We start from the raw sequence: 144,179 nt of genomic DNA on the forward strand, positions 1-144,179 counted from the left end.
CCTTAGCCAATTTCTTACTGCTATCTTTTGCCAAAGTGTACTCATTACCATATTTAAATTGATTTAATTAGGGGAGGAGACTGGGTGGGGCGTTGTGCTCATGCATGTGCGCTCAATTTTACATTAATTGGGATGTACAAAGAGAATATGCATGGAATCCTTCGTACGCAGAGATTCATACATCAGTTTTTTTTTGTGCGTATGCACATTTACAGCTTTGTCCGTACGCAATGTTTTAGTATGAATTCAACGCAAGTCTTTGTACATGAGGCCCCAGGAGTTAATTTATTTAAAAAGTAATGCGTTACAGTATTAGTTATTGTCAAAAGTAACTGCATTACTAATAATGCGTTACTGCCCAACACTGGACAACACTCTTAGAAAAAAGGGTTCATTGGGGTTCTATATAGAACCATAGGGTTCTTTACTCAACTCCAAAGAACCTTTTATGCTAAAAAGGTTATATAATGACAAGAAAGAACCCTTTTGGCACAAAAGTTCTTTACGCTATTATTCATTCATATATTACATTATTCTGCAACATTTTGTATTTGTAATTAAATTATTGTTTGTAGTAACTTAATATCACATTTTAATCATGCTGATTTTTGGAGAAAACTGAAATGGCACTCTTCCTGTGATATTGATTAACTACATAAAATGATATAAATTTTCTAACCCCCATATCTTGAATTTTGTGATCATTCACACGCATTCATAAATGCATTTGAATACACCGACTAATGCAGTGAAAGAACACACTCAAAATGCACAAGTGCACTAGTATGACTTGATCATGTAACTTTACATTAGCTTAGATCTGTGCACTTTTTAGGTACGATTTGTTTAGTTTTTGAATATACTTGATCCTGTTAAAAGGCACATCTTTAAAACAAAAAAACACAAGTTCACATATCACACCTAAACACGGTTTAATGATTTAATGAAATGATTCGTGAACCCGCTTTGAACTCCCGAACTAATTCAAATGATTCGCGATCCCCAACTGACTCAAATGATTCGCTATCCCGCTACGAACTCCCGAACTGACTCAAATGATTCGCGATCCCCAAACTGACTCAAATGATTCGGGAACCCGCTTTGAACCATCCAAATTAAATGACATGGCCAGCGCTATTGGCTTAGTTCTCTAATTTCATAACATTTACTGAAATTAGTGACTTAATATCACATTTGAATCATTCAGATTTTTGGAAAAAAACTGAAATGGCATTCTTCCTGTGATATTGATTAACTACATAAAATGATATAAATATATACATTTTCTAACCCCCATATCTTGAATTTTGTGATCATTCACACGCATTCATAAATGCATTTGAATACACCGAATAATGCAGTGAAAGAACATACTCAAAATGCACAAGTGCACTAGTATGACTTGATCATGTAACTTTACATTAGCCTAGATGCATGCACTTTTTAGGCACGATTTGTTTAGATTTTGAATATACTTGATAGCCTACTGTTAAAAGGCACATCTTTAAAACAAAAAACACCAGTTCACATATCACACCTAAACACTTTTATCTAATTTAGAACTAGTTCTAAATTAGTTAAAAATCCCTATCCATATACAGCTATGATTCGCAAACCCCAAACTGACTCAAATGATTCGCGAACCGGCTTTGAACTCCCGAACTGACTCAAATGATTCGCTATCCCACTACGAACTCCCGAACTGACTCAAATGATTCGCGATCCCCAAACTGACTCAAATGATTCGCGAACCCTCTTTGAACTCCCGAGCTGACTCAAATGATTCGCGATCCCGCCCCGAACTCCCGAACTGACTCAAATGATTCGCGATCCCCAAACTGACTCAAATGATTCGCGAACCCTCTTTGAACTCCCGAGCTGACTCAAATGATTCGCTATCCCACTACGAACTCCCGAACTGACTCAAATGATTCGCGATCCCCAAACTGACTCAAATGATTCGCGAACCCGCTTTGAACTCCCGAAATGACTCAAATGATTCGCGAACCTGCTACGAACTCCCGAACTGACTCAAATGATTCACAATCCGAAGTTCCCATCCGAATCAAATGACATGGCCAGCGCTATTGGCTTAGTTCTCTAATTTCATAACATTTACTGAAATTAAGGTACGAAAAGTATGTTTTTAACAAATAAAATATCAACATTTCCATTCCAAACTGCTTTCCACTTTCGATATCTACTCTTCCTCTCCCTGCAGTTTGGTATAATATAAAGATTCCTCCAACGAAAACCGGAAACGAACGATATTTTGACAGGAACAGAACCGGAAACAGAAACGAAATTTATTTTTTTAGTTCTGAACAGAATCGAAAATTTGAAATGGACATAAACCGGTTAATAACGTTATTTTATCGTTCCGTTTAATATTTGAAATTTGCTGTCAACCAATCACGAATTCCAGCAGTACAGCTTACGCAAATGTGACTTTGAAGCCGGCAAGTGAAATGTCCGCTCAGCTGTGAACTCAGTCAAGTCTCAATGGCAATGCGCCGCTTTCAGGGCCGGATTAAGACCAAATTGGTCCTGATGACGCAGGGCAAAAGGGGCCTATTTTTTTCTAGGCGTTGGTGCATGTGCATTCGACACTCAAGTAGAGACCTGGGAGTACTGCGGGACCCAGCGCAACCGAGTGCGTCGCGGGACAATATTTGATTGGTGAATGCGGGATATTATTGTGTGCAGGTTGCGGGAAAATTAATTTATTTGCGGGACTCAAGAGTTTCCGAGATTAAGCAAAGTAACACGCCATGTAGGTTATTTTGCTCCCAGCGCACCATTGGAGAGGGCTTTCTGTATTTGTGGTCGCATAAGTGGGCAGAGACGGATTATTATGAAGCCCCCCCCTCCTCATCAATGAATGACATGCTATTCCTGCACAGACTACATTAGTAGTAGTAGTCTACAATATATTTTTTAATGCCGTTTATTTTTAATTATTTATTTTATTTTGCTAAATATTTAAAATTGGTCTTTTGTTATTGAGGAATTTATTTTATTTTATTTTATTTTTTCGTTTAATGTTTGAAGAAAAGAAGGCACTCTTAAGCAGTATAGGCTAATTTTCCTTTGAACATGAAATAAATCCAGAGCATTCAGAATGACTTTCTGAAAAGTAAATGCTTCAGCTTACATTAATTAGTTTTTCGATTGAGGTTTTTATAGGCTAAACTTTAGAGGATTTGATTTGAATAGAAACTAATAACTGTTTTAAAATGTTTATAAACATTTTGCTTTAGACTACAGGTATTATAACCTTCATTTTTTTAGCCCTCACATATCACACCTAAACAAGCTTGGAAAACATAATTAGAACTAGCTACTAAATTAGTCAAATATGCCTATCCATATACAGCTATGATTCGCGAACCCCAAACTGACTCAAATGATTCGCAAACCCGCTTTGAACTCCCGAACTGACTCAAATGATTCGCGATCCCGCTACGAACTGCCGAACTGATTCAAATGATTCGCGATCCCCAAACTGACTCAAATGATTCGCGAACCCGCTTTGCACTCCCGAAATGACTCAAATGATTCGCGAACCCGCTTTGAACTCGCGAAATGACTCAAATGATTCGCGAACCCGCTACCAACTCCCAAACTGATTCAGATGATTTGCGATCCCCAACTAACTCAAATGATTCGCGAACACGCTTTGAACTCCCGAACTGACTCAAATGATTCGCGATCCCGCTACGAACTCCCGAACTGACTCAAATGATTCGCGAACCCGCTACGAACTCCCGCACTGACTCAAATGGTTCACAATCCGAAGTTCCCATCCGAATCAAATGACATGGCCAGCGCTATTGGCTTAGTTCTTAGGTGGTCGGATCACATTAGATTGTGGTTAATCTTGCAGATCATGACTTATATCTTCTCTTCCTCTCCCTGCAGTTTGGTAATATAAAGATTCCTCCTTTGAACTCCCACCTCTTCTGTGGGTTTTATTGCTCTCGGTCTGAATTTGGGCTCCTGGGGTCTCAAAAAAGAAACATTTTCAATCTCCAAGGTGAATTTTATGACAACACCAGTATTGTGCTAGTTACTAAGACATATTAACTAGCTACAGTTACTAGTTACTTAATTCAAAAAGTAACTCAAATAATTTGTTGATTACTTACACCAAAAAGTAATGCATTACTGTTAAAAGTAACTTTTTAGTTACTTTTTTAAAGAACTTTCTTTAATGTTCCCATTAATGCACTTTTATGTGTTATGGTCTATACAAACACACAGTAAAACAAAAAGTAATTTTTAAACACTATCTTTATTAAGTCAGACCAGCACAAACTGAATATTGTATATCACAAGGGTTTCTGAAATAAATAACAAAACACCTGAATAATATATTCAGAATCAAAAACTAAAGTGGCTTCTGCATCATAAAAGCTGTTGTGTTGAGCCCTTAAAATGTTCCTTTCACAGCTTAACAATATAAACAATGGACAACATAACACAGAACTTTTTGAAATAAATAAATGAAAGCAATCTGAATTTTTCAGAATCAATTTCGGGAAACATACATACATACACACACACACACACACACACACACATATACATATATATATACATATATATATATATATATATATATACACATATACATATATACATACACATATATGACATGGAGTAAACGATGATATTATTTTATTTTTGGGTGAGCTTCTGCTTTAATACGTTATCAACATAGATGTTTGAAACATTTTATAAGGAAGGAACCATTCCGAACCACTAAAACCAAAGTGCCATCACGCATATAGAAAATATCTACTTTCACCATTAGATGGAGGCATAATCATGCTCCAGAACAGTCAGAGCTCAGCCTTTCAATCTTATCAAGGAACGCTCCACATCAGTTAGGAACCAATTTGTAGGGCCAAGAAATGTCTGACACAAACTTAGGAGAAAACACACCCAAACAGACTAGTTTTTGGTCACTTTTTTTAATATGCAAAAAATTACATTTGATTTTTTCCCCCCAAAGGCTTTAAAATGTCAAACATGTATTTTAAATACATATATCCGAAGTACTAGCCTTCCCTAAATATAACTTATATTGTACTAAATGTAGCATTTATATTTTAGCCTTCATATACAGCTCATGTAGTAGATGTCGTCCTGGTTGTTTTGCTGAAATATGGAAGACTGAGTGTATTTCAGGATCATAAGAGGAGGTGATATCTCCAGAATTTATAAACGCTCACATTGCTTTTAGTCTTTATATCAGAGCCGTTCTGAAGGACAGATCAACGGTTTAAAGAATACAACCATTACATCATTATGACAGAGTTTCTGTGTTTGTTTTCATTACGGGAACACAAGGACGAACCAAAGTGTTCTCATATGATAGCCAGTGAAGATACTGGCATCCAGCAGGTCTACAAAATAACTGGAAAAACGTCATAACTCCCAAAAAAAGAGGTTTAGATAAAATATAATTAAGATAATGTGTTCACAAATTCAGGATAATTCATGTTTATATATTCAAAACATACTAAATATCAATTCTAAAGGGAACATAGTCATGCATCACCATTACTTTTGCTGACACTAAAGGGTTAATTAAGCTCAACTGACATAAAAATATAGTCTTGAAATCTTGATTTTGAAAATCATGTCGTCATATTTTAATCAAGGTTTTAAAACGATCAATCAAATGTCAACTAGCATGATTATTAGTTCTTTAAAATAATTTCTTAAGGCTCATAAAATGATGACCATAACTTTGTTGTATTAATGTTTCGCATCGAAGAATGATATAGTTGGAATCACTCTCAGAATGATTTTTCCAGCTTATAAACTATAAAAACATATACAGCCATCCGAATTGAACCCTTCTGTGTCAATTTAAAAAAAGTTGCAAAGGGGTTCAAAGGTTCAATTATAATAATTATTATAACTTTTATATAATTATGCTTTCCATACTAAATAATAATCAGAATGTATTTTGGTTTAATCCCTAAGGGGATTAAGGTATGAGCAATAATAAAAGTGTATTTACCTTATCAAGCAGAGTCTATTCGCCCCTGCAGGAGGTGCTGTAATATCCTTGGTTTCATCAGGCTCTCATTCATACATGCTAAAACCAACAGACAAATGCATACTGTAGCTACCTTTACAGTATAAAGTTTATGAATTAATCTAGCTTTTGTGCCTCATAAATAATTATCATGAATGGTTACAGAAAAACAACACATTTCATCAATCTGACAACAACCAACCTCAACAGTGAAAAAGTGATTGCTAAGCGCATAACTTTTGTCCTTAATGCAAAGCTTCAAACTATAATGGACACTATCACAATCTATGACCATATTCACTATAGAAATAAATGAAGCCGTTTCATTCTAATGGAGGCTAACATTTATTTCCTCGTGAAACATTGATTTAATCTCTCAAGGATGGCCAAACAAATCGAAAGTTGTCTGGAGTGTGGGCAGCATAACCTTTTGAAACTCGACTTATCTAAGACCATATTTACCAAAAGGGGATTTTCCTCTAGCTGTTTTCACGCACTTTTGATATTCATTTGTATGTAAAACACTGTTACTGGCAGGGTTCTGATCGCTGACCTAAAATTTAAACTGTGCCAAATCAAACTTTCAGTACTATATACAGTGTTCTGCTTCTCACCAGTAAACCACACGGTGTCTGCAGAGATGAAGGCTGTTTGCATGGCAGCAACATCAGACCAAGGCGTGTGAGAAACGGTTTTGTGGGTAGAGGTGGAGGAAGTTACAATTTTGTGCAACCGATTTATATACATATGCTACTCTTTACACATTAAGATCATAAAATACCAAAGATGCACTTTATAAAATTACAAAAAAATTTCTATAAATCAGTGTGAGGTTAAACAATTGGGGAATCATGTCCGATTTAGTTGGCAAATCTTTTTGTGTGGTTAAATGGTATGCAAATCTGGAACCATATTTGTCAGGGCGTTATTAGTGATTTGTATTTATTTGTTTAATAACTTTGACTGATGCAAAATTGGACAGCTCTACATTGACAAGAGTTAAATCTCTATTTCTTATCCCTATAACTGTCAACGATAGTAATTATCATAAATCATATATCATTTGAAAGCTTAGAAGCCCAAGATTCATCCTGTGAAAACAATTTAGAAATCGGACACTGCCTTACCATAGAAATGGTACTTTAAAATCCAGTGGCGGTCTCCTCCCCCCCTTAGTGGGCGGGGTCAAGTGTCATATTACAAATTGTATTACGGTCTTTTAGAATCAAAACTTTTTAGCAACAAACATATCATTGGAAAGGTCTGAGTCTAAGGTTTTCATATTTTGAGATAGAGGTAAAATTAAAAGAAACATCTAGAGAAAAATTCATTAAGCAAAATTAAAAGTAGTTTTGTTGACTCCCAGAGGCTGTGTGTGGTATGACGCTCTAAATAAAATCTCACAGGATCCACAATTTTTTTTTCAGATCAACTTCAAATTTGTAATATAACTTATTTAGACACAAGGCTTTGATGTTATACCAATTGTAAAGTAAAACCTGTTATGTAAAATATTTATAATAAATAAAATATAATTAACATAGCACATTTTATTTACAGTACATTTAAACTTCTATAACTTCTTGATACTTACATTTTTTGAAAATTCCACTTTTGCCAAAATTTGCTAATTTTCTTCTTAGGTTTATATTCCAAAGTGTTCATAAATTACAGCTATTTAATTTTGGATAGTGCACTTTAATGCCTTTTTAAAAAATGGGGGGTGACAGTTAAGGGGTTAAAGTGTTTTTCTATAGTACAGTCCCACTTCTAATACAACAATATAAAAATGGATCATTTAAAATGAATAAAAACAACTATATTGCATGCTATATATTATAATGATAAATTCACTTATTAGCTGAAGCTAGAGATTAAGGTTTATAAAGTTTTAAATATGGATATTGTTCGTACACAAATGCATTGATTCACTTCAGAAAGCCTTTCCCCAAATAACTGACAAATTAAATGTGTATACATTTTTTTCCATGCTGCATACTATATATCGATGCTTAAATTAACTTTTATATATTTTTTCAATATTTTTTTTTGTTTATTTACATTTCTGAAATGTTTGAATGTTTGAAAAATTCATTGCAAACCTATGAGGATATAAGTCACTAGACATCTCATTTCAACATATTTCCTATAAACAGAAGTCTAACTCCTCCTCATTGACTCCGCATTGATTCAATTTCTATTTTTGTGGATGAGAAATGCATAGACATCAGTTCATGACCTGCTCTCTAACATCACCTTCTTTATTTACCACATTATTCATCTTACAATATAGGTCAAAAGGTGACTGTGGTGATGTTCAGTTTCAGCTGAAAAATGACTGGTGTCAGTTTCTTGTGACGCAAAATACACAACTGCAGTCCAGTCTGAAGTAACACAACACAAACAACACATACCAGCTAAAATACAGCACAGACGAAAGAGGAGTGTGCTGTCATTAGTGTGTGAGTCACGGCTGTGCTAAGAAGCATTACACAATGGTATTGAGAACCAGTGATGGCATTTACCTTTCAAAGACTGGGTTATACCTGCTATTTACATGACTGTGCAGTCGCCATCTAGAACATATGATCAGAATTGCACGGTTTCACAAACAGTATTTATTTCTTTAGAATCCTTCACATTACAGCGCATCCTGTCAGACTTATGACGATTTAAAACAATCTGACCACAAGATCAAGACTTTGATAATTCCACATTGATGAATAACATTCATTCCACGCACGGCCTTCCGAAGAAAAGCGTGTCCTTTCAGTACCTGTTCGCATAGTTGATGTATGACGGTTGTTTTGTGTTGCACTCTTGTGCTGTTGGCATGGTGGTCAAAAAAATAAATAAACAAACAAAAAATATATATATCATTTTTTATTTCAGTTAAATGCATGTACTATATTTTAGTTCATTTTTATTTAATATATTGCATTTTTAGAGGATCCTATGGTGCTAAATTATATTAAAAATTATATAATTATCTAAATTATATACTGTTTTTTAGCTCCACTTTTTGAGAGTTTAAATGAAAATGAAAATTCCAATCTCAAGTAACAAGTAAATAAAGTGAAACTGAATAGTTATGGAAGTTTATTCAATTGCACATGAAATAAATATTTTCCAAAACATGTTTTACTCTAAACTCTGAGAAATTAGTTTTCAGTGCGGTCATTTTTTACCACAAGGAGTAGAAGCATGACTATTTTTTTCCAGACAATTTAACCTTTTCTAATCTGTGAGTGTGTGTGTGTGTGTGTGTCTGGTGTTCACATAGAAAGTGCAAATAACTTTAAACAAGCTTTGTACAATTCTGATGAAGTAAAAAAATTCTAGAAAACAACAGCTACAAAAAATTTCAGTCAAAAATGACCAAAGAGGGTTAAACTACTGTACATATAAAAGCCAAAGTAGCTTCGACTTAAGAGCAGCACTTAAACTACTACATGTGTGGAAGGAAACAACAGGCCCACAGGGAGTCTGTGAATCATGCTGTCTTGTTTAATGAGCTAATGGGTTAAAGAGTAAAGGAGTGATCAATAATTGGGAGTATGCTTTCAGTTCTGAGAAAAAAAGCTGTGTGCTTCTCTGTCCATTGTAACAGGCACAAACACCAAAGAAGCAGAAGAACATTAAACAGATTTTGTGTGGTTTTAAGTGTATTTCCCGCAAATTGACGAAACACCGGAAACTCTAGTATGTTGAGCAATGAGCATAAAAGTCATACATGATGTGTTCACTGCATTGACATGTAATTGTCACACACACACGCACACTGAAGTGCTGTCTCCGTGCTGTTTTGTTTATTGTTAGTGTAAAAGAGCTGCTTGCTCTCTACTGTAGCATTCCTCTGTAATTACCTACAGCGTGTCCCGTCCTGCTGCCGACTGTGTAACACACCGATCATCTTATGGAAAAGATGCTCACATTAAGCTTTTAGGCAGCATCTTCTATTACCGCTTCAGGTCAGGGATCGGCGTGAGGTTTATTAAATTGGTCTTAAAAGCAGACATTGGTCACAAACAATAACATACCTTGGATACACCAACACTCAAATACTCATAATCTTGAGATGCTTTGGGATGAATTTTGGTTCTGCAAATCAACTACGCCTAATTAAGCAGCTGAGAGTGTCTCTTTAAAAGTCACTAAGCAGTGTTGTATAAGAGCTTTCATTACTTGAGTTCACCACAGTCTCACTGTTTGAATAGTGGCTTCAGAGCGCTACAACACAACAGGCACATCATCACAAGGGCTTATGGATGTTTTCATAGAGATGATTATTTGGCACGATCCATCAGACTCCCACCTAAAGCTTGATTTTTGGATGTTTCTCAGGGATGTATATTCCAGTTCAGAGTATCCACAAAAATATCAACCAAATTAAGGGCAGACGCAAATGTTATTTTAATGCAAAAAGTTTTTAAAAAATAATAGTTCTAGAATTTTGCTTTTTTTTTAAATATTGTTTCTTTTGCATAATTCAACAATGTTAACAAAGGACAGGATGACCCCTAAAACTGAATTCCCAATAAAAGACATGCTGCATTTTCATGAAGAGTTGACCAAGATGTTTTATGGAATAAAGGATGGGTAAACCATTTCCAGTAAATCTGCTGATCTACTCAATCCAGTAATCTTTAAGATCATTACACAACGACTAGCAGAAAAATGAATCGGCTTCCTTTTGTGAAATTGACAGTAAAGAGAGCTGTTCAGTCATGACACCAATTTAGGTGAATCCGAAATGCATTGGCTTCATAACAAAGAGCATTTTTGGATTTTTTTAAATAGTAAAACATTAAAAATATTAAAAACTAGCTGCTATCAAGTTGATAAATAAGGACTACAATTTCCATATGTAAGTTTACTGTAGATGCTTAATGAATTTGACAACCATTGCAGTCCTTATATAGCATTAAATGTTTTCAAAGCACACAACTGTTTACAAAGTTCACATTTGAGACTGACCATGTGTAATTTATGTTGTAGAACAAAATGAAGTATCAGAGTAATTTTAACCACAAACCTTGTTTTACTCATAAATCTTAAAATCACATTCCTGAGGGAATCCATAGCTTGAAAATGCTATTTCACTTCCATTCATACGGCCAAAAAATAAAAACAACAATAATAATAATAATAAGTAATATGTTTACTTGGTTTCAAATTTCATATACAAAAATGTATTTCAGGGGTGAGAATTTCCAGTAGCCTTCATTTTGGCTTTACTCATTATTTATTCTTATTAAAATTCACTTCTGTAACAAACAACAAAGAAAGTCTTCAAATGTGGCCCTTTTTAAAAAACAAAAAACAATGTGGCCCTTTTTAAAAAACAAAATATATCTTAATAAATTAAGTACATTGTCAAAAATATTAAAATATATTGATGATATTTATATAGTGGTAGACAATTTATTTTGAAACCTATTTTAGGATATATATATATATATATATACAGTAAAGACCAAAAGTTTGGACACACCTTCTCATTCAAAGAGTTTTCTTTATTTTCATGACTTTGAAAATTGTAGATTCACACTGAAGGCATCAAAACTATGAATTAACACATGTGGAATTATACATGGAATTATATACATAACAAAAAAGTGTGAAGCTGAAAATATGTCATATTGTAGGTTCTTCAAAGTAGTCACCTTTTGCTTTGATTACTGCTTTGCACACTCTTGGCATTCTCTTGATGAGCTTCAAGAGGTCGTCACCTGAAATGGTCTTCAACAGTCTTGAAGGAGTTCCCCGAGAGATGCTTAGCTCTTGTTGGCCCTTTTGCCTTCTGTCTGTGGTCCAGCTCACCCCTAAACCATCTTGATTGGGTTCAGGTCCGGTGACTGTGGAGGCCAGGTCATCTGGCGCAGCACCCCATCACTCTCCTTCTTGGTCAAATAGCCCTTGATGCCTTCAGTGTGACTCTACAATTTTCATAGTCATGAAAATAAAGAAAACTCTTTGAATGAGAAGGATGTGTCCAATTTTTGGTCTGTACTGTGTGTGTGTATGTATATATATATATATATATATACACACACATATACATACAGTACAGAATTTAGCTCCATTTTGCCTCAACACCTGCTGCTGTTTCTATTGTGCCTAAAAGAGCTTGATTAGCCAGTTCCGCTGTGTTTATTTGGGTTTGAAGCTGAACTCTAGAAAGTAGGATTGGACACCCCTGGTTTATATGAACATCACAGCAACAGCGGCTCTATTAATAGAAGTGGATGAGTGTGTGGGTGGGGATATCTTTTTCAAATCATACATCCACACAAACACGGTTTCCGGTAGATTTCCAAATAGAATCACATAAGATATTTAGATATCTTTAGTAGATATTTTTTGATAACAAACTAAATATGTTTGCTGCGCAAATCAGGAGGACTTAATGAAAATGCAAATTCAATCTTCGCCAGCAGGCGATGCTTTAAAGTGCGAGAAATAGAGGTTTCCCCAGTAGGCCTAACAGCTGTAAAAGCAAAGCTATGCTCACAAACGCTGCTTTATCAGTCTTCCTTCAGAAATACAGTGTATAAAACACCTGTGTCTCGTTTTGATATTTAAACAAATAAATGAAAGGAATTTTTATTATTACTATTAAATGTGCAGTACGTGCTCATGTTTATTCAACGAAGCCTTTTGGAAAATCGATCAGTTTTAAAATCGTGGCGAGTCTCCACAAATAAATAAATGTATGGGAAACACATCCCACATCACAACCACCTGAGCCCAACTTCAGTCTACACATCACCTTGACTTTAACTGCATTGGTAGACGGCACCCTAGCCATACTGATATACCCAACACAGACCGGAAGTTAACTTAGGTCCAGGCGCATGCGTCCGATGAAACCGTCTATATATACTGTATGCAAGAAAATACCTATGTCTTGTGCTGACATCAATTGATCACTCTAGTCTGGTGGTCTATTAACTGAAAGTGTTGTCAAAGTGGAGTCTCTCTATGTTCCCAAAAAAACGAGTTTACCACACTCTCCTTCATGACAGGAAGTCAATACATTTTCAGACAAATATATCATACACTGAACAAACATAAGTAGTGCCTATACTCGTACAAACCGCCTGAGGTGTTAAAAGCTGGAAATATGTCGTCACCACTGTTGAATGAGCAAAACTGAAACTAAGATAAGTTATTCTGACAATTCTAACACAATAGATTTATTATTTTTCCAGTTGCCACATCTAATCATTAATTAACTGTTTTTATGTGTAATTTTAAAAATTGAGGCATTTTCTGTAAATTACCATGTGTTTGGAGAGTTGTGTAGGCTACAAACTAGACGTTTACGTGTCCTTAAAGGGATAGTTCACTGTACTTGACAAGCAAAGTGAAGATTTGAAGTCTTGTTTTCTGAGAAACGTAACAAAATTAAGTGAATGTATGTGTAAAAATAGAACAAATATGTACCAATAGGGTTAAAAATAATCTTGTTTTCCTTTTGCACAGGTAATCTTGTTGACCCCATTGGCAGACACTTCTTATTTCTTATCTTACATTTCTTATTTTAAGTCTTTTTTTCTTTTTTTTTGTCACCGATTTGGTTTTGGTTCCTTGTCGCCTCTGGCTTGCCTAGTTGGATACGTTTGACTGATTGCACACACACTACTGGAAGAGAGCTGAACAGGATGATGTCATCACTGAGTCATCAATGAACTGACTTTAACTTGAAAAATGACTCTTTGTTATTGCATTATTGGCCAGCTAATTTTCCTATTTGCCACTGTAAAGCTACTTTGACACAATCTGTATTGTATAAAGTGCTATAAAAATAAAGCTGACTTGATTATTATTTTAATTGTCTTACCTCCCATTTATTCCTTAAAATGCCTTTATTTAAAATCTTAAATTTACCTTCACAAAGGTGCTTCTGTCCATGAAAGTCAGTGGGATTCAAAACAATATTGGACCCCATAGCTTTTCATTATATGGACAAAATCGCTTCAATATTTTTCTAAATATATTATTTTGTGTTCCACATAAGAAATTGCAAGAATGACATTAAGTTGATCTTTTTAATGCTTTCTTTTAATCAGAAAAATCTTACCATTCAAATCAACTGTAATATACATTATTTAGACTTAAGTGGCTAAAGGTTTACCAATCATGCATTTAATAGATGCTTAATACAACAATACATTTGGATGAAACTAATGCAGTTATGTGCTAAGAAAACTAACCCTTGGAATCCACCAAAGGTAATGATGATCTTTGGGACTTGCACGAGCAAGCTGGTGGAATGTTTTTACAGTAGAATTCACAAAACACACAACTCTGTCATGCACTACCTCCTTCTTTCTGTTTCTCACACATGCATGCATTGGAGCCACTACAGCTGAATTACTGGTTCACATAGAATACTGCAGACAAACAGGTTTGTAACACAGTGGAAGGAAATCTCCTCCCTTAAAAGCTTGACTGAGAAAAGGCAGCGACTGATGCGACAGACACAATGAGAGCGTGTCAGAGAAGGGGAGGCAGGCATATTGTAAGAAGCCCAGGACAAGAGACAGGTGAGAAGACAAAAACCTGAAAGACTTCATTCTGAAGCCTCAGGTTGTTTACTGAACCATGAGTGACCACACATAAACTGAAACACACTGTACATTCAGGGCCAAGACCATTCGTATTGGTGGATCTGGGCCAAATGAGCAGACTACAACATAAAGGACCTGAGTGAGACCCTTTCATTGTACCCGGCTGTCACTTTGCTGACTGTATCACAGGAAGCGATTTGTGTTTTCATTTTAATGGATCAGTAAGCACCTCTAAACTCATTGGTGGACAGTGTTGTGGGTAACGCGTTAGAGTACTCTAATTACTTTTTTCCTGAAATGTTTAACTTAACGCGTTAGTTTCGTGCATAAGTAATCAGTAACTTCGTAATTTTTTTTAAAAAGTAATCCGTTATTTTAAGGAAAGGAAAATCCCGACTGCAGCCTGCTTTTTGTCAGACAGTAGGCCTAGGTCTACTGTGCCACCTGCGGATGTATCAGCGGAGCCGAAGCTCTGTAATCGTAAAGTCAATGGCTGTGATACGTCTGTGCCCTGCGCCTGACCCTGTGTGTGTGTTTTTTTTTTTCTCGAACTCCCGGCAAGATGGCAGAGAGGACAGCGTTTGGTTTATGGAAGTACGCACATTATTTTCAATTTGTCAACGAAAAAGAAAAGAACATAACGGTAAAATGCACACTCTGCGTTGGTGAAAAGCTTCTGTCGACCGCCAAAAATTCTACCTCAAATTTAACGCTACGTTTTAATCACTACTTTGAAGAGTAAATGTAAGAGGACTGTGTTAAAGCGAATTTAGGCTTGTGACTGTGAGTGACACTTTAATAATAATTAGTTCGGCTATTAAGCGATTTGTCATTTGCCTGTGTGGCAGTGAAGGATTTAGTTCGGTTTGTTATCATTTTTGTTTGACAGGCAGCTGTTAATTTCTTTTAGATCGTTGGCTGGCTGGTTGTTCATCATTTCTAAATGGATTTAAATCTGCAAGCCTGTTTAAGGTTGTGTTTACAAGTAAGCATACTTGTACTGTGATAACTGCATTATTTAAAGTAAAAAAAAAAATCAGGAGTTATCTTGTGGTGCTCATAATATTCGGTAGCCTAGGCTACCCGGGCTGGGTAGGTGCAAATTTTGATTAATAATATGTTCTGTAATAATAAATAAATAAAACAGCATGTGGAATAGCCTATTGCTAACTGTCTTTCCTGTTATTGTTATCCTGCAGTGTTAATTTATTCGGATGACTGACGTTATTCATTGTCGGAAGTCACGACTTCTGCATTTAAAGGGGCCGGGGGCTGTGTCTGTCATGTGTGAGCCACTGCAAACGGCATGAGTACTCTAACGCGTTACTTTTATGAATAGGTAACACTGTATCATAACTGATTACTTTTAATTGATGGTAACGTTGTAACCTAACTAACTACTTTCCAAAGTAACTATACCCAACACTGTTGGTGTACACACATGACTTAAGTTTACCAGGGCAAGCAAATACAGTTAGTAAAGTCAAAATCACTACTGCAAATAAAAAAGTGCTCTGAAAAAAATTTATATGCTCTAAAAATCATTTAGGTTGTAAATAAAACTAATATTATTGGAGAACATCCAATAACTAAAAAAAAAGTAGAAACAATCTCTTACTCAGAAATTATTAGTAAACTTCACATTTACTTACAAATGAACCCCTTTGGGGTTGCCACGATGCCTATCTGAAACAGCTCTCTTTGGAAAAAACATGCTGCAGCTGCCACTACAGTCCATACAGTTGGGCTACATGCAAGAAAAGACCAGGTTGGTTCTCGAGCTGAGGGGGTCCACAGATGAGTGACGGAAACCGAGGTAGATCAAGCTATCGGCCGGCTACAACACCGGGAGATCATGGGCAGAGTTCAGGCAGGAAGAGCAGGGCTAGAATGGGGAGAGACGCCATGCTTTTGCTCCAAGGCCAATCGCAAGTAAAGGAAGGAGATGGTGGTAGCAGAGGTGATGAGGATGGAGGAAGATCACTACAAAATCAAGGCTGTGTCGCAGGGTCGACAAGGAAGCTGGACAACCTGGGAGGGAATCATGAACCGGAACATCAGGAACACAGGCAAGACTTAGCTTCCTCATTCATTCAACTTACGACACGCTTCCCTGCCCTCGGAACCTCCACCAGTGGTTTGGGAATGAAGAGTCCCGAGTACTCTGCAATGCCCCCAACGCAAGTCTCCAGCACATCTTGTCAGGCTGTAAGATCGCTCTCTCACAGGGATGCTACAGATGGCACCACGATCAGGTCCTGAGAAAGCTAGCCGAAGTACAAGAGGAGTGTCGACAGGGTAGCAAACAACCACCATCAGCAGAGGACCCCACCATCTTTGTGACGGAAGGAGGGGTAAGGAGAAGCACCAGATTGAGAGAAACAGTAAGTCCCTTGTCCCCCAACCAGGAGTGGAACATGAGGGTTGACCTGGACAGGCAGCTCCGGTTCCCCACGGAGATAACCACCACATCTCTCTGGCCAGACATAGTGGTGTGGTCAACCAAGGCAAGATCGATACACCTCACTGAGCTTACTGTACCACTGGAGGAGGGAATCGAGGCCGCCTTCGAACGGAAGAAGGCCAGGTACTCAGAACTCGCTGCTGAGTGCCGGGAGGCTGGCTGGAAGACGACCATCTACCCAGTGGAGGTCGGATGCCAAGGTTTCCTTGGGTTGTCAACCATACGCCTCTTGAGGGAAGCAGGAGTGACTGGAGGGAGGCTAAGGAGGGCATCAAAGGATCTGGCAGAGGAGGCAGAGAAAGGTAGCTTTTGGATCTGGCTGAGGAGGAAAGATAGATGTTGGGGGAAGAACACCTAACTCCAGACAACAGCTGCAGGGAGAACAGCGATCAGCTGCAGGGGGTGACAGGGAGACGTCTCTGTCACTGCTCTGCCACCAGGAGACGTTCCAGAATTAAAGGCGCGAAACGTTGGTGAATGGTGGTTTCTGGTTGATGACCCTGCAGCTGACCCATGAGCACTGGAGGAGGTGCGACAGGCAGCAATGCTCAGCAGGTGGTAACATCTTCCTGTGCAATTACTGAATAGCAAAGTAACACACTGAATTAAATGTGAAATTTTGAAGTAGAGTAACTGAAATAGTATTTTCTTGCAAACCATACTCCAATAATCTTTGTATTATTTACAACTAAAAATATTACAGTGCAACCACTGATTACATCAAAATACAGGTTATCACTGTTAAATTCACTACTGTAAAAAAACAACTGTTGTTAACAAAAAAAACTTTTTTAAAATAAATATATAATACTATTTCACCCATGATGACCATACTATTACCATTAAACTGTCATTATTTGTGAAATATACCAACGTTTTGTCTACCAATTTTGTGTAGGTTTTTTTTTTTGTCACATAAATAATTTCATAATTTTTTTTCTTTTACAACTTGGAAAAATCTTTCCGTTTTAAATCTAAATGAAACTTTTTAAAGCTATTTACTTGCTATTCAAAAGTTTTTTCTAGTGACATGTCTATTGTTTTCTGGAATAAACTGTGGTTACCATGGTAATTTTTTCACTAGTCAGAATGAAAAAGAAACCTGTTCAAGCAACATACTGTACAAACATGTGTACAGTAACTGGATTATCTTCCTGAGGAGGTGCTAAATTGTGCTTCGTGGACAGTGGGGAAGCAGTCATGCACGCATTGTGTATGAGGGAGTGTTGGAGAAACACCAACAGCCTCAACAGAACGACAGGCGTGCCACTCGCAATTCACAACGGCTCTTGACAGTTACTAATCACACATTTGTTTCTTTTTTGACATGTACATGTATTGAATGGGTGCACACATTCAAGTCAAGCCTCTCACAGTGAAGGTATTGACTGTGAGAGGCTGTACACCTGGCAGCTCTCGGCTTTAAGGATTTTTTTGTTGTTGACTCTAGGCCAGTGAAGCCACTCAACTGGTCACATATGAAAGGAGACCTGTCTAATTCAACACAGCTGCTTCACACCTACCCAAGAATAGTTATATTAATAACCATAAAGAATGGTCTTCAAAGAAAAAAAATTAAAATAAAAAATGCGCAAAGCTTCATGGCAAACACCATAAAGCTCACAAAATTAAAACTGGTTATGCACTTTTACACATTTAAAATTTACAGTCTAAATGGACCAAAAACATGCACACAGATTTTTGCCCAATCATATGCTCTCTATTCATAAATCTATATATATAAAATATTCACACACACGTTTATTATATATATATACACTGTATATTTAAAGATGAGATATCTCCCTTTTTCCAAGAGCACAAGTAAATATGCAAATATTTGTACTCAAAAACTCTTTCACGTTCAGTCATCATTTATTTCTTGAGACCTCTAAAATATCTTACTAAAATGGGTTTTGAAAACTAAAAAAAGCTTTCTACCAGAGGATAAAAAGTGCTAATTGTGAGGGGAGAAAAAAAATGTTGTCAGCTCTCACAATGCTGACTTTTTTTTTCTATATAAATTCAGAACTGCAAGATGTAAACAGAATTGTAAGATATGAATGCAGAATTGCTAGATATAAACTTGCATTTTTGAGAAATTCGCTCGCAATTCTGAGATTGAGATATAAACTCATAATTGCAAAATAGTCAGAATTGTGAAAAGTCGCAATTACCTTTTTTTCTTTTATTCCACGTCAAAAACAAAAAAAACTGAATTGAGATGTAAACTCAATTTGCGAGAATAAAAGGGTCACAATTATAATTTTTATTTTTGTATTTTTCCATGGTAAAGCAAGCCTCTGTAAAAAAAAAAATATAAAAAATTAAATTCAAGTCTTACAATGATTATTTTTCTTTTTAATCAATAAATGACAAAAAGTTGGGCAGTTCAAACATCCCTTTTTAGACACAAAATATACAACAGTTACAAAAAAGCAAAACATTTGAAAATAAATTATAGTAAAAGCAACATTGAGTATATAAAACATGACTGCACAGCACTCTGAGAGAATATAAACACCCTGTAATACAACCTGAGAATATTTCACAAATTATAGATGTTGTCTGGTGACTTTTCAAATAAATTTAATTCACTAAACAAAATCTGTGTACAACAATAATAATAAAAAAAAAAAAAATTTTTATTTCAAATTTGACATTATTCAATTCAAATTTAAATTCTATCTATACTATACAAAAAACATTTCACATTCAATTCAACACCTTGTATAAGCCATTACATCTAAACCTTGACAAACGATGACTCAAGCATGTCTGTCTCCACAGTGTGTACAGTACAAACTAACTGTTCATTCAGAGTATCTGTGGCCAGACCCGTATAATTACTGGTCTCTCCATGCAAACAGCCCAGACCACAAAACACACACACACACACACACACGCACGCACACACACACAGGCTGCTGGAGATAAAGCTGTCTGCAGGTTTGCAAGAAGTTATAAAGCTTAGCATTATTTGATATTTGTGTTTCTTAATGCTTAATGGGACTACAAATATATTAAATAAATGTGTTAGTGCGTGATTTGTACATGCATACATATGTGTGTATGTATGTATAGACGGTAGATTAGCATATAAAAATGATATTATTTACCCAGTCGTCGTTGTTTAAGTGGGCGTGAAACATTTCTATTGGGATGTTTGTTCAGTTAGCCCATGTGGCAATTTTTTTTTATAAATTATATATACGTATATAGTGGCCAATATATATTTCAAATATATGCTAAATATATATTGTAAATAGTGAAGCTTAATGAAATATATTCAAATAAAAAGTCAATTGTTTAAACCATCAAAGAGGATAGTTTTTTTTGGACAATATATAATATATATCAGAAAACATATTTGCGCATATATATATATATATATATATATATATATATATATATATATATATATATATATATATATGCACAAATATATGTTTTCTGATATATATTATATATTGTCCAAAAAAAACTTTGCAATCTCTAAAAATGCAAGGGAGATACCAGGGATGATGGCTGCTTCGCCCCTCTATAATAACAAACCTATGAAGACACGTTCAGATTTTTTACAGATGCAGAGATCTAGAGCTAGAGAGATCTATGCAACATCAAACAGATCACTACAAGATCTTCAAGATCGCTGCTGTGATTGAAGAGAAATACTAAACAAACAAAGGAAAGAATAAGGATTGGGTATCAATTGATAAGAAGGAAAAAAAAAAAAATCTGACCTACTGGAACACAATAATCAACTTAAAGATACATATATAACACAAATAATGTCCCGTTTTAAACTTCAGATCTGTTTGTGTCAACTCAAGGTGATTTTGAAAACAGGCCTGTTTTAGAACCCGAATCCGTTGGAATCCTGATTACAGCAGGACGAACCGTTGTGGGGACAGAGAAGCAATTTCACTGCAAAACTGTGGTATGGGGCTGTCCACAGAAATGCATTTTTTTCTTTTTGCTTCTCAGTTCAAGCATGTTGGAGCTTGCCTTACTCTTAAACGACAATATGTATGACTCACTAAGAGACACGTGAAGAGACAAGGGGTTACAAAAAAAATGTAGAAAAACATTGCAAAGGTGTAAGAAGCTTTAGGCTCTGCATCTGATCTCCAAGGCACGCTTTGCCACGAATGACTTTCCAACGACAACTCAGCAGTGCCTTCGGCTTTGAGTTAAGTTGGCCAAATGTCATCTTCATTGCCTTGGGACTTCCAAGCATGTTGAACAGGTCTTAAAATCTGGATGTTTCAGTGCCTTGTGGGTGCGTTCAGTTCTCGAACACGTGACGGTCTCGTCACCCTTTAGTGCTTTTGATGCTGGATTTTTTTTTTAGAAGTCTTTACAACTATCGACTTAAGGTCAGGTGAAGGATTGAGAGGGTGATGGAGACTGTTTCATGTTTCTTGAGGAACAAAAGAAGCTGTCCACCTCATCCAAGGGAAGGAAGAGACACAGGTGAAGGTAAACAGTCTCGCCGTTGACCTTTATCGTGTCCTTAAGATTGGGGCACATTTGCACAGGGTATAACAGAAAAACAATGGACATTTAAAAAGACGTTGAGCTCCTGAAAGGGCCAAACCTGCAGGTTTAAGTCACTTGTGAGGGCTGTTTTTCCAGTTGCCTTGATGGAAGGATTTTGCAGATAAAAAGGGCTGATAAATGGCTGAAGGGTTGGTCTTGTTTGGTACGTTCTGGGGAAGAGATAAACATATCTGGTTATCCTTGTAATAGATGTGTGCGTGCAAAAATATGTAGACAGACTAAGAATATGTTCAGCACATCCGAACACCACATATATTCCCCATTTACTATTAAAATTACAATGCCGAGAGTAAAACAGGCTTCCACTGCAGAACGCTTCCCAAAACCAACAAACAGACATGAAAACTAGTTGTTTTGCAAAAGCAGAGACAATCCTTTGTTAGTCCTTCAGATCGAACCATATCCCTCTTGTCTTTTCAAGCATATCTTTGCGAAAGTGTACAGAGTGAAGTCAGGCACTTAATCAACATGTGCTGCCAAAACCGATACTGATATGCGATAAGTCTTTAAATGCCCGGAAGCAGGTTACAGGAAAGTCAACAGCCTGAGGTCCTAAAGCTAGCATGGAAAACAACAATAGATCAAGCTAAATAATTAATGTTAGCCTGCTGTACCGAAACAAAAGATGCTATGCACTTACCAGGTCAATTCACTGCCAGGTCTCGCTTTAATACGAAGATGGAATACTAAATAATACTACTAAAAAAAGGGAAAAAAAATCAAGTTATTGATAGAAGGAAGTAATTACATGATGAGCAAATTTATTATTGCATACATGGAAGAATAAATGGGTGAAATAAACTATCAATATTATGAAAGAATGGGGTGTAGTCACCAAACACAAAAACAATGGCTCTGTAGAACTCCAATCCATAAGTGACTGAAGACTCTTCTACTATTAAGCCAACATTTTGATATGCCAAAAAGCATTAAGATACATACACACAAACTTTGCACACACAAACACAAAAGTTTATTTTGAATTAGCTTTTTTAACTATTGTTATTGAATCATGTCAGTTGCAGCATACAATGAAATATAACTAGACTACGATTCAAAAATTTGGTGGGGTTTTTTTATATTATTTTTGAATAACTTTTATAAAAACTTTTATAAAAACAGTAATATTGTGAAATATTATTACAATTTAAAATAAGAGCTTTAACAATTTTAATACATTTTAAAATGCAATTTATTCCTGTGATGGAAAAGCTGATTTGTCAGCAGCCATTATAGTAGAAATCGAGAATTATTTCAGGATTTTTTTATTTTTGCCGTTTTATTTTTCTCCAAAAAATAACATTTATTAGAAATATAAATCTCTTGTAAAACTATACATGTTTTTAATGTCACTTATGATCAGTTAAAAGCATCTTTGCTGAATAAAAGTGAAAAAAAAAATCGTACTAACTCCACACAAATGTACATTTGTATATATTCCTGCAAAATAAATTTCTGTTCCAGTGACAATAAATAGTTGACAAATTTGTGCTATGACAAATAGGTCAAATGCTCAAGGTGTTTGTGAGACTTCATTGACATGCACGACAGATAGCAAAGCGAAATAATCGAGCAGCAAGACAGACAGCTGTGCACGGCTCACAAGGTTAAGACCGAGAGACAGAGACAGACCTGTGTGGACATGACTGACATTCCTAAATAATCTGCTTTTAATTCTCCTTCTGATTCTTTCCAGATTCACCAGAGATTTGGATTAAAGGAATTATATAGAAGATAAATGTCATTTCATCATTATTCACCTGAATATAAAAATTTGCCAAAGAGACTAACAGTTAGTCAAAACAAAATTAATGGTAAGAATATATAAAAAAAACAAAAAACAGAATCGATCTTCACAAATGTCTTATTTTTTTATATGTTGTGAAAAACATACAAAGAAAAACTAACCTATTACCGAAAATATCTAATAAAGACAAAACATTTGCTGGTGGTCTAAGAGGAAATGAACTAAGGATGTATGTTATCTATGACAGACATCAGAAAACAAATGAAGGGAAGCTGGGCTTCGCTCCCTCCCAGGATGCATTTGTCATAGATGGAAAACTTGAATTGTAACTTCCAGTTAATGATCAGATACATTTAGCTAGCAAAACTCTTCAGATCTTTTCACAAAATGTGCATTTCAAAAATGTAAGCTTATCTAAGAAATGCAATGCACTGTGGATGATAAATGAGGTCAGTAATGTGAGACACCTATACCTGGGCGGTTTTGCATGCAGTTTCTGTGTATGTGTTTGTATTTCTGTGAGTGTGAGTCATGCTAGTGTCTTATCAAAGAAGCATCTGTTAGACAAATCAGTTGCATTTACATATGAGATCTCTCGACGCTTAGTTTTGGCATTTCCAGTATTTCCTGTCTTTCCATTTGCAACATATCCTATCAAAGTCAATTGAGCCTTCCATGAAATGATCAGTATTAAAGCTCTTCTTGTAGCGATTAGACAAATGTCTAAACAAGACAGACTTAATGTGTACTATCATCTACCTGATAAAACCAATGTCAAACTTTTTCCAGACTAAATAAAAAAACATTGTCCTCTAGTTTCTTTGTCTTTTAGCACAAGATAGAAATGCATGCTGTCGTCTGCGTTCAGAGTCAAGTGTAGAAGGACTAAGTGTGGAATGCTTGGGAAACAGACCTCAGCACTTGGAGTATTTGGTGATAAAAAGTTTGAAGAAGGGAAGAGAGTGGAGAAGAGAAGACACAGCCATTTGTTTTTAGAACACAAAGGGAATATAAATGTCCTCAGTAATGGCCCAAATAGAAATAGTAAACCCCGAAATGAAAATTCCAGTGTTAATCCAAACATTCCGAAAATGATGTAGCAGAACACAAAATATCAAACATAGAAGAAATTTAGATGTGTAATGTATATGTGTGTGAATCATACAAATCAACTACTTTTTTGGTGTTTCCTGTTTCCTGGTTTGAAACAGGTTTTTGGAGCAACATTATTTTCATTTTCACACAAGCTATTCCAATAACAGCACATACTACAGTTTAAAAGATTTGGGTCAGGTTTTTTTTTTTTTTTTGTGACACTGAAGACTGGAGTAATTATTCACAAATTCAGCTTTGTATCACAGGAATATATTCACATAGAAACCTGCTATTTTAAATTGCAACAGTATTTCACAATTTGTATTGTTTTTACTGTCATTTTTAATCTAATAAAAGCATCCTTGGTTAAAAAAAAAAAAAAACACTACAGGAAAGACTGAACAATAATTACTGAAAAGACTTGAGTTACGATGTAGCAATAATCTAGTGTTTCCTGAATAACTGACTTCAATTGGTTTTAAACAGTGCCTTTGGCAAATCTAAGTGACTGGAATGGAATCTGGAAGTGGCAGAACATGACTCATCCTCTCTGACAAACATATCTTGAAGACATCACGGGGAAGTCGTGGCCTAGTGGTTAGAGAATTTGACTGTAACTGCTTTTAACTGCCATTAACTATCATTTTGCATTATTGACACACTGTTTTCCTAATGAATGTTGTTCAGTTGCTTTGACACAATGTATTTTGTTTTAAGCGCTATATAAATAAAGGTGACTTGACTCCTAACCCTAGGGTTGTGGGTTCGAATCTCGGGCCAGCTAACCACGACTTCTGTGCCCTTGAGCAAGGCATCAACCCCCAGCTGCTCCCCGGGCGCCACAGTATACGTGGCTGCCCACTGCTCTGGGTGTGTGTTCATGGTGTGTATGTGTGTTCACTGCTCTGTGTGTGTGCACTTTGGATGGGTTAAATGCAGAGCACGAATTCTGAGTATGCGTCACCATACTTGGCTGAATGTCACGTCACTTTCTTTCTTTTCTCACTTTCTTACTGAAACCACCCCTGTATCCTGTGAGGTCAAAATGTTAAGTACTGAAGTCATTTGCATGTACAACCCAGAACCGTCACTGCCTAATGATTAGGTTTAAACATCTGAGGGTACAAAAAATGAGAAGAACAGGACATGGGCGACATGAAGAGTAAAGATCTACAAGCCATCTAACAGCTTTTAAAGCTTCTTTTTTTATTAGAATTCAAAATCAAACCCATGTTTATATGGATTTGCTGAATGGGACGAGAGGGAAGAGAAATGAATTTTAGACGTACCCTGTTTTTTTCTTCTTCTTTATAATGCAAGCAATAATGAGCACGACCACAAGCACACCAATTACAATCCCAGCGATCGCTCCTCCAGACAGGGCCTTGTCTACCTCACCAACCTCTGCAAAACAGGAGGTGTTTAGATTATTATAGACAATTTCATTTAATTAGAAAACAGTCACATATCTAATTGCAGTTTTTATTATTTTTATAATAATGTATAAATTAAAAGAAATCAATAAAAATAATCACTTTATTATTACTATTTTGCTATTAACTGTACAATTTGGCACAAATTTTGGCACAAAACCAGTCTTAAGTCGCTGGGGTATATTTATAGCAATAACCAAAAATACATTGTTTGGGTCAAAAATACAGATTTTTCTTTTATGCAAAAAATCATTAGGACATTAAATAAAGATCAGGTTCCGTTAAGATATTTTGTAGATTTCCTACCATAAATATATCAAAACTTCATTTTTGATTAGTATTAGCATTGCTAAGAACTTCATTTGGAAAACGTAACTTTTTTTTTTTTTTTTGTCACCCTCAAATTCCAGATTTTCAAATAGTTGCATCTCGGCCATATATTGTCATATATCCTAATAAACCATACTTTAAAGGAAAGATTATTTTATTCAGCTTTCAGATGATGCATTAATCTCAATTTCGAAAAATTTACCCTTATGAATGGTTTTGTAGTACAGGGTCATATATAATGTAAAATAGCTAATATTAATGACTTATAAGTTTTAACTTGGCCAGAAAGCAGGATGTTTGATCACTGATTTAATATACCCTTTAATAACATAATTATTAAATTTGATTAAGTAGCATTACTTAATGTAAAATATAAATATTGACTTATTATTTAACAAATCTGTCTTGCCAGTAAATCAGTATATGATTTATCGGTATTTGAATTACAACTCAAAATTGGCATTAATCGGCATCATGGCCTTAACCGATAATCTTAAAAATGCCTAGATGTGGGTTTTAGGTTTTGTTAGCTGAGAATGGGAATGAATCCATGAACTGCCACATTTACCTGTGACTGCAAGTGTGTGAGTCGTTGACTTAATAATTTTCGTGAAGGGGTTGAGTGCCTCGCAGGTGTACGGGCCACTGTTCGTGATCTTAGCCTTGTTAATTGTAATGACAGCATTGCTGGAGTTCATCGATGTACCGTTGTGTTTCCATGAGTATGTACTGGGAGGAAAAGACTCTGCAGAGCAGGTTAATTTTACAAGTTCTTCAAACTTCACATTTCTCTTCCCATCAACCTTCACGTTCTCTGGACCATCTGTGGGACATCGGAGAGATTGGCTCAGTCACATTTACATCACAGTCGGTAACAACACAAGCAGAAAGAAAACATGACAGGCTAATGTTTAGACAAGAGAACAAAAGAAAAGTGATACAGGAATCACACATGTCTCTGTCCCCCAAAGTGAAACACTTCCCAAAGTGATGGAATCTCAGCCAATCAGAATGCTTCATTTTCAGCAATGAATATAACAGGTGGATTTATGATCAATGAGATTTCAGTAAAACAATGTGGAAAAACATAATATTATACTAATTTTGTAATAATAAATATCTAAAATTAAAATAAGTGATATTTTATATCTTAAATTTAATTTAAAATGTATATATAGATTTTTTTATAAATAATGTATTAATGAAATGAAATATATTTATTAATTGTAATATATAATGTATACAATATGTATAAATTGAAACCTTTTAAAATCACATCTGGTTGAGTCACAGTGAATTCTTGTGATGAATAGATGTACTGTATGAGAGATCACAGTGAAGAGCCGATCACATATACTGTATTACAACTGAAACTATCCTCTCTTGGATACTTACAGATGATGTCCATCTTATAGGTGCTTTCGTCTAGGTTGACTTTGTTCTTCAGCTGGCACTTGTAGTCGCCCGCATCCTCTCTAACAACTTTAACGATGGTCAGAGTTTTCTTGTCGGCTGAGAGAATGACACGGTCACCAGGAACCAGAGGTTTGTTGTCCTTCAGCCATTCCACGCTTTCGGCTTTTCCAGTGGCTGCCGAGCAGGAGATGTTGACCGCGCTGACGCCAGCGATGAGAAGTGATAAGGAGCTGGAGATATTTGTACCAGACAAGGCCTCTAGCAGAACAGAACAGACGAGAAGACAAAAAAATAAGTGACGCTGTCAGATTATGGACCCTCAACGACAGACATAATGTGAGTTAGCAGGACAGAATAAAGTTTGAAAAGTTATTTCGCTCACCAAAGCTGCATTTATTTGATTAAAAACAAATGTTTGCTATTTGAAAATATTCAAAAAAAAAATATTAAAATATATATAAAAAAAAAAAAACAATCCTTGTCGGGATTTCAAAATTAACTTTGTTTGCCCATTATTACCTGAAGTTAATTAATTACTGACAAGTAAACTGACCGATAGCAGGGCTTGCGAGAAGGTGGGATCTACAGAGAATGGTTAAAGCAATAGAAATACAATACATATCATGTATAAGGACTATAGAGAGCACATCAATTAGAGAACAAAGCCAAACCTGGACATTTTAGGCAATTAAGACATCCGGCCACCCATAGACATATCCTATGATCTGATCTCATCTGAGTGAGATAACCTCTCAACAGCTTCATTCACCAAAGCATTTACAGTACTTTTTAACCATGGACTTTGTTCTGGCACTATCCTCTTGTTTGTTCAGACATCATTACTGTGGAATGTCCCAGTCTGATTCAGACACATTGCATTCAGCGAATACCTGCAAAATTACCATTCAGCACACATTGTCTTCCTCCTTTACCGCCTGTGTTTTTAGTTTCGGGTAAGACGCATGCAAATAGCTGCGAATTAACTCTCTCAATTCATCTATAGAAACGCTTTCGAGAAATTAATTTGTAACCCAAGAGAATTCTTCAAATAAGATCTTGTGAAATCTGATTTGCACGAACGGTCTGCATTTAAATTTTAAACAAAATCAGTGAAACAAAAACACATTGCAGTTAGAAATTTAAGATGAGCCTTTCACTGACAGATCACTTCAGTATTTTGGAAGTGAAACCTTAGCCGAGCGGTACCTGCCTTAAAACCTATGTGACTTCAGACGGTTTGTACTCTGCTTTCTTTAGACTGTGGTTTTCACACATGTGGAAACACCTCAGGGGAAGACAGTTCTTTACAAAAGCCACAGAGCCTGAGACCACAGGTTCAGACGCCTTGTAAAATCAATCTGCCCTCAATCACAGAAAGCAGAACATTCCTGAAACCTCCACCCACTAATGTGAGCGGATGCAGACCTCAGAGTGAAGCAGTTAAATATGATCATCTTTTTAAAAGCACTTGTAAGCCAGGAAGCCATTCTTGATGATATTAAAAGTATAGTTCACCCACAAATCAAAATTCGATCAAATGTCATTCCAACCTTGTTTGACGGGTTTTTTTTTCAGCGTAACATCAAAAAACTAATTCTGAAAAGCAACCAGCTGATTTTTTTTTTCATGCAATTACAATTAATGAGGACCTGAAGCTTTCAAGCTTTTCAAATGATGAAAATGCATCTTGATCTTGATTGATTAATAAATTGTAAAGGACTATTGAACATTTAAAGAAGAGCTAAGCAATATGTCAAGAATTTTGGGAGTCTCAGCTTAAATTTCTATCTGCTCCTCATTTCGAATCTTCCCACTCGTTGTACAGTAATTGCATTGGAGAAATGCAACCAGCAGCAATTCAACTTTTGTGTTCCAGGGAAGAAAAACTTGCAGGACTGGAATGACACAAGTACTTAATAACTTAGAATTATGTAAACTAACCCTTCATTATTTAACAGAGATCTCAAATCTCATTTCAGTCTTGTTTCCATCATCCTTTCAAGGCAAATATACTTGTTCCTCTTCCAGAGTACTCACATTTTTTTTATATTTTTTTATCCTTATCTCACTTCTTGGCAATGAAGACACCGTGGTAAAGCATGTCTATCTCTTTTCTGCCCCACTGCTAATCAAAAGATTTCAACGGGTGTCTTTACTAACTTACACTCTTAAAAACAATGGAGGTTCTATGCAGACTCTTAACAATTTCCTTTTTTTTTATTTGCAGAATAAATGAAGTTATATTTTAAGTAAATATGAAAAAAAAAAGTTGTTAACTTATTGTCAACATGATTTGAGAATTGATTTTTTTTTTTTTTACTCTCATTGCTTCTTATTGGAACCTATTTTTTATAGTGGAATGTATGCATTTGCATTTACTCAAATAGCAGTAGTAACAGAAGCACTAGAGAAACAATGCATGGTTGATGCAACTTCCGTTTGTATACAAAGCATCTGTACATGCATTTAGACTTCTGACTTACCCATAACAGACACCACAGCAACCGGCGATGAAATGTAGCGGTTGGTCTTCGCATTGTAGGCCACACAGCTATAGTTTCCACTGTTTGTCTCATCTAGATTGGTGAGGGTAATGCTGGAGGTGGTCTTCAGAGGCATCTCCCCCCCATTAAACATCCACTTGAGCTGAGCGGGAGGGTCAGACTGGGCAGAGCACGCCAGTGTTAAGTTAGAGCCTTTCTTAAGAAACGAATCTGTTGGAGTCTGTGTCATGATGATTTTCTCTGGGCCATCTAGACAAAGGAAAAAAGAAGAAAGAAAAATTATGATTGAAATAAAAGAGGCACAAGTAAAGGTTCATAAAAGTACTCGCTTTAGAGATTTTTGATAATTTTAAGATTTTAGCAAATACAATTTCAGTTTTTGAAAACAAAGCCTTAACAACAATTTAAGTTTTTACTAGAAGAAAAACAAATGTTGTGTCATGTCACACCATTTCACATCCTCCATTTTATCAGGAGAGTGTAAATGTTATCTTTAAATCAGGAGGATGTATTTTGACTATCAGAATGTGGTTAGAGTTCAAATTTTGGCCATTGAATCTTTCTGCAGCTCAGAAATATTTTTAGAAAGCGTTTATAGTCTAAGACTCCAGATTCTGCTGCACTGCATTTACTTCATGACCAAACCATGCACGTCAAAGAGATTTAATCTGGATCCGTTTAGAATCTAAATGCACACATCCATAATCAAACACTATTCTAAAACATTCATCCTCTTCCTGCGGTTCACAAGCTCATTCACAAACATATTTTATCTAAGCTCAGCCTGCATATTTTCCTCCACCTGCAACAGAACTTGTCTGAACTAGAAAGTATTTTCTGATCTCTAGTGTTGTGTGCTTTCTAGTGCACACCATCTGCAGAGACAAAGATCGTAGACAGTAAAACAAAAGACAACCTTAACTTATCTGCATCAGTAAGTGTATCAGTAAGTTTCTCTGCAAGTGTTTGTTTGTGCAGACATGTGTGAATTTGTGTGAAGACACATAATCAGCTTCATTGTACAATCAGGTTAATTATATAACATTTCCATCATTGTCTTAATACAATAGTTCAGCCCAAAAATGTAAGTTGTGGCATTATTTACACAATAACACGAAGAACTCGCCTTCGCCTTCGGAAGAGAGTGAAATGTAAGTCCTGTTTAATTGTTAATCTTCCCCTCTGCTTAATCCTACATTTATCCCATATTCACAGAGCCGATCCTCCCTATGCGCTAAATATGCAAGCTGTGTAGGGCCCCCGAAACACCAGGGGGCCCCCGTTGCTCTAAAAGATGCTTTCATTTTTGTTTCGTTTTTGAATTTGGCCAGTGGTTATGAAAACATGAATGATCATTTCTTCAACAACCAACGATCCATTCTACATAAAAATCAGTCCAATCATGTAACGTGAATGTCGTACAGTTCTGTGCGAGATTTAAAAAAAACGAAGTTGAAGAGTTTCTCAAGCACTTTTCGCGAGTGCGATTCGAGACGGAGTGAAACAGACAAATGCGTTTCATCCATTCGTTCACAACCAATCATAACCCATGAAAAAAACCACCCCGCCCCGTCCTGCCAACACAGTTTTGCGTAGGGCCCCAGAAGTCCACGATATTGCATATTCGTGCTAAAAAAATGGTATGTTGTGTAACCTGGACAAAAACTAGGTACAAACAAGAGGATTTTGAGTTAAAAACAACTAAAATTGTAAACTGTTCATGACACAATGCAATAGAATGGCTTCTAAATGCTTGTAATATATTGCAGAAGTTGTATGCACCACTTACGGTGCTTATTTTTCTTTAGACCTTTTTTTGTCATTGCTTGGAAAATATTGCATAAACATAAAAGATTACATCATATGGGATTTGAATGACAACTTTTTGGCTGAACTGTTCCTAAAGGCATTTGTGTATTTGTCTCAGACTAAGCATGTGTGGGTGTGATCAGGTACGTACAGATCACAGTGAGATTGAAGGGAGCGCTCGTCCCGGACTCCAGTGCGTTCTCTGCAATGCAGAAGATGGGTCCTCGCAGATCTGTACGGCGAACTTCAGCAATATTTAGCACATTGCCAGCTGCGTTTAGCTGTACACGTGTGCCATCCACCACCAAAGGGTCGGAACCGTTCTTCCACTTGTATGTGAAGGAGCCTTTGGCAGAGCAGGTAAGAACCACGGTGCTGTTGAACTCTACTGCTTCAGGTACATTCGATGAAATCTTAACGTCAGTTACTGGTTCTGGAGAAAAGAAGAAAAAAACCATGGATTGTGTTCAATCAGAAAAATCTTTGTTCTTGCTTAGACTTTCCCAAGGAATGAAACTGTAGAGGAACCTGAGGTTAAGTGCCTTGGCATAATAGTGACAGGTCATGACTTGCTTTTTGGACAATCCAACCAACATCCTTTGGATAACCAACCCTGAGATTTGACAACATACATCAAGAGAGCTCTCTAGACTGATCTAAAATCTCTGTCAACGTTTGATCTTCACTCACTGAATGAATGTCTTTAAAATGAATCATGTTACAATCATAAGTTAAAATCAAGTCATAAAATGAGTCATCACTACCATCCACCAGGGCTGATTCAATCATATCATTCATTGTTTTCAAGGACCAAATACAAACCGTTTTTGTTGTTCTGTGAAACTCTTTTGAGAACTACTGTGGAGTTCACTTTTAGTATTTAATTAATGCTCTTAACAAATTTGTGCGGGACTTGAACCTTCTTCATTCACCTGCTCAAACATTAACCACCATAGAGTCTAGTTTCTCACTGTAGACCTTTGATTGCACTGGACAGTACTTACCAAGAACCACAAGATCAATCCGTCCAATCAGTTGCTTTCCTTTGAGAGTGACTGCAGTGAGAGTATATTCCCCTTCATCCTCCTTCACCAGCGGCCCGAGCTGAAGCTCACATGTCGTCTTATTGTAGATGACTCTGCCAGTGTATTTCTCATCAATGTCTTCGGTGTTTGATGATAGAACGTTTGAGATTATTGGTGTAATTCCTTCAACTTTGTTGAAATTCCATGTTATGGTTACAAAATCCTGTGTTGAGGTGATTGTTGTCTTGAAGGTCACATATTTACCTGGTCAGTGAAGTAAAGAGAAATCTAAACACCTTTGCTAAGTTTTTAATGAATAGGTTTATTTAATTTGTTTTAATTTTTAAATAATATTTTGATTTAATGAACCAATGGTGATGCAACCATCTATTGAAAGTATGCTCGAATACTATCCTTGCACCTTGAATACACACATGAGTACACAACAGGTTTTCTTGTCACATAACAACAAAATGGCTTGGTTATACCACACTGAATTTGATTTGGCAGACTTTTTTTTTTTCAAATAATTTCCTAAAATAAATAATAGGCTATACAATAATAATTGTGGCAAACTTCTAAATTACAAAATTACTGAAAGCATTATTTTTTCCCCCCAGTTTTACAGACTATTTAATGATTAGCAAAATTATTTTAAAATAAATAAAAACACACCACAGACCATAAACCATAGATCGACTCACCTACAACGGCGTTCATTTTGTCGGTGACCAGCAGACCTCCCTCGGAGCAGCATCCTATAAGAGGAAGCATTTTCAGTCAGGACACGAATAAAACTACACCTTACACATCAAGTCCTGGTGTAGGCTACAGTTTAATATCTTTAAATGAAATTTAGACAGAAAAATGTTAATTTTGGAAATTTACAAATAAATGTCTAAAAGTGCTAAGTGGCATTTTTATCTTTGTTAATTAGTGTTTTTAGCTTACCGAGAGCGGCCAAAATGAGCAAAGGCAGCCAAAAGTTAGAGAAATCCATATGGAGAGATGCGAGTCCCTGGAGAGACGGACAGGAATGTGAGACGGTGTGAACTCTCTGTAAGAATTTGAGAAAGCTACCACTACACGCCCAACCAGTTGATCAGAAAATCCCGCCCAGTTCAACCTGTAGTGGGCTACTCTTCTGGTGTCATCTTTTACTGTGCTTCATTAACATTGGGAAACATTGCCCTCTAGTAGGCTACTCATTTGTCATTGGCATTTTGTTCCCGACCACAAACAAGCGCACAGCGTGTGCCTATTTGCATAAAATACTGAATCAGTGAATGTAAACAAACTGTCAGTAGCCTATAAATAATAAGTAGTATTAAATACAAAAGCACGCACAAGATCAGGCTAACATGTTAACATTGAAATATGTGCACGTAAGAAAAAACATGTACAAATAAATAAATCAAATGTATAGCAATATAGGCCTGCAAATATAAATACAATTAAATATACAAATAAATGTGAATACAATTCACATATATATATACATATATAACCTGCTTCATACCCCTTGTTAGGAATCATTGCATTAGACAACTTAAAACATTTAACTCCTACAGTATATAATTTGGGGATGAGGATTTGTATTTCTGGTTTCTACTGACTCCTAGTGTCAAAATGAGACTCTTCATGCTTGCACATAGGAGTGGCAGAAAAAAAGCAAAGCCAAAATTCTGTCACAAGTTAATAACTGGCAATAGTGATCTGATTGTTAAAAGCTTAAAGGAGCTCAAAAAACAGTGATTACATTTCGTTTTCTCCATCACATGCAGCATCTTAGATCAACAAATTTATATCTGTTCTCTATTAATCTACCACCATGGCATCATGAGATACAGTGACAGACTTGTCTTTTACCTAGTTGTCTCTTTGGAAATGCACTCAGAGATATTGATAAATAGTGTTTTGGGACTTCAAATTTCTTATTTTTTGATAAGAAAATGTGATGATTCATCTGTGAAATCTATATTGCATTCGCCCACCTGCCACATGCTGCAGTTCTTCCTCATCCATCTCTCAGTCAAAGGACACTCAGCTGTGCTTGTGTGGCTCTGCAAGAACACCTTACAGACACAGATGCCTGTGAAAAACACGACCGTCTAGGAAGCGTTACAGGTGTTCACACTTCTTCCAGGATCCCCTGGAGAGATGAATGACATGGAATAACACTGCTGGCAGTCGGTCTGCTCAAGAGTGAGCTGAAACTGAAAACAATCATCTGAAGATAACATATTTTTGTACCATTTTCTGATTTAAGTATACCTCCTACTAATAACTGCCCTGGGGTAGTTATTAGTTGCAAACTAAGCAAATTGACTTGCAATCACATGGTTTCTTATCTAGCACAGGGCCATAAATTAAACATTTGTTACCCTTCAGGAGGGAAAAAAATCAAGTTAATACATATTGAAATGGCTGTCAGTATAGTCTAATAATGATTGTGTCTCGGGGTAAATTCTTGGCCAGCTTAATTTCTATGTGTGTGTGTGTGTGTGTGTGTGTGTATATATATACAGTTTCAAAAGTTCAAATAAGTTTGTAACCTCAGAATTTAAGAGTCAGCTGGTTTAAGGGCAGTGTTGGGTAGATACTTAGCCTACAAACTGTAGTTCATTACTAATTAGATTATGTGAAAAAATAATTGTAGTTAATAACAAAATCTGGATTTAGACTTATCACATATATTGTAGAATGTGATTATTGTGTACCATATTGATTAAAACAACAACAATTTATATATTTCAATCTTTGTTATCAATGTCATGAAATGCATTAAACATTACATACAGCGAGTTTTCCCAAACTGGGGTTCATGAAAAATTACAAATGAATAAAATCATAAAAAATGTCAAAACCTTGAATCCCTACATTACATGAACAAGCGGTAATCTACATGAAAACATGACATTACATGGCCAAAGTCATTTAGGTTTGAAATATGTTTGACCTACAGTAGTAGATATGGGTGATGAGTTCATTCAGACACTCCACCTGCGTATATGAAAGTGTTTAACTTGCATAATTATTTGTCTCATGTGTATATGTGGTAGATTAATTTAGAAAGGAAATTTTAAAAGACAAAAAAAAAAAAAAAAAAAAAACTGGTCAGTTTCATCACAAATAAAACTACACCTTACACATCAAGTCCTGGTGTAGGCTACAGTTTAATATCTTTAAATGAAATTTAGACAGAAAAATGTTAATTTTGGAAATTTACAAATAAATGTCTAAAAGTGCTAAGTGACATTTTTATCTTTGTTAATTAGTGTTTTTAGCTTACCGAGAGCGGCCAAAATGAGCAAAGGCAGCCAAAAGTTAGAGAAATCCATATGGAGAGATGCGAGTCCCTGGAGAGACAGACAGGAATGTGAGACGGTGTGAACTCTCTGTAAGAATTTGAGAAAGCTACCACTACACGCCCAACCAGTTGATCAGAAAATCCCGCCCAGTTCAACCTGTAGTGGGCTACTCTTCTGGTGTCATCTTTTACTGTGCTTCATTAACATTGGGAAACATTGCCCTCTAGTAGGCTACTCATTTGTCATTGGCATTTTGTTCCTGACCACAAACAAGCGCACAGCATGTGCCTATTTGCATAAAACTGGGGTTCATGAAAAATTACAAATGAATAAAATCATAAAAAATGTCAAAACCTTGAATCCCTACATTACATGAACAAGCGGTAATCTACATGTAAACATGACATTACATGGCCAAAGTCATTCAGGTTTGAAATATGTTTGACCTACAGTAGTAGATATGGGTGATGAGTTCATTCAGACACTCCACCTGCGTATATGAAAGTGTTTAACTTGCATAATTATTTGTCTCATGTGTATATGTGGTAGATTAATTTAGAAAGGAAATTTTAAAAGACAAAAAAAAAAAAAAAAAAAAAACTGGTCAGTTTCATCACTATTGTGAAGTACATCAGGGACAGCACATTTCTATGTTTGGAGAGGGGACTAGGGACAGTCCTGGCTTATTTAGTGTCCAAAACAAGATACAACATGACTAAACGGGGAAACTCTCTTTAATGACTTAGTTTTTAAAGCAATTGTAAGATTTCAAGTAGTGCAGTGGGATAATATACCAGAGTCAAACTCCACCTTGAGCTTATTGTTCTTGTAATTAAAAAGAGACTGAAATCGCCCACAACGCTCTCTCTCTCTCTCTCTGTCTCTCTCTCTCTATATATATATATATATATATATATATATATATTTTTTTTTATTATTATTATTATTTTTTTGATTCCAAAAGAGAAGTTTTGACTTACTGTCCCATAAAAAAAAAAAAGCACAAACATTTCTGTGAAAGACGCAAACTCAATTAGACTGACCAAATTGAGACATCACATGCAAATGAATGATTTTTACCTAAAAATTGCGCATTTATTTTACTTAGGATATTGATTAAAAATCCACTTGACTGTAATGTCAGGGAGCACACAAGGGGAACAACACATTTGAGGTCAAGTATTTTAAATGCATAGTTACAGCATCTCTCTCTCTGTAACGTTCTGACCCTTTCACTAGGACTAGGTGACATTGTTTAAAAATTGATTTTCATTTTGTCCTTTTCTGTAATTTCCTTTAAACCAATCTTGCTCTTTTCACTTGAAATAACAGTCTGTGCTTCTTCCCATCTTCTCTCATTGTGCTGCCCTAACTTCACCCCAGACACCCAGAAAATCATATAAAACACTGCACTAGCCTGAGAATATCTCAATGAAGCCACTATCCGTGGGTAATGCTTCTGTCAACCACTGGAAGGCAGTTTTGTTCAAATTATTTCACTCTGTTGCAAAGATGTTTAGTCATCTTCAAGGGTGGACTTAACCATTAGGCAAAGGTTGGCGACCGCCGTGGGCCCTGAAAAGCCAAGTGCCCCCTTAAATGTTTTTCATACACGAGATACACATTAAGCTCAGACACACAAACAGTTGCGTTTATTACCACGACAAAAATATGCGTATATGCATTGAACCTGCTGCTTGTGTATCACCAGTTTTGTATTATACTGTATGTTTGTTGTTTTAAATGCTGCTTACTCATTTATGAAAAGGACCCAAATTATTTTTTTGGTTGAAAAGCCTATAATCCTTGGGTGTGTAAATGCATACTTTCCTTTTCACGTTTTTTTTTTTGTTTCATTTAAATTTTAAAATGAAATTAAATGTATTTTATATAAATTTGATATTTTTCCACACTTTTCTCATTCTCACTAATTCATGTTTTTATATGAATTAATCTGAACGGAACCGACTGTCTTCAGAAAGGTTTTCATGGTATTTATATTTTATCTGATAACGTAGCTTTTGAGCGCAGAACTGCTTTGTTTACTGCTATATTTCTGATGTTCCAGAGGCGCCTCCTACTGGCTGAGAATGAATGTGCATTTTCAATAATCCCATCTGCAATTTTCGAAGAAAAAAAAAAGGTTTAAAGGCTCAAATGTGAGGTTAATCAATTTATAATTTACTTTGTTTTTGTGAAAACCTACATTTCAACTGTAAATCAATTGCTATTTCTTCGTCTACAACATGAAAGAAAGCCATTGATAAAGGAACATGAAAACTGTCAAAACACTGGACTCAACTTTGGGGCACCATTGAGCATCACAACAACAACAAAAACACCTCAGGTTGATCCAGGTAAATATGTGCAAAAGTATAGGGCCTCATTTCTATATTTTGCCTGGGGCCCCCATATTTACTAAATCCGCCCCTGGTCATCTTATCATTTCCCTTTAGCTGCCCTTATTTAATTCATAACCAAATGTCAGGTATACTTGAGAATATGAGTGGGAATGATTTAACATCATTAAATAAAAATAAAAGTCGTGTTTGTATGCAAACTCTCAGGAGCAAATAAAATAATTACTTTAATATTGTACAATTAAATATTTTTGGTTTATGCTATATACAGTATTGGTTATGTGGAGTGTGCTTTTGGACCAATAAGATTTCACTATGGGCGGTGCTCCATGGCAGGACTTCTTAAGGATTGGTTGTTGGAAAGGATAAAAGGATAGAATATAATTTTACAGGAGAACGTAAAAAAAAAAAAAAAAAAGTAAAATACTGTCTTAATTTCTAGATGCAGCATAGAAATGAAAATGATCAATGAAATTCATTGCATGTCATGGTTACAGGTTAGTATACAAATCCATAACTTACATTGCAAAATTGTTCCAAAGTATAACAGAATAAGATAGAGAGAGAGAGAGAGAGAGAGAGAGAGAGAGAGAGAGAGAAAACCTAAGTAGTTTATAAGCTAACAGAAACAAACAAGGGTAAAAGTCACAGTTTGAATCACTGATTTATTCCAAACATGTGTCTATATAGTTAACGAAAGAGGGCAACAGTCCTCCTACATAACCCCACAGTTTTATTGGAATATGAATAACAATATAATCTGTATCATTTGCCTTATTTTTTTTTTTACTGTGGGTGTGATTCTTCAAGCACTGGTATAGAAATCTTTGAAAATTAATGAGAAATAAAAAAATCACCTTTAATTAAAAGGAAAAAAAAGATTTTCACATTTGTGTCTCTCTTTGACACACACACACACACACTCATTCTCACACACAATCATAAAGCACCAAAATATGAATGATATAGTGCTGCAGATTCTACACAGGGCTGCTATGTTTACACTTTGGACATACAGTAAATGGATAACTGCGTCTCACAAGCACCCAGACAGCAACTTCCAGTGCACTTCAACAAACCATTCATGATACAGGCTCATTTTGTTCGGTCATGAAAAGCATCATTAACCGTCTTCTCACATAAACCGATAAATGTCCCTTCAGATGCAAAAAGGCTTTTCTGTCTCATCTTATTGTTGTTGTCACTGTTTCTCCATGTTCTTGAGAATTGCAAAATACTGAGGGAAAGCTGGTTAAAGTCAACATGAAATCGAAACAGATCCTATTTAGTTTCTTTACACACATTCCTGGTCTTACTGTGAACAATTCCCCAGTGCATGTTAGGGAAAATGCTAAAAATTGTAACTTTCTTGTTTAGTTGACATCTTCGAGGTTAATAATAACCAACTGCCAATTTGGCATTAATATAGAGTACTGTATTAAGTACAGTAATGCAGCCTATTTAAAATCTTGCCAATAATGAGCTCAGTAATTCAATGATGGTTAACAATAATAGAATGGAGGTTATGGCAAAAATAGCAAACAAGTGTTGATTTGGAAAGCAGTGTTACCAATGGGATTTGCTGAGACGGTCTAAAGGGTGAATCTTACTGTACACTCCATAATCCAATGACATTCAGGTCTGGAACACACACTTTTGGAGTTTTTCATCCCGTCCTACATTCCCCTGCTTGAATATCCTGTTTTGACTGGAAAGGTGTCACGTTATGGAAGTAATCTGGGTTTTTAATGCCTTTCATGTTTATTTTAACCTTTAACAGTTGGTGTTTAAAATGAGAGACGGAAACCAAGTGAGTAATCTTAGAGGTTGAAGAAGAGGAAAACCAATTCCTGACCACAAAACCTCCCCAAAAAATCTATATACTTTCTCCTCCGAGAAATTAACAATAGGGAAAAACAGGTATAGTCTTTTTTTAAACTGAAAGAATTAAATCAAAGAAAAGCTAGAAAGGAAAACAAGCAAGAGACATTCAGGCATAAAAATGAATAGTAACCCCAAAAAGAACGAAGAAATAAAATAAAATGAATTTGCGTTTCAGTTCAATGTGCACATTTTAGGTGCAGACTCCTCCGGACTCTCACAGAAGCGTAGTCCCCCATTAAAAAGCATGAAGAAGATCCACACTTCTATGCAAAACGAATAGCTGCCCTCATAGTTTTCCTCCACCTTTCCCTTCATGACATGTTGCATAGCGTACTCTCACAGGATATGCATTACATAGTCTCAACAGCATGCCAAATCTCACTGGCCTTCTGAGCACTTCCGCAAGATGTGGTGTTAAAACCAGACACTTGTACAACAAGCGGTTGGCTGAATCATCTCGCTCTCACTCAGTGTAATTTTGCATCCAAAAATGGCCTTTATTTGCAGTATCCCACAGGTCACTTTGACTGAAGGCGTGGGCAGAGTGTTTCCGTCTGTCCTCCAGCACTCATTTACATTACATTTTCGTCCCGACAAAAAGTTTCCTTACTCTTGTTCTCAGTCCTGCTGGCAGAGGAGATCAGTGGAGGGAGTTTTAGTGGGCGGCAGCGGCCTTGGAGGGGGTGTGGGTTTGGCCCTGCGTGGGCTGTCTGAGCCTCCTCCCTCGCTGTCAGTGTTTGTATTAGAGGCGGAGGTGGGCGGCGGTGGCAAACGAGGGAGAGAGGACGTGGCGGAGGCCAGTGGTGAGATGCGTGAGCAAGACGACGTAGAGCGGAGGCTCTGGATCCGTCGGCACTCCTGGCACACCCTCACGTGTGTGCAGCCGCGGGGCACCGCCGTGGAGACCAGAGCGGGTGTGCTACCGGGGACACTGGCGCCGAGAGGGTCCTCCAGCAATCGCTGGGGGCCAGGGCCCATTTCTGCAGCGCCCCCACCAAGTCCCGGCCCTGCTGCGGCGCCAGTTAACGGTCCTGTCCCACTGTAGAGTTTGCCGTTGCTGAGACGCATCTCCCGCACGAGGCGCATTTGACGAGGAGCTCCTAAAGTGAGACGGGCCGGGTGCCGGAGGATGCCCTGGGACGAGAGGGGTCGCCGGCGCCGCAACCGTGAGTTCTTTTTACAGGAGATAACGTCTCTGAATTCAGTCATCATTTCCTGACATACCGACACCTTAGCGAGGACCAGAGAGGAACAGAGCGGAAAGAGTCAGGAAGGACATATATAAGCAGAAAAGACAAAAAGTGAAAGCAGAACATCATTTTCTGTGTGCATCACTATTCGCATCTCATACGGAACCCTTCATTGCGCCCAACAATATTTGAAGGCCCAATAACAGCTGCTCATTATTTACTTGATAATATAATAAAATATATTAAAATGCCCATGGAATTATAAGGTTAATAATTTACATGTCTTCCAGTTCTATATTAAAATTAGGTGACATCATATTTCCTGGTATTTCAACAAAAATTAATTCTGGTTCTTCAAAGAGGGGTTTAGTTTAGTTGTTTCAGCTTATTTTAATGATTTATTTTATGTCTTATAAATCATTTTGAGTCATCTTGAGGCCCCCTTGGAAGTTTTCTGAGGCCCCATAGTGATTTGGTAGAAAGCGACTTACAATGCATTCAAGATACATATTATATCAGTAAAGTGTTTGCTGTTGCTAATGGCATGCTTTACCACTTGATCTACAGAAAAAAAATCTGCATTGAAGAACGTTTTCATAGTAAAGTCTTCAATTCAAGAACTAAGTCTTTATTTTTTCCATCTGTCTAGTTGCATCAGCAAACAACAAAAATAGTTTCCTTTCCTTTTTCTTTCTCAACTTCAGTCTTAAAAAAATACAATTTTCTATTTAATTGAATTAACATACTAAAAATGGTTTATACTGTAATAGCATTCATGCATACTCCAAACAACTTGTCCCCCTTTTTTCATCCAAAGCAACTTATATGCATTTCGGGGAATCAAACCCATGACCTTGCTGCTGCTAAAGCCATGTTCACTGTTTGACCTGCAGAAATACGAGCGGCAAACTGACTGAGAGCTATGGAAAAGTTACATCACAAACACAGATGGCGTAACTGGGTGGTGTTGTGACCTACTCGTGAGTGTCTGTGGTTTCGGACGGGGCAGGAGTGAGGGCGTACCTCATCTGTCTCGGCTGAGCGGCGCGTGGACCACACAAACTCCATAATGGCTACAAAAACAGCTATTATGAGTCCACATATCAGCACAACAAATATCCCGCCGATATTCTCCATACCTAGACCTGAAGGAAAAACAAAGAAATGTGAGCAACACACAGAAACGTCCTTCCATCCATACACACACACACACACACTGGATCTGAATAGAGATCTGCATTCCCGCAGGATTCCAGAGGGATCCTATTAAACTATAATTCAGAGGTGTAGGTGTGTGCAGGCGCTATTCCTTAGAGTTATCAGTGGAAGCATGACGCCAGGTGGTTTGAGAAGTGCAATTTTTTATTTCTCTTTAAAAATAAATAAATAATTGTCTGAAATTATATTTTTCCAATGAACTGATTAAAATAATAGTAGTAATAATGAGGGAATGAGACCTAAAATTTGCAGGACTGTGTGGGAAGAATGTCAGTAGCCACTGGCCTGGGAGTATAAAAGGAAGGAGAAATATCTTTAAAGAAGAAGAAGAATTTCTTTTTGATTTTACACAATAATCAACTTTCATTCTGTGTTGGGTCACCATTAAAATTTTAATCTTGAAGCAACAACAGCTGAGAACAGACAGGGATTGTCACCGTCTCTTAACCAGGATTCAAGTGGTTTAGTTGCCAGTGATCAATTAATTCACTTACAAAGAAACACTCATTTAAAAAACTGTGAGAAAAAATAAGTGGAAACCCAGAATAACTCTGGGTTTAGCAGTACTGAATCACAAAAAATGAAGCTCATATTATTTGACATTTTCTTGCAGACCTGTAAATAACCCTGAGAGACTGTAAATGTCACTTTCTGATGAATCTACAAGCTTTGCGAACCACTCTAGAGAAATTACAATGACACGCATGTGTGTTCATGCCTGTGCACCAAATAGCTACCATTTCCCTCCAAACCACATGATTCTACAACAAACAGAATGCAAATGTCACCAGACCACATAAATAAACACTCACAGTATTAGCAGAACTAAATTAAAAAATTAATTTATGCATTTAGCAGACGCTTTTATCCAAAGTGACTTACAGTGCATTCAGGCTATAAATTTTTACCTATCATGTGTTCCCGGGGGAATCAAACCCCCAACCTTGCGCTTGATAAGCGCAATGCTTACCAATTGAGCTACATGAACACTGAGAAGCAACTGTTATTTGAATCAGATTGATGTAGTATATCTTATATACATCATTAATTACATCATTTATTACATCATTATAAAAATATAGAGAGCGACAGGAAATCAAATCCACACTGCCAATATTTGTGTGTTTTGAGTAAAACTTCTTTTTTTATATATATATAAAAAAAAATAGATGTTAATTTGAAGAGCAGGATATATTTAGGCAGGCTAGGGAAGGCTGCTGCAGGTAAACAAATCACACCATGCAGACACTACATAGAGAATTCCCACACTTTATGACCAATGGATTTCTATTATCCATGTTTGTTTCTAAAAATCATTTTGACATTGCACTCACAAAAAGTCTTTACAACCAAATGGAAACTTCGGAAATGACCGTATCCTTGACATTTTAAGGCTTTAATTATTTCCAAGAGGAATCCAGGACCGTTAATCTCACTCACCTTTGGCTCGGTGGTCTTCTTCTTTAGGACACTTTCCACCCTCCCACCATCGACGCTTTAGGATTTCTAATCTGTTGTTCTCTTGCAGCTGCAGTATGCCTAATGTAATCTCATCTCTGAATGGTGAACCTGCAAGAGAGAGAATGAAATTGGCTAGTTTAGCTGGTCAGTCAACTGCACTCCCAGGGTTAACAGCTGACAAGTGTCCAAAACCTATCTATAACCTTATGATTCGAGTTACAGAGAGGTTAGATTAGCACTGATACACAAAAAGTAAACAGTTTAGCAAATAACACATGCATAACACGTTTATAAGAAATGAGCCAAACCAGTGTTGTCCTCTTAGCATTCTGGTTTAATGTGTCAGATTACATATGCTAACTGCTAAGACATGATAAGTATGTCTTAAGTCAACTAATGTTGTGCAAATGAGTTAAATTAGCCAGTGTCAGAATCAAAATGAATGTTATGATAGGTTAATCCAAATTATTTAACTTGTTAGAATAACATCAGCCTTCATTAAACATTACTGTATCACAGCTTATCATGTCACGCTAATGACGATGTGATGTGGAAGGATGTGTTCATCAAATTAAAAGATGTTAATTCAAATTAAGCACTGCAGATATGCACTGGAATGGATCCGCTGTCACTGAATATTACTTTATTTTTCATTCAAAGGCTGGGAAAATGAAGTACCTTACAGATGCACATCTTCGGACCCTAGCATAGTACTCTCAATACATTTATTAAATGAGTCAATATCACTTACATTAAGCCCTGTGTTTAAAATTGCAATTTTCTCATGTCATGTAAACTTAGAAATATGCAAGCTTTTAAAAAACTTTTGCTTTTGTACCAACCCCTTTAGAAAAAACCTGCCTGTGGCATTGCTTCTTGCATGTTTCACACTACTTTCAAAAGTGAGCTGTCCAGTGAGTGGTGCTGAAAGCATGTTCAGATTTATCCTAAAAGTTTGCTGAAGCAACCATGCCATTTTAGCATGCTTCTGCAAGTCTTTGAGCTGTTTTACGGTGTCGTGTATCACAGGACTCATACCCAACTGCTCTCCGTCAATTAACCAGGTGAGCTAGCAAGCAATATGGTAACATGGTAAATCTTGCAAAAAAAATGATAGGCTTACAAATCGTGCAATATAGTAAATGTGTTTTGAGGTCAACTAATATTGTGCAAGGCTATTTTTAATTGATAATCTGCCCCTGTAATAATAATTTGTGAGAAAAGAATACAAATTGTTGGTGTTTTCCGCCACTAGTGATAATTTCAGATGTAATTGGCAGTGGATTGTTATTTATAGTTAAGTGTTTTAGTAAGTAGAGGCACGTTTTTCCAACAAGATTATGTCATTGCTAACCTTATTGTTTTATATCTTATATAATTAGTTGCAAATACGTATGTTTGTTAACAAGAAAAAAGCTGGAATTTAAAACACCATGGTTTTGAAAGGTCACCCACTGGATATTGCATTGCTTGGTTGTAATTACATTCTAAGCTTGTCGTCTCAGGTTATAAGGAATTTCTTTCACCTTCCAGTACTGACATTTTTTGAGAAGTTTAAATATTTGTTGTTTTATTCGAAAATGATCCCACTGAACTTCACTATTGAACCTGACTATTCATCACAAAAGCATATCCTGGACATTAAACATGAAAAGGTATTCACAAACAACTTTACTACAATAATGCTATGAACTTTTTGACTGAAATAGATATTCTATTTAGATTATTATTCTATCTATCTATCTATCTATCTATCTATCTATCTATCTATCTATCTATCTATCTATCTATCTATCTATCTATCTATCTATCTATCTATCTATCTATCCATTTATCCATTCATCCACCCACCTAGATTTAATATCTAATATGAACTAAAATAAATGAATTTACCAATATATTCAAATTAATATTATACAACATTAATAAATACTTATTTTTTTTTTTCATAGTTTATATAGCTAATCTTTAACAAACTGATCCTAATTGTGAGGCATTATAGAAGGAAGACATTCGTACTGTACGGGTGTGAAATAATAATCAACTAGTCACTTTCATGTTTTACAGTCTGACCCAGTCTGAGGACACTGTGGTGACACCGTCTGCACTCCAGGTTGCTATGGAAGCAGATGGGGGGTGTCCATGGTGACCAGCTTCTTCATGAATGAGAGGATGAGAGGGTTTTATCACTTGGCAGCAGAACTTTGGACGGTGACCTGAAGAGATGAGTTCATACGGGGAGGAGGGAATTAATGTTTGAGCTCCTGGAAGACATTCTATGACCTGGAGGTAGTCTTTGAAGACGGATGCTGCTCCTGGGCACTCATTTCAAATCTAGATACGAGATCATGCGATTACAAGTGTATGGTGATATTTTGGAGGAGGGTTTAGGCTAGTGGTCATGAGGTTGTTGGACTGATCTTCCTGGAAGGCAGAAGATCAAAAACAGCAAGCAGCACTTCCAGTTTGCTCACCACATCTATTCACCAAGTTCACCACTGAGGTTTGTGAGTATTCATAAGCATTCCTGCTTCATACTTATACTCTCATAATCTTATCTGCTAAAACAAGATTATCCTCATTACTACTTCTCAACATTTTGGAGCCATCATTTCGTTTAAAGGGATCAAAAACCAAAGTTTTTTTTTTTTCATGCATAATGGGAGTCAGTGAAAAAAAATGAAAATGAGAAATGTTGCCTTTGCAACCACCTGAGTTTAACTAAGTTTAATTTGAAGTACTTTAATTGCTTAAACTGAAATGAATATAAATTAAACTAAAAAGATATACAGAAATATAATATAATATAATATAATATAATATAATATAATATAATATAATATAATATAATATAATATATAATATAATAATATTATATAATAAACATAAAATCACATAACATTTTTTAAAACTTAAAACTGAAATTTAAATAAAAACTGAAAATATAAAAAGAAAAGTTCATTCAAAATAATTCTATAAAATATATAAATAATGCTAAAATAACAGTGTTGGTTGTGCACTGCTCATGTATTTTATTGCTTTATTGCTTGCAGTGTTTTCAATTTCTGTCCAATTAGATTTTCCACCATTTTAAATCCTTCTACAGGTTTCATCAGATTTCATCAGAAAAGCCACAGAGCATGTCAGTAAAGAGCTATTAAAAGGTTTCTGATATACACTGTTCAAGTGTAACACGTCAAAGACATGAAACAATTCTTGACAAATCTTAAGAGACATGAAACTTGGTGTTACTGGCAAGAGCATTTGGTGACTAGTCAAATGCCAAACATGAACAGGGGCTCACTTTAGGCAAAACTTTTGCATGCTGTCATGAGGTTAAAAAAGCATAAACAAAAAAAGTATTTTACTAATGATAGATTCAATTTTTTATAATCTAGATTATAAATCTTGGACACATATTTTAAGCACTTCTCTATTTTCTTACAAATGCCAAATGTAGCAGGTGGGGATCCAATACAGGATAAAAAGCAATACAAGTAACTGATTAACTGTACAGACAACAGTAGAAACAAAGACATTTTGCATTTAAGAAATTTGCTGATCCGATTTTAAAAGAATGCTAAAAAAAAAAAATCTAACAGATTAGCTTGGGGAATTGGAGCAGCAGGCCTGCTGTGTGAAATCACCACATGATGCCAATAACACTTTTTCGGCCTATTTCACGTTCACAGCTGGATGGAAGCTTCTTAAATTTTGACCTGACAAGCCCCTTTGCACTCAAGCCCTTCAACATTTCCAGTGCATACAGTGGCTCAATAGAGTCCACTTACTCACCCTGCCCAATTATTTGAGATTAAGACCCCACGTTTTCTCTTTTCCAGCCTTTTCTTTCTGTAACACCCACTAGCAAGTATTAAAGTGCTCAATGCAAAACACATACGCCATAAATTGTTCCTCTTCTCTCCCTCATATCTCTGTCTGTCAAAGAATAATTGCTGAAAATGTCAAATGTCAAAGACAAAGTCAGAATTGCTATTTATCAAGGGTGGTGGAAAGTGGCAAGCCATCTATCCAGGAGAAGAATTACAGAGAAATGTGCAAAATCAGAGCGTGAAGAGATGCTATCATTGTCACAGCGGCTTTCTTGTCTGCGTGATGTTCTCTGAGCCATTATAATGTTTATTTCTGTCAGAACTAAAACACTATTTGACTTTTGGACTTTTTATGCAGAGGGATAATGGAGAGAGAACAAAAGATATTGTTGAATATAAGAAAAAAACTAAGAAGAAACAACAAAATAATCATCAAAGTGTCACACAGTAAATTCTGGGAATGTCAATTTATGTTTTTCTCACTATAAATTAAACAATGGGTCTCATTCATGAAACACGAGCAGAACGAATTTTTGTGTAAATCGCGTGTAAAGTGGTTCTGGCGTAAATTTTTGGATTCATTAAAACGTTTGTATTTTCCAAATGTTAGTTGGTATGAAAGAAATCTACACCTGCTCCCAGCCATGCGTAAATAGTGTGTTTAACGTCTCAACGTTATGCTCATTAAAATGGCTGCATTTTAATTCATAATCGGGTACATATTTATACAGCATTTTGAAAAAAATATTATATATAGTCTAATAATAACATACGGTTTTTCTTTTCACTTCTGGGTCTGTTCGATTAAAGGCGGGCGTACATGGTGCGATTTTTGCTTTTTATTTTACGAGTTCGCATGCAATATTTTTCAATGGTGTGGAAATCGCGTATTCTCGTATGGTCGCGGCTCGTATCATTTGCGATGAATTACGAGCCGAGCAGAGTGGCTTACGAGCACTTCCCGACCTCCCGATCATTTTTAAACATGTCTAAAAAGTTTGTGAGCTATCGGTTTGAATTCGTGCCATTTGTGCGGTTGAACAATCCGATTTGTTGATTAATCTGAAGTTGACCAATCACGAACTAGGAAAACCACAGAAGAAGAAATACGAAGACGGCAGCCGAAGTGTGTCAGGAACAGCGAGCGCTGTATGATGTTTCTAGCAACGTATTCCAATGCCTTCTCTCTCTCTCTCCCTCTCTCGCTCACACACGCATATGTAGTTTACAGGGACTCTCCATAAACGTAACGGTATTCTATACTGTATATCCCAATACACTACCTCTATCCATCACGAAAAATGCATGTTTAAAATTTCTATTAAACACCGTATAGTATTTTTTAAAGCCATTTGGTTTACGAGGGCACAGTAATTGTCCTCACAAACCATGTTTACATTTTAATACCCATTTCAGATATTTATAAACCATTTACAAGAACACACACACAGGGTAACCAAACGTCCCGGTTTCCTATTGCTGAAAAATAACCTGTACGTGTAGGAAATAGTCATGGCTCGTATCAATATTTTATTTGCAGTTATGAGAGAGGGAGAGCAGTGATATTAGGCGCGTTCCACTTGAAGCACCGCTGCACGCACAGAATGATCACCTGTGCGTGCAACGCTGCTTCAAGCCGAACGCGTCTATCAACTTCGTGCGATTGCTTCTGGAATTCGCAGGTTGTAAAATCGTGTCGTATATCATCTCGTCCGTACGATTTTCAGATAAACTCACTCGTGCCGTGTGCGTGGACATACGATCTTCCGACCATCCGAATTCGCACGGTGTACGCCCGCCTTTAACAGATGAAACTCCATTAACAGCATCTGTTAATATGCTGCCAAGCTTCTTTTTTTAGGACCTGATACGCCACTATATACGCTTGAAAATAAAACGTGGCGTTTTGAATTAACTTCTGATAATAAAACTTCAATTTCTGCAGCTGAGAATTTTTTTTTCTGTCGCTTTTGAGAAGACATGTTGAAATCATTAGTTTAGTTCGATTACATTTATTCACCATATAGTAAGGAAAACTACTTTTAACCAATGGACAGGTTTTTACAGTAGCATTTTTACAGTAGTCTTTAAAAGTTGCCAGCCACCGCCAGCATTTTTGATGATTTTCACTAAAATTAAATGGTCCCAAGAATATTTATGTTTATGTTTCATTCTAGCTTCAAGCTTATTTTTTTTCATTGACACTTTAATAAAGGGAAGTTTTATAAAAAAAATAAAAAAATAAAACATTTTTAGCAAAAAGCAGAGAAAATCTAAATTTTATCAAATGCCACATCTGGATCATATATTATAGGATGGTCAAAGCAAAGATGCAGTATATCGACTCCATCAACACCCATCAACAACACCCAAACAAGCCATTTCACTCGGTAACATTAGGCAGTTTTCCATTCTATGCTGTTTATTGTTTATGATCGCATTGTTTTTCATATGCATATGCATACATACGAGATCGCTCACTTCTGCATCTTCCTCACATGTTTTTGATTCAGATGCAGATTCTGGACTCACTACCACACGTATAACAGCATGTTCACGATCATGTCATTTTTAAACCGTTTAATGAAGTTTTTTCATTTTCCCTGACCAAGCAAACCCCTTTTCATTTACATTTATGCATTTTAGCAGACACTTTAATCCAAAGTAACTTACAGTGCATTCAGGCTGTGATGTTTTTTACCAGTATGTGTGTTCCCTGGGAATTGAACCCATGACCTTTTGCGCTGCTAACGCAATGCTCTACCACTGAGCCACAGGAACTCCTTTACAAAAACACCTTTCTCCATTGAGGCCTATTCAATAGAATCATTTATTCAAAGAACCTCAGAGTTTCTTCTTCTTTCTGAGATAAAGTTCAAAATAAGAAATCAAAAGATTTAAGTCAAAAATAATTCCACCATTTATTTTCCGCTTTTACAGCTTAGGTTAATGATGACTGGCTTTCTTCAGATACTGCATTAAAGACCTCATGCTCATGCTGGACACTCAACAGTATTTCTACTTCTATAAGAAGCTTCAAATCAGGCTTCAGTTTCTCTTAAACCTTTCCATCCCACCTGAAGCCTTTCTCTCCCTTTATTTCTTTGTCACGTCCCATTCCTCTCTACTCACCCAGAGGCATGCCGATGCCGTAGCCCTTGGTGTCCAACAGGCCTCCAATCTGTGTGAGGTTGCAGTTGAGGCGTCGGTGGTACTCATTCATGGTGCTTTCCAGAAGAAAGGCGTACCTGGAGTTTAAAACCCGTGCTATGCCCTCCTCCGTGCTCTTGACGAACACGCTGGGCTGCTTGGAGTACATGTAATTCCACATGCGCTGGTACGTCTGGTAGCGCGAGTTCTGAGTAGGTTTGTCATCAGCGATGACAAAGAGGCGAAAAATCAAAGATGAAATCATATTTGCAGTGACACAGTGAAAGGTGAATGAATAAAGAGACATTTTATTGACAGACATTGAGATTGAACTAAATTAAGGTAACAGATTGAAAGAAAGTGAACGTGTAAGGCAAAGAAAGATGAATAATGCATAATTAATGCAATAGGGGAAGTGAACTTGGCCACCAGTGTGAATATAGATGTGGCTGTGAGTCACTAGGCCAGTTGCTTACTGCCATAAACAGGACATGATGCATTAACATCAGTCCAATCACATGCACAGACTAGTCTATTAGTTTTACCTCAATTAAAGGATTTGTTTTGACTATTTGTGCATCACATGACTTTATCTGTGCTTATGTGGTGCATATGGAGCATTTCGGTTTGGCTTTTGAATTTTCAGCCCATATTTTATATTAATAACATGAGGTCAACACTGACCCGCAGACTAGTTAACTACTTTTCTAGGCAAATGAATACAATTAGTAGTTGAGAAAGCTGTATTGTGAACGGATTTATGAGCATGTAAATATTACTTATATATTATTCATAATAAATATTATTAAATAAAATGGATATTATTATTATTATTATTATTATTATTATTATTATTATAAGCATTGGTATTTATTAGTAGCAACAAATTAGTAATACAAATGTTAAAACATTTTAATATTTAAACTACCATTCAAAGGTTTGAACAGTAATTTTTTTTTTTCTTTTTTTAATTAAGAAATGAAATCTTTTATTCAGCAAGGACCAGGGGCGGATTCAGCCACCCCACTTGGCAGCAACGAATTAAAGGTTATGGGCAAATTGAAAATTTACGAGCGCGAATCTTCCGTGATTCGTGATCCCGCTCCGAACTCCCGAACTGACTCAAATGATTCGCGATCCCGCTCTGAACTCCCAAACTGGCTCAAATGATTCGCGATCCCCTTAATTGACTCAAATGATTCGCAATACCACTCCGAACTCCCGAACTGATTCAAATTATTTGCGATCGCCAAACTGACTCAAATGATTCGCGAACCCGCTTTGAACTCCCTAACTGACTCAAATGATTCGCGATCCCGCTCCGAACTCCCGAGCTGATTCAAATGATTCGCGTTCCCGCAAACTCCCGAACTGACTCAAATGATTCGCAATCCCGCTACGAACTCCCGAACTGATTCAAATGATTTGCGATCCCCAAACTGACTCGAATGATTCGGGAACCCGCTCCGAACTCCCGAACTGACTCAAATGATTTGCGATCCCGCAACGAACTCCCGAACTGACTCAAATGATTTGCGATCCCGCAACGAACTCCCAAACTGACTCAAATGATTTGCGATCCCATAAATGACTCAAATGATTCGCGATCCCGCTACGAACTCCCGAACTGATTCAAATGATTCACGATCCCCAAACTGACTCAAATGATTCGCGATCCCGCTCCGAACTCCCGAACTGACCCAATCTGCCTAGGGCACCAACTCCCAGAGGGGGCACCATCCCAGTTGCTCCAAAAAAAAAAAAAAAACTTCCTCCATTCACATCCGCGCTCGGGACCGCTGGCACCTCATGTTTGCGGCTGAATTTTCATAATTGATGGATGAATCCAATCCATGAAGAGAAAGGAAAACTACACATTAAAAAAAATGGCTTGACGTTGGACGAGTCTCAAATTTAGGGACCTTCTCTAAAGTTACATGTGATATTGGTTTACACTTTTCTAACATCAGTAGCATTTGAGGAGAATGACTTATAGTCATAAAAACAACTGTAATTGTTCATGTAGGTGTCAGCTATAATGCACAATTGAATTAAATGTTTGATATTTATTAAAATAATCTGTAAATCATATGTAAATTATGCTACTCTTTCACATGGGCTCAAACGCAAATTTAAAGCTGAATAGCATTTGAAAAGAAAGACTTGCAGTCATAAAACAATTGTAATGTGCTCATTTAGGTGTCAGCTACAATGCAAACCTTATACATTTTTAATATATATTAAAATAAAGTATAAATCATTTAGGTAAATATGAGGCCTGTTTATCACTTTCAGGCACAATCCTGTGAAAGTCTTTTTTTTTCAGGTTCCCTTATGAAAATTACTCATTGTTTTAACAATAACACCACAAATCATTGCTTTTGTAGCCATGGTAACTGCAAATTAACCATGGTTTTGTTGCTTCAAATAATAATTGACAAAGTATTAATATACTGTGATATTTTTTTGTTGTTGTTGTTGCTATAAAAATAGACCTAAGCCATCAATAGCCTTTGAAATGACTTAAAATGCATTATATAAAAACTAATGAAGCAATAATGATTGGTCAATAATAACACTGTTAAAATACATAATGTAGGCAAATACAAAATAAACAATTTATGTACATGTTATTACAAATGCCATGTGATTGCTGCTGTTACACTTACAGGACGATCAAATCCTTGTTTAGGCTACTGACCAAAATTTAATTTAAATATTCACAAAATCTTTAATTTTTGGACACCTTTTTGCTATAGATGACACAGTCTTTATAATTTCTTCAACAAAAAACATGCACATCACAACCCTTACAAAAATAAACCATGGTTTTATCATAGTAAAACTGCTTAATTTCCTTTTGCATGATTTCTGAATCCTTGAGACTATAAAATAAATTAGAGTCATAATAAAGTTATAGCCACAGGTAAATGTCGAGAGCTACAATTGTGATTTGTAAATAATACAATTTATTCATTTAGTTTTTTATTTGATTAAAGTTCTTTTTTCACCCCTATAGTAGGTGTTTTTTTCATCATCATATTTGAGGAAGTGGGACACAACAATACAATCCTGCTCAGGGCACCCATTTGGCCAGCAGCGGCCGTCAAAGTGTTGTTATACACGTCTCTGGGAATGTGTGCTCTACTACACACACACACTGAAGCATGCGTGGTGTTTTCAGCTCTTCACTATATTAACACATGATGTAGACTACACATGTGCACGTCAGCGCGCTATGAGAGGATTTCACCATTTCATTTGATAAAACTATCATCATTCATTCGTATCGTATACACAGACTGACAGAAACGGCAATGTCTTTATGACAACCTGTCAAAATAAAATCTCGGTATGACTTGAAGAAATTTGAACAGAAATATAGTACTATTGCACAGTAGAGTATGCTATACTTCAAGTAGGCCTAATAGCTAATAATAATAGTTTATTAATAAACACACAGAAACTCTGTCTACAACTCACCAAAATAAAAGTCGAAAAACTCGAAGAAATTATGTAAGAAATTGCACAGTAAAATATAGCCTACTTTAAAAAAGATATACTAAAACATTATTTTTAAGGAATATCACACAAGTTTTCATAGAAGTTTTAATTTAAGCTTGCCAAAACAATAAAACCGTATTTTTCAAAAACAATTTCTAAAAGTACTTTTGTATTTGTGCCTATAATGTTTATTTATTTATTATTATTGTCAGCTAATAAAACCTATGCTTCAGGGACCATATTCATATAACATCTAAGGCTAAATTTAGCTCTTGACTGGTTGAGTTAGATGATGATTAACACTAAACAGTAGAAAATCAGTTGAGTCTCCCCAGCTGGAAATGTCATTGGCTGTTAAAATCTTGTGTTTCTTATAATAAATTGACATATTGCTAACACTGAATCTTTTATAATGCTCTTAATGACATTTTGATGCATACTGTATGCATTAGTGAGTGTGGAGGTGCTTATGGGGTATGTTCACTTATTCCTTAAAAGAACTGATTCAAATGCAAGACATTGATTGCATGAGATTAAGTTTGTAAATGACAGCCTGTGCACTTTTGTAGTGTGCACATATATTTATCATCAAACTGTGATAACTGTGACTAAATTCAGTATATATACGTCTGCCATATGTTGCCACCCCTCAAAAATTCCTGCCCCCTTCTCGTCACCCCATCAATATTTTTCTAGATCCGCCCCTGGCAAGGATGCATTAAATCAATCAAAAAGATCAACAAAAGATTTCTATTTCAAACAAAGGTTGTTCTGTTTAGCTTTCTATTGATAAAGTAATCTAGAAAAAGTTCTCATGGCTTCCAAAAATATTAAGTAGCACAACTGTTTTAAGCATTGATATTAATACGAAATGTCATAGATGTCCAGATCAGCATATTAGAAAGATTTCTGAAGGATCATGTGACCCTGAAGACTGGAGTAATGATGCTGAAAATTCAGCTTTGTACTATAAGAATAAATTACATCTTAAAATATATTAAAATAGAAAATAGTTATTATATATTATAATATTATTACTGTTTTTACCGTATTTTTGATTTAATAAATGCATTAGTGAGCATTTCAAAAACAAATCTTATACAGATCCCACAGTTTTAAATGGTAGCATATAAATATTGTCAATATTATTAATATAAAACTGAATATTAACATTATTAAATATTCATATATGCAGGCATTGGTGCACGTGTATAATTTTGTGAATGAACGCTGTTTCAGTTCTGTCGTAATCTGATGCTTTTAGTGAATTTCAGCCGGCACTATTCCAACTGCTGCCATTAACAGGAAGTGATGCATTGTGACATGGTAGGCCAGTGAAACAAATCACACACACATAAACATGATTTCACACAAACAAGCACATACGTACCATGAAGAAGGTCATAGTACTTCCTCCGTGAATAGTCCCATACTGGATGTTTGTCTGATCGGCCAAGTCGTCAGCAGATTCGATTGGCACCTCCATCCTCTGGACCGTCAAAAAAGCTGCAAGGTTCGCCGTGTAGGAGGAAATGATGATCAGTGTGAATGCCCACCTGATTCAAACACACAGGAACACATGGTTGTTTCTTATCAGAAACTTGAGCATATACATACATACTGCAAGAGACATATGTTTGCATTAGACACATCCGTGTGCAGATATGCTGACACATACAAACATCATTCAATGAAACACGAAAAACACAGCTATGTGCACCTGGAGTCTAAATTAACATTATTGAATATTCATACAGTACATGCAGGCACTGGAGCATATGTATAAATTTGTGAATGAACAGTCTGTTGTGAATATTGACCCTTATCTTTAATTATTTTTTTCTTTCCCATATATATATATTTGTACTACATATCCCACAATTCCAAGTAGACTACAATACCCATGCAAGTGCACTACATTACCCATACACTTCCTGGTCAAGGTCTATAAGTAGACCTCACTTCCTTTCATTGTTTCTCTTCCTTTGGTAAGGTGTGGGTGTTTGAATGGACACCCAACCATGTCCTTTGAGTCCTTTCCTTAAGATGCGTTAAGTAAGTTTGTTTGCCAATTTATTGTTTGGATCGAGTATATATATGTATTTGTTGATGAACTGAGTTGATTTATTTTATTCTACTGTTTGTAGTGACTTAAGACCATCTTGTACATCCTGTACATCTTGTACATGTTGCCCATCCAGTTCATCCTGTCCATCCCCATGTTATGGGAATTGTCTATGAATAATCATCTTGAACTTAAAATAAAAGAGAGCAAAGGACTGGTATCTCTCCGGTGTTTTAATCAGACACACCATCAAGTTTCTACACCTCCGATGAACTTTGGATATATTAACATCTGATATCCTACACAGTCTAACGATCTAAACTAGCTTGGACCAGATAGAAAACAAGCCATGCTCTTAGTCTTGTGCACAAATCATCTGTGTGATATTACAACACACACACCTTTTTTTTCAAAAAGGAATATTTTGGAATATTAGAGAATAAAGAAGAGAATAGTCTTTAAACTGTCACTTTTGATCACATTGATGCATCCTGCTGTATAAAGTATTGATTTCTTTAGAAAAAAAAAAGAATGCATTCTTTGTGGTTATGAATGCTGATTTATGCTAAGTAGGAATTTCCAGTAGGTAGTTGGAGAGCCCTTCCCAACACAAGCATGGAGCTCTTCATCGTGATAAATCATGGCCAGATGAAAGAAAACTCCTGAGGTCCTCAGAGAAAGAGCTTTCACGAGACTGCAGATGCATTCGGAAATTAAAGAGACTGGCTTGCAAAAAAAACACAAACAGACAGATTAGTTACTTGTCATTTAATAAAAGCTCTTTATCAAAATTGAAAGTGCATCAATTGCAGACACACGTCCCCCAGAGCATCATGGAGTCGCAGCGGAGACAGACGCCAGCTCTCTCTGCTTTCTGGGTCACCCCTGTGTGGGATTAGAGTTGCATCTATTGTGTTTATTCACAACACAGATGATTAAACGTCCGGCTTCCGCTGATCGAATCATTTCAATTTCATTCTTACTCTTCCTAAACGTGGTTTTTCAACTTAAATGACCTCAACAGCAAGGCACAGGACAGAAACTGAAGAGATGGAACAGAAGACAGCTTGACTTGATAGCAAAAAGAGCTAAATGAACAGAGGTACATGATGAGGTGGGAGACTAATCTAGAAATACACAATGTACAGTATTGGGCACACAAAACAATAGAGCTGTAGTCAAGTCCGGCTTTGTCGAGTCCAAGTCAAGTCCAAGTCCAGGACTAGTCGAGACCGAGTCAAGACCGAGTCCAAAGAGGTTCGAGTCCAAGTCAAGTCCAAGTCCAAATGTTTCGAGTCCAAGTCCAAGACCGAGTCCAAATGAAAGAAAAAGGGTCCTCTTCAAGACCACATACTTAACTACTGATAATGTTTGTGATGAGAGAGAAAGCATATCTCCTATTCTAAGAAAATCATTTTACATTACTATTTGTAATGATCAAAAAGCATGTGCAAAGTAACAACTCTGTAGGACAGGGGTCTCCAAACTACATCCTGGATGGCCAATGTCCTGAAAAGTTTAGCTCCAACTGGCCTTAAAACACCTGGAAGATTAATGTGTCTAGTAAGAGCTTGATTAAGTTCAAGTGTGTATAATTAGGGTTAAAGCTAACAGGGGCGTTAAACAAGATCCTGGGCCCTATGCATAGGCAGTCCTGATGGGCCCCCATGGCCCCCTCCCATGAAAATATCCAGGTAAAAAATGTATATTTCAGATTCATACTTTTCAAGGGCCCTCTCTTCCTTTGGGGCCTTGTTAATGAGTACTGGTTTTACCCCCAGTCCGACCCTGGGAAATAAACTTGGATAAACAAACAAAGTTTGGAACTGTAAGGTCAAATAATTTGTATGTACTTTATTTTTTGTTGACATTATATCTGTGGTCAAAAATGTATATGACTATGCCTAATTGGCACAGTGCACAGACACACGCAAAGCTCGGGATATGACAAATGCGCGCAGCAAGGCTAGAATGGATACGTTTGGCTCTACTGGACATGCGCACATAAATACAGTGAAATTTTTGTCATACTGTACTAGGGCTTGCATGGACTAGTCGAGCTCTGTCGGAAACAATCGACTACTCCAGCATGCATTAACCATAATGCATACAAAGTGTTTGCAAGAACGACGTGAATTTTAGAATTACAATATTGCGTGGAGCTGTTACTATATGACCTTATCTATGTTGCATGTAAAAATAAAATATGTAATGTAATAATTAGGGTTGTAATAAATAGGCCTACCTTATTCGGAATGGCACGGATAATGTCTTAAAAAACAAATAACGCTCAAGGAATAATTCTGCCTGAATACTCGGCTAAAGCTGACAGAGTCTGGTGTTTGCTAGATAACAGGTGAGCCAGGGCATCAGCGCCAGAAGTGAATGAATGTAAACTTTGAGTGAAAAGATCGCAAATCAAACAACGCATTGTTGTCGCCTCTCTGTGCATCTCTCAGAAATCAGAGCGTTGCAAGAGTAATTTTACCTATAATAATACATCATAGCTACACGTTATATTATTTGTATATATTTAAAAGGCAAATATTGAAAGATTAGGCTACCATGATACGAATGAATGGAATAAGCACAGCGCGCTCACCAATCAAACGGCCGCGCTGCGCGTCTCAGTCTCTCAAAAACCAAATCAGTTCTCTCTCAAGAGTAGGCTAATAATCAGCTTCGATACGGATACATTGTGTACTTGTCCTACATGTTTGCATCTTTACCTTTTGCTGGTTTGGGCGGAACACACACATCTGTTTAGTGAAGTTCATTAACATTAAGACTCGCTCAAAGTGTTCTGCGTAATGAGAATCTGTGCATTGAATGGATTCAGTCGTGTTCAAATGATCACTAAACGTTTGTCATGACATCTCTCTGCTTGCATGATAAATATTATTTTAGAAATTAATAATTATTTCAGTTTAACACGACATACTTGTTCAGTGATAACTACGAAAAAATATATAAAAAGTCATAACAGTCTTATCAAGTAACTGTACGATGTTGTATCCGAATGCAGATAGGAAAAAAATTTGTGATTTTTACAGATACAAATACTGGCTGTTACATGAAAATGTAAATATGTAATGTCATATATAAAGTTTTTAAAATTTACATATGTAATTGTTGCATAAGGCTATACATTAATACGCGTTTATTGATAAAAAAAAAAAAAAGGCCATCTAGGTGTAGACGTAAATAAAACACAATCTAACAGGTAGAAAATTAAATTAGAAACATCTAAACTTTTCAGGTCGCAGTAAGTGCACCACTGGTCATGCATATCCTTTCCCGGAACAATACTTAAAGCTAAGGCAAGATGGAGAAACAGATGATCATAGTTGTACAAGGATAGCCATTTTTTTAAATGAATCTATTAGCAGAGCTACTGCAAGGGATTTTAAGTGCTGGAATTCCATTTATTCTTTGCTGAAACTTCTGCGTCATCATGGAGAGCGGGTCATGGTTGCCCAGCAACAGCAGACGCCACTGGAGCGCGAGCGCAGGCTACAGAGTGCTTTGGAAATAAGGAGAGCGGCGCGCCTAGCGTTTTCCACACGTTTTCAGTCGCGACATCATGCAAATGTGGTTTGGTTTTTTAAGGAGAAATTTTTTATTTTATTTTTTTGCTGGACTCGGTCGAGACCAACTAGAAGACTTGGCGAGTCCAATGGCCAAGTCCGAGACAAGTCCGAGTGCAAATTCAACGAGTCCGAGACAAGTCCGAGACGACAGAAAAATGTCTCGAGTCCGGACTCGAGTCCAAGACCGGACTCGAGTACTACAGCCCTACAAAACAAACATGCCCAAACAAACTTGAGAAAAATGAGAAAATTCACCCTCTCTTTACACAAAGCTTTTTTTTCAACAGCTTTTTTCAGATGTTAAATTGAAATAATGCATCCCCATGTGTGAAAATCTGCCCTGCAGAACATTTTCTCACCAAGGAGGTCATTTTAATGTTAGCTTTGCCCAAAATAAATTAATACAATAAAATCCTAACAACACATAAAATATAGTATGTGCGATTATTCCCAAGAAGTGCTTGACATGAAATCTTGAAAAATGTAATTTCTTCCAAAAATATGTTATTCCTGTTTAAATGTTTTATAGATAAAGAGCTGATCTTGGTGTTGATTTTGGTCATTTGTACGTGTGTATTTATGTACTTGTCCTTGCTAACGCCAGACAGCAGATTGACGAAATTCTAACCATTTAAGAATCATCTTCTAACATTAAAAGAAAACTCATTAAAGCAACGATACACATAATATAATGCTATTATAATCTTCCTTTAAAAAAATGATTGTCTTCTAAAAATCATTATACATTTTTTTTAAATAAAAAAAAAATCAATATTGTTCACAGAAATGTTCCAAAAACTGAATAATCATTTAATTTTTGTTTCACTTTTAGTTGAAGTTTTAGTAATTTACATGCTTTATATATAGTGCATAAAAATATATATGTGTACACTGTATCTATTTTTAGATTTATTGTTTTAAATACTTAATATAGTCTAAATTTAACATTTCCAATTTTCTAAATGTAAACTAAAAGGTGTTTTTTGTTGTCTATTTTTTTTTTATCTGATCTATATGATTATATTTATTTTATTTCCAATTTATTTCAGTTAGCGAAAACAGTCACTAATCGTTTTAGTTTTAAGGTTGGGATACTCCACACAGCGCTTAAAATCTGAACAGATTTTAAAACATTAGGCATCATATACTTAGCAACTTTGGGAGATAGTCACATAGGAAAAACAGGCCATAAACGACTGAGGATCGCACACTACCAGACCTTAAATTCATTCAGATCACAACAACAAACTCATACAGAAACGTGTGCCTTGTTGCTAGGAGACGCTTGACAAATCAAAACAATGTGTTCTAAAATCAGTTAAAATTTCGAACCTGTTTGATCTCCTCAGACTGAATGGAATCAAAGTCTGCAGCTAAAAAACTATAATCAATTGTATTTCAGCACCTGGGTATATGCATCCATTCAAGGTTATTAATTAATTTAGGTTCCTTTTGTTTCTCCTGTGTATTTTTATTTGCATTCATTTAATACAATAAATTACTTTAATTCCTTACTTAAAATCGGGCTCTCATTCTGTTCACAGCTGTGGCTGCTGTTATTCTGAGGTAAAAGAAATATAAACTAAATTTATATTTAGTAAAAGATTTACAAGCTGTCAAAGGCGGCGTGATCTGCGAGCAGCTGACTGAAGTCTGCTCTGAACTGTTAATTCAAACAACGTAAAAACGCTGAAGAAAGCGGTAAGAATAACAAAAAACATTGCCAATCTTCGATCAGTAGAGTAGGCTCTTTGAATTTTTGCACTGTGACAATGTCAACATGGCGGATGTAGTACGTTCGACTTCCATTCATACTACCCACATTCACATTCATACTTTTTTTACGATCGAGTAGTATGTTCAAATTCAAATGTAGTATCTAGTAAGGAATGTGCGTTTGCGATTTGAAGCTAAAAAAATAATCTGAGTCTGTAACCATCATACACCACACGGTTTTCTACTAAATCTGTCAACTCCAATCTAATAGCTATGACATTCAGCAACTAGTGTCAACTTCTCCAGACTGTAAACCCTGCGGCGCATTCCAGACTTTAGTTAAAAAGCTGTCACCCATATAAACTCTTGGATCATGTGTGCAGAACCAGCTGGTGTTGATACTGAAGCACTCGGCGTGAAGGAGTGTCTTTAATACTCACACACACACACACTTACTGCATGGTCTCTTACACCTCAATGGAAGTGTGAAACATCGGCACACTCACCAAACGCCGCTGACACAGCGTGTGGACAGAGCCCGGGGCATGATCTCTGAGCCCTGCTGCATGAAACCACCGATCGGAAACCACAGGCTGTTCCCCAGTGTGTACTGATTCTCCAGAAGGTCCCTGCGGTCCCGCAAACACGGGAAGGGGTTGTACCACTCATACGGACTCAGCCTGATGGAGGAAGCGAGAAAACAAACAAAGAAGCAGAGTACTGTGAATATAATGATATTTAAAAAAGATGTGTATGTAGTATTGAGTGATAGTGTGGTACCTGGCAGCCAGGAAGAGCACACAGCTAACAGCCAGATAGGCTAAAAGCATGAATAGCCAGACAGCTGGCGAAAAGGGATCCAAGAAGGAGAAATAACCTGGCTTCCTGCCCTGTAGAAAGCACATAAACAATTCAAACAATGCTTTCACCACTCCTACAGCCAGAGACTCTCCAAACAGCTGAAAGCTTTTCCCGATACAATAGCGGTTTCTGTTTAGTGCATGCTTTCATATGAAGAGGCAAAAGTTTGGTTTTGATACGGACAAAACATTATGCACAATTTTTCATGTATTCATTTATGCATTATGCATCAGGCAGGTGCTTTTATCCAAAGCACCTTTCAAGCACCTTCTCAGGGAACTGATGCCGATATACTCGCATCATGGCTTACTGTTTGAGCTACAGGAATGCAAGATTTTCAAGCAAGAAATGTTAAATAATAATTCAACCAAACAAAATCTTAAGAAAATTCCTCACTAAGCACCAAGCGGTAAATTCAGCACGGCACGTCCCATTGGATTTAACAGGAGATTTCCACAAATGTTATTTTCAGTATATTTTCTGATTTTACTAGGGACAAAAGGAGTTAAACTTGAATGGATATTTATTAAATGGAACTTAACCGTCTGAGCTATTAGCTGAATTAATTTCCATGTTGTAGCCATTTAAGAAAGTGTATTTTCTTTATATAATTTGTTTAAATATTATTGGTTTGTGGTTTATTTAGTTCAATTTACTAATTAAGAAATTGTAAGAGGAAAACTGAATGGCATAACGCCGGAAGAAGGGAAGTGGGTCAGACATAATTTTTTGACCACTTCATATGTTTTGTTTGTAGAATTATTTTCCTTGGAACAAATTACGTTTGATATATTTGATATATCTTAATTTGAATACGTTTTTTGTTGGTTGTTTACTTACTTTACTTTACCGCTACCATGCTTCCACGGCCAAAACTAAGGCAGAAACATCCAAAATATAAAAAAATATATAGTATAGTCACAATTCAGTTTATTACAAATGTGTCTTACTATGTGGACGCGGTACAGGATACTGATGCCAAGGTTCATGAAAGGTTTGGAGAAGTCGATGACCTTCTCCCGCTCCGATGTGATGGTAAATCCAGCCACTGCCAGATCTGCTTTCTGTAACAATCAGAGAAAGAGAGAAACGGCATAACTAGTTTGATATAACGCACTCAGTTATTTTGCTCTCCGATACAACAGCAGTTTCTGATTATACCTACATCCGTTTGGATCACGCAAAAGCATTCAAACCTATACTAATGTGTTGCAGAAATTACATTTGCAAAGAATTTCAGCAGAAGAGACAAAAGCCTGTTCTGTATTTGATTTATTTAATACCGAAATTAAGTGTTCTATTCATAGATTAGCTTCTACAAAAAGCTTCGAAGAAATGGCTGAAGTCTTGCTGTGTAAACTCAGGCATACATGCACGTCCTCTATAATTTGAAACCAATTATATTGAGCGACTTTCAGTTCATGAAACTTTTTAAAGACTAAATGCAGATTAAAAAGTATTATAGAAATGACCTGAAATAAACCTGATGGATTTCCTGTACACCCACAGTACGCTTCAGGGCTCATACCACACTGAGTTTTACTGAATTTACTCTGTTTTACTGACAGATGCTAACTACCAAGCCTCTCTGTTGTGGTGATAATTTAGTGATGCTGCTCAGCACTCATTAGTATACCGCTGGGCCAGTTGTTAAATGCTTGACTGCAAAAAGCCCTGTGATTTGGTTTCATGTTGTTTGTGCCCCACGTGTGTTCCAACACTAAACATTGACCTTGGTTTCAAGGAGCACTCGAGAAGAAAAGCATTCGACATTATCAGAGCTTCACTGATGAAAACAAGGAGTGGCAGAGAAAAGAAAAAGGACATTTAGAGCAAGGAGAAAGAGCAAAGAGACAGGCGAAGAATTGAAAAGGGGAAAGTCAAGGCTGGACAGCTGGATGGATGAATAGACAGATAATAAAAGGATGTAAGTGCACTGGAAGAAACCTGGGTTGATGAAAGAATTCGATATGAGAGTCCTTGGGTAAGAGGAGAGAGATTTATCTATTACGGGGAAGGAGAGAGATAAAAAAACAGGGGTAAAGAGTACAATAGAGTCCTATGAAAATGGAAAGAGAGGGGGATAACTAAAGCGCTGGACATTGAGAGAAGAAACAGATACAGAAGGGGCGATGAGGAGTGGTTAAGAACAGAGAGATGGTAAAGACAGGCTTCCAGCGAGGACACAGGGAATATTGTGCCCCTGAGAGATGAAGGGAACGAGGGATATGCATGAAAAATGAAGGGGGAAAGAATAAAAAGCACTAGAGTGAAAGTTCCTGAGGAAGGAAATGAACAATAATGAATTAAAAAAACCACTGTGGTGTAATTTCACCCGTTTTCTTTCCTTCCTCAAGGAGGAGAGGGGCAACAGTGTTAAAGTGACTAAATTAAAGCAGTGAGGCTACTAACTAAACTGCATTTTTCAGTAGTGTGACAGTAGATGAAAAAAAAAACTTAATGTAAGTTACTGCTTTTATCAGAAGCTAATACCTACCTTTGTAAATCTGAACTATTGGAAATGATGAGTAGCTTGTAGTTTCAATATTCAATATAATAGATCAATATTAGTTTATTCCACTTAAAAAAAAACAAGTGTACCTTACATATCTCTCAATTTCTGCCTAATTGATTACTGAGACAGCGCTTTGTAAACCATCAAACACTGGTGTCAAGCAAAAGCTGAAGTGTGCATCCATGGAGAAAGATGTTAGGTTTACACACAGTACATCAACATGTGCCGACTACACACTGACGCTAACAGCTGTAATGGTATAGTGCCATAGAATAATTAGACACAGAAGGAACTGATTAGTATGTGTGTGTGTGTTGGTGTATTTCTAAAGGGCTTTGCCGAGACCTGCCCACACTGGGGTTAATAGAATGACATTACTGCCGCCATTATTTTTAGCATTAGTGCGAATAGTGCTAATATCACTAATCGTTACTCTAATGGAAACATCAGCTGGCAAAGGTCCAGTGTGGAAATCCAGCTAGCTGTATCCAAATATATAAATATATAAAATACATTTTCATAAAAAGCATATTTGTGTTTTAGTTTGGGAATTCTGATTTTAAAATCAGGTATATGACATTATTAAACACTGATATATAAAGAAATTCATTCTTATATATATTGTATATTAAATATAATAATGTATAAGATTGTTAAATACGTTTTGATGAATGAACACTAAACAAATAGATTATGCAAGCTGTATTAAAAGCTAAAAAAAATTCTGTTGGCAACTCTGAATAATTTTTATTCTGTTTATTAATATTAATGTATTTGATGAATTACTAAACATTGGTGCATTTGATCATATTGCTGTTGCTGCAGCTTTATTACAGCAATTAATGCATGTGTGTTTTTAATGGACATAAAAGCCCCAAAATAAATAGTTTTAGTGTTGGATTTTTTACCTAATCGATTCTCAGGAATATAAAATGATTAAATTAACATTTAATACTATATATAATACATATAATATTAACTATAAATAGTTGAAGGTTATTTCAGACATTGTGATGAATTAACAATTAACTAAACAAATCGTTTTTTAACTCTTAAATTCCGATTGTAAAAGCTGTGTTGAAAAAAAATGCTGTTGTTTGGCGACTATAAATAATTGTTTATTCATATTATCAGTATCAATCATCCATTTAATTACTTATTGAACAGTGGAGCATTTTATTATATTCCAGCTGCTGCATTTTTATTAAAGCAATAAGCCACAAGGCGTCCATTTTCAATGGAAATAAAAGCAAATAAAGCCCAAGATTTTCATTTAGGGTTGGTGTGGCTGGAAAGCGTCTCCCTTTCCACAGAGCTTAATTACAGACGTGCGAGCAGGCATGCATACCCTGTTGATGAGTTCCCCCACCATGCCGGTCCATGACCCATTCGGTTCTGGAGCTCCATACAGCCCATCATCCACCAGCTTGATCCGGAAGGAAAACTTCAGCATGGCTGCCATCTCCCGCAGCATATCCACACAGAATCCCTCGTACTGATCGTTACCCTGAAAGTCCTGGTAGTTCGCCTTGCGCTTCACGTATGGATCTTCCTATAAAACAGGACGAAGGTAACATTTAATGCTCTAATATTCCACTCTCAATTTCAATACAGTGAACCGCCATAAACTCAATGAAAGTCAATAGCCATGCAGTCTAAGTGGCATTTTGATTGGTGTTAAGCCATGAAATGGCAGTAATGAAACCTGGCTTTGACATGTGAAAGAAAGTTCCTTTTTGGCTGCAGCTTCCTGATTTTAATGTATTATATATTCTATATAGCAAACCTGTTTTCTTCATTTTGCAAGCACATGATGCAAATAAGACGGTTAATAATGTCTTGGGATGACTTGGTATTCCATGTGAATTGCTTAAATGTGTTTGCTGCCTGGAAGCAACATTGTATGATAGTGGAATGAATAATGACGCATTGAATGTGGATGTGGATGCTATAAACGAAGCTTCTAACAACATCATATGTTGTTTTTAATTTACATTCCACTTTACTTTCATAATTTGACATATTTCAGAGTGAAATAATACATTAAATGAGTAGAAAATGCAATGCGGTTCTCTGTGCTATTCATCTGGAATTGATAGACTGCTGAGATGTAGGTGTTATATACCAGAATGGCATGAGACTGAAAGCTGGTATAGAAATTATTGCTAAAAACAATGTTTATTAACATCACCTTGGTTAATATCATCCAATAGCCCGAGCTAGAAAAATGTGCACTGATGAATTTTCCACAATAAGACTAAGAAAGAGCATTAAGAAAGGAAATAAAATCAATTTTGATTTGATGTTGATTTTAACACGTCTTTAATAATGCATCCGATGAAACAATTGCAAGAATTAATCTAGTCTTAATGGGATATTTCAGTAAAAATTTAAAATTGTCATCATTTACTCACTTCCAAATCTGTATGAACTTCTTTTTCTTTTGAACACAAAAGAAGGTAATTTGATAAATGTTGGTAACCAAATTGTTGATGGTGTGGAAGTCAGTTTGGTTACAAACATTCTTCTTGTGTTGAACTGAAGAAAAATCTCAGGGAAGTTTGAAACAACATGAGGGTGAGTAAATTATGGCATCATTTTTATTTTTCGGTTAGCTATGCCTTTAATTGATGTTTTAAGATTTTCAAGTTGGAATCTAGTAAGCTCTTACAATCATAAACCCAAGAAACAACATTATTACACTATATATGCTCTGTGTAGACAAGCAAGGCTTTTTAATTCTCTCATATCCTCCCTGCTTTAAATAATGCATTGCTTTTACAAACATCTGTAGAGTCCATAATAACATTTAAGACACCTTAATGCACAATAGGGTTTAGAGAGGTGTTCTAAAAAGATTTCGCCTGATCACGGAAAAGCTTGTACCAGCTGAGTGCCAAATCTGGAAAACCCCTATACTTCGCAATTATCTTTGGTCTGAAATGCTCCTGCCAAACTCACAAGGCCCAGTTCTTACCAGTATTGTGGTGACGATTAGCGTCTTGTTAGCTAAAGTCTCAGACGCGTTGATGTCTAAAGACGTGGAGTTCATAGCCAACGTGTTATTGGAGTACCAGACACCGATCTGCAAATGTGAAGGGAAAAAAAGGTTTTATTTTAATAAAGACTAAGCACAGTTAGGACTACTTTCTTGAACAAATCTGTGCTGAAAGAGCTAAATCATATCAAATCATTTGCAACATTTAAAAACATATTTGATCTCGGGGAAACTGGTAGGAATAAACAAATAAGACGAAGGGATAAAGGAGAGATAAAAGAGCATGAAGCGAGGGATCAATACTATGATCAATAAGAGAGGAGTGAAGTGGAGATTACTCCAGCTACCACCCATTCATTAGACCTCACAACCTCTCCCGTGATTCTGGATAAAATCTGGAGTTAGTGTCCATGAGAATGAGCTTGTGTGTGTGTGTGTGTGTGTGTGTTACCTCTTTGTGACCCCCCTTGAATTTCTCAAGAATACGCAGTGTGTAATTGGTCCTCTGGCCTTTGCTGTTAAACTCCACGCGGCCTGTTAAGCCATCATACTCTATCTAAAATGAAAAAGAGAGAAAAAGGGGAACCAAGGGTAACAATCAAGAACTGACCCACAATATTAAGATAGAAATTATGGCGGAGGCGGAGAAAAAGAGAGAGACAGCCAGAGGACAAGTGAGAGGAAAACTCTGAGATGATTAAGAAAGTTAAGGTGAAGTGTCACTTCTGCTCCACCGGCATCACCAAATGCAATCGCGACAATAATAACAGTTTTCATTATTATTGGCAAGGGAGGGAAACACTTGGAGTTATGGAGACAAACCGAGAATGGAGGATGAGAGGAGGTGTGGAGATGGTGCCAAATGGAGTGCTGAGATGATGAAGTGATGGACAAACTGCAAAACAGATGGAGGGACACAATGAATGAAAGAGTGCACTTGTGACTAGACAACACAAACACCATCAAGGATCTCACAGTTTATAATAGCTGCATTAAAATAATGAATTACAAGCAGACCTTCAGACAGGTTGTAATAAACAATGCACATCTGGTGTATGGGGCACGGTTAATGATTGCTCTGAAACTAATGTCAGTTGTACAATTACTGTGGCTGGGTTTAATCATCGCAGAGGACATTAAAGTCATACTGCATTGGTCATCATCAGGGCTGTTGATGGACAGCGCAACAAGGAACATTGTCCTGGGCTCCGTGACAAGGGCGGCCCATTAAAAAACACATTTGTTTTAAAAAACAACATTCATTTGTTGTATACATAAATATATATTTAGTGGTTGTAGTAGCATAGCCTATGGAGCCTTTGAATTCAATTCAGCAAGTTTCTAATTGATTTTGAATTTTATTATAATCATTTCATTAGAATTTTGTGTTTAACGATTATATATATATATATATATATATATATATATATATATATACAGTTTTGTTCAAAATAATAACAGTACAATGTGACTAACCAGAATAATCAAGGTTTTTAGTATATTTTTTATTGCTACGTGGCAAACAAGTTACCAGTAGGTTCAGTAGATTGTCAGAAAACAAACAAGACCCAGCATTCATGATATGCACGCTCTTAAGGCTGTGCAATTGGGCAATTAGTTGAAAGGGGTGTGTTCAAAAAAATAGCAGTGTCTACCTTTGACTGTACAAACTCAAAACTATTTTGTACAAACATTTTTTTTTTCTGGGATTTAGCAATCCTGTGAATCACTAAACTAATATTTAGTTGTATGACCACAGTTTTTTAAAACTGCTTGACATCTGTGTGGCATGGAGTCAACCAACTTGTGGCACCTCTCAGCTGTTATTCCACTCCATGATTCTTTAACAACATTCCACAATTCATTCACATTTCTTGGTTTTGCTTCAGAAACAGCATTTTTGATATCACCCCACAAGTTCTCAATTGGATTAAGGTCTGGAGATTGGGCTGGCCACTCCATAACATTAATTTTGTTGGTTTGGAACCAAGACTTTGCCCGTTTACTAGTGTGTTTTGGGTCATTGTCTTGTTGAAACAACCATTTCAAGGCCATGTCCTCTTCAGCATAGGGCAACATGACCTCTTCAAGTATTTTAACATATGCAAACTGATCCATGATCCCTGGTATGCGATAAATAGGCCCAACACCATAGTAGGAGAAACATGCCCATATCATGATGCTTGCACCTCCATGCTTCACTGTCTTCACTGTGTACTGTGGCTTGAATTCAGAGTTTGGGGGTCGTCTCACAAACTGCCTGTGGCCCTTGGACCCAAAAAGAACAATTTTACTCTCATCAGCCCACAAAATGTTCCTCCATTTCTCTTTAGGCCAGTTGATGTGTTCTTTGGCAAATTGTAACCTCTTCTGCACATGCCTTTTTTTTAACAGAGGGACTTTGTGGGGGATTCTTGAAAATAGATTAGCTTCACACAGACGTCTTCTAACTGTCACAGTACTTACAGGTAACTCCAGACTGTCTTTGATCATCCTGGAGGTGATCATTGGCTGAGCCTTTGCCATTCTGGTTATTCTTCTATCCATTTTGATGGTTGTCTTCCGTTTTCTTCCACGTCTCTCTGGTTTTGCTCTCCATTTTAAGGCATTGGAGATCATTTTAGCTGAACAGCCTATCATTTTTTGCACCTCTTTATAGGTTTTCCCCTCTCTAATCAACTTTTTAATCAAAGTACGCTGTTCTTCTGAACAATGTCTTGAACGACCCATTTTCCTCAGCTTTCAAATGCATGTTCAACAAGTGTTGGCTTCATCCTTAAATAGGGGCCACCTGATTCACACCTGTTTCTTCACAAAATTGATGACCTCAGTGATTGAATGCCACACTGCTATTTTTTTGAACACACCCCTTTCAACTAATTCAACTAATTGCCCAATTGCACAGCCTTAAGAGCGTGCATATCATGAATGCTGGGTCTCATTTGTTTTCTGAGAATCTACTGAACCTACTGGTAACTTGTATGCCACGTAGCAATAAAAAAATATACGAAAAACCTTGATTATTCTGGTTAGTCACATTGTACTGCTATTATTTTGAACAATACTGTATATATATATATATAAAATGTTAAATGATGCTCAGTGACACTTAAAGGGATAGTTCACCCCAAAATTGTTTATACCACCATGGCATTCAAGATGTAGGTGACTTTTTTTCTTCAGTAGAACACAAACTTTTAATTTTTAGAACACAAATTTTTAAATGAATCCTTTGCAGTCTATCAGTCTTATAATGTAAGTAGATGGGAATCACGGCTAAAACATACAATAAAGCAAAAAAAATACATACACAAACAAAACCAAATTAAACCCTGCGGCTCGTGACGATACACTGATGTGTAAAGAATCAAAACGATTGGTCTGTGCAAGAAACTGAACAGTATTTTTATAGTTTTTTACCCCTCATTCACAATAATTTGGTTTGTTTGTGTATGTTTATTTAAAAAATTATTTGCTTTATTGTATGTTTTAGCACGTGATTCCCATCATTTTACTTTATAAGACCGATAGACCGCAACAGTTTCAGTTAAAAAACTCAGTTTGTGTTCTACCGAAGAGACAAAGTCACCTACATCTTGGATGCCCTGGGGGCAAGCAAATAAACATCAAATTTTCATTTTTGGGTGAGCTATCCCTTTAATGCACAGTAATTGAAAAATTGATTGAAAAGCATCCGTCATAAACTCTCTGAATCTTGTTCATCGATGCCAAGAGTCTGCTGCAAAGATAATTTTTTTTTTTCATAACATGCACTGATGAACTGTGTGCAACGAGACAGGAAACTAATGTTGAAAAAGTAAATAAATTCAATTTAAATTTCATGTCGGCTTTAAAAGCCAATAAGCAGCCGGCAAGTGGAATCACATCATCATAAAAACCAGATTAAAACAAGGACACTGATGATTAGGCTTCTGCAGCTCATCAGAGACGACACAAGCATTAAAGTGACATACAGTAACAACAGCCGTAAAGACTAAACACTAAAATCATCAAACACAGCAGCCAGAAAATGACTGCCAATGGCACGTACCATGCGCAGGTAGTTCATGAGACTTGTGCCGTGCTGCCAGATGAGTGAAGACGTGCAACTCAGAGGCTTCACTCCGATCTCCTGACTGCGGTTCAGTTCTCGCACTGCTCCGACCACCACATGCACTGCATCGAACATCAGCGCAGATGACAACTGTAGGTGGACAGAGAGCATGAGAGAAGCAAGATACACCGAGGCGAAGATAGAAAGAAAGAAGGAGAAAAAGAGAATAAAGGAATGCAGAATTGAGAAAGACAGCAAATGAGATCATTAGGGGGAGAAGGAGACTTCACGTCTGTTATGGCCCTACAGCAACTGTCTTTCTAACAGAGGTTCCTAAATTGCGTTGTGTGGCTCACATCCTATTTGGACACATTTGAAAAAAAACGTCTGGCAGAAATAACATCTCATTATTCTATAGATTTAGAAGTTACTACGGTTTACAGTTCACAGTGTTTGCCCTTCTAAGCAAATCTCAGCAAAATCTGCTTTAAATAATGCAACGGAATGTCAATCAAATTACTGAAATTATGGAGGCTCTTGAAAATTGAAAAGTATTTTTAGATGCAAATGCAACTAAACACAATGAGCGTTACTCATATACATCTCCCGACAGATGAAGGTTTAATTGCTTGATTTAAAAAATGTAACAAATTCATAACCTCTCACACTTAAAACTAACACAACAGCTTGTTTGTAAAGGACTTGTGTCCTAAGGCTGAATTGTCAAAAAAAGTTGCAGTGTTTCTCATGTATTATTCTGTGTAAAAGTACATCATTGTAAGCTCACCGCTGGACCAGGGTAGGGGCTGAGCTCACATCCTTCCCTCCACGACAGGTTTAGACTCCTGATGAACTCTAGGTAGAAAGGATGACTGCTGTTCAACATGGAGAAGCCGACGATATTTGACTGATCACCGACCACATCATCCAACCTCAACAGAGGGAAATCCTGAGAGAGAGAGAGAGAATAACGCCTTTATTTAATACTAAACATTCCCGTTACAAACCTCACATCAATTTACTTAAATTCTACAACAAAAAGTATAGCATCTTTTTCAGTACAACACTTTTTTTCCTTACGCTCCAGACCTCCTAGTTTTTCCATATGTGAATAAAAAATTAATTTGTGTTTTAATCTTGCCTTTATAAGCCCCTCAAACGACAATTCAAATTATTTTTTTTACTCTCATAAACAATTATGTTTCCTAATGTAGACTGCCATTTTGGCTTGACCTAAAATAGACTTTGGCAAAGGTAATTTCTTCTTTTTTTTCCTTTTTTTTTATGTTGCAATTTTTTTATACTAAAAATAAAAATGGGGAAATTACCAAAATAAATAAATAAATACTGTTGGCACAATGCTGTGGTTTTGGCATTAAGAAAAAGTTAAATTAACTCTTTAATTAACATCTACAAAAGCGCAAATTCTTGGTATTGAGTTAAATGAACACTATTAAGATCGCTAACACTAAAACAAATTACACACATCTGTGCTGGTGAGCATGCGCAGTCCTTTCCTCATTAACAATAACAGGCGCGGAGTTCATTTACTTACAGCGTTACCTAGTCAGTGTTTAACAGCTGTTAAAGTATAAAATACTCAGGGTTCTCTCACAATATTTACTAGAAACCATCACTTTGTTCAAACTGTTTTTTTTTTAATAAAATCTCGCTGTGTATATTATTTGAAAGTATTATTAAGATAGTAAAAGTGCTGTAAAAGTTTGCCTGTTGGAGAGAATATAGTTCAGATTTCATTTATTGATGTTTTATAGGCTACTGTTGAAAATATAAGAATCACTGAATATGAATAACTTGTGGTTTTAGACTATCAACACTGCAACACAGTAAAGCTAAGTCGTGAGAACTCTTAAAAGTAAATGCAAATATATGTTTGACTAATTTGCAATGCCATCACTGCATTTTTCCAGAGATTTGTCTTATAATCATGTAGTGTGACTTCAACCCTCTGAGTTTGCAAACTTAAACATTAAGTTTAAATAAATAATTTTTCAACCACTTTAATTACTAATAAACTTTAATTACCCATTTCAAAACTAATGAACAGATTTGAAATCTCTGGGTAGAAATGACAGAAATGGATGCAAGTGACATTCAACATAATAAAACAGTTTTTACATTGCATTCTACAGTATAAATCTATATTACACATGTTAAGTGATTTCATTAATGTGTGCTCAACTCAAATGCAATATTTACATATCATGAATCTGAAAAGGTCTTTTTTTTTTCTTTAATAGCTACATTTGCCTGGCCAGTTAGATGTTTTACAAAAATACCGCTGCTCCCTACGGGATTGGGAAAACCCTCATCCATAAATAAACATTAATTTACTGAAGGCAATATTCAACCCAGCTAGAACTCCACTCAACGTAAGTGGTGCCCACTGGGAACATTCAAGGAAAACATTACAAATTTGGCTCAAATTATTTTAGAAAAGGCATTATTTTAACTGTCCTTGAGTATCAAGCCTTTCATCTTGTCCATCAAATCATTCAGCTCTTGTGTTCTGTTATTTACTGGCAAGTGGATAATCTCATGGGGTACAGTAGGCAGTGAGTTTGTCAGTGGTAATGTCGACAAATACTTTTTCTATAGTCATATAGGAAAGCTATTGTTAAATCCATCACTTGGTGCCTGAGCATAGCAGTTTTTAGATTATTTATCACAAACCGCTGCCATCTATATGGCAGCTGAAGGAGGATCCAACTCCACCTACAGCTTCCCAATAAGTCTACATACTTTATATTGATCCCCAAGAAGATTCCCAACACTTGAAGACCTTCTAGAGTTCAGATGCATTTCAAGTGAAGCCGTACGTCCTTATTCTGTCATTGACCCCTTCAGCAGCAGTAGGCCTTTTGGTTCCTCCTGAGGATGCTTGTTGCCGAGTTTATGAACGGAGCTATGACAGATAACATTACTGCCTTTGAAAGGCTCGATAATGGGAAGTATCTTTCATCTTCCATCTGCTCTCAATTAGATTGCTGACAATGTGAATCTGACAAGAAGATGACCTTATTCAAGACACAGACTTAATTTTAGAGACTGCTGCTGAAAGCCATCATTCAACAGCCACCAAAGAATCTAGGATACATTTGCAGTATTGCCTGGAGGTTGTCTGCATGTGTCCCTGTTCCCAGGAAAAAGCTCGCCAAAGTCTTATTAATAAAAGACTAAGCTTGAATTCGAATTGAGTTCAAATGAGCGGTTTTAAGAAAAAGACAGAATTTCATTTCATCACACTTTTATAAAAAATTTATATAGACATGTTTTATGTCATAATGATACTTAAAGATGGTGCATTACTAAATGAAACATTCACAATAAAATGCAATTCAGCTCATCTTCTTTCATATTCCTATTCATGTATCTTAAGAGTTTTTTTTTCGTTGACACACTTTCAGCTAAATTGCTCCCTTACTGCAGACTGAACTCTGGCTTCCTCCCAAATCCAGGAAGAAAAATAAATAAAATCGTCATAAAACATGCAAGTTAAACATCTGTAATCTCTAAATGTTTTAAATATGAAATATTTGCCATTTACTAATACAATATGCTTGGACAGTCTCAAATCTTATGTTCCATGAACTAATGCCTCTGAAGGTCAAATTCTTTAGCCTACTTCACTTTAACTTTAACTTTGATTTTAAAACAAAGATATAATCCAGTATAATCAGTGGCCAGGCCTGCAGTCGCTGTTACTGGATTAAAGTGGGTTAAGGGGAGAAAGGGAAGTGTGTCATTGGTCAAAGTGAAAAAAAAGGTTGTTTACCATTGTGGTGAGGATGTACTTGTAGAAGGCTGACATCATGCCTAATTCTGAGGCCTAGAGAGGGAGAAACGGCAAGAGATATGTACAGTAGTATATCAGGAATCTAATCATAAGTCAAACTATTGTACACTGGCACAGTTGAGTCATGTAAGATCAGTTTTTCAGTTGTGTTTAATATAAAAAGTATAAAAAAAAAGATCAGGTATTTAAAATCCCATTTAAATTAAATTTAAGTATTTTGAAAAATTATAAAATTAAAAAAAAAAAATTACATTAAAAGTACATACATATATATATATATATATATATATATATATATATATATATATATATATATATATATATATATATATATATATATATATATATATATACAGGATTTTTGTTTTTTTACAACTTATCAAATTATATTTAAAAACATTGAAAGAAAATAAAATAATATTATATATAAACTCTAAATATCCAATTAATATTTTTTCAATTAATTAATAATAGTATTAAATAAAACTGGAAGAAAAAAAATATTAATTCAGAAAAAAAAAATTATAATAATTATGTTGCTATTGGCCTCTGATTTTTGGACCACTATATGAGCACACATACCTTCTTTAATATTAGTATTGACACTGATGCATTGGCATCGATGATAATAGTCGCAACTTTGTCATCGCGGATTTCTTTCAGCAGTGGGGTGGGGTCCAAATTTTCATCAAGCATTCTGACTGAGAGTGTGTCCCGGGATATAAGGAAGTGACGCACAAGCTCCTCCAATCGCAGCAGGCCTGAGATGTAGCATAAAATCACAAATCATTATACGACTCCTTTGTGCAAGCATTTTAAAAACATTGTCTGTGCAAAAAAATTATAAAACTCTTATAAATATTATTAGAATTCTTTTACAAAGACTGCATAGCAGAATAAGCATTCAGCATAAATGTGTCATGTTGTGATCAAAATAAATGACATTTAACTATTTGAAACTTTTTAACCACTTTCATAATCTGTCAACTGCAGTAAACCTTACCTTTCTTTCCACCCTGCTCCTCCGTATTTAAGTCAGTGACTATCGAATTAAGTGACTTTGAGAGCCAATAAAGGTAATTCCATATGTACATAAATTTGTGCTCTAAGCCACCGCAAAATCCATATGGTGACTCCATTGATTTTGGACTGCAGTCAACAAGATGCATGGCTAACAGCAGGGTAAAGTGATGAAAGAAAAAAATGAAATAAAACAAACTCAGCGAGGTGGTGTCCATGCTCTCCCGTACATCCACATCGGTAAGGAACTAATGTGTAGATGAGCACATCCACGCATGCTAATGCACGCAGAGAACTCAAACACATCTACTCCGCACAAACAGCCACCTGCATCTTAAACACACAAATGCTCACTCACACATTAACATGAGCAGAGACTGTGATAATTATATGGAAAAGGATGGGATAAGTGCAGATATAACAGTGGCACCATTACCCAGACCACACCAATCAAACGAGAGCTGCTCGCATCAGCAAGTCACGAGAGATCAACTCGTAGTCAGCAGCTCGCATATGTTTCACTCTAGTGCGCGGACTACTTCTCATTAAGCGGAGTCAACAAAGTGCAACAAACACAATGTTTCTTCTTCTTTGTCTGCATGTTGACACAATCCTCAGCGTGATGTCCCTCAGATCAGGGAATAGCACTGAATAGCGCTTTTCTTCTGAAACACGTACCTTTGCAGTATTTTCACTTACGGTCATCTGACAACACCTGAAAGCCAGATGTGCGTTTTAATTAAGAAACAAAGTACTCAAGTGTTTCCAATCCCTTCAACCGTGACTATATTAACAGTTAAACATGGGTCCAAATGGTAAAATCCCAAACTACTGGTTTCATGTTGACCTTTATTCTACTTTATTCAGTTTTTTTTTAGATGAATAGAAAATGTTGCAAATCATTCATTTTTATTATCATAATGCAGAAAAATTAATCCACATGTGTAAAGCTAATAAAAGGTTTAATCTTATAAAAATGTGTAATTTGCTGAAGCAGTGGCACCGATGTTAATAACGTCATATAATAGGCACAGAGCCTAGGGATAATGCACTTATGTTAAAGATGAAATGAATTGCAGTGTGAATCGGCTGCTGTGAAATGAATTATAAAGCGTGCTGCGAACAGTGTGATCTACAACAGCAGAATGAAAGAACGGCCAGTTCATTGTCATGACTTACACTCTGCTTTGGCACAAATCAAGCTGGCCGTGGGATAACTGAAGGAGCGCAGGATGGCAACAATGGCCAAGCTTAAGTCCTCGTTGCTAGGATACAGCGTCACTGAGGCAAAGCGCAGATACGGCAAGCGTGGAGTCTCCTCAGGACCGATCTTGATGTGCGGGATCTGAGAGGAACAGACAATAGATGAACAGATTCTGGGATTGACCAACATGGGGTTTTCAATGGCTGATGCCAATATCTAAAGCAGCGGTTTTCAATCTTGGTTGCATTGTTTTATTTAGTCATTTCCAGGTTTAAATTACAGTATGTTGACAATTCGGTATTAAAAGTGCATGTGTTTAAAGATTATACAATTTAAGAACAATAAATTAGGTGCGCACGAAAAGACAGGAATTAAATGCACATTCATTTTACACAATATCAAATTGTTTTTTGCATGAGTGGGCACCAAAACAACCAGATATCTGCCAATTAATCATCCTGGCTGATATATCATTCTATCTCTAACCATGAGGAAGGAGACGAGAGAGAAAATATGGGAAATTAGGTCAGACGGGGAGATGCTTTTCAAGCAAAGGCACGCAGGAAATAATAGCCTGTGGCTGAGGAGCAGTGTCAATTTATCATTTCAAGAAATGCTCTCGCTTCCTTTCATTCTCACCTCTTTTTCCCCACATATATGACTGACGGTGGATCCGGAAGCGGGACTAGAGGCAGGACCGATGACGGAGACCACTCCCTTTGGCAGGATCTGACACACTGAGAGATGTAGCATTAGAAAGAGACAGATAAATAGAGGAACCACGAGAGAGAGAGAGAGCGAGACAGTGACTGAATGAGAAAGGGACAGGGTAGAGAGAGACAGACATTGCAGTGGACAGAGAAAAAGCCAACATCCTGGACACCATCCAGTTCTGTGTCCTGTTTCTAGATGCGATATCAAATTAGGAGTCAATGCAAAGCTCTTTTTGATTAATTACATCAATAAGCACAACACAGATTTATGCTCTGCCTATAGGAGATTGCTGCTCTAATTCTACACAAGAACGAGGGAGAGAGAAAGATAGCACATGGAGTATATTTAGATGAAAAGATTTTTTTTTTCTCGCTTGCTTTTGAACTGTGTTGCATTGAAATGTTCAGGGCACTGTGCATGTGTGACATAGGTATGCAATTCATTTTGAATCAAATGAAAATCTTTTATACTGTTACATTCACATGCTGTGAGAGTGTGTTATCAGTCCATTTCAGTCCAATGGTTAAAGCAAACCTGAATTAAAAATTGACTATTTTTGTCTTTCTTTACCCGTGTTCTTGGTTTTATTGTGCAGACTTCAGCAGTACATGTTATTCTAAAGAAAAAAAAAGGTTTTCATCAAAATGTAATAACTTTCTCCAATGAAAATAATGTTAATCAACAGACAAAAAAGAAAAAAATTTAAGCATTGTTTTAAATACTGTAACAGGTAATCCAGGATTTAACCTTGCCAATAGTTAATTTAAATGTGATCACAATAACAGTATAATGTCATATAATAGCTATTAATGAATAATATTATAATTATGAACGGATGAAACGTCTTTGAAACATCTCGATTCGCGCTCACAGAAAGAGCTTGAGAAACTGTGTCTCTTCCATGGCTCAGTACGCTTTTAACTCTTTTGTATCGAGTAAGACACTGTATGACATTCACGTTACATGATTTGAATGGTTTATACGTAGAAAGGGCGACATAATCGGTTTTCATAACCGCTGGCCAAATTAAAAAATGTAATTAAAAGTAAATACATTTTTGAGAGCAAGGGGGCCCCCTGGTGTTTTGGGGCCCTATGCAGCTTGTGTACTTTGCGTATAAAGAGGATCGGCTCTGCTTTAAACCTTGAGTTTTCATTCAAAAAGCATCATCTAAAATGCCCAGTTTCAATAATTCAAATTCCATTGAATATATATATATATATATATATATATATAAACATTGTTTTACATTTTCATTAACAATAATGGAGAAATCTGTAATATAATATAATAAGGGCTGTCAAATGATTAAAATTTTTAATCAAATTAATCAGAATTTTCAGTGGATTAATCATGATTAATCACTATTTGCAATTACACCTGAATCCTAACCATTTTTTTTCTGAAATGCATACCAAAAGATAAATAACAGGACACAGATACATAATTTTCATGTATTGATTCATCAATATGTGGTTCTTTTTTTCTGAATTTCAAAAGTTTAACATTTACTTAGATCAAATTTACCTGAGCACTATATCAAACCATGCCATTTAACTACAGATAGTGTAAGAGTTTTAGGTGAACCAGTGGTTAAATATAGCCACATATCTATGAAATTATGCATAGAGAAACTCGAAAGAATGTACTCAGAAACACAAACATGCGCCCTCTGCATTCTGGGCACTCTTGTTTTTGGGAGGTGTTCATTTGCTCTGCCACAATACTTTAGGATCGATATTTTCACGTTCTGAAGGCTTCAAGTGCCAGTAAAACCAAGTAAAAATGCATATGCTTTTCCAAACAGCTGTAATTTTCGCTGCATTGCATGTAGGCGCTCTGCGCATGCGCAGTGTGAAACACAGAACGCTTTAACAGGAAGAAGCTCCAGCGTATCAACTACCAAAGTCGTCTCTGTTTATCGAGCTTGGCATGAATGTATTTGAGAGTAACTGGGGTAAAACCTTAAGCTTCTTCTGTGTTTTCTGTTTTTTACTATCTTGAGAATTCAGAGATCGACGAGACTTTCCTGACCTGAATAATTTGTCACACTGCGCATGCGTGAAATGCGTTAAAAAATTTGACGTAATTAACGACAAACAACTAATTAACGCGCTATTTTTGACAGCCCTAAATATAATATAATATAATATAATATAATAGCAAATAAAAATAGATTCAATAATAATACAAAAAGAAATCATGCCAATTTGACCTTCAGCCTTGACTTTCCTTTCAAAAAGCATCCTCACATTTGCCAATCAAATTGCAATTAAATCTTGTCCCACCCTACAATTTGTTCCTGCTGGATTTTCATTCAAGTTTCATTCAAAACACTTCACATTACAGAAGTGAAATTTGTGAATGCCGTTTGATGTGAGTACCAGTGTGTGTGTGTGTGTGTGTGTGTGTGTGTGTGTAGTCGGTTTGTTGGACTCACTTGTGTCTGTGGTCTCGTATTGAGAGTCTCTCTGCAGCTCAAAGATGTCGACCTCCACGCGAGCTCGTGCCGGACCCTCCATCAAACTGTTGATGTTCTCTCGGGCCAGAGCCAATGCCAACCGCTCTCCACGTCCACACGCTGACTGATCGTCTAAAATAGCAGCTGAAGAGGAAAAAAGAAAAAGCTCTGTGTTTTGATTCTGCTCTGGAACTTAATCGAGTTTTCTGATGCTGTTGACTGAAGTTGTGTTTGTTATTGCAAAAAGATGGAGCCATCATAACTGAACAGAAACAAGTTTGCAACGAATGTCCCATGTTGTGATGTTAACTGATTAGATTGTGCTATTGAGCGCGTTTCGTTTGGAGGTGGTTGCCAGAGGTTAATTGATGCTTTATTGTTGGCAATAATCAAGACGAACAGGCAGATGCTTGCAGCAATCAGTCACATGCTGTGAAGCAACAGCCGAGGACAATACACTTTGAAAAAGTCTCCTGCTTGAAACCGATAATATTGTCTAATTTTGCCTGAACTCTGCTCTAAACGGATTCAAAGTGAATTAATCGTATTTTTGAAAAGAAAATTGAAGTAAAACTATCCTAACATACTTATCTGTGATCATCTCCTCACGCTCTCTGTTCTGCAAAACAGGTGTTTAGTTGAAAAAGATTAAGCCCAGTACTTCAGAAGATCGGTTTAAAAATTAAATCAAGAACAAGCTTCAAAGACACTTTAAATGTGGGCTTCACGTTGATTCTTGCTGCCTTCATTACAGAAACCAAAAACAAAAAAACATTTGGGTTATTAAGAGATTAATGCAACTGAATAAAATAAAAAGTGTTTTATTTTTTTATCAGAACTTGAACTAGGTTGGTGCCACAGTTGCATAAAGCCAATTCCCAACACTTTTTCTGCTTCAGAAATGAAAGATACCTCAAATTATGCTGCTTTTTGAGGAGGTTTTCTTTTTGACTTGCAATACCTAGAAACACCCTAGAAAGTGAATGATGATGTAAAGACGCACTTTTGTGCATTTTCTAACAGGAAGTGGTGGACTCTCACCCATCCTGACAGCTGCGAGAGCGGGCGCCTGGCTGTGAGAGGACGGGGCCATGGTCAGCAGAAGCAACAGCAGGAGGAGGAAGAGGAGGTGAATCGACAGCAGCAGCGCTGGCAGAGCCGGCATCTTCCACTGCTCCTCATGGAGAACGGTCGTCTGGCTGCCTGCACCGCCACCTGGAGGACAGGTACGGAAACTACACATGAGAAATCATCCAATGACCTACAGAATTAATGAAAGAAACTAGGGATGCACGATATTAAAATTCTCTCTGATATCAACAAGCAGATAATGATTTTCATCCTATGGCCAGTAGCCAATGAATGTCTGATATGCCTAAATATAGATGATTTTGGCTACATAAAAATTTATTACAAATACAAAAAAATATAAAATTGTTATGTTAAATGCTACCAGTGAATATGGACATCAAAACATTACTGTACAAAATGAAAAAAAGGGAGATTTTTTTTTTAAAGATTGCATTAAATTGTTTTATTTATGCTTTTCAACAAGAGAGACAAAAAAAGGGGAAAAGACAGTATCAGAATTTGTTTCGATATGTTAAAGTTACTGTATAGGTCAAAAAAAAAAAATACACAACATTACGATAAAATAACCAAAAACATCCTAGATAACTATATGCTAGAAGTTAAATTAAATATGCAACTTTTTAATACATCATTCATTGCAATCATTGCAACATAGTGAGGAAATGTGAAAACAATGCTGCAAGATGGCACACTGAATAATATTCATCTCACGTACATGTATATAATACACAACTTTCAGTAAACTTTATAGTATTATTCCATTCCAGACGTAGTCCCTTATTTTGTTTAACTTGGCTGTTGTCCACAGCACTCTGTCCATGACTTGCATCACCCACCCGCGATTAAAGGCTTCCTCATTCACCATTTTGGTTCAAAAGCAGCAAAAACATTCCACTTTTAAACATATCACATCTATTTTTTCAATGCCTTTCACTAACAAACATACATGCATAGCTATATATTCCCATTCACACATCGAGATACCCACACACACAAGATGCCCAGTGCTATAATATGATGTATAGGATCCTGTGGATGTAATAAAATATTCAGGACCATTGCAAAAGAGTACATTGCTGTCTATTAGCACTTGTAAACATATTTGCAGCAGTTGCAGTGACTAGCTGAGGTTGTTAACTGGAAACCAAAAAACATGTTTTTAAAACTATGATGGATGATTCAGAATGGTCATTTTGACAAATAAAATATTAAGGTATCTGGTCTATTGTGTTTGTCTACTTAACATTGATTCGCATAGTAATTCTGGGATGGTATACAGACAAATAACATGAGCGTACAATGGGTGGATTTGCAAAGCTTTTCAGTCAGGAAAATGTAGATGTACGTTTTCAAAAGGAACACTAATATGTACACTTCAGGTACTAATATGTACTTTTAAGGCACCAATATGGACTATTTATGTACAAAGGTGTGCCTTTTTAAAGGTTCCGCCCCAGTGACAATTTTGTAACTTTTTTTCTGAGAGTGTATGTCATGAGTAAAATACCATGTGCGTGATATTTCACATACGCTGCTCAGAGATAAAGCAATCTCAGAAGAGGTGCATGAATGGAAAAATGAGCACGCACACAAATGGAACAGTAAACGAATTACTGGGGAAATCAAAAATGTACAAAAATAGACCATGACAGATATTTTACAACCCAGTCCATCAAAGTGACGTATAATGATTGTTTGTGGCACAACCTCGGCACAGGCCACACGCTGCGATATAAAACAATTCCCCACAAGAAAACTCACGACAGAATACAGAGAAGCCGAGAGAATTGAATGCAGCCAGAAGAAACAGAATCAGAAATGGCTTTGGGAGACAAAGAGGAGAGCGAGAAAGATTGAAAGCTTGACGAATGCAGCATAATGGAGCCAAAAAGACTCCGGTCTGCTGTGTGTGTGTGCATGCATAGGCTGCACAAAACAGAGACACAAGTCAACCTAAAGATCAAGAGGCTCATCTCTAAAGCCGCCGTCAATCCTGGGCTGCCTGTGTTTGAGTTCGTCAACAGCTTGATTTGTGTTGGCCTTCCCCGGCTCCTTGAAGTAAATGTTTATCTTCCCTGCCAATAAGGCCCTTTGAATGCATTCAAATTGAAGCCCGAATGGAACCAAAATGAAGTGAGCGAACAAAAAGGGAGAAGAGGACAGAAGAAAGACAGCCGGGATGAGATTAAGCAGAAATAGCGTGGATAGAAAGATGAAAGTAAACCGAGAGGGGGAGAGTGTAGTATTAACACACACACAAGTAAACACCACATGAGGTGACAGCATGCTGAATGGGCAGAAATTCAAGCTAGGCTGTTTCAGTTTTTAACTGTTTGCTTTCCTGTATGCCTGCATTGAATTTAACAGTCAGTGTAATTGCCTGCAGGCTCGACTAATCAATGGAGCTCTGCTCTCACTCTTTATAACAATACAGAATGTGTTTAACATCCAAAGACTGATGCGTGAACATTCACACCTTGTTAACGTTTACAAATCTCAACAGTGACCACCATCTTCTTGGTCCAGTGGCCTGTGTTTTTGTTGTACAAAATATCAGCATGGCTATTAAAGCAAGCAATCTAACTGAAAAAAAAATGTTTTCAATAAAAATTACACACAAAAAAAACATATTGACGTTTCTGCACTTTTATGCACGTCTTTGTCATTTTCTATCTCTTTCATGTTACCACAACTGGAGCCCAATTTTAGCAGGTGTGCCATCAATGCTGGTGTTTGGCAGAGATGAGGACTAAAACTTTGATCCGCATCGTCTCAGTTAATTATGTCAACATAACATACAGTATGATGTGATCCCAAAACAATCAGGACAAAGCCATTACATGCACGCTTTTAAATCAGAACATATACATTTATTAAGTCGCCAGTGGCAAAGTCAGCAAAAACCTCACTCACAAATGCATTCTTTTGGGTGCAAATGCGACCATTTTAAACGTAGTCTGGAGCCCTCTGTACATATGACTAGAAACAAATCCTGTTCTTAGATGGGTGGATGACAAATGCTAAGCATCAGGCCAGTGATAAAGCATAAGCAACTCCATACATCTACTATTCTTGAGCTTAAAGAAAGTCGTTTTAGTGCCGCCTAATATCTAGATGCTGTGTTGAAAACTAAAGGCTCTGCCCTTGCTTGGCTTTTGATCAAAGGCAAACCTAAAACCCTGCTTTTGGGAGTCTAAGAACCAAGAGGCTCAAACCAAATAACACTACAAAAATGTTCAGGTGATCAAGATAACAGGTTTTCGACTAGACTGTGGAAAATATTCCATGCAGTCACTGCTCCCGTGTTGTCAAATCCAATATCCTAATTCTCACATTACACCTCAAATACTGTCCTGCGGTTTCATTCGGATTTACTTTGGAACAGCCACTCCAAGCCAGCTGGCTGTGATCCTTCTCCACAGGCTGTTAGAAGAACAACAAAAATGTTAAAACAGTGTTCCTAATATGCCTGTCACACTGACTGTAATACATATCTGTGTTCGGGACATTAACATGGCTTATCCTGTGAGGTTGAGGCAAATAAAAAGGTTTGTTCGCCTCAGAGGCAGCGGTGGTATACTATAATGAAGGGATAATCCTCTCATTTAGCCACAGACAGGGGATATCTTCCGCTCTCTTTTTGTGATGGGTGAGGTGTGTGTATATAACGGTGCATAATGCAGAAGCAGAATAAACATTTAAACACTAGCAAGATGAAGGGGAACAGCTTGGGATGATTGGACGTGACAGAAATAGACAGAAACACACAGTGACATCTGGACAGAGGAGTTGGTTGCTTGTTGAGTGAAAGATTATATAAAAATATAAGCCTGGAGCTTTCGAGCTTCAAAAATGCAAACCATTAAAGCAGTCCAGACATTAAATTGAGGAGTATCTTAACAAGAAGAGACATGAAGATTAAAATAGGATGATAAGAGGAATAAGTCGGAAAAGAATACGGTTGTCATTGACCTCAAGAGATGGATTTCCAAGCTGCTCATGTTTCAGCAGAGGTGTGCGTCTTATTTCGCCAATGCCTCAGACTTGAGCTCGTGACCATCATCTCGGGTTGTGAAAGGAGCCATCATCTGTCCCAACACAGAATGACAGTGACTTCACCCCTTCTTCTTCACTCTCGACCACTGTTTCTCTCCAGACTTTTTCCTTGTCACCTTCACAAATTGTCAGCCCATGGCTACACATGCGATGCACACCCCCTCGAACATGCTAAAAATGGTTTTAGCGTGCTAAAACTGCTAGCATGCTAAAAAATAAACACCCATGCAGCTAACTAACTGTCCTCTGTTACAGAGGCTCTAATATAAACTGGCTATTTTTATCAATCTTTTATTCATTTATCAATTTTAAAGAAAAACTCTGGCCTTTCAGCTTCAACACTCCATCCAAACTGTGCTCCACAGCTCTGCATTTCAATAGTAACAGCAAAAATCATTAAATTAGCATGCGCAAGCAAACTTGGATTTTCAAATGAATTCATTATGGATTATTATATGACCTAAAGAATTGAGGAGGCAGCGGAGATGAAGCACAGAGTGCATTTAAGTGTAAAACAAACACTGGTAACTAAACAGTTAAATATAAAACACTGACAATGCAATATTTTAAAAGTAAATGGTTTACATACAAAACAAAATGTTTACACTGGGTAAACACTATGTGCTTATCTAAACAGTGCCAGATATTACCTTAAGCATAATGCAAGGGGTCCTTCACACAGAACTAGTGGAGTATAAAGTACCTGAACGTCATACTCAAGTAAAAATACAGATATCCTACAATAATGTACAGTATTTGAAAAATAATGTTTTTGAACATGAAAGCAACATATACTGTTACTCCAAATAAACAAAATAATGATCTTTAAAAAAGCATCATATTGTATGACCCCTTTAAAACTAAAAAAATAAAAGAAGCCAGTGACAGCAAGTGAATCTTAATAAGTGAGTCATTGAGCTTCAACCGATTCATTCAAATAAAAAATCTGATTCATTCGATAAGTAAATACCGTCCATTGCTCAGAGATGCAAAACCGTGCTGTGATCTTTGTTCAGAACTATTTTCGTTAGCAAAAACAAGCAATATTATCTCTGAAAAGCCACTTATGGCTTTACTGAACTTTAACATGATTATTAAATGTGTTCTGAAATGAATTCTGAAATCTGCTGAAAACTAGCCCTACATGAAATTATATAAATATAAAAAGCTTAAGCATTTTTGTGGTCTACAATTTAGAATGCCTGGAATATTGAGTTTTAATAGACTAATACAATTAATGTGCATGCACTCCGTGTATGATTTGGTGATGTAGCCTACTTGATAACATCAGACTGCACATCATTAAAACAACACCTTCCATATTATCGCAGACGATGCTGTGTATCGCCCACCCCAGCCTCGAATTGAGTGGGAATGAAAATCATCCGCGGTTGTGTGCGGCACACACTTGTTTGCACATGAGCAAAGGTGTTTTTCTTTTGTCAAAAAAAAATTGCCTCTTAAAATTTGCCGTCTAGTGCATGTTTACATATGAAAAACAATGGAAAAGTATCACACTGGAATAGAACGCCTCTTTAAAACAAAGTTGGTTCAACTGGCGGCCATATTTGATAAAGAGCTATTTCCAGTCATGTAAGTACAGTATCTGCTAGATTAAAACCTATGCAACTGTTTGTCAATATTATGTTTCAATAGGTTTCATAAATCAAGAAAAATTTGTGACAACAGAAATATTATAAATGTTCCTTTTTTACTCAAATCACAGAGGTCCAAATAATACACGTTCATTCAATTCCAAGAACAGAATAATTTCGAAATTTGACCTATTGATATAAGTCTGATGACACTGTCCCTGCAATATACAGCCTCTAATACTACTGAAACTACACAATGCAGTAAATACTATTTGAGTTTCAATCAGTAAACAACAACAATGTAGTCTAAAATGGACTGATGCTCTCTGAAAACACTTTATGTTCCCCTCTAAAACTCGGTACTAAAACTTCAGTAGCCTCCTGATTGAATCACAAAATCACAGCGAGGAAGAATAGGGTGAGCCGGAGGGCAAGAGGAACATTTCAAAACAAGAGTATTCAAGGATTTGCGAAGACAGAATGAAGCACTTGATGCCGAGAGATGCTGTGTTCAACATGGTTGTTGTCATACCATTTTATGAGCTGTTTAACATTAAACATTTACATTCAGAGGCAATTAGATGTTCTGTGAACGACAAACACACGGGTGCCAAGGACATCCTTTTCTTTTAGTTAACTTTCCCACAGAAAAATAATGGGATGTTTCAACCCCGCTATCATAAATGATGACATGATTAGACAATATAGCTTGTCTCTGATAGTGCTGAAAGCATTTATGGATAGCATTAAAGCATATCCCACTTTAATGCCATCCTGTTTCAAGTTTTTTAAATGAGCGGCCTCCCTCATTTGAGCGAAGTCAGGAGGAGGCTGATGGGACTAGAGAAAGAAATGCATTCATCTTCCCACCTAGCAATAATGTCCTCCCTTTTCTTCCTGTGAGGATTCAGTTTGCCAAAACAATCAGATGTTGCTCCTAAATGCCAGCTGCGCATTTAATCATTGTTGCTGCAATTATGACACACAAATGTAATTATGACACTTTAAATGTCCTTTAAAGTCAAGCTTCGGAGTCATCTGTCATCTTCTCTTTATCTTCCCAGGAAATTTTTACAACTGGAGTCGACTTTCCACTGCTTGCAGTTAATGTTTCTGAAGCTGTAGTTAGGCAAGTACATGTACATGGTCATTATCAGAGTGATACAGCACATTAATCAAGATAAAAAAAACAGATGAAATGTAATTACATTCATGCATTAGGCAGGCACTTTTATCCAAATCGACTTGCACTGCACACCAAGCATGCATTTTATCAGTTTCTTTGAGAATTAAACCCATAGCTTTGGCGTCACAAGCGACATGCTCTTCTGTTTCAGCTACTGTATAGGAACTCAAACACACTTCACAGGCAAACCTGCTGACAAGATGACAACAGAATACATTCAATTGAACATTAGAAAAGAAACTGAAAGAGTGGATAAGACTCATCTAGTAATACATCGGCCAGGTCTATTTTTAGGCCAATATTTGGGCATTTGGAGATCATTGCCATTGGCCCAATATCAGAAATGAAGCTTCCCCCTTGTGTCAGCAACACATCTTCACTCCACCAAAAGATGGATCCTTGATGGTTCTTTACATATACAGTAGTATCACCTGCACCAGACAATCAGTATTGTCATTTTGCAGGTACACACTTTTATCACTTATCACTTTAGACTGTAAATTGCCTGCTGTGTAGACAATGTGTAAGAATAAACTCACGTGTGTTGGTGGGGAATCAGCCGGTTTGGCGCAGTGGGATGTGTTGTAAACATCCCCTTCATATCAACACTTTAGATACTATCAACACTTACAGCCATACATCCCTAAGCATGGCCGATCTCGTCTGAGGACTCAACTTCCTGAAGTCGATAGAAGCAGATGGTAATGATAGCGTGCTACAGATGCACTAGCTCTTAGCAGTCACACTGCCAAGACTGCAGGTGTAGGATTCGAGATTATGACACCAATGGTAGATGAGCGGCATGATTGTGGATTACACATGTATCAGCGGGTCCCAGGTAACAAAGCCGGATTCCAAACATAAAGCCAGATTACAAAACACAAATCTGAAATGGCAACATTAAGCCAGATTACTAGCTTTGGGAGAAATAAATCAAGAGGTGCTTTCATTGCAAGCTCTGTTAAATCGAAATATAAATGTTATCATTTTTGATAGGGGTGGAAAGCAATGTATTTTGTGATCTGTTCATAATTTGAACACTTCTACTACCTTCATCCTGGTACTATCCTTGTGGTTGAGTAATAACATCTGTTGGTGGAAGTGAAGGGCATGCTTGAAAGCCTCCATTGATTGACCAGTGACGCTGATGTGTTATTGTTACTTTCAGGACTGTTCTCTGACATGACAAAGAAAAGAAATTCTGTTCATTCTCATATTCACTCTTACTCACACGGTAAGATAATACTCCCCGGACCTTTTAGTGAGAACTCCATAGAGCTCAGGTCTCTCTGCTGTGAAACCTCTAGAACAGATGGCAATGTTTCTTCAGAGGCACTACCAAGGACTTTTCCCCTTCTAAATATTGGTAGCTGTTCAGAGGTTTAAGCAGTACAATCTTATTATAATACTCTTTTATCACTACTAGCTTGTCATTTCCTATCATCTTTTTCTTTGTTTTTGTCTGCTCTCATCAAAATCACTGGAATTTTATATTGTTTCTCTGCAGGGCCGGATCTAGCCTGTTAAGATTGTTCAGGGTGTGATGTCCTCGTTTCCTGTCATCGTTTGGAGCCCCGCCAAAACAAAAAAAGAGAAACTTATTTATAAAATTAATAAAAAAAAAATAAAAAAAACTTCTTTTAATTAGTAAGTATATATGAAATGTATCAAAAGTGACAGTAAAAAGTGACTTATTTGATAAGACATGTTTCTTGAGCAGCGAATCATTTCTGAAGATCATGTGACCCTGAAGACTGGAGGAATGATGCTGAAAATTCAGAGAATTTTAATCAAACCAAGATTTTAAAATAATAATAATTCTTACCAACTTTTGACAGTTAATATATACCGCATTTTTCGTACTATAAGTCGCACCTGAGTATAAGTCGCATCAGTCCAAAAATACATCATGATGAGGAAAAAAAACATATATAAGTCGAGGGCGTAGAGTGCCCTCTCGCGGCGGTAATGTTTTCTCTTGGTTCATTTCTCTCGGTTCATGTCAAATTAATTTTGATAAATAAGTCACACCTGACTATAAGTTGCAGGACCAGCCAAACTATGAAAAAAGGTGACTTATAGTGTGGAAAATATGGTATATATATTCCCCCTCTGGACGTATGGATGGATGGATGGATGGATGGATCACGGATGAAAAAGGAGGAAATGTCCTTCTGTAAATCTCTGTCAGCCACTCAGAAATGAGCAGAATAATCATTTAAATTATGCTTAAGAACGTCAACGCTGGAAGCATGTGAGGAAAAATTTGTGCTAGCAAAGCCCACCCAAGCACTTTGCTAAATCTGGCCCTGTCATTTATACAGACATCTGTAGAGAATCTTCTGGACCAAATCTGCTGCTAGACTCATTAACATCAGCCTCTCCATCCTCTCACCTGTACTGTCCCCCAGTTGTTTTCTTCTTTTCTCTCTCTCTCTGTCTCTTAGTATGGTGTTAAAGGTGTGAAAAGGGTGCTCTGAGGGAGATGCAATGACAGGAAGAGGTCACACAGGCCAGGCGAGACACTGTCGGATCTGTTTCCAGGCGTTTCTTTGAGAGCAGGTGGCGCTGAGGCTCGATGCTGACTGCTTGTCTGTGTGGCATACGTCTCTCTCACCTCCCTGAACGCACTAGTTTAAAATCTAAACAAATGCCTCTGGTTAGTATTTATATTTGCTTGTTGTGATTGAGTCTTCAGCATCTGTTTTAAAAAACTGAACAATTTCAAGTGCATATCGACGTTTGGTGTTCTAAATAAATAATGCATTGAAGATTGGAGCATTTTGTGCATCTACTCTGTGATTTTCCGAGCACTGCGCCAATAAGCACTAAACTGCCAGGCAATCAGTGGAGTTCTTTTGGAAATCGTCTGCGCTGTATCGAGCGCTGTCCTGCACAGCTATTTTCACTTGTCACTTTGACAGTGGTGCTGACGAGCTTCATATACGCCTGGAGTCAAACCCTTCTCCCTATCACCCCGTACTCATCTAAATGCTTCTGGTCTTCAGAAAATCGCTTTGTGTGTGTACTCCAGAGGCGAAGCTGCATAATCGACTATGCCTTTATTAGTCTGTGCTGTGATGAAGGCCTTATAGCTAATTGCAAATTATAAAACAGTCTGATTGGATGAGCCCAATTTTGAGTCGTATAGCTGATCAACTGAACAAAACGGTTTCAAAAACTGAACTTTGATTGGCAACTGTCTGCAGATAATGAAATCATAAAGCGGAAGATTTTTTTGATTGTTGCGATTATCATTTAATAATACATTAATTTATTCTATGAACATCTGTGTCTTTCAACATATTGCCATATGCAATCATAACAGTACAGTTAATGGCTGTTGCATCATACCTGAAAGACTTAACAACGGTGTAAAAACATTGCATTTTGTGTTTTGTTTGAATGGCTCTGTTCCAAGACATGCACTAAGCTACCTTATTACCAACATAGGGAGCTGCCTTCTAAGTGAAATTAAATCATTTGAGCAGTAACTCATCATACAGTAAAACACATGGACAACTCAATGCACTGTCAATTTCAAAAGAACTGGTTTGTTGCTAAATTAATAAAATAAAATCTAACTAATCAATTATGAGCATTTTAGAATTGTAATATAATTGTATTACAGTTTCCAGTGTTTGGAATAACGCCGTTTAATAGAACGGTGTTAGGTAACAACGTTATTTTTTCAGTAAAGGGGTAGTCTAACAAATTACTTTTCCCGTCGTTACAACGGCGTTAACATTACTGGACGTTAAATGGCAAGTATATATATATATATATATATATATATATATATATATATATATATATATATATATATATATATAGAGAGAGAGAGAGAGAGAGAGAGAGACACACTGCAACAAGCAAAGTGGAAAAAATAAATCCAAAATTTGCATATTTGTATAAAAATAATTACAAATATTATTATAATTCATTCAATTTTAAAACATAACTATAATTAATTCAACACCAAAAACACTTGATTACAAAAGAAAAAAAAAAGAAAAATGGATTAGTCAAATATAGAAGGGCCAAACCATTGCCATCCGTTTTGGCACAAGTTAAGAGCGATTGCACAGTATGGTGCCCAAAAATGCTGCTTAAAAATGAAACCGCAGCTCATTAGATTTGGAGTAAATAACTGATCGTTTCATGCTAACTCACAGTCATCCTGTCTCCAATAGTAACGTGAATGCTGCCGCACCTGATGGACCCTAGTCTTCCTAATTGCCTGTTACATTTGACCATTAGAAGAAGAAGAAGGAGACTGTCGACAGTTTGAGCACCACCTGCACGTGTCTTCAGCAGAGAGGTTAAAGAGGGTTAATATACTGATCAATGCGTGTGTCCCTGAGGCTTTTACTCGAAAGGTCAGTCACTAGCACTAAAGATGTGGCATAAAACATCTCTTCTAGCATCTCTTCTATTTTTTATATTATTTTATCTCAACTGCACTTATGGCATAAAGATTTTGAAGGTGATATTTCACCATCCAAAGCAAAACCCCTATTATAAATGCGTAGCAATTGAAAAATACTGTACATATCAAAATGCTGCAGTGGCAGCACAAACCTGTGAAGCTTGCGATAAATTTCAATAAAGCATTTTCTTCCGCTATGCTCAGTCTCCACAGAAAGATGAGGTCAGTTTTCAGACATTTACAGTACCAGATGGGCTTTTGATATAGCCACTTTCATTATAACTGTCTGCTCCGATTCATTGCAGTCAACATGAAATCTAAACTGACCTTATTGACTGTCTTAATACATATCAATGCAGCAGCATGTTGACTTTAAAGACTCCTTTCTGGTAATAAATAATTTATGATAATTTGCACCTCCTTGCTGACATAAGCGACCCAAAGATGTTTTATGTCTTAAAATAGGGTTTCTAAATGGAGTCCTTTAAGGGAAAAGGGTTCTGCATGTTATTCATTCTACCCATGAAGCACAACATTTGATCTGACTAATTAGCTAATGCCTTAAGCCAGGGAGACAAATGACTCATACAGCGCACTGCTTAGAAGTGAAACAGACGTATGGCCAGCCTGGTTCAGCCTTTACAATAGACATACATCAGATTTAGCACTTAAGGAAGTCTTTAATGTGACAGTGAATCTCTTCCAAAGCTTATTTAAAAGTGCTGTCAATCAATACAAAGAAATTAACTTATTGCGATTTTTTTTCTGAAATTAACTGCAATTAATCCAACTTAACGTTTTTAACTATACTTTTATATTGATATAATTTCACATTCTTAAAAAGAGGTGTGTTCAGGTGCATTGTTGGTGCATTGTTATTTTGAGGAACTGAAAATAGACCAACTCAAACATGGTCTAAAGTCTGGTGCGATCATTTTTCTTTATTATTTAAAGAGAGTGTTAATAATATGTGCCTATAGGTGAGTACATAACACACACACTTTTCTTATTACACACAAAAGGTATGTGCAGCAGCACACAAACATAATCAAGCTGATATTTTCGAGCACAACTCTAATTTAAAGGAGATGGGAGATGAGACTCTTTTTTACTGAAATATGGCCATTTGTGTCTCAATTTTTAAGGCTGTATGCTAGCGCCACAAAGCTCTTTGTTGACTACACCGTTATAATAAGTAAGATCATTACTTGGAGCGAGTACATCAGAACTACGCTGTTTTATTACTTCTGAGCAAGTGCATATCACAAGAGATAGTGATAGAAAGAGACTGTGTTATTTTCCCCTCTCACCCTTTGTAAGAAGGGAACTTTTCGATCTTTATGGCTCCTCAATGTGATTTGTAAGTGAGCCACAACCATCTTTTCCTTTCCAAAATCACCAGATATCCTTGAAGAAAAGCAAAGAGGGAGGATGGAAAGCTACACCCACTGCTTTACAGCTATGTTCCTTGAAAACAGAAGAGAGATTGATTCCTGGTGAATGATAACGTGGAGATGTGGCCTGTAGTTTGCTGAGTGCAAAGGAGGATGGAAACCGTGTCTTGAATTTGGAGATTTTAGCAGTGAAGATACTGTGTAACAAAGAGCCACTGTACGAGACTGTAGAACATAGCAAGTGAATACAGACAAGAGTGGCCTTCAACATCCTCAGTACAGTGATGTTTATCTTCAGGGGTTAATCATGGCTGATCAGGGGTCAGGCTTTTGCTGTAAGATTATGCAAGCGGATGCATTCAGAGCTCTCGCAGGGAGAAGTCTCATGGGCGAGTGATTGAGCATCCATTATTAGACTTACTGCCATGATGTGATTAGTTTTGCTGTCTGTCAGTCAGACGTATAATGCACACACTGTCAGATCGCTTCAATCGGTTTAAACACTGACATTGGTTCAATAAAAGGCCACTGTAGTCCTTTAAATCAATTCTAAATCCCACGTCAGGACAGAATTAAAAGGATGTTTCTCAAACCCTTCTTTCGTCTGTCACTTTACAGTCAAACTGTTGGAAAAAGTACACATGGACATTTTAAACACACTTTTTAACAGAATAGACAGTTTATGTGCGCTAACATGACATATAATTGCTATTAGCCACAGACTGACTGTCTGTGTCTGTTGGAAGAAAATTCAGGAAGGATTTTATTCAGAAAGGATGCATTAAACTGATCAAAAATGACGTTACACAAGATTTCTAAAAAATTATGCAACAAGTGTTTCTAAAACTGATAACAATTAGAAATTTTTCTCTGAGCATCAGATCAGATTTCTGAAAGATCATGTGACACTAAAGACTGAAGTAATGATTATTCCCCAGAAAGTTAAAGTTAAGTTTACTGGGTAATTAATGTAACATGTAACTGTAATTCATATAAAGGGCTTAAACAGAAATTGACTTCCATCGTTACTAAAGTCTTTCTGTTTCTGTGGTAATCACGTTTATGCCTCAAATACTGAACTTAAAACTAATCCACTTGTTCAAGACAACCACCAAAAACTGAGACTGAAATAAAAATCTCTGAATGGACAACTAAATCTGTCTTAGTACGGAAAAGCTTAATGTCAAACCCGTACAGCTGATATTTTTTCGATCAAGCACAGATCTGCGCCCAAAAACACAGGTGTGAAACACTTTCCCAGGATCCACCATTTTGTGGTGTTTCTCTCAAATTCTGCTCCTAAAAAGTATTCGGTCTCATAGGATGTACTTAAAAATCAACGTCATTGCATTAGACAACCAAAAGGCCGTTGTAGGCTTCTTTGTCTCATTATCTTCCTCTCATGTGAGGTGCTGTGTCTACTGTTCTGGCAGGATCTGTGTTACGCATCTCTGATCAAACAGGGAGGGGGTCCTTGGGAGACGTCCCCAGGGACGGTCGTTCCCGGGATGTGGGAAACACGTGCATGTGTGCAGACGGAGGTTTGTGGGAAGTGCTGAATCACAGACACACAGACGGCTCATTAAGATCCTGCGTTGAACACATACACTCATGCATACGCACACAGAAAAACATGGCTGCAAAAATGTACTCCCATGCGACACCTTTTGTCAAATCAGCCATAAAGTAGGACACTTCTGTATTACAGACCTGCATTGGCTGAAGACCAACCCCTCTCTCTCTCTCTCTCTAGCTCTCTTTAATACACTTACACAGGACGAGCAGCCAGAGAGCAGAGCTTTAAAAAGCAGATGGATCGATAAATAAGGACACCCAAACATGGATCTTACGGATCCACATCACAACACCTCTGCTAATCCAAGTGTTGCAGCAAAGCCTTGTTCTCCATGAAAATATGACTGTGTTTCAAAACCTAGTGTGCTGCCTCCCTAGACAGCATTTTTGGGTATCTTTAAACGTTTTGAAAATGCTGTCTAGGTTTCTAGTTCACTTCAGCCGATAGGCCCTATAATACACCAGGTGCAATGCAACGCAAGGCGCAGTGCAAGTGTGTTTGCTAGTTTAATTAGCAAATGCATTTCCGCTCATTTGTGTGCCCATGGGCGTGCTGGTCTAAAAAAGAGGTGGGTTCAGGCACACTGCTATTTTAAGGAGCTGAAAATAGACTGCACCATAGACCAACTCAAACCTGGTCTAAAGTCTGGTGCAATGTTTTTTCTTTGTTATTTAAAGAGTGCACACACTGCTTATTAAACACAGGGATGCACAGCAGCACACAAACATGCCAAATATTAAAAATTAAAGGATTACAATGCATAAGAATTTTTTGTAGGCAAATTAAATATATATATATATATATATATATATATATATATATATATATATATATATATATATATATATGATGTCTACATGTCATAATGGATAGTCATTGCATGTATCAGAATTAGGCTATCTATTTGCTCGCACACTAACAGCTCCGTTTCATCTCGGAGACACGTTCTGTCTTTGCGCTTGCCAAATTTCGCCATGTAAATAGCAAATCTGTCATGGCACGAGCGCAACTGCCTCTTAAAGGGAATGGAAGACAAGACTCTGATTGGTTTATTGCAGAGAGAATAGGGACAACCACATATACAGGGAGAAACACATTTGGCCCTGTTGCGGCATGAGTAGAAGTTGTATTTTGATATAGTGATGAATAGAATAAATGCATAATAACTTTGGACTACAGCCCGGCTGCTGTAGTATAATTACACACTTAGATGACTCAGTTCTCTTCCATCTGAATTCAGATATCCAGACTCATTTACTCATCGTCATACTACTCCAAACCTGTACACTACCTTTTCTGAAGAAGAAGAAATGAAGACTTCAATGTAGCAAGGATACATTCAAGATCAAAAGTGACAGTTACGAGTTTATTTCAAAAATATATGAATAAAACTTGTTTCTTGAGCAGCAAAACAGCATATTAGAATTATTTATAAAGGATCGTTAAAGTTATTGCTTGAGTAATCGCTGCTGAAAAAAATTCTGAATTCTTTACAGGAATAAATTATATTTTGAAAGGAAACGGTTGCTGTTACTTTAAGACTTTTTAAAATGTATTAACATATTTAAAATTGTAATAACATTTCTTAATATTACTGTGAATACTGTTTTGTTTTTACTTGATTTAAAAAACCATAAACTTTTGAATGATACTGAATGGCTTTTCTTCCATCCATGAAACATAACATGTTTGGCACAAGTGCTCTCAAGCTGAAGAAAAAATAAAATAAAAAAAAAGGTTGAAATGTATCCAAGTACCCTGAAAATTTCTGAAAATATTTTCTCCTGTTGTAGATCTCATTTTCAGGTTCACATTCATACTGGCGTGTTGTGATAGGTGACGTCAAACCTTACACAACTGAATTAAATTTGAGGGATAAAGCACATTTTCTATTAAATAGAAAAAATAGAATAACATTTTGATCTGTTCCACACAGAAAGTTGTGTTATGGCTTTATAAGACTTGGAATATAGCACAGATTCATAGAGTATTATCTACTTTATTATGAAAGAACAGTAGATTCTTCTTAACATCTCCCAAAAAGTATGGGCTACATGAGAGTGAGTAAAAGAAGACAATTGTGATTCTAGTGTGAACCATTTCTGTAGCATTATTAATTATAACAACCATTCCTTTTATAGTGTGTGTGTTTTCACCATCCTCATCGGTGAGGGATGTTAACGATGGTCATTTATAGCACTGGTCTGTAGGGTTAGGCACAATGTTCAACAGGCTCACTTACAAACACACAATCACACACAGGAGGAGAGAGGTCAAAATCTATCAAAGTACTCTGGGTACATTCACACACACACACACACACACACACACTAAAAAACACATTTGCCACAATCCAGCTCCATCCTTCCCTTTCTCACACACACACACACACACACACACACACACACAGCTGCCAAGCCCTGACACCAATCTCATCTCTGAAGCTTCTGGTCTGCTGTTGCCACGACAGCAGTCAGAGAGAAAGAGAGAAAGAGAGAGAGAGAGAATACCATAAAATCTAATACCATATTCTATTTTATTTCTAACTTATACATTCACATACACTAATTCAATTTGCACTACATGGTTAACACTTTTTAAATATTTTATTATTACTATTATTCTTTTTCTTTCTGTTAAAACATGTGCACTATTTGTAAGCAGTCCAGCTGCAACTGCTTTGGCAAAACAAAATGTACAGTTTTTGTCATGCCAATAAAGCACAACTAAATTGAAATGTAAAAATTGAGAGAGAGATAGAGAGAGATAGAGAGAGAAAGATAAAAGTGGGAACAAAATGCAAGTAAATAAGGGAACAAGTGGATTCAGAATTATGAGAATATTGCAGCATAAGAGAAAAAGTAAATGAATACGTGCTTTTAAAGAACTAAACAACTGAGTGATCAATGGAAAATAATAGTGCTGTCAAATGATTAATTGCGATTAATCAAATCCAAAATAAATATGTGTAAATATATACATGCATGTGTGTATATTTATATATATATACATAAAAATATACACGGCACACACACACACGTTACGTTATTAATGTAAAAAATAATAATATAAAAGAAATACAAAGAGACTGAATAGGTATATAAATATTGAAACAAGTCAATGCCAGCTAACAGTGTGATTTTGTATAGTCTCAAATGTGTTTATATGTGAGGTTATGTTGTTAAAAATACCCTCAGTCTTGCTTAGCATCTCTCTTTTTAAGGGCATCAATCGGTGGTCAGTGTTTCAATGCGTGACATTTTGTATAGAGGATCGATCGTACATGACGCTCTTTTTTTCCTCTCCTTGCCACTGGGGGTCAAATATTGGCTATGTTTTCCTTTGACCGCAGCAAGAGAGAAGCTGCCTGTTACTACACACATTGATCAAAGGAAACCACGCTGTTTAGCACAACTGATGTTTGTACTTATTTTCTCTCAGTTCTTTCAAGCTGAAGGTGCAGGCCCTCTCCCTGTGCGCATGTGTCAGTTCTGGTCCAATCCAGCTGTTACGAGCAACATCTACATCATACAAGCACAACAAACAAGCATCTGCAATGACACAGCTAAGCAAACAGTTCTCTGGAATCCAAATAATTACTGCAAATCAGACCTGATTTTCATTCTGTGCATCCAACGTTAGAAGAAAAAGCCTATGGGAACGCATAAAGGAGTGACATAAAGGAGTGTCATGTATGTGACCTGCGGAGCTGATACACTCCCAAAAACTTAAGTACATATTTATTCTCATTTACAAGTTTGCCCCATCTGTCCCCCAGCATTGCTCCATTTGGCTACTTTCTCATTGATTTCTTTATTTCACATCCGTTTTTGTGGCTTCTTTTTAATTTTATTTCTGTCCCCAAAGGCTTCAGACAGCACTAATCCTTCTCTTCTTTATCTAATTTCTTCTTTCTCTCGCTCTTGCAGTGTTGATCATTAAGATAACAGATTTAGCTTGTCTCTCACTTATAATAGATATCTCCAGGACAACAAGCTGCATGCCAGCTCTGTCAAAAACGGACACGTTTTAGACCCATGTGCACACACACACACACACACACACACAGTTGATTCCAGTCTGCCAAAGATCTGCTCACAGACGTTTAGTCTGTCAGTCTATTGTGTGGAGCAAACCCCAAGCTGTTGCTGCTGGTAAAGACTGGGACGATGTCCACAAAAATGTTTTTGATGTAAAATAAAAAAATAAAAATAAAAATCATCATATTCGTCACACTTCCTTAAACTGGCCAGATAAGGTTATTCGGCTTTAGAAATACATGACTCTTTTAACATTGGTGCAAACATCACTAACTACTGCTCATGCTTAGATTTAGGAATTGTAAAACCAATCAGCTAAAACACTTTGGAAAACCAACAGAACATTCTAACAACTAACTAAAAACACCCTAGCAACTACTCAGGACATCCTAATAACCACATAGAACACCCTAGCAACCACCCTGAACAGCCCATCAACTAAAACTAAACTAAAAACTAAATCTCAAAACTGCTTTGACGTGCAAATCCTCAGATCAGATCTAAGGCTTTAGAGTATTCATAATTTTTGCCTTGTCTTGAAATTGGGTCTCAGTGTGGCTTGTCATGCCACAACCAATTAATCTGGAGGAACTGCCAAGAGGGATCTAGCTCACAAAGTAAAGAGGCAAAAGGAGGTAAAACTGTCTGTGGACAACCGGTCACATTCTGCATCTTCACTCTCAGGGTTTTTATCTTGACAGCATTCTGTACCTTGCTTCAAAACCTGTTCTTTTTTTTTCTTTTTCTTTTAGTGGTCTGCAGGCCACAGCGGATTATTGTAAATTGGATATAGTACACAGCATGTAAAGAAATAATTCAAAAATAGTGTTTGACAGACATTAGTGTTCGGATAATAAATTCTTGCCATTGTAGACAGCGTCTCACAATTCTCTCCACTTGGTTCATGCAACTAGTTTAGTCCCCCCCACCGACCCACCCCATGGATTTCAAAACACTTTTAGTTAAATAACTTACACCAGTTAAAAATGTATATGATATATAATGGTTACCGCACAGTACAAGTTTACATTTTTTCATGTAAAATCATTAAATGCCATTGTTCTACTAGAAAAAAATATTTATATAATTTTAAAAATCAAGCATTCAGATCACTTTCACATAAAAATATCTTACAATATGTAGCTAAATGCATTGCAATTGGCACTTCATTTTCTCTTTAATAAATCTGCTGAGTCTAAATGCATGTGAGAGGAGATCAATGACTGACATTTGACACCCCCTGAGTGTTTAAAGTTGACTTATGAGCTGATCGCCTTCTACAAAACCTCAAGTCATGCTTAATTATGATTGAAAAGCTTCTTTTTTCGCCCTAGATGAAAAATGTTGCCTCAAACGTGATGCATTATTTAAGTCTACCTCTTTTGCACTAAAATTAATGTATGCATGGTACATGCATAACAAATGTGACAAGCAACATGAGCACATACAGTATGTGATGGATAAGGCCTGCGGTATTCCTGCTCACACACTTAAAACCCATTTCAGCTGGTGTTAGAAGAGGTTAGTGAGCTTTTGCACTCTTTTCATGTGATCAAAGTCTGGAATAAGACTCTTGATATAGGATCACAAGACTGGGGCTTCTCTAGCTTCCCTTTTGATGGCAATAAATGAAGGGTAACCAGTGGCTAGATCCCTAGCTTTACCCCTCATATTGATCCAATCAACCACAATGACAGTTCAACACCATGCTTTCAGATCTTTACTGAAGAAAAAAACACTTTTAACAGAGATTCTTTACTTCAGAGAAACTAAACCCAAGACACTTGATCCCTAGGATTCGAGGTAAGGACAGTGCTTTATTATACGAGATATTAGTGACGGCGGGGGTGCAATGAACCACTCAACTCATCAGAGTTTGTAAAGACCACTAAAAGCTCCTCTACTGAACAGAATCGATGCAGAATGGCCGCTACACATGCTCATTGATCTGATCATCACATGGATGAGTTGAGTTCATGTGAAGCAAATGAGATGATCTCCTAAAGATCTGATCTCCATCGACTCAAGTCTGATGATGTAGCTCTCATCAAGCCTAAATTATTTTCATCAGCCAGAAAATTATTCATTGATTAAAAGCCATTTAACATTCCTATGCTTGATTTCTCAAAAACAACAGGAAAGTCACATGCAACACACTGTGTATCTGGACAAATTTTAAGTGAAAAACACTCCATTATGGAAATTTGATTGTGCATACATCAGTGCAAGCATAATGTTGAACACATATTGCATGTCTGATTGAGGTTATTACTGTAAATCTTGTCTTCTGTGTTGCATTTAATGCATGACCACTAATAAAACTAGCAAAATTAATGAAATAAAATGATCAGAAACTGCCCTAAACTATTGATGCATACTGAAGGGAAATAATTGATCACCACGACGGCATTTATTAAACAAAAAACACAGTACAACCATAATATTGTTACATACTATTCCAATTCAACTGTTTTCTATTGTAATATACTTGACACTGTTATTTATTCTTGAGATGGAAAAGCTAGATGTTTAGCAGTCATTACTCCAGTTCTGAGTGTCGCACAATCCTGCAGAAATCACAATGCTTAAAACATTTGTCTTTACCGTCACTTTTGATTAATTCCATGCATCTTTGCTAAATAAGCAAGGAATAATTGACAACAGGCTGTTGGATTATTAGAAAAATAATGCAAACCTGAGGTGTAATAAAATAGTTTTATCTTGGGCTGCTAATATTCATGCACGGCAAAACAGTAGGAGTTTGTGTAGAAACTTGGAAAGCAGTGCCTCTCTCAGTGTCCACTGAAAATTAACTGGAAACAGTGTAAAATGACCTTAAATGACTGGCTTTGACAGCAGAATAGAAATTGGAACAGCCTTCTCATTGATTTTTTTTTTCATACTGAAAACACTACAGCAATCTTTAGTGCCAAATCTTGTTTTAGCCCCAAAACACTGATGTACACAACCTTCACAAGTGCTTCAACCCCCTGCGTGTGTCCCTGGTTCGAGCTGCTTCTATGCCAAAGGCAAACTTTGCTCATGTTTATTTATGAGACCCCAAGATGGAGCACTTCAAAGAACAGTCCAGCCATATAAAAAAATAAAAAACAAGATGTCCTCCCTGTGCCTGTTACGTACAAACAAGTCTGAAACCCGCTGAGCCAACTGGCCATGTGTCTTCGCACAGTTTCTGCCACCCACACCAGTAAATAGGCTTTGAAACTGTGGTAAACTGTTGAAGACCCCAGCGCATGAGGAAAATGCCATACCACACTAGTCGACTAAGGCATCTAAAATGTATTTGGGTGTAGCCTAAACCAACCACTGGAGGTACCTTTCAAGTACCTTTGTTTTACAATTGCATTATTGCATTATACTTAGCAAAGCACACTATGCCTGCCAAATCATCACAGATGCTCTGACCAGAGGCTCAGTCATGTAATAGTTTGTAATTTTGCTTCAAACTACTTTTAGCCCAAATGAATGGTATAAGAGAAAAAAAAAATGCAAATTTCTTTCCAATTTAATTTGTAAACCTCATAATGTAATGTAATCTATTGTCTTCGTGTAGGGAGTCACACTATCAAGGCTACACTGATAATGATATGACTTATACAGATAACAGGTACACTTTTAATGAATCCCAAAGGTAAGAAGTAAACAGAGTTGAAGGGAATATAAAACTAACACTGAGCAAGTATGAAATTTTAGTGGCTTGTGAGAGTTAGACATTGTCATCAACCAAATCAATTACTTTAGCAAATGAGCGAACTGTGTAGCACATTAATGTAAGGGGCATGTTTATGCATACTCAACTGTTTACTTTGTCTTCATTGACCTTTCCAATCATATTACTGACACAGCAGTGTAAATGTATTAAATTGTTTATGCATATTAACCAGATTGCGGTCTTGGGCAACCAAAGTTTGATCCTTGTTTTCCCCAGGTCTCGACTGTCAGTGACCTGGTAATTGAATCTGATCTGAAAATGACTAAATTGGTTAATTTAGTTCCTTTACAAATGCTACCGACAACACTGTTCTCTATTAAGCCTAAAAGCATTAAAAATACTAGCTCTCTAGAGACTGGAATTATAATGATTCTGATTCTAATTGATTCCTTAACAGCCTTAACAGAACCGTTAATGATTCCTTCATGTGGGGAAACAAACAAAAGACAACTCTGAGTTATCTGTTGCCAAATGAAGTAGTCATTTTAGATCTTAAGAATCTTCAGAATCAAATCAAATTCCTAGAATTGTGTGAGTAAACGGTTTGTAATTTATTTTTATGTAATTTGCTGACCAACATCATTGGTTCAGGAAACAGAATACACTAGTAGCTACACTGAACTGTCCGAGTATTTTAGAACAGGGTTTTCTCTGCATTGGTGTAAAAATACTTTCAAAAACCAAATGTCATGAAAACAATCTGGTTCAGTGCCTTTCAATACTCATTTCTTCTTGTAAATAGATTTTCTAGTAATTCTTTGTTTAAAATATATTGAAATAGAAAACACTTATTTCACAAAGTAATAACATTTCACAGTTTTACTGTATTTTTAGCTTTTGTGAACATAAGAGACTTCTTTCAAAAACATGTTAAAATCTTACTGACACACTTTTGAACAGAAGTGAATGCATTCGTAGTCAGCAGAATTATAGAAGAAAACTGTTGTACAATCACAACAGTGACTTAAACAGCTAGAAAAACACTGTTGAACAAGAGATCATATTCAAAGAGATGTCACAGTGTACCGTTTCTACAGTGCAGACAGACCTCTTAAAGAGCACAATTACATAAAAGACCTGTCAGTTGTACTCTGACATTTAGATTTCATGTAAGAGTAGGAAAAGAGAGAAAAAAAAAATTGTCTATATGTAATCATACTTCACATACTATCTTTATAAAGTACCGTTGTTGTTGTTGTACAGTAGATCAATTTTAGAGAGGAAGCACTTCAAGTCCCCTGCTGAAAGCTGCTGTTTTTAACCTGACCTGAGAACGGTCTTCCTGGTCTTCAATCATGCCTTCCTCAAGTCTGAAGCAAAGCTAAATCTGGGCCCAGGCCTGTGCTTCTACGTATTCTCCAGCTCATAGCTCAAGCTGACAGCAGATCGATGCGTTTTGATTGGGTGCCATCATGGCTTCGCCAGGCCCCGGCTTAAAGAGGTCTGCGGCCACTGGGAAATTCGCTTGGTACTGAGCATCCTTGGAATAACCTCCCCAGATTAGAGCCGTGTGCCGCGGGCTGTCAGAGCACGCTCTGCTTTATGAGTCTAAAGCTGGAGATGAGAAAATATGAAATAAAAGATTAACTAGCAATCCCGGTTATATTTTTCAAATTGTACAAATACTCGAGCAAACCTGAGGTGGATGAGACGAAGGAAGAGATTGGGATCCAAGGACTACCATCCAGGAGGACTCAGGTCTGAATCCCAAATTACTGGGGTGTCACTGGGGAGAAGCCAATCTCTCTAAATCTGTGTGTCTGTGCTGGATAACAGCAGGCACTTTCAATATATCTGAGTGCAAAAGGCCTTCTAAAAGACGCTGCCTATACAGTAGATATGGGTTTATAATGAGGGGACACTTAAATTATGTAATGAATGCAGAAGGTTAATAGCCTTATTTCACAGAAACATAATATGAAAAAAGAAAAGATATGAAAATCACACATTATTTACTTTGACCGGCAATATTGTGTGCGTCTTCCAGCGAAGGCATTTATTTACACCAGAAAATCGCTGATGGATGTGAAATGACCCATCATGGTGTTTTCTAATGAGCTTCTTTACTCTGTGGTGCAGCGATGATATTGTCCACCGAACATGCTTAGGCAGGTGGAATTGCATATTTATAGCAGGCTAATAATCTAACAGTCTAATAAAAGGATGAGATTCCCTGCAGGCTTTAACAGCAAATTGTTTCCCGTTGGTAGTTTATAGGCCAATTGTTTAGATTGTATGCTAAAGTTCATTTCACAGACATCAAGCATGTTTGCACAACCAAATGCCAGACATTAATGCAGAAGCACATTTACTGTACTTAAAGGACACTGGACATGTAGTGGATATATAAAATAAATATTAAAGTTGAATTAAGCAGTCCAAGCAAGAATGTTTTGCTCAGATATCTATATCCTGTGTTTTTTTTTTTGTTTTTTTGTTTTTTTTTAGCTTTGAAAGCAATGGTGCTTTAATTAGCATGATGACTTTGTGTTTTTTTTTTCGCTGCGCATATTAAAACTTTCTCGAAAAGTCGATGCACTTTCAAACAGATGAGGGTTTTTGAGCTCCCTGCATGTTTAAAAAAAAAATCCAAAAATAGTCAAACGTTTCAAACTGCCTCTAGAGACCTCTCCATGTTTTTCCATTTGCTTGCAGTCCTTATTTAAATGTGTTCGGCTTCAAACCAGCCTAGTTACACATGGGCTCGCCTATCAATTAGCCACATTAGTTGTAAAGGCAACCTAAAGCTAATCAGTTATTAAAAATATGAAGTTTTGCAGATTCCTAATGTAGATCTTCCAACATTTTGTGATTTTTGCATTATAAAATATCAGATTGTTAGCTTGAAATAGGCCATAACGGCTGTTTAATAAGTTAATCAATATAATAAAATTTCTATGAAAGCATATTGTTGTATGCTTTATGCCCTTTCCCTCTTGTTTTGCTCAGCCTCATCGTACCCGCTTCCAGCAGAAGCAAAGATTAGTCTCTTTGAGCTCAAAATTAAGCCTCTGGGTATGTGGAGATGGTCTCCCTGCTCGTGTATACATTAGACATCACATATTGATTTTTTTTTTTTTTTATGCCCATCCCAAACTGCCTTTACATTTCTCCCCCCAATCTGCTTCCCACACATGGAGATGAATTGTGCTCTCAGGCCGGTTTAGATGAACCTGTGATTGGCTGTGCTTAGCCTTGGGATCTACTGGTGTAATTAAAGGTGAATAAGATGGCCCTTAGTGCCTGTCCAGTAGAAAAACACATGTACATTCACCGGACCAAAAACTGAAAGGAACAAGATTCATGCTAGCTCTGAGCTATTTGAAGAAAAGTGAAGACTCGGTCATGGTAGAGATTTATGCAATGACCTAAATATAGATACGAAGACCAAGACCTGACAAGGTCAGGAGAAAATCAGTAACTAGAAGTACAGTACCTTTTTTTTTTTTTTAATCAATAGCAGTATTTAATCTGTCAGTTGTAAGCAACTGAGACTAGACCTATTGACTTTAGACAACTGGTAACTCAACCTGTGGACAAACTAGACGGAAGATATAAAGGATGTGTACTAATGAAGGGATGTACAGAGGTCAGCTCACGTTAAAGGGGGGGTGAAATGCTATTTCATGCATACTGAGTTTTTTACACTGTTAAAGAGTTGGATTCCCATGCTAAACATGGACAAAGTTTCAAAAATTAAGATGTACGTTTAAGGAGTATTTCTGTTCCCAAAATACTCCTTCCGGTTTGTCACAAGTTTTGGAAAGTTTTTTTCGAGTATGGCTCTGTGTGACGTTAGATGGAGCGGAATTTCCTTATATGGGTCCTGAGGGCACGTTTGCCGGAAGAGCGCGCGCTCCCATATAGCACAACAGAGAGAGGCTGTGCACAGACAATCACTGATCAGAGCGAGAGCGTCGCGAAATGTCACAAAAGGAGTGTGTTTTTGGTTGCCAGGGCAAGACAACCCTACACAGATTACCAAAGAAAAAACAGCATTAAGGGACCAGTGGATGGAGTTTATTTTTACAGAGCATCAACGGAGTTGTGCAAGTGTTTTTGTTTGTTCCCTGCATTTCTAAAATGCTTGTTTTACTAACAAAGCCCAGTTTGACGACGGATTTGCGTATTGTTTATTTCTTAAGGATGATGCAATCCCAATGAAAAAGGGTCACGATCGTGTGTTGGAACCACAGGCGGTGAGTAAAACTGCTTAAAATATCTCTGCCTCCTTGTTAGTGCGTCCGCCTCCCATCGGAGACCCTGGTTCGAGCCCCGCTCGGAGCGAATCCTTGCTGCTGCTGCTCTCGTTCAGTTTCAGCCTTCACAGCTGTCACAGCTTCCAAACGCTCTCAACGCAACTGGCGCTAGTCATTCTTTAGCTCCGCCCACACGGCACGCCTCCAGGCGCTCGTGTTTTTCCGGGAAAAATCGGTACAGACTAACTTTCTCTTATGAATATAATAAAACTAAATACTTTTTGGAGTTATGAAGGATGCAGAACTACTCTATAGGTACTCAAGATTAACATGATATTGAGTGAAAACGAGCATTTCACCCCCCCTTTAAGATGCATCCAAAGCCTTTAGTATGTGAGAGTCTTCTTGACAACGAGCAACTCAGTTGATTAATGTTCTTCATGCTTATTTCAAATGCTACATTTACAAATGCTACAAAAGGAAGAGTGCAGTATATCATGACACAAGCAAGTCACTGCCATGAAAATCAATATTATTTACAGTAAACTACATAGAAGTTGCAGAATTCTTCCTGTACTCTCTTTAATAAAGTAGAATAACTCTTTTGGTGTTTGTGGTGATTAGCACTAAAGCAGATTTCATTGTTAAACAGTATGTAGCTCCAGCAGAGCAGGATTCATTATTAATAATGTACTTTGATATCTTACAAAACACTTTTGAACACCTACAGTCAGGATGTGGTTTTAGATCTATATTTCAGTTTTTATACACACAAAACCTAATCGACTCATTTGAAGAGGTTACATTGGGTCTCATTCATGAAACATTCGTAAATATACGAGTAAATATCTGAGTGATTTGCACGTAAAGAGAACTTCCCGAAAACTCTTCTCCTGATTCACAAAAACTTCGTAAACGTCAGATGTGATAGTGAAATGTGTGTTAATGAATTCCAATCAGTCGTAAATGGGACGCGCGTGCACGCTCACGCTCAATTACCACAAATCCCACCTATTAAATCCGACTGACAACTATATATGAGCATCATATTATGACACCAAACGAAGGATTTCAACATGTCTTCTCAAAAGCGACTGAAAAAGAAACATTTCTCCGCTGCAGAAATTGAAGTTTTATTATCAGAAGTTAATTCAAAACGCCACGTTTTATTTTCAAGCGTACTAGTGGCATATCAGGTCCTAAAAAAGGAAGTTTGGCAGCATATTACAGATCCTATTACTGGCTCTCATAATAAAAGTTAAAAGAAAAACCGTATGTAATTAATATATATAATATTTTTTTTCAAAATGCTGTGTAAATATGTACCCGATTAAGGTGAATTAAAATGCAGCTGTATTAATGAGCAAAACGTTCAGACGTTAAACGCACTATTTACGCGTGGCTGGGAGCAGGTGTAGATTTATTTCGTACCAACTAACATTTGGAAAATACGAACGTTTTATGAATTCGAAAATTTACGCCAAAACCACTTTAAACGCGATTTACACAAAAATTCGTTCTGCTCGTGTTTCATGAATGAGACCCATTGAGTATTGTAAGTAATTATCATTTTAAATAATTTCCCCCCCAAAAAACCGCACGTTGAAACAGATGAATTGAGCTATGAATTTCAACATTTATCTACAGGCAAATGAAAAGCTACTGAAGCATTTTTGTTTAGATTCCACTCAAACCACAGTTCATAGCTGCTGATATATATTTTTTAAAGTATAGAAATGTTCATAACTGAGTTCTACTTGGACTGAAAACTGCTCCAAACTCGTATGACTTTCTTTATTTTGTGAAAAACAATAGGAAATGCCAGGCAGCTCTTCTCCATATACAGTGAATACATGCAGTGATTATGGACTGTCACTGGAAATCTTCCCTCGGTCATAACTCTCAAAATTCATTTGCCAGTCCACAAATTCATACCTGGCGCATCATGATCAGCCAGACAAGAACCAATGCCATCTGGTGTCAAACTTGAAGTGGCGTACTTGACCACACATGGACACACATGCGATTTGAGAGCTGCAGCAGATAACAACTTAGTCTGTATTGCATGGCTTCAGAAGAACATGCAGCGTGAGTCATGTGGACTACTTTCATGGTGTCTTCATGGTACATTTTTGTTCCTTTTTGTAGTTTGACAGCTCGTGGTTACTGTACGCTTTCATTGTATGTTAAAGTGCAGCTCTTTTGTGCTTGGCGTTTTGAGAGACATGAAATAAAGAATTTCCATATTTTGATGAACTCTCAACGCTGATGGAAAAGTGTGGAAAAACTATAATACTGACTGAAGTTTTCCTGTCACATTATAATCGCCACTGAAACAAAACCAGGAGGTGCAGGCAAAGCCTATTAAAGCAGGGCTTGAGTATTTGAACAGCATTGTTTTATACGGTGTCTGTGTGCTCTTCTTCTCATTCATACACATGACTGCACTGATGGATGAGCTCTCAAGCACTGGTCCTCCAGCTTTCTCCATCCCATCTCTCTGTGACCACAGCAAGAATGTGTGTATTTCTGACCCCAGTATTCTACATGGACTGGAAGAAAAAGACTTGAAGAATAAAGGAATGGTGGCTGCAAAGGCAAAATGAGAATATGAAAGATGGGGAGAGGACAGGTGACAGAAGAAAAAAAAAAAGTGGCTCACTCAATTGAACACTGTTGACTAAGAATTGCTTTTCCAACAAAACCAGAATATCTGACCAAAATCCCCACAAAGCTACAGATAACAGATTTATTCACCCAATGTGTATATATCGTAGCTGTGCGCCACAGGCATGAGTAAAAATTATAATAATAATAATAATAAATTCCCAAGTCTACAAAAACAGCCACTGAAATAAAATAACAATAATAAAACTAATACGAATCCATTTTTTTCCTGAACCATTGAACCATTTCTTTTCTATTCAAGATTCATGACTCAGAAGTGACTTGAAATGTCACTGAAATCTAGAAGTATAAAGCCATTTAAAAACACGATTTCCAGGCCTGAAAAAAAAAAAAAAAAAACGTCATGGAAAGTCAAAAGAATAAATAATAATCATATTAAATATTTTAATAGATATTTTAATAAATTATAGATTCTGTAAAAAATACAGAAGATTTATAACACATTTCTATAGTAAACCATTATCTTCGACTAATATTTCTACTAATATTCTAGTGGCTTTAAGCTGCTGCTTAATATGTATAAAATTATTGGGACACTTTATTTTAAGATCCAATTCTCACTATTAACAAACCATTAACTACAACTCTTGCCTCAATAAACTCCTAATCAGAATATATGCTTTAGAAATACTAATAAACATACTAATAATTCTAATAACTAATAAGCATACTAATAAGCAACTAGTTAATAGAGAGAATTGGTCCCTTTACTAAAGTGTTAACAAATATTGAAATTAATTTTAAAAGTAATCACAAATGATTGTAAATGTCATGGGAATTCATTTGTCAAACGTGTGGAAACCCTGATATACATCATCTAGTTATTTATCAAGACAACAAAAAAAATTTAAACCAGTCACCACCATGCTAGTGGACAGCTAAACCTATAGTAATGTATAGATAATAGATCACTTTTTGTTCTATGGCTTCCCCTTTTCTGTCAATCATATACCAATATACATTGCTGCTACAGTTCTTTAGATATAACTGAACAATAATTCTAGTGAAAAATAGAAAAGTTATTGTAGACAGAACAACACAGATTCAAAATCTGTCTGAGCAGATGTTACGATACATATTGTGACCTTTATTATGCGTTGTGCACATATACTGCAATATCTAGATCTTCTTTTGCATGAAGAGTACTCTGCATGAGTTCTTTAGAATGAAAGAGCAAAATATGAACATGCAATTTGCAAGCAATATAACCTGGACCTGCTATGATCAAGAGTGCAACAGATGTTGACCGGTGATGCAGCAGCTGACCTGTGCAGTGCCAGGACTACAGATAGAAACACATGGTCTTTTGGGAAAGGGCCCACTCTGACTGTGAGATTACCAACCTTTCCACACTTTCAACAGGAGGCAGCAAACCAACAGGTGTCATTCCACAGGAAGCACATACTGTAAGAATAAAGCCATTTACAAAGCTTGCCCATCACACGCACAAAAAAATAAATAAATAAATAAACTACACTTCCTGTAGGAGCTAAACCTCCTTTTTAAATGATTAAGAACAATGTAGGTGGTGAATCACATCTCGAGCCCTGGTCTAAAACAGATTCTTCGAAAGGAACACCTCCACATCAGCACTATTTTTTTCAATTCAATTCAATTGACATTTTTAGATGTACATCCCCCTTGAACTGTGGCCCACCACACAAAACGCCCAGTTTTTCCGTATCGGTGCCCTGTCAGCATCATTTTTCATCTTCCCAAAGCTTATTACCAGCCAGGCAACAAGTCATGGTCAGCCCACTGTAAACCACGAAACCTTCTAGTCATTCTCAAGCCCAGCTAACAGCACAAAGAGGAAGCTCAAACCTAATGTGTTTCACAAGCACTTTTTGTATCCCACTCCATGCGATTAACCGTAAATAAAAGAGTATTTTTTCCCCTCTGTCTCCCCCGAGCAGAATATCAATATAGCTTTTCAATTATTGGCCGGCCCCAAGTGAGGTCCAGACACTGATTGAGCAAGTGATGGGAAAAAGGCCGAGAGAAGAGAGACCACAGCTGTTCAATCTGGGAGCAAAGCAGGAAAAAACAATCATTTCTCACTGCAATAGCATTGTCAGTCACATTCATTATGAATAGCTTTCGTCACAGCATACTCCATGAACCTCTCCATTGTACATAAACTTCACGCCGAACGCACATGCATTAGTGCAGAGAATAAATATGCCGCTCTATTGAGCTTGTTTTATGAAAAAGCATTACACAAAACGATTGTATCTTCCACCGAGTGCATCTACATCAATTTGCATTCATTAGAGCACAACCTCTGGGAACTAATCATGGTCTGGTGTCACCTTATAGCCTAGAAGGTACATGCACACAAGAACGTTACGCTTGTGACACCTACTACATACGTGCCTCTACAAACACGCTGTATCTGCAGCAGAACATATATTTGTCCACTACGGAAAACAAGCGATGCACTATTTGCAAGAGTAGCCCAGCAAAGAAGCCTGTGCCATTAACCTTGACTCATTTTTACATTCGCGTAGCGTACACATCCAAGTTAAACACCCACCCAGACGTACACACATAAACAGACGATAGATAAGCACAGCTACACGGGGGATTGAACACCATATGGAGCCAAAGTCAAACACACACACATACACGACTGCACACACTCACACAGACAGCCGGAGAGAGTGCGATCTACTCACAGAATGAAGCAGACGACACCGGGAGCTAATATCAAAGGATTGGCATGGATACAAGCTGGCTGTGTCCCGTCGGGAATGCTGACAGATTCCGGGGAAAAAGAGGAAGGAATATCCGAGGACACCTCTGAAACTGGATGGGAAAGGGGGGTGGTGGAGGAGAGGGGAGGGTTAGGCTTCAGAAGATTTCCGTCTCTTGTTCTCTCCTTGAGGAATCTTTTCCCAAACGCTATCAGGTTCCTGATTTTGACTCGAGATACAACTGCATTTTGTCTGGGGTAAACAGGAGTACAGGAGAAAAATCAGTCGGGAAGGCAAATAAAAAAAATTCCAGCAGAGATGAAATAACTCAATTCTCTCCTTTGCTCTCCCAGAGGCGCGGAGGAGGGAGGGGGGGTAAAAACAGAGATGGAGTGACAAGATAAATACCTAAAACTGCAAAAATGAGAAGCTCGAGGGGAAATAAAGCTTCTCTCTCCTTTTCCCCACCCTATCTCAGTCACTGCAATGTGTAACGATCTCCCTTACAGGCTTAAGGGTCATCTGGAAGAAAAAAAAAGAACAAAAAAATCTAATTTTCAAGATGAAAAGATAAAAATGGAAAAAGAAGCTTAACTTAACAAAAGGTAGGAGTTAGAGACGATCTGTGGCATCTGGTCCCCTCCCTCCCTTTCTTATCTTTCAGTTTACCTGATTCTGAAGAGTAAAACTAAGACATGCAATACTTTTTTATTTTATTTTTTGCCCCAGATAGCAGAAGAACAGCCTTGTCAATCCAATGCATACTATCAGATCTCTCTTTATGTTTTTCTTTCTAGACCTACACAGTAAACTGTTGAGTGTCAGTCTAAAAGTTGAGATCTAATTGAGGTCTAACACATGACATTCCCAAAATCAGTTCAATTGTCATATTTCCCTTCTCAGAACTGGACAGAATAAGAAGTGGGGGAAAAACACACCAAACGGTAAAGATTGCTAGAAGATCGCCACCAGAACTGGGCTGAAATCTGATTCTGAGTGGTGGGGTGCTTGAAAGTGTCCCCCAGAAAACCACTTGAACCTCTAGTTCTTCATTTTCAGCTGCCTGCCAGGCAGGAAGTTCAATTATCTCCCGTTGAATGGTATCGCTTAGGATCCACTCGGTGCGAAATAAAATCAAAGGATCTTTGTGTGATTGGATAGCACTTATTCCTTTGGCCCCTCAGGGTTCCGTTCCAACTTAAAACACTGGATGGTTTTGGAGTAGTAAATGTCAAATGATTTCAATATATATATATAAAAAATAAAAAAAAACCCAATGAAGGATTTGTTCTTTCTTTTTGGTCCTACGTCCTCATCTGGCTCTTTAACACAAGATATCCTCAAGTCTCTGCGCTCCCGTCACCATTCTTTTGCTGGGAGGAAAGTAGGTGCATTCTGAGAGCGTCTGGGGATGTATGGAAGAAGAACTTGCTGTCAGCAGGCAGGAGCAGTAAGCCACGTCAAGGGTGGAGAAATGGGCCTTTACGAAGCAGGAAACAGCCTGGAGCCGGAGGAACAGACAATTAGGAACATATGATTAAAGTAGGAAAAGACACAGTGATGTAGAGTGGCTCGAAATTTCTCCATTACATGCTCATTTTATGAGTGCAGTGGCATCATCCACACCTCTTACTCTATGATGTCCTTGCATTGGCATTCTCCCTCCTTATACCTTTCCCAAGTCCCTTCCTTCAAGCATTCCCACCTTTTTTTGTCTCCTCCTCTCCTTAAACTACTATTTCAGCACAATCTTATCCAACATATACGAGCTTCAAGCTCAATTTTCACTATATGAAGTAAGTACAGCTGACTGTCCTTCAGATCAAGTGAGAAGCCAATGCAAATCCTTTAAACAGAGAACAATCGCTGTGACTATATTTTCACCGAGTTGAAGTGGTGTTACGAGTGACCGTATGTAAAATGTTCCATGGTAAATATTAGTGAAACACTGGCTCCTTGCATGCTTGAATGTTACGTAAACCCTGTTAGCCGTAGCTGGACTAAAGAGAGAGGGGAAGGCGGTCAAGTGGCTGCCATGTTTCTAAATCTGTCAATCTACCCATCTACTGTGCTTTTAAATATGAACACTCACAAGCTTATGCTGTTTACATCACTGAATGAGAATCGAGTGCTTAACACTGTAAACACATTAATCCATTAAAATACATTATGCTTTGGCTCTCAAGTTCAATTTGATTTGTTTTGACTCACAGAGAGAAATATAATTAGGTATTTACAGGCCATGCTTTTGGCTTGCTTGGCAAACAAAGTATTACTTTAACAAATATGTAGATGGATTTTAATCTTGATTTTGGGATCAGTTGCCCTGGTTTCTGTGTGGCAGCTGTGCTAATGCGTTTTACATAAAAAAACAATTGAAATGTGGCTCTCTAGAGAAAACATTCAGAGTGCATTTGTCCTTGAAAAACATGGCATGTCACAGGTAAATCACTGCACTTTTTCTAGTGATCATGCATGGAGCCAAACCAATCTGTTTTTGCCTACTGAAAGCCTTATTACACCATGTTATGTTTAATCAAGAGGTCTGAGCCCTAGCAGACATCAAACTCCGTACCTTTCAGCAAACATATTAACAAAGACTTCAGCAAAGGGCGCCGAGATCACATTCTGCACTTTTCTCGGTGTGATCTAAAGCTTCCCTGAGCGAGTCAGAGCATTGTGCCAAGAAACCAAGCGAAGGTGAGAGGTTGAAAACGAGATTCGTTTTTCTCTCGCACTTGGCACAGGGAAACATAATTCGGTCTGCTTTGTCATCCTCTATCCTGCCCCGCTCTGTCTGAGCTTGTGGAACAACTCTGAAGATTTCCCTGATAAAGCCGACGCTTTACATCATCTCATTTACACTGAAGAAGAGACAACAACAGTATTTCACTCTGCGATATCACACAAATCTATTCCACGGTACTTTATGGATCACATCAAGCAGTTGATAAAGCGGTTTTTCCATTTGGTCTCCATTTAATCTTATTGCTGTCTAGGAGAAACAAGTGAGATATTAAAGAGATCTCATTGGGATTTTTTTTTTTTTTGCGCTACAACTACAAGTTTGGGCACCATATAAATGTAATTAGCATTTAATATATGTGGTTGTATGCTTCCCCTTCTTCCCAGTTGCTAAAGTTAAATAACCTTCACACACACACACACACTCCGATGCAATGGTAGCATAGCCAACCAAAGCATAGCATCGTGGGTAAGCTGTCACAATCACCATCAGTCTACACCCTCGCTGCCTTATCCATGAAATACAAGCAGAGTTTACCAGCAGATGCATATACAGCCGTGACGATATGAGAGTACTGCGTGTGTGTTTGCGAAGCATGTGTGAAGGATGTGTTTGACCCGAGCGTATTGGTTTTGGCTGAGCGCTCCTGTGACACAGACAGTTGAGAGACGGGCAGATGGGGGATGATGGGGGACTGTGACAGATGAGAGAATGAATGAAAGACAGAGAGAAAGAAAGAGTATGAAGAGACGAGGAAAGGGGATAAAATAGCTGCCGGATAACAAAAAAAGGGAATTCAGGGGGAAAAAAAGGGGGTGAGGAAAATAAGTGCGGTCAACTCATAGTGCATCATGCATGGAAACGACGGATGAAGAAGAGCAAACAAGAAAAGCGAAGCACACTCACCCATGGCTCTTTTTTTCTTCACTTGCGACACTGCAAGTCTGCTGTGCTGGTTGGTAGAGAGAGAGAGAGAGAGAGAGAGAGAGAGAGAGAGAGAGACAGATAAACCTCAACAGAATGCCAAAAGGTCTGATATAATGAAAAAAATGAAAAAGAAAAAGAAACGAAGAAACATCAGACCGATATATCAGATGAGCTCAAGTGTCTGAGCGTCTGGCATCATAAATGCAAAATGACTTGCTAATCGGAGTCCTGGAGAATTACACATGCAGCTATAAATCAACATGTCAGCATCCATGCACTCACACACACACACACACACACACACACACACATGCACGCGTGCACGCAGCGGCATGAGCAGGCTCCACAGGCGCTACCTCAGAGGATGCTAGGCTCTCCCCTCCTCCTCTTTTTTTCCCCCGTTTTCGCTCTCCCTCTCAGTCTCTTCTGCGGTTTCTGTTTATTCACCACAGATCATTTCCCAAGAGAATGCAACGGTGGGTTCTCTTCATTTTCTGCGTCCTTGCCATCCTCCCGTTTCACACCCCCCCAGTTCCAGTCCGGCAAAACTGAGCTTGCTGTAATTTTGGCAGCTGGGCTAATGTGTAAACTGCATTCGTGCCCTCTCGTTCTGTCTCACTGTGTCTCAGTGCCTCTTCAGCACTGCCTCCAATCCAATCAGAAGCATCTCTCTCTCTCTCTCTCTCTCTCTCTCTCTCATACCTCTCACTCCCACAAAAACTGTAAAATAAACATCAAAATGTACATTCATCACAGTCACACTGGTCTCCTGAGCTTTGTCCACCATCAAAACACATACACCCAATGACAAGGAGGATTTCCACACTGTACTTTACAATTCTTGGCAGAAATGATAGATTAAGACATTTCGAAATTACTACACAAGTGTCCTGACTATGTTAAATCTTTACAGAAAGAAGAATAAACTACTGACACTATGATCTAACAGTGTAATTGTCCTTTGTTCCAGGCAAACAATGTCTTAAATAAGTCGTTTCATGTGTCTCAAATGACTCACTTTTGATCAACTTAATCCTCGCATGATTAAAAAATAAATAAATAATATATATCATTGCAAAAATAAACCTTTTCAAGATAATGCAAGATATTATTATCAGGTACAGTACATAATCTCGAGCACTATGTTGAGTTTATTTTGACATTTATCCCTTAATTACATAATGTATTTTCAGCCTTAAGCCGAGGAATTTATTCACACAACAAACCAGACGTGATGTCATGCTCTAGGGCTTCAGTTTATAGTAAACTATAAATCACAGATAAGAATAATAATAATGCAATATGCAGTACCATCTTCTCCACTTTCTTGCACGCAGTATAAACGGAAGTCAATGGAGTGCAAAGTCTAGGTTGACTGTGACTTTACCCTGAAAATCATGTCTGTCCCATACAGTAACTGGAAGACATCAAGAATGTTTACAACAGCTTTTCATGGATGTATGCACATATAACATGCACATACATAAATTCTAAAGCAATAAGCTATGAGACGCTGTGTTAAAGTGAGTTTACCACTGCTGAGGTGTATGTCAGTCACAACGTGAAGTGATTGGTAAGTGCATTCACACTCACACTCTCCTCCAGCTCAGAGTGATGCCCTGTGGGGAACTGGTTATTGTGAGTCCCTTGTCGGTCTCACTTTCCCATGGATGTTTCTCATGCAATCAAACATACTCTCAGTGACATTCAGAAATGCACCACAAACGGAAGCAAAACAGTGCTTTGATTGGATGATGTACAGTACCTGATTTATTATCATTAGCATGAGCTATCTATTCTGTTCTGGTAGAGTCAGCTCTCGCTGTGGGAATGCTGGGACATTGGTCCGCACGGGTGACAGCAGGAAATGAGATCTCACAGGAACTTATTGATGTATGTAATGCATGGCCATGTTTTCACCTGAGATTAAGGCAGCAGAACGGAGAGGGGGAACATGGAGCGCAGGAAGTGCTGAAAAATGAAAATGCCAAAATGGCCATTGAGATGAAAGGTTAACTGCCTTCACAAACTATTATCGACCCCAGAATATTACATTAGAAAGGTGTGAGTTGCCCTTTTGGTGATTTGTACTACCTGTATCAAGTAAGCAAGTGTTTTCTATTGAATAATCTCTTATATAAACCAGCAGCAGATTTACCATTTATCTGAGAAAATGACACAGAACGTGGAACACAACCTTAAACAATTTGGGATTGGCACACAAGTGAGATTACTGTATTTGTTATTTTAATAACACAGCTATGTCATAATTTGCTGTTTTTAAGTCACTTATTTGTATGATAGGGATCAAAATTGTCTTAAAATACAATTAAGCCTTTAGAAATGCTATTAGGAAACAGAATTAGCTTGAACAGTTACATATACATAATCTTAGCCCATGCATGTGTTAAAGTCGAGTAGCAAATATGGCAAAGTCAACTATTTCCCCTCTATAGCTCTCACAAAAGCTGTAGAGAAGAACTAGTTTTATTACTTTACAAAGTCTAGGGTTACATGGAGATTTCCAAATCACTAAAAGTTCCTAGAGACACAGCTGGCAGCCTTAAAATGTGTTGTACCAGAAAACCTTTGAGGGTGTTGAATAAAAAGCACAATATCCTAAAATATTCAAAAAATTGCAAAGCCTTTCAAAATTACCTGATCAAAAGAGGACAAATCATTTCAATGCAGAGTATAAGAAGAACACTAGACAAGTACAGCCTTCATGTTGGGGCATCTCGCCAAATGCCACTCTTGACCATGAAGAACATAAGGTCATCTTGAACATGTTCAAATTCATTTGGATAGACTTGTGGAGTTCTGGAGGAATGGTTTATGGAATGATGTGACCAAATTGAAACTATTTGGACCCATGGATCAGAGGTATGTCTGGTCCAAAAAAGGTGAGGTTTATGAGCAGAGGAACATCATTTCCATGGCCAAACATGGAGGTGGACCAGTCCAGTTATGGGGTGTTTTGCTGTTGCAGCAAGTGGAAATCTTGAATGTATAAAGACCATCATGGATTCTTTAAAGTATCAGGCCATTTTTGGCAAAGTTTGTGAAGACTTCATTGCAGAAACTGAAGCTAGATGATCAATGGAATTTCCTGCAGGACAGCCATCCCCAAGTATACATCCAAAACTACTGAAGTTTAGTTCAGGGATCAGTCATTGAATGTTCTGTTCAGATTTAAATCTCACTGAAAATATTTGGTGGCATTTGTGAAAAAAAAAATTAATTGTTTTCATAAAATGTTATTCTCTGCAGCAAAATGTCTTGCTGGTCAAATTAATAATGAATGATTTTGAATGCAACTACAGTATATATGCATACGCACACACAAACACACACATTTTGTTTGAAAGACTATAGTTTAAAACTTAGAGAAGATTTAAAAATTCATGGACACACATATGTATATGTATATGTGTGTGTGTGTGTGTGTGTGTGTGTGTGTGTGTGTGTGTGTAATATTTCTGTATTTTCTTTATCAAATAAACACACCACTGATGAGCATGAGACAACATATTTCTCAATTATTCCAAACTCTTATAAATGCACAAATTATAATTACTGTATGTATTATCACATACCATTTTATTATTATTATTATTATTATTATATACACATTATTTAATTTTTAGTGATATCTGAAATAAAATAAGGTGTGGTCTAGATATGCATGTTTAGTGAAGGCTAAACAGGCCAAATTTCTCATCCAAAAAAAATTAAAAGCATTTTCAGCCACATTTTTCTTTCTGAAAATAGCCAATATATTGTAAATTTGTTGTTTGCTTCCCCCACAGAAATAAATTAGAAACTATGTTAACAGTGAACACCCCTAGTCAATGACACAAAGTTGTCTGACCCCTGCCTTACATTTGTGTAAGCACCATTCATGCCACTTTAATTTGCAATGTAACTGAATTAAGTTAAAATGAATTAGGATTTATGATTCTCCCATCAAATGCAATATACATAAACTCGTTCAAACGACTGAAAAACAAGACTATAATTCAAAACTTAGTGAGAATTTAAAAATTCATGGACACGCACGACTGCCTGTTGCACAAACACTTCAGTCTCTTTAGTGCAGATCAGCGAGATGCAGGTATCACACTGCATTAAGTCATTTATAGGGTCACATGTGCTGACAGTAGGCTTTGCATAAATATCAAATAGGCTTATGTATATCTAGGGGCTTGATAGTTATATAACGAAAAGAAAAATGAAACAAGGAGATCAATCAAAGTCCTATAAGCACCTTACAAATGACAGGCCAAGCACAGAGATGTGAATGTGATGCCCTCAAAGCAGCCTTTGACTGCTGCTGTCATTTTCATTCATTTTAACATCACAACAAAATCAACAAGCTTAATAAATGTGGAGAGTTAGATCGCCCATCATCAGCTGCGTTTGTTAACACAAAAGCAAGATCAGCTGCAAATCATCATCAGAGCAGCAATAGTAAATCAAATGTTATTTAGCAAAGACTTACACAAAGGGCCCTGATTTAGGTTTGTGTTAATAAAAACACGAATGCAGCGGAACTTAAATATCCACAATAATCTAGTAATGTCTACTGATGATTGTTTTTAAGGTGTGCAACATAGCACATCTTGCCAGTTTTTATTTGACTAGTTACAAAACACAGCAAAACACACAGCACAGCAAGTCTTCAGACAAAAACAAAGCAGCTGATCATTGACATTTCCAGCTCTCAACTTAACTACCACACAATATAGAAATCATCCCTTAAAGTCTGACAGATTCATCAAATTATATGCAGCTTGCAGTACAGATTTTGCTGAGACTCAATTAAAGTAATCATGTTTTACATATCAAAGTCATTTTTCTACATGGCAGCTAAAAATGTATTTCATATATGCTTGTTAATTAAAAATAGTGATGGTGACCATGATAATAAACTTTTGCTTCAGTGATAGTACTACCACTGCTGTCTTATTAAATACTCACTATTACACATGCAAAAACTTTTTGTTTCACTACTCACAGAATTGTTTTATTTTTTACAAAAGCTGTCACTGGGGAGGTACCTTTTTAAAAGGTATTACCTTTTTAACCTCTAAACAGTGTATATTAGTACCTTTTGAAGTTATTACTCTTTAAATATATATAATTAGTAGTTAGCTTTAATTAACATCTTATTACTGCTTGACTAGAGAAGAGCTAGAGGAGAAAAGTGGCAGAGCTCACACTCCCCCCAATGCCAAAAAAAAACACAAGTGATCCAGGTGAAATGAAACGTAATCAAGCGTACCACTATCTGGACCTATATATCTCAGCTGGACTGAAAGAGAAGACGATGGAGAGAGAGAGAGAGAGAGAGAGAGAGAGAGAGAGAGAGAGAGACTCATTCTGTTCTCCCACAGTTGACTGTGTGGTCCCTCTGTTCATAGAAAGAGAGAGACAGATTGACATTCTGTCCCACAACACGACCTCATCCATGGAATAGTGATTAGCCAATCAGCATTCGGGTCACATGAGCGCCACTATCAATGCGTGAGTGAGACAGAGCGAGAGATGGTGAGCCATGTAGAGAGAGAGAGAGAGAGAGAGAGAGAGAGAGAGAGAGAGAGACAAAGTGGGGAAGGGTGGGCTGCAGGTTCGATAGAGAGTGGGAGGGAAGAGCAGGAGGAGGAGAGGCAAAGTGAAGCACGGGCAAAGTGATGTCAAATGCGGAGATGAAGCATTAAGCATGACTGATGAAGATGTATGGTGTGCACACACACACACACACACACACAGTCCAATCCACAGGACACCTGTGAGGCTTCATACATGCAAATTCATGCACGCTCACCGCGTTGACTCGTCCTGACTCACAGGAGAAGACGACAGGTCCACACACATTCCCTCTCTCATCCACTTCCACTCTCTGGCAGTCACTGCAGGGAGAGTCACCTTCACAAGGCCACAACATACTGATAGAGGACTGTGTGTGCACTGGAAAGAGCTGGAACAGAGGGCAAAGGTAAAGAGAAGAAAATGATATGAAGAGATTACTGAGGTCTTGTTCTCAGGAGGAACAGTCTGAGAAGCAGTCAATGTCTCTATTTGCTTTCCATTGCTCTCTAGTGTGAGAAGAAACGATTGAGATATTAAATAGATTCAGTTTTATTTCCTATAGGAGGCCAGAGACTAAAAGAGGGACAAAATGAGATAATGGAAATAAAAAAGGCAATATGATGTGAGAAAAAAAATGACGTACTGGAGAGCGAGATGAAAGACAACACGGAGAAAATGAGAAAGAGAAGGGGAAGATGGAGGAGAGAGAATGAGGAATTAGTTGAAAGACAATGGAGCGAGAGAATATTGTAAAAGTGATATTACAAAAGATGAATAAAAGGAGAAATGCATGAACAAAAAACAGATGAAACAGGTTTGAGATGAAAGAGAAAAGATGAGAAACAGAGAAATTAAAAAAAGAGACAAAAAAAGAGAAAGCAGATAGAAGGAGTATAGATGAAAGAAAGTAGAATGAGGCAAAAGAGAAACGAGATGACCTGAAAAAGAGGGATGCGATCAAAAGAAAAGAGACTGCATGTAAAATAATAGATGAAACAAAGTGGGATGAGATGGAATGAAACCGACAAAAGAGGAAATAGATGAGATGATAAAGATAAATGAGATGAAAGAGACAATAGAGCAAAGAGATGGCATGAAAAAGAGGAGAAGAAAAATAGAAAGAAGAAAAAAAGAACAGAAAAAAGATGGGAAGAAAAAGATTCTGAAAGAGGTAAGATGAAAGAGAAACAAAAGGAAAAAACTGAAAGTGTAGGAGGGATGTGATAAAGAAGAAACAACAGAGAAAAGAGACTGCATGAAGAAATTACAGAAAACGAGGGATGAGATGAAATGAACAGAAAAAGATGATAAAAGAGGGATGAGATGAAAAAGGAAGAAAGAGAGGGGGAATCATCTCTCACAGAGGGAGTGTGCAGTGGGGATCCATCATTTGCTGTATATGTGCTCCATGCAGTGATCAATGTGATGATAGGAATCTGTGAGAGGAAAAATGATCAGAGCAGAGCGTGAACTCACAGCAGCTTCCCCAAACACACGCCACTGAAGCAGCACTGCAGTCCGGCACTGCAATTAATGAAGCGTGCAGCACTGTTGTTCAAAACCGCCGCGGTACAAAAGTTCAGTGCGGATCTGGCACTATGCGATGGCGTGAGTGTGCAGTCTTCCCAATGACTTTTGAAAGGATGAACTGAAACAAGAGCAGATCAATGTGAGCTTCGCCAAAACATGTGGTCATCTTCGAGGTGAGCATAATCACCATCTGGACAGCCATCTGCAATTATGTAATGTCTTTCACTTCAAAAGCACGCAGTGATTTGTGGGATGGTGGGCGTCCAGCGCATCATTTAATGACATAACACTCTGGACATATGGAATATGTTTTGTGGTCATGGACCATGTTATTGCACTCTGATGCCACCACTATACTGTGGTACGTGCACAGTACTTTATTCTGTAATTAATTGAATAATTTATTATTAGTAGTAATAAGGTTATTATAACAAATAACACTTTTTTTTTCCACACCGCCGCTTTTACAGCACAACCCTACTCCAAGCAAGAAGCCACACTCAAATGTAGATTACTGCACACAATATCTACTGTTCAATTGCAGCAAATGTAAAACATGGGTTATACAAAGCACACAACGTTGCACCATTATAAACCCTCACACAAATCTAGCTTGTCTTACAAGTTAATGCTGTCAGAAACTCTCCAGTCAATGTAAAATCCATCCGTTCAACAGTGTGCCAGTCTCACACAGTGTGAAATTGAGCTTTCAACACAAATAATAAGCCTTTAAAGGGTGTGCATCAACATAACTTAAATAGTATTCCTTCTCAGCATTATGTGAATAAGACATCAGCAATCAAAACGCTCAATGCGGGGCTTGGCAGCACAAAGGGCAAAATATAAGATGGAAGCTATTAAGGAGAAGTGCATTTCGAGAGCTTTTAGGACTCTTTAAGAGTGTGTCTGTTAGCCTTGTGCCCCAGGCAGAGACTTGATTAGCTTTGCCATTGGTTTGTTTCTCACTTCTCTTTCTTGCTTCTTGGTATTTGTCTACGCCGGTGATCACACTTTAAATGCCGCAAGACTTTTCACTGCCACTGATGAAGTACCGTTAACTTTCCATGCCATATGAAGGCTCATTTTGTGCATAGCCCCTTTTTGCTTCTAGGTGACGTAGCTGAAATGACACAGTGCCCACCAGAAGCAACACCGCACAAAGAAAGCAGCAATAACAGAGGCGAAGAATTGGCTTGGAAATAATTGCACTCCTGTCATTCAAGACACCCACGCTCTACACATCTACATAGAAGGTCACTACATTTAACCTGACACTTGAACTGTAGACACCTGGGCCCTCCAGGTCTGTATGAGGTTAAGTGCCCTGTCTCTCGTTTACCATCAACTTCTCCACACCACTGTCAAAAATTTACCTTTTATTTTACCTTTTAATTATTTAGGAATTAAAAGGTAAAAAACAAGGTGTTCCAAACCTGTGAGACTTTCTCAAAGGAACATGTTTAATATAACATGTATTTGAGCTCTATAATATACATTCAGAAAACAGATTTTTCATTTCATGCTGACTTTAGGCCCCAAAATGAACAAAAAAGCACAATAAAAGCACAATGAAAGCACATAAAATCCACCCATATGCTGGTCTTCTGAAGCCATACGATAACTCTGGCACGTCCTCAATCCTCATTAAGTTTCATTATACTGAAAAGAGAGGCCAAGATATTCTTCAAGAAAAATGTTGAAAAATCCATTTAGCGTTTCTACAAAAGAAAAAGGTCATATGGCTGTGAAATGGCATGAGGGTGAATAGAAGAATTATCATTTAAATTGTAGCTTCATATTTACTTTTTCTGCAATATTAAATAATACATACCATATTTTCCGGAGTATAAGTCGCACTTTTTTTCATAGTTTGGCTGGTCCTGCGACTTATAGTCAGGTGTGACTTATTTATCAAAATTAATTTGACTAACCGAGAGAAATGAACCAAGAGAAAACATTACCGTCTCCAGCCGCGAGAGGGCGCTCTATGCTGCTCACTGCTCCTGTAGTCTACACCTGAAGACATAGTGTCTTCGTGGCTGGAGACGGTAATGTTTTCACTTGGTTCTTGGTTCTAAATAAATGCGACTTATAGTCCAAAAAATACGGTATTCATTTATTTATATTATTATAAAAAAAAATTTATAATGACAATTATTGGTCTATAAAATCAAATCAACATCAAATGCAAATGCAAAAAGTAGCTTGAAATCACGCACAAGATATCATCCTAAACATCTGCCAGAACACATTTGAATTTAACACCCGCTTCCTATATTGGATCATTTCTGACCCTGCTCCTCACCCGTTGCACCCAACCAAAGACTATCACAATGCCCCAGGCACCTCGGACATTTGCAAACAGACACGAGGCTCAAAGAATGATGAATTATTGAGAAACTGTCATTAAAACACACTCTAACATTAAGTCAGAGATTTGCAAGAATCAGCTTTCCGTGAGAACGTGTGTGGCCGTAGAGTTAGAGCCAAATATAACGTTGCTCTTGATAAATGCTGATGGTAGCAAAGAGTGACTGCCTACCTCACACCCCCAAGGACAGATCTCAGATCAGTTTCAAGAGCCTCATTTTGCTTGTCTAATTTGGCTGGTTGTCCATAATGTTAAGATAATACCGTTTGCCTGAAAAGTGGAGACAACAATAAATGTCGAAGGACCCTGTGGGCATCATGACAGTGTCATTGCATGCATGTAAACTTGCGTGCTTCTTTTTCCCACCCCTTCTGCCCTCCCACCTTTTCTTCCCCTGCATTGCAGACCCAGGCCTAAGCCAGTATCACGACACTGTGAGGTCAGTGTGCTGGGCATTAGGAAGAGGACAATGCTGGAAGACTGACACCATTAGAGTTTGGCCGGCGGTCCCACGCAACTGCCAACTGTTCACATCCATTGTCTGGGCCATCCCATAATAATTTTTTATATAAAGAAATCTCTCATTGCTTACCAATGCTGCATGTATTTAATCACGAATACAAAGAAAAAAAACATGTTGTGAAATATTACAACTTAAAATAACCATTTTGTATTTGAATACATTGCAAAATGTTACTTAATTTTCAGCATCATTACTCCAGTCTTCAGTGTCACATGATCCTTCAGAAATCATAATAATATGCTGAGGCGTTTCTTATTATTCTCAGTGTTGAAAACAGTTGCGCTGTTTAATATTTTTGTGGAACCTATTAATGTTTTCTTAAAATAACTGAGTTATCGTTACATTACAAAAAAATATCATTAAGTCAGTTAACTCTCCAATGCTATTTAATGAGGAAGTATTTTCCAGATTGCCAGAGGTATGGATGTGGCTGTGCACATTTGTCTATGCCAGTGTTGAAGGATGACGGGTCGTAGGGCAGATTTGGAAAAGCAAAGCATATGCAACACACAGAGCAGAGGTTTGAGCCTGGAGTAAGAGAGCCATTGAAGGTCAAGCTCCTTTTTGAGTCACACAGAGATGACCGCATAGGTCACAACCTGACCTTACTATTCACCCAGCACCACCAGCCATCTTCATCCCAATGCCAAGCTTGATTTCTGACTGACCTTCACTGCATGCTCACAAAACAGAAATGTAGACTTGACTCAGAAATAAAGATTCGGTTTCAAATAACAGCTATAAAGACTTTTAAAAACCAATTCACTAGTTTAGAAGTTCATCACAAGATACAAGCAGAGAACTAAGAGTAAAATAACCTTAAAAAAAAGCAAAGTTCATTTTAATTACATAGTAATTTATTAATACAAAACAAGAACGATAACTATAGTTTTTATAATTTCTTTAAGTTTTAATTATCCTTTTAATTCTATCAAGATAGTGAAGTCCACACACAAAACTAAAAAGATAACGAATCATAAAAAACTGCCAGGCAACATTTCTCATTTTCATTTAGTTTAACTCAATAATAAAAATGGTACTGAAAACAAAACACAAAATGAAATGAAAACAGAAAATATAATAAAAAGTATTCAAAATATTCATTGAAATATAATAGTATCTTGGTGATACTAAAGTTCTCTGCAGCTGATTAATGCTAAAAATAACTGAAGGTCAATCTGAATCCACCCAACTTTAAAAACCTTGAGCATTTAAAGAGACAGACAATGAAAATGAAATGCATGTTTATAATAAACACTGGTGTGGACGCTAATATAGTTATTGTTATGGTTATCATTCTTGATGTAAACGAGCCTTAAGTTTGATAAGTTTCGTAGCACAAATGCTTCAAGATGAGATATCGCTCAAAAATGGCTTAGAAGGCATCACTAATAATTAATAAGCGTCTTTGAGTACCTTGAAAAGCACTCAATAAAATGTATTATTATTATTAATAATATGACAGCATTTCCTCCAAACTGCGTGTCAGCCAAGAAAACTACCCCAGACTGAGTTTCAGAATAATTTCTCGCAATACTCTGAAACAGCCGACAGCGCTGCACCCTGCACAAACTTTCTTAATAACAATAACAAAGCAGGACAGAGATGAAGTACAGCAGCAGCTAACAGGACGAGCCGGAGAGAGGCAGTGGAGCGGTTTTGCACAGCCATCATGAGCTTTGGCAGAGGGTAGTGTGACGAGTGCTGCTCGACGTGTCACGCTCCACTGCATCTCTTCTTCATCTCTTCCTCTGCTGCTGTGTGTTCATCGTTTTTGGATGAGCGGGAGGAGGAGATCGCAGTTTATTAACACAATTCTGCCTAAAGCAGCCTGGTGTGAATGTAAAGACAACGTGACAAACGTACAAAGACCGGTAGAGGAAGACAGAGAGAAACTTTACAAACGTGTGCATGGAGGTGGACTCAGAAATAAACACGCATGTGATTCAACAGTAGTGATAAAATGTATTCAGTTTGGCTCAGCAGCACACGTTCCAGAAAATCAGATAGAAACTTCCACCGTGTGCTGTATCCCACATGAATAAATTCATTCACAGGACGTGAATCATCTCCTCGGCCTCCAGGTGAAGCTTTTTAAATCCACAGTTAAAGGAATATTTCACACAAAAATGCTAATTATGTCATTTATTCACCATATTACTGTGGAAAGATTTTAGAGATTGTTTTGCATGTTTACACTGCAAAGAAAATGGTGTGGGGTTTACTATGAAACCATTTTCACTGTAAATTTTACAGATAATTACAAAGAAATGTCAAGGTTGGGCTGCATGATGAATTGTCCTTTGAATTCCAAATTTATTAAGCATAATTGTTTTTAATATTTGCTTACTGGTTCTTTATCCTGAAAATGTTTAATTTAAATTTTGCATTTCCACTTTTTTTTTTTTTTTTTTTTTACTGGTAACAAGCCTCCACAACCTTTTATGGCTGCGGTTGCCAGATTGCCAAGTGTTAAAAATCCCCCAATCACAAATACATTTTCTGCCCAGAGGTTTACTTAATTCCAAATCTGGCAACCATGAGCACACCCTCTGAAACGGAAAAACACCAGCAAAGATATTTTACTCAAACAAATGTATAATAGCGGTCGTTTGCTGCGATTAAATCTGCGAGGAAACCATGCAAGTTGATATTCTCTTGGTTTGTGCTTAAAAGTGCAATAAATCTGATGAAACGTAAAATAACAAATAAGTAAATAAAATAAAGTGACACTAAAGTGGACTTTTCCAGTCATATGCCAGCTTTAAATTAACATCATTATTCTTTTACTGTAACTGCATGAAAACAAATACTGAATTCATCTTCAAAATGTTTCCTTTTGTTGCCCCGCTGAAGAAATAACAACATACGCCATTTTCATTTGTGGCTGAACTATGCCTTTAAGGTGTATGACTCATTACTAAGACATCAGGCCGAACTATTTTTTAATTCTCTCTCCTTCAAGACTAACATGTTCCTTCTGACCTTGACGTAAGAGCGAGTGCAGCGGGAGATGCTCGTAGCGAGGGAAGGATTCATCACAGACCGCACTGCAATGAACACTGGTGTGTAACTCAGCAAACCAATGCATCTTTAGCGGATATGTTAAAATTGCATTAGGATCTCTTTAAATCCCTTAAGGCTGACTGAACAAATGTAAAGCCTGTATAGAAACATACCAACGGAGAGGACATTGCACCATGCACCAATGTGTCAGCAGACATTCTCAGAGCGCTTTATGTAATGTTTGAAGCTAAAGTAAATAATTAAACAAATCTTTTTGCAAACTCTTGCATCAGCACAACAAAGATGTGGTTTGTACCATACCAATTATTCTGGGGAAGCCAAAACTGCAAAAGGATTTTTACACTCTAATTCAGCCGCTTTGGCTTTAACTGCACAAGTTCATTATGGCTCTGTCATTTAAAAAATGGACTATAAACCAGTTAGGATTCATTTGCATCAAGCAGCCTGAACGATTCTCCAGCTATTTCGTAGACACAGGCTCTGTTACACCACTCATCTTTTTTTCTTCTCTTATTACCCTCCAAAACACGTCTACTAGAGGACACACAGCGTTGGGGCTCAGAACTGCACTGGTGCAATCAGAAACCCCCTGCTATCACAGTTAATGAGTCGTTTTGCTTGCACTGTTACTTCCGCTTGCACACCCTAATTTATGGGTGCTCGCCTGGCCTGTTTGCATGGCCAGCCCTGCCAATGTTTATCTGCAGCGGCCAACTGAGTGTGTATGAGCGGAAGTTTGTGTGGGCGGTTGAAGGAGATGCACTGTGGGGTGAGCAGCGAGTTTAAACTCGATTAGACCTTGAATCTGTCGCAGGTTATTGGTGTCGTGTAACTAGGCCAAAGGAGGTTTGAGTCATGCATAAACTGCATTCGTATACTGTGTTGGTAAACGAAAGGTTGCAAACCCTGCAAGCTATGAGTTATTAAGATTGTGGTTTTGAGCAAAACTCAAAGGGATATTTCCTCCTAAAATGTCAGCATTTATTCACCCCTTGTGTTGTTCCAAAAAGAGTTGCTTTCGTCATGTTTTGAAAAATGGGCAGGGACTACAAAACTATTAAAAGGAGAAAAGGCATCATTAAAACAGGTCCAGACAACTCTTGAAGTATAGTTTTTATTTCAGAAAACTGTTACTTCACTACATTTCAGAGCATATTTACTTTTCTTTAATAATTTACTTTTAACTTAACATCAATTTATATTTGACATGCCTGTTATTTATTTATTTTTTAAGAATGTGAAGTTTGTTTGTTTGATGAGATTTTTTTTTAAAGATAATCATTTTATTCAGAAATTGACATTAATGAAAAGTGAAAGTAAGGACATTACAATTTTACAAAATTTCTATTTTGACTTCTATTAATTTAATTTTTTAATTATATTCATCAACTCACTGCAAAAATCAGTGACAACTTTTTTAACACTTATAATAATAATAATAATAACAATAACAATAATGTTTCCTGAGCAGCAAATCTGCATATGAGAATGATTTTTGAAAGATCATGTGATTCTAAAGACTGAATTAAAGATGCTGAAAATTCAGCTTTGTATCACAGAATAAATTGCATCTTAAAATATAATAAAATAGAAAATGGAAAATTGTAAAATAACTCATACTTTACTTTTTTAATCAAATAAACATTACCTTGGTGAGCATAGAAGACATCTTTCAAAAACATTAAAATACTGAACCCAAACCTTTTGAATGGTAGTGCACTCAAAAGTAAATACTTCTTGTACTTTTACTTAGAACAAAAAAAAATAAAAATGTAAATAAGTACTTTTTTCATCAGAGCTTTTTCTTCTTTAAATCAAGGTCAGGATTTGTATACATTGTCCACCACTGCATATACTGCAAACATCTCAAACGATTGCATACTGCTTGTGTCACAGCAGCTGAAATCATTTGCACTTACATTATCATTAGTACAATTTATAATGTGACTGACACGAGACGATAATTGACATTACTGACCGACCCCATACATGTGTAATGAGTTTCTGTAAGCCATTCTGCCAACAATGAAATCACTGTGGCCTGTGAATAAGACTGCTGTCATATTGTTTGAAGTGACCTTAATCATTATAACAGCCTCTTACTTCAGTCCTATTCATTAGTTTAATTACTGTTGCCATGGAAACTAAATGTTGAGTGAACGCTTACTTACAGGCCAGTGTTGTTTCTTCCATCCACTCTTGTTTTTCCTCAACAATATGCATCTTTATAGGGGAAGTCAGTGGCGGACCCGATCTCAGATTATAGGAAATGACCTATGGCACATCTCGTAGCAGTGAGGTTTCCATCAGCGGTGCATAAAATACTCGCTTGTATCACGGCCATGAAACATGATGAGATGAAGAGATACAGATACAGATTTCTGTGCTCTTTTAGTGGGATCCCCAAACATGGCTTCTGTTTGTCTTCTGACAGGTCGCCTCTCTCCTGAGGTGCTCTAATATACCTGGACAGTATCCATTAAACATTACCATCCATCACAATAGCAATTGCTCGGTTGGCCCTGAAGTGCACAGTCTGGATGCCGGTTCCAGAAATAATATTTTGGGCCTTTTTTGCAAAGCTACAGTATATATGTCATTTGACAGATCACTCTGCATGTGGCTCCATGCCACAGAGAGTGAAAGATATAAGTCTGCTTCACAATGTTAAAATCCTTCCAAAGAAATAATGGCACTAATTAAATATATGCTACTATAACTTTGTTCCTGATTTACACTACCATTAAAAAGTTTCAGGTCAGTAATATGAATAGTAATATTTTTAAAGATTAATTTAACACTTTTGATGCAATAAAATACATTTCCATTTCAAATAAATGTTGTTCACTGAACTTTGTTCATCAAAGAATCCTGTAAAAACAAAATATTGAGACGCACAACTTCTTTGAACAATCTGATATAGTATAAAATATTTATATTAAAATAATTTATAAAATTATATATAAAATATTGATAAATAATAATAATGTTAAATAGCTCAATTGTTTTCATCATTGATAATAATAAATGTTTTGAGCACAAAATCAGTATTTCTGAAGGATCAAGTGAAGACTGGAGTAATGATGCTTAAAATTCTGCTTTGCATCACAGAAATAAATTACAATTTATAATACATTCAAACAGAAAACAGATATATTTTAAATTATAATATTTTACAATATTGCTGTATTTACTGATTAAATTAATGTAGCCTTGGGGAGCATAAAAAGCTTCTTATTTAAAAAAATAAATATTTAACAATCTTACGAACTCCGAACTTCCAAACTTTTAACCAGAAGTGTGTATTTTGTGTATAAAAACAACAAATCACATCCAAAATTGTGATTAATTTAAATTGTGTTAATACATACCTACATTTGAATAGAAAACGTGCCAATAATGGCATCTAGCAGCAGGAACCGCAGAACTGATGTTATTCAAGACATCTTAAAAATCAGTTATGTTCTGATTGGCTGTGATTGTCTGGCAGCATTTTCTCAGCTCTCTCCTGGATCCTGTATTGACCTCGGTCGTACACCCAGAAAACAAAAAAGTACAAAAGCTGTCACTGGGGTGTTATGCTTTCAAAAGATACCTTTGTACCTTGTTTACTTCTAAATGGTACGTATTAGTACATTTTGAAAGGTTGGAGCCCCAGTGAGAGCTTTGAGGATTTTTTTTTTTTTTTGAGAGTGTAGTGGGTTTGTTCAAAATCCTAGGCATAGATGGAGCGGCGGTGAAGAACTGCAGCAGTCTTGCTCTGACAGACCTGGGCAGAAACAAACTCCTGACAGCGGTAATGGATGAGAGGATGTGCTGAAGATAAACCATGCCATGTTTACACCTGGGATTAAAATCCGATCACAAGTGGTCAGGTGAGAGCGATTTCTGTTTACACCTGATAATAACATGCACCTCCTGTGGCCACTACAGATACATAAGCATTATTAACTAGCTTCGAATCCGGTTTCAATGATCCTTTTGGACACTGTTCATAGCTGTATATAGTGCTGTTCATGTCCACACTGACATCTTCGTTGACACCACTGTCAGAGATAATCAGCTTGAGGTGAATCAGGACTATGTCTGCAATAAACAAATCAAAAGATTTAGACAAGAATCTCAATTCAACTAATGCTGATGGGTCACAAACTTCACTTGGGTTTTGACAAAGGTGTCACATTTTATTATAACACAATAGCTGAATAATAGCATGATTTTGTCTCCTTTTAGCCAGATTAAATAAAAGCAGCTGAAATAATCATTAATAAACTTAATTCAATTCTTTTCAAAAATGGAGAAAATGTGTGCTACGTTCACATCCGCTCCATTCACAAGGGACTATTCACAAATAAATAAATGAATCCTAATAAACACTGGAAATTGCACTTCATGCCAAATTATGAGCAGGCAGGCTATTCCTTAATTAGAAGAAAATTCAGAAAGGTAATTGTGACAGGACATTGTGACAGCCAGATGCTCATAACACATAAAGACAGTGTGTGTAAAGAGCTGCTTTAAGTGAGGTAAAATGCCCTTAACTGTCCAGATCATGTCACAAGAGATAATAAACCTCACCACTAATGTCACAGTCAGCTCTAAAGAAAGTAAACCACTTTAATGAACATAAATATACATTAAGGGCCAGATTTACTAAACAGCAAATTAGCGTGACCACTCAATTCCCAAAAAAGCGCTAATGTGAGTGGAAATTTCTGCAGGTGTTTTACTGACAATGCGCAAATTAAAGAACACAGATGCAGCCAGATCATTTCCATAATGGCCAACACAATCTACCAAGAGCAGCACATATTAGCTTCTGCTTTAACACATGCTTTTAAGGAGCGCAAATACCAGTAATTTGATGATTGCAAACGTTAGTAAATCGCATTGTGCGATTCATTTTAATACTCTCCTAACATAAATTGTGCGCCTGAAAGGGAAACTCCTGCATATTCAATAAGGTCAGGCACAAAAATAACTGTCCATGACTTTTCAATGCTAATTCTTTAATAAAACCTGACAGTACCATTTTAACGCCAAAAGAAGGTTTGTGTTGGCAGAAGCTGTTAGCAATTCGGGCCTGAAGTCTGGTAAATGACACTTTATATCCAGTTACTTTAATATAACTGTATATTAAGCATAATTTACTAGACTTGCTGGTAATTTACTAAAATTAGCTTGATATTCAGGTAAAGAACTGAAAGTAGCCAAATTTGTTACGTAGATGTTATCATTAGCAACATTTGCACAAAAGTTGAATTTAAAATGAATGTGCCAAGTTTTTAAAAAGCTCACAGCCAGTGTTAATTTTAAAAGTTTATAGGGATAATTTTATTAACATTTTATATTGCTGTCGCCACTATTTTGCAAAAGCAGTAAGCTACGTGAGTTTGTGAGTCAAAGTGATTTAATTATAGCTAAGAGGCTTAACAACTCCCCTTGAATGTAATAAAATCAGAACATTTTACCTTCTCTTTACCTCTAGGATGCACACAATTAGCGATATTAAAAGTTTGAAAATACAACTTTCAACAGATCTTTGTTAGATGTTAATTCTGATCAAACTGGAAAAAGTGTGGGTTTTCTCAGTGTTTTTCACTCATTTTCCAATTAAAAGAATCAGTATACATTAACTAGAGAATAAATATGACATAAGATTTTCTGAGAACAAGAACAAATATTTTCAGAAAGGCTTGAAAAAAAATCAGTTGAATTCAAAGGGAAAAGAAAAGTGTATTTAACCCAGTGACAGATATTAGTTCATGTTTCAAGCATAAACTAACATCATTTTGTTCAATTTCTCAGAAAACATGACTTCATTTTCCATCTCATTTAAATGTAAATCTTGATTTAAGGATGTTTAGACATTTCAACCGCAAAACACACAATTTCCATGTGGGACAAGACAAAAATACAGAGGAAGATATTCATTTTTGCAGTGCAAAAAAAGACTGTGGCCTGTGAGTAAGAAAGAAAGACTTTTAGGGTCATGTTTAAGAATTGTAAAGATGTTTTAAGACCCACAGAAACCCTGTTTAAAATCATTATTCTGATGTTTCAGAGGCTGAGCAGATGTTAAAGAGCCCCATTATGATACTGGTATAAAAGAAGTTACATGTGAAATTCCTCCAGGGATTCAAACAGCTGCCAAAAGTTGAGGGGAAGGAATTATCATCCATCCCTGTGGACCTGGAAACACACACACAAACAATTATCCAAATACAGTGAACATGAAAGTAATGCGTGAGAGACAGCGATAATGATTACATGACACACATCCACAAAATAGGATTGGTTTTACGAGTGCTAAATACCCGCTATCATGCTACGCACACGTTCAGTGAGGATAAACGACAGCTTTTTGGTGACACTATCCAAACCTGAGAAATGTCTGCGCTCCCTTTGGAGTCTCGAGGTGTGAAAGGCCTCCTGTGAATTACATTGCGTTTCTTATTGGATTGTGTGTTTTGACAGACATCGCAGACAGATGGCCGTTTTGCAACGCTCTGGCGGTGGACGAGGCTAACCACCCCCGCTAGCATATGTACAGCGAAGACAACGACAAGCAACATGAAAACAAAAACAAAGAAATACTTGTGTTCTTCTGTCAGTCTCACTTTGTGAATCCCGTCATACTGAATCAATAGATCAGGTTAGGTTGATCTTATCTTCCTGTACGATTGACAGCCGCGCAGAAACACCAGATTAAAATGAAAGGCCTCGTGCTTGCAGATACAGGTGTAATTTCCGCAGTCAATGTGAATGAATTTAATGAACAACATACAATAGACAAACACAAGAGAGATCTTAGATATGGGTGCTTTTGTTGGCGTTTTTCCATTGTGATCCGTAGCGCCGCACCAGGGGCGGCTCTAGAAAAATATTGATGGGGTGGCGAGAAGGGGGCAGGAATTTTTGAGGGGTGGCAACATATGGCAGACGTATATATATATTGAATTTAGTCACAGTTATCACAGTTTGATGATAAATGTGCACACTACAAAAGTGCACAGGCTGTCATTTACAAACTTAATCTCATGCAATCAATGTCTTGCATTTGAATCAGTTCTTTTAAGGAATACGTGACCATACCCCATGAGCACCACCACACTCACTAATGCATACAGTATGCATCGACATGTAATTAAGAGCATTATAAAAGGTTCAGTGTTATCAATATGTCAATTTATAAGAAACACAAGATGTTAACAGCCAATGACATTTCCAGCTGGGGAGACTCAACTGATTTTCTACAGTTTAGTGTTAATCATCATCTAACTCAACCAGTCAAGAGCTACATTTAGCCTTAGATGTAATATGAATATGGTCCCTGAAGCATAGGTTTTATTAGCTGACAATAATAATAAATAAATAAACATTATAGACACAAACACAAATGTACTTTTAGAAATTGTTTTGGAAAAATCTTAAAATAAATCTTAAATTAAAACTTCTATGAAAACTTGTGTGATATTCATTTAAAATAATGTTTTAGTATATCTTTTTTTAAGTATATATTACTAAGCAATTTCTTACATAATTTCTTTGAGTTATATCAAACTTTTATTTTGGTGGGTTGTAACCAGAGTTTCTGTTTTTTTTTTATTAATACTTGAAGTATAGCATACTCTACTGTGCAATAGTACTATATTTCTGTTTGAATTTCTTCTAAGTTACACCAAAATTTTATTTTGACAGGTTGTAGTAAAGACGTTGCCGTTTCTGTCAGGCGAATCATTTGAGTCATTTGGGGGATCGCAAACCATTTGAATCAGTTTGGGAGTTCGGAGCGGGTTTGCGAATCATTTGAGTCAGTTCGGGAGTTCAAAGCGGGTTCGCGAATCATTTGAGTCAGTTCGGGAGTTCAAAGCGGGTTCGCGAATCATTAGAGTCAGTTTGGAGATGGCGAATCATTTGAGTCAGTTCGGGAGTTCGTAGCGGGATCGCGAATCATTTGAGTCAGTTTGGGGATCGCGAATCATTTGAATCATTTCGGGAGTTCGTAACGGGATCGCGAATCATTTGAGTCAGTTTGGGAGTTCGGAGCGGGTTCGCGAATCATTCGAGTCAGTTATGGGGATCGCGAATCATTTGAATCAGTTCGGGAGTTAGGAGCGGGATCGCGAATCATTTGAGTCAGTTATGTGGATCGCGAATCATTAGAATCAGTTCTGGAGTTCGTAGTGGGATCGCGAATCATTTGAGTCAGTTATGGGAATCGCTAATCATTTGAGTCAGTTTGGGTGTTCAAAGCGTATTCGCGAATCATTTGAGTCAGTTTAGGGATGGCGAATCATTTGAATCAGTTCGGGAGTTCGGAGCGGGTTCGCGAATCATTTGAGTCAGTTCGGGGATCGCAAATCATTTGAATCAGTTCGGGAGTTCGGAGCAGGATCACGAATCGCTAGTAAATTTTCAAATTGGCCATAACCTTTAATTTGTTGCTGCCAACTGGAGTGGCAGCAGGGGTGGCAAAGCTTTCTTTTAATGCCACCCCAGTAGATCCGCCCCTGCTCCGCACACAAATCCCATATTAGAGAAATATATCTGAGAGCTGCTTTGTTGATTTAAACAACGATGGGTTTTTAACTAGCCGAGCATGTTCGTACAAATCGACTGATAGCCTTCCATGACTCACCTTCTTCTCTTTCTCCCATCGGCCTGTTTTCACTAGAGAATGAGAAACAAGAAAGCATTTCATCTTGCTTTTTCTAAAGCATCTCATTTATCAGGTTGCCATAACAATGTTTATGAACATAACCACTTTAGAAAAAGATAAAAATGAACTTTGTAACCATAGCATCAACCAAAACACCATAGTGATTAGTTGTTATTATTACGATGTGATAACTTGTGATAGACACCAGTGCCATCTACAAATTAATAAAGATTTTAAGAAAGTAGAACATTTTCATTTGACTGGGTTCCCATGTTGTTACATGATTTAAAGGCATACTATATTATTGCTATGACAAACATTAGTAATACTTATTGCTTATGCTAAAGTGATGGATTTGAAATAAGGGTTCCAAAAGGGGTTTATTTCCACAATTATGCAATGGAAGAACTATTTTTGCTTCCCCAAAGAACCTTTCAGTGAACAGTTTATAGAACAAACATTTTCTTAGTGTGCAGAAGATTTTAATAAATTATAGTACCTTTTTTAACTACAAATTTCTATTTGTGCAATGGAAAAGTTCCATTAAAGTTAAAGTGATAAATCACCCAAAAATGAAAATTCTGAAAACATTTAGGCTACTCGCTTGAATAGCTGATGGTAGCCATTGACTTTCATAGTATTTTTTTTCCCATGCTATGTTAGCCAATGGATACCGTCAATAGTTTGGTTACCAGCATTCTTCGAAATATCTTCTTTTGTACTCAGAAGAAAGAAAGTCATGCAGGTTTGGATAAATAACAGAATTTATATTTTTGAATGATTCTTCATGGTACTCTAGGCTCTGTTTTCACCAGGTATTAAGATGTATTTTCAAGTAGTCAAATGAGGTCTTGTGTGCATTATAATGAGTCTCTTGTGACCAGTTGTGTTGGATTTCGTCTAGTATTTTGTCACAATCTACATCACTTTCATGAGAGAGCTGAGCGCAGTAAACACGATTAAATGAATCTGACTTGCCATTACCAAGCTTACGAGCGACTGGGAAAGGAAGCAAATGGAAAGGATACGAATGGTATCCTTATGTATTTCGGCACTACAAAGTGAGGTTGGAATTGGCTTTCTCAAAACACATCCCACAATGCGCATGTGTCTAATCAGTGCAACATAAAAAAAATATATACATGATCTGTGTGTCATGCCAGCTTATGTTTTTAGATTACTTTAACTTATCAAAATAAGTGCATGCAATTCAACTTGACTTTAAGTTGGTTTGATGTAGTTTATGTGTAGAGATGATTATAATAAAAAATGTAAGGTATCAACTGATCTGAAGTTCAAATAAGTAGTTGGCCTTTCGTGGCTATTCGAACACATGCACCCCACATGAAAGCAACTGAATAAAAAGCATTTGTCTATACCTCTGGACAAGCTCAAAATGTTTTATATTACCATTTACACCTGTATTTAATGTCATCCACTTATGACTGGACTGACAAAGACACATGTAACCAGGCAATAGACGCCAATAAAGAAGCTTTATTTTAAAAGTGTAGTGTAGTGACAATAACAGCCTTTAGTCCAAATCAAACTCAAGTACACTTAATGTTTGCAGGCTAAATGTGTCCAAAATCAGTTTATTACAAAAGCGCACAATGCATTCTCGGTGTCTCACTACTGAGTATTTGCATAACTGACCATGTTTTACAGTAATGTTTAAGCAACATGCTAGAGAAATAAAAGAGCATGTTTCTGGCCTTATATTTATACTGAATGAGGGACCATACCTACAGAGCCTTTAGTGAGGGATCTTCTGACTTCGCCCATTAAACAACCACCAGACACCAACCAGAACATCTTAGTAGAAGCACAAGCATTCGCAAAACCTTTAAAAACTTAAAAACTTCAAGTAAAAATTTAGCTATGGTCGTAATGCTGGATAAACCTGGATAATGCTGCTTGTTAAATAAAATCATTAGATTTAAACCACACAAGACAACCATTTACACTCACTATCATTGAAGGCTTATAGAAGCTTGCAATCCAGCTACAGCTAATATCTGAAGCGTGGTGTATATTAGACCAGTGGTTCTCAAAAACTCTCAAAATCACTTTTTTTTTTTAAATAAGAAAAAAAAGACATTAAAATAAGCTAAAACTATGAAGAATTTCATGAATTTAGTTATGAGAAGATCTGAAATATTAGTAGGAAATGAGTCAAATATTTGTTAAAATAAAAACAAAATTTGAATAATTGGGCCTTTGAATATTGTTTTAGACAAAATGTTGAGAACCTCTATAATCGATGATTTAGCACGTATAACAAATGATCATAATCATTTAGACCTTTTTGTCTTTTCTGGTGCATCTTTAGTGGTTGAAATCCAGTGTTGGACGAAGTACACAAATCAAGTACTTGAGTAAAAGTACAGATACGTATAATAAAATATTACTCCAGTAAAAGTACTCCTTTTTCAATTTTACTCAAGTGAAAGTACAAAAGTACTAAATTTTTTAAGTAAAAAAGTACTGAAAGATAGATGTTTGCAATTTTATATAGGCTAATTTAATTTTATAATAGCACTTTTTTTTTTTTTTGAATCCTACTGCTCAAAATACCTGGGATTTTTTCCAAAATAACAACTATATGGAGTCAAGATATATTTTTGTTGTTGATATGGACTATGCTGACGAGAGTAATGTTCACATGTGAAGCTTACACTGTGATGTACCTGAGAGAAAACAGAGATGACCATCTGATTTTCACCAGTAAGAACAAAGTATTTTAAAGTTTGTTGTTTTACAGAACATCACAGTTATATATGACATGATAAGAAGGCCTGAAGATTTTAAGGAAAATATAATTATATTTTCATAATGATTTTTTCCTTCTCAAACCTTGTCTGGGGTGCATCCTGGCTCTTTGATAATTACTGTAGTAACCATGTTCTGAACATCACATCGTTTCTTTTCTCCCCAGATGTAATCTATATATATATATATATATATATATATATATATATATATATATATATATATATATATAGGTGGTTGAATAAAAATATTTGGACATTATTTATAAAAATTACCTCAAGTTAGCACCAGCAAGCTTGTTAGCTAGACAGTTAGCATCAGCTAACAATATTTACTTATTTTCAGTACGGTTATGAATAACGTCCTTAATAACAATGGATGAAAAGTTTAGAGCTCTACTGATGATTAAGTCTAGAGTGTGTCCACCTTTGTGTGTGGGTCCATGTACATGCTGAATCGACAGGTTAAAAAAAGCCTCAAGTCCAAATATTCATTTATCACCAATTAACTGTTTGACAAACACTTCCTGCTTCGATGTCCAGATCTGAATTTTAAAAAATCTCAAACATGCTCCGATGTCCCGATCTGAATCAACCGAGTCGCGAACATGCTCCAAAGTGGCGATCTGAATCAACCGAGTCGCGAACAGGCTCCGAAGTGGCGATCTGAATCAACCGAGTCGCGAACAGGCTCCGAAGTGCCGATCTGAATCAACCGAGTCGCGAACAGGCTCCGAAGTGCCGATCTGAATCAACCGAGTCGCGAACAGGCTCCGAAGTGCCGATCTGAATCAACCGAGTCGCGAACAGGCTCCGAAGTGCCGATCTGAATCAACCGAGTCGCGAACAGGCTCCGAAGTGCCGATCTGAATCAACCGAGTCGCGAACAGGCTCCGAAGTGCCGATCTGAATCAACCGAGTCGCGAACAGGCTCCGAAGTGCCGATCTGAATCAACCGAGTCGCGAACAGGCTCCGAAGTGCCGATCTGAATCAACAGAGTCGCGAACAGGCTCCGAAGTGCCGATCTGAAAACTTCGACCAAAGAATGTAAAAAACAACTTTAACTCCATACTCTAATAACTCTACAAATCTATGAAAGACTCAGATCACGTATCTAAAAATAAATCGCTATAGTAAAAGAAATAATAAGAGGAGTGAAGTTTCCTACCTCTCTGCTGTGTTTGGTCCTCACGCGCCTCTGACGCTTCGCGGCACGTCTCCGACCCTCACACGCGCATTTACAGCGCTACATTAATCATCTTTGCTAATTATTATACATTTACTTCATTGTCAGCTTCAGGTACTTCATTAATTATTGTTCAATTAACTATTTGAAACAAAAAAAAAGGTTGTATTTCAGTAATAATTCTAAATTATCAAAATAGAATATATAAAATAATGGTTT

At 36.9% G+C, this 144,179-nt stretch overlaps 2 protein-coding genes across 6 annotated transcripts; both read right to left on the reverse strand.

Moving 5' to 3' along the window:
* Positions 1-20,535: 20,535 nt before the first annotated feature.
* LOC127934964 (carcinoembryonic antigen-related cell adhesion molecule 1) lies at positions 20,536-36,439 on the reverse strand. 3 transcript variants are annotated; one of them, XM_052532554.1, is made up of 10 exons: positions 36,307-36,439; positions 33,719-33,772; positions 32,994-33,278; positions 32,141-32,422; positions 30,160-30,429; positions 27,656-27,934; positions 26,829-27,083; positions 25,787-25,901; positions 22,296-22,351; positions 20,536-21,804 (listed from the first exon to the last, which is right to left on the reverse strand). In XM_052532554.1, exons 1-9 carry the CDS (start codon positions 36,353-36,355, stop codon positions 22,342-22,344), a joined length of 1,599 nt encoding a protein of 532 aa, XP_052388514.1. In that variant the 5' UTR covers positions 36,356-36,439; the 3' UTR covers positions 20,536-21,804; positions 22,296-22,341. The 3 variants fall into 3 exon arrangements, with proteins under 3 accessions (XP_052388514.1, XP_052388512.1, XP_052388513.1); XM_052532552.1 differs by having other exon boundaries at positions 22,296-22,354; XM_052532553.1 differs by lacking the exon at positions 36,307-36,439 and adding an exon at positions 33,966-34,098 and having other exon boundaries at positions 22,296-22,354.
* Positions 36,440-39,336: 2,897 nt separating this feature from the next.
* LOC127934861 (glutamate receptor ionotropic, kainate 5-like) lies at positions 39,337-118,891 on the reverse strand. 3 transcript variants are annotated; one of them, XM_052532389.1, is made up of 23 exons: positions 118,654-118,891; positions 118,277-118,317; positions 115,033-116,125; positions 114,607-114,876; positions 82,982-83,155; positions 81,920-82,084; positions 79,405-79,502; positions 78,741-78,906; positions 77,124-77,302; positions 76,521-76,574; positions 73,512-73,673; positions 72,722-72,874; positions 69,122-69,226; positions 68,650-68,757; positions 67,021-67,224; positions 64,108-64,221; positions 63,077-63,186; positions 62,803-62,976; positions 56,316-56,481; positions 51,404-51,629; positions 44,418-44,546; positions 42,738-42,904; positions 39,337-41,799 (listed from the first exon to the last, which is right to left on the reverse strand). In XM_052532389.1, exons 5-23 carry the CDS (start codon positions 83,103-83,105, stop codon positions 41,188-41,190), a joined length of 3,216 nt encoding a protein of 1,071 aa, XP_052388349.1. In that variant the 5' UTR covers positions 83,106-83,155; positions 114,607-114,876; positions 115,033-116,125; positions 118,277-118,317; positions 118,654-118,891; the 3' UTR covers positions 39,337-41,187. The 3 variants fall into 3 exon arrangements, with proteins under 3 accessions (XP_052388349.1, XP_052388350.1, XP_052388348.1); XM_052532390.1 differs by having other exon boundaries at positions 42,783-42,904; positions 118,277-118,322; XM_052532388.1 differs by having other exon boundaries at positions 118,277-118,322.
* Positions 118,892-144,179: the final 25,288 nt, after the last annotated feature.

Source organism: Carassius gibelio, chromosome A19 (genome assembly GCF_023724105.1).
Source record: "Carassius gibelio isolate Cgi1373 ecotype wild population from Czech Republic chromosome A19, carGib1.2-hapl.c, whole genome shotgun sequence".
Lineage (NCBI taxonomy): Eukaryota > Metazoa > Chordata > Actinopteri > Cypriniformes > Cyprinidae > Carassius > Carassius gibelio.

Excerpts from the sequence above, each read along its gene's own strand:
- LOC127934964 (XM_052532552.1), bottom strand. The coding sequence starts at position 36,355 with ATGGATTTCTCTAACTTTTGGCTGCCTTTGCTCATTTTGGCCGCTCTC. Across the intron at positions 33,773-36,306 it reads GCTCATTTTGGCCGCTCTCG|GATGCTGCTCCGAGGGAGGT; the intron begins GTAAGCTAAAAA and ends TTCCTCTTATAG. Across the intron at positions 33,279-33,718 it reads CAAAATGAACGCCGTTGTAG|GTAAATATGTGACCTTCAAG; the intron begins GTGAGTCGATCT and ends TTCACTGACCAG.
- LOC127934861 (XM_052532389.1), bottom strand. The coding sequence starts at position 83,105 with ATGCCGGCTCTGCCAGCGCTGCTGCTGTCGATTCACCTCCTCTTCCTC. Across the intron at positions 82,085-82,981 it reads TCTCGCAGCTGTCAGGATGG|CTGCTATTTTAGACGATCAG; the intron begins GTGAGAGTCCAC and ends TTTCCTCTTCAG. Across the intron at positions 73,674-76,520 it reads AGTACATCCTCACCACAATG|GATTTCCCTCTGTTGAGGTT; the intron begins GTAAACAACCTT and ends TCTCTCTCTCAG.